Raw genomic sequence first — 114889 nt, forward strand, 5'->3', positions numbered from 1 at the left:
CATTTCAAATTGCAAACAAGTCGAGATCTCGAGCATAACAAATTATGTGTTTATGAAATGGGTTCATAAAATTTGCTAACATTTAATGAATATAAATTGCAGCGCATACATTAAAAATCCATGAGAATCAACCGAAAAAAATATGATGGGCAATGGCAGTGGGAGGGGGAGTGGGAGTGGGTGGTTAACCGCATGCGGCATTATCATTTATTATTTGTTTAATTTGTGTGGGAAGCATTCAAATGTCTCTCAGCCACTCTTGCTCTCAATTTATTAAAAGCAAAAATATTCAAGCAACAACAACAACATCAGCAGCAGCAGCAGCAATAAGTTAATATTTTGATTTGAACGGCTAAAAATGCAAATCAAATCAAATAAAACACAAGTCATTAAACAAAGCAACTAGGCTGACAAAAACAGTTAAGACAACTACTTAATTGGGTATAAAACACGCGCCCACATGCTCAAAATCTTTTGAATGGATTTTAGCTTTTAAATAAAATACTTTATACCTTCTATAAAAAATAAAAAAATAGTAGTAAGAATTTCAGTTTGTCTTTGAAATATTCTGCTAAGCTGAGTAGCTTCTAGTCCGTGGGAAGTCCAAATATAAGTACGAGGATATGAATAGCAATGAGCTTTAAAATTACTAAACTGCGACAACTGTCCAAAATCTTTTCCAAAATCTGTCATTTTATAATCGAAATATGCAATAATTATAAATTAAAAATTTCTGTATAGATAGTGCTGGATCTTATGGATATTCTCAAACAAGAGAGAGGACACTTGGACAGGCAGCTGGATTCAAGGATAAAAGATTTCAAGTTGCCCAATCAAATAAAAAAATATAAACAACAATAACTAAATTATTTGACTAGCAATAAAATAATGTTAAGGTAAGTACTTGCAATCAAGAAAGAAATATATATTTATATATATTTAAAAATATAAGTAAATTTATGCAACAGTTTCAAACTCCAATTTGTAGAAAGAATCACAGAAAGAAGCACAAATCCAAAATACTTATTATATTCCATAAATCTATCATATTACATACTATAGTCAAACCATTAGTAATAGCTAATGGGTAATTAGCTAACTAAGAATACATCTCAATGTCTGTGATTATTAAATCCAAAGGCTAACAGATCTTTAGATCTTTGTACATTCGCCTCGTTAAATTCTTGGCACAGACTTTGGATTGGGAGAACTTGTTGAACCTGCAGTGGCTTTTGTTGAAAAATAATTTAAAAGGCACATTAATCAGCAAAAATGCCGTAAATCTAAAATGAATTATTTTTATATGTAAAACATAGAGTCATAAAAAATTAAACAACAACAAAAGGTAGCTCATATGAATGGGCATTAAATTTAATTTGACTGTTATCGTCTGTTGCCGGAGAACGAAGCACAGACACGTGATCCAAATCTCCAATGTGCAATTGTCACATTGTGCTCTCCACACCCCCCACCCCACCCATCACCACCATAGTCGAGCCTGAGTCAGAGACTCAAAGAGTAAAGCCGCTACCGTGGTTCGAGTTCGAGTTCGTCTGCAAACATTTTGTTGCCTATAATGCGCAATTAAAATGCACAGCGTGTCCATATTCTACAACAGTCGCGAATGTCAATCGTTTGACATGGCTGCTACTGCAAAACTTTATAGATACAATATAACATATATATACATATAGCTGACTGGCTGGCCTGGATCGATCGATTGGTTTTGCCCAAAATTGGCACACGACGCCGACAAACATCAAAGCCAGGCCAAGCGGCCTGGCCTGTCACATAAATATCTATGGGGCTAACATATGTTAGATTCTGACTCTGTTGTTAACAGTGCGCTGCGCTTAACAGTAAAAGACAATTTCGATTTGTTGCGATTGGTTTTGTTTTTAGAAAAAAACTTAAGTTTTATTGACTAAAACTCACAAGAAAAGCAAAACACAAATAAATAATTTTAAAACGAAAATAAAACATATATAGAGCAGTATTTTTATCTTTTGATTAACTTTTCTTGCTGCACTTAAAACTTAAATACTTTTAGCTAATTTTATTTGCCGCTCGGCAAAATGTTGTTGCGCAAAAAAAAAATATTTTATATATATAAGTATTATTAACTAGTTAGTTTTTGTTTCTTTTGTGCGTTATTATTATGCATGTATTTGTATTGTACGTATGTATTTGTATGTATGTATCTATCGTATGTATCATATGTCAATTAAATATAGGAAACTCTGTAAGCGGCGTATACTTCAACTTTTCGAAAGCAAAACTAATGCTAATTTGTTTACAAACTAATGCAATATCAAATAGTATTTGGGTTAAAAAATTTCTCTGCATTCCCGCCCCGCCCAGCCCCGTCCCGCCCACAATGCGCCCACTAAGTCACATGTTGTGACTTTTGTTTTGTTTTTTTTAGAGCTCGCTACATACTAAATTACAAAAAAAAAAAATACACTACCGTGCTAAACAAAAAAATATTAACAAAAAGCTACCAAAAAAAATTAATTCTGTGTGTTCATATTACGAAAAGAAACCTGCCCCCCTCCCCTCCCCAGCCCACCCATCATATCGCTACTTAGTGTAGTGGTGTTAACCCCAGTTCTGGCTGGACCTAGAGCTCCTCCAGGCAGCGCACATTGGTGAGCATTATGCGCGTTAGGCGCCAGACCTGTTTGGCCGCGTTCTCCAGCGCTCCCGGGGACTTGCCCTTGAAGAGATCCATATTGGGCAGGAAGTAGTGCGGACAGCGTCGGCACTGCAGGCACGAGATCAACTGTAAGAATATGCCATTTATCCGATCCGCAATGCAGTTCTCCTCCCACTCCATCTCCCTCGGATGCTTCTCGCACTCGTACAGCAGCAGCGTCTTCAGATGATACGACGTCACCGGATTACCCGGCAGATCCAAATGCCGATCGCGCAGAGTCTTCAATATGCTAAGGCAACGCCGGCGACTGGCACCTGCAAGAAAAAAACAGCAAAAAAATTAGAATACATTAGGAAATTTTAATTTATTTCGTATACTTAATATTTAGCTTCAGCTATTTAGTATTATATATTTTTTTAAACTAATTGCTTCAACTAAAGTGAAAAAAAGTATTTTGACTAGTATTATTAAAGCTTTCCATTCAATGTCTGATCTGATCTGATCTGCGGTACATAGTTTATATTTATTTACATTTTATGCTGTTTTCATTTCAATCAACTTTTAGTTATTTACAAATTTAAATTTATTTTGTTGCTGAGAGTAACTTTATTTCTTTTATAGTCGCTGTGTGTATTCATTTATTTATTTTGTTATTTTTTTTAAACTTGTATTGAATTCATGTTTTCACACTATTTTATTATTTAAATTCATTTGTATTATTTTCATGTATAATTATTTAATACTTTCAAATTATTCTACGATTTTTTATAATCAATTTTGATTTCATTATTTATTTCAATAAATTTTTGCTTTTTATATATATTTATTTAAAAATGTTTTCATATTTGTCCTAATTTATTGTAGTAAATTTGTATTTAATTTATATTTTATTACTGTGAAATTTGTATATCATTAATATTTATTATTATATAATTATTCATTTGTATTATTATCATATATATAATATTTACTTTTAAGTAGAACGTCTTTGTATTATTCAGAAGTAAAAAATTTTTAATTTCATGTTGTATTTCTATAATTTTTTTATATTTAATTTTTACGTCAATTTTTATTTCATTTGTTGATTTATTGTTTATTTATTTTGTTATACTTTGAATAGCTTTAAGAATTTTATTAATCTTATTGTATTTTATTTGTTAAATTAATCATTTAAATAGCACTCAAGTGTCGAAAGGTAGACAAATGTTACAATCGAAAACAATTGATAGATGTTACTTCACTTCTAATTGAACTGATTAATCGATTTGTAATTGTCTTAAGCGTATTTCGTACTATTTGTTAACTGTTAACATAGTTAACAACTGATTTTGATTTTGATTGATCCGCGCACAGACGTCAGAGCTCTGATCGCATATACTAAAAATATAATTATATATAGCACATAAATCATGGACATGGAGTGTCAAGCGTGCTAATCTCTAACTGCCTTCTTTTTGATAATCAAATAATCTGTCTGTCTTACTGTTTGTTTGTTTCTTTGCCAAAATAAAAAAAAAAAAAAACAAAAGCGTCGCTGCATAAAAAAAATGTCATAAATTGCGTCAGCGGTAATTTGTAGAAATTGGGAAACCGTAGCCGATATTTGATATTGATAACGACATTGTAATGGATACAGATACAGCAACAGATACAGATACAGATACAGCTGGAGATAGAGATGAAGCTGCAGATACAGATACATTGACAGTTAGTCGAAACCATGCTCGAACGTTAAATTATTATGCGCCAGCGCATTAAATTAAATGTCAAAGCGATCGCAGTGAGGTTTTTTTTTGGTTTTTTGGAGATACAAAGATTGGAGCAAGATTGTGGCTAAGACAAAGATGACAACAAGGCAAACACAAGCGTTGAATGAGAGTTGAAGATTTGATTTCGAAATTGGGATCGCGGTTAATTTTTATTCTTCTTCTGCTTCTGCTGCTTCTACAACTTCTCTGGTGGCTTTTATTTATACTTTGTCTTTGTCTTTGGCTTTTGTCTTTTGTTTTTGGTTAAAGAGCTAAAGTTGCTCGCCAAGTTGCCAAGTCGCCGTCGCCGTCGCCGTCGTCGTCGTCGTCGTCGTCGTCGTCATCGTTGAGGTTGTGGTTGCTTTATTTATTTGTTGACTTTATCTAATCGCTGAGATTTAAAATATTTATAAAATCGTTTAGAAATTTATTTATGACCCAAGCACCATTGGCATTGTTGATATCTACCAAACCCGTTTCCACTAACCGATTGACTAACAGCTCCCCAGACGCCCATGTGTGCGACTTGGACTTGGATGCGGACCTGCGCTTATCTAGCCAGCGATCGGCTTGGATTGGAGCTGCGTGGGGTGGCCCAGCCCAGCCCCCACTCCCCATCAACACGCTCTACAGATTTATGAGCATTCGCTCCATATCTTCCAATGCTTATCAGCGACTATCTAATGTTAAATGCGTAAGGCACTTCAACTAATTCGCTTAGCCTCAGCTCCAGCCTCAGCCTCAGCCTGAGCCCATTATGCAGCCCAATGTTGTAATTAGCAACGCTTGATCGGAGCAATCGCTATCACTAGATCGAAATGATTATAATATTTGCTATGATTTCTGGGCTGATCGTCGCTGTCGTGTGGATTAATTTACAAGCAATTATATCGATCAACAGTCGCTGATTTGTGTTTCGGTTCTTTGGTTTTCGTAAATAAATCAATGAAATTTAAGTGTGTCGCTGATTGTGGAAAACCTTTAAACACGCCACTGACAGCGAGTAGAACTCTAGATTGCTAGATTTCCAGATTAATTTATGGCCAGAGATTAGCTGAACAGTTGGACAGCTGGGTAGTGGTCAGCGACTGTTCGCTTTGCCGACGGCAGTTCGCTTACCTTGCAGCAGGCGATTCTCGGCGTCCGTAAAGCTGAGCACCCAGGCGTCGCCCTCCATGGCGGAGTTCTTGCCCTGGAGCGCAATGCACTCCTTGGAGAGCATATCGAAGCCTTCAGTCTTAACCTCTGCGACAATGTTTGGGTGCGGCCACGGGATCCCGGGCAGCGGCCAGTGGGAGGCCGATCTGGGCCACAAGCCGGCGCATTTGAAGGCGGGCGTAATTTGCACTATGATGCGCTCCCTGATGCGCAGCTTCACCTCCGTGGTGTCCGCTATCATTTTGACAATGTCGCGATAGGCGCACTTATCGCACGCCTGGGCCACCAGCGTCTGGAAGCGGGAGCGTATCTTGCGCGCCGACAAATAGCCCGACGCTGTGATGAACTCCACCCACAGCGACATGGAACGCTTGCGTCCATCGCTCAGCTTCAGCACCGCACAGCCCGGCAACGTGCCGTCGTCCACAAAGTTGAGCACGCCCATCTGATTGAGGTAGATGATGATTTCGAACTCTGTGGGTGAGATCACTTCGAGGCCCTCGAATCGCCCGTTGTAGTCGTTCAGCGAGGATATGAAGCGCGGCTCCTGCACCTCCACCTCCTTGAGCACGTCCTGGACAATGCGGCAGACCTCCTGGATCTGCTTGTGTATCTGCGCCTTGCGCACCTGCACCCGATCCGCGCAGTATTTGTTCATCTGATAGACCATCTTGGACTGTGCCGCGATCATGTCCGACGGCACCAGCATTATGGCCCCGGGCGACGACGTCTTGAGGCTTCGAACTAAACTTTTGTGTGTGAAACTTTGCTCTGGCTACAATTCAACTTTAACTTTCAATGCCGCACAGTTTGCATGCCGCACAGCTCACTCAATTGTGTGTGTGTGTGTTTTTCTATATTTTAATATTTATTCGAGCACCAACAAAAAAAGTATAGAACAAAATTCAATTGTTTTCAATTCTCAAACACGACGGCGCGCAAAAGTTTCAGACTACACACTAAGCGAGTTGAAATCACACTCGCGGTCGCAGTCGCAGTCGCAGTTACAGTCACAGTCACCAAGTCGCGCAATCAACTCTCGTGTGTCGCGTGTACTCGCGCCATCAACTCCAAGACATTGACTGATTTCGTATAACGCGAACGCCGCAAGAAAAGTATCAGCAAAAGCAGCAGCAGCGCAGTCGGCAGTCGGCAGCGCTGCACAGTCTCCATCTCCATCTCCACCACACAGGCCAGGCCCCATTGCAATAGCAAAGCGTGCAAGCGAGATAGAGATACTGTGGTGTGTTTGTGTGTTGGCTTGCCTGCTCTCTCACGTTCGCTCACTCACTCTCTCTCCCTCACATCTGAGAGCAGCATAATGGCTGAGCTGAGCGCAGAGTCTGCAAAAGTTTCTTTATCTCTGTGTGTGCGTGTGTCTGTGTGTGTTTTGTGTTTGTTTAATGCTCATTGAATTGTTTGTTTGTTTAATAAAATGCTATAATGGCGACCAGGCCGACTGTTCGCCCAGCGAGCGACGCTAATTAATGCCATTAAATAAATGAATTAATACATTAAATATATTTTAAGCCCACAAATATTCACTTGCTCTACCCCTAAATTGCAACCCCTTGAGCCCACTCTTATGCCTCATTTGCTTCTGTTGCTGTTGCTATTGGCTCCGCCCCTTTTAACACGCACACACACACATAAGATACACATAGATACGCACCAATACATTGCAAACAGCAGGCAGCGCCGTTCGCTCTCAGCAAACATTGGTCCGCATATGTGTGGTTTGTATTTAATTTGGGGGTTGCTCTGGCTGCATGGGCGTGGGGCGTGGGCGTGGGAGTGGGAGTGGGAGTTAAGACTCTACTTAGTCGAAAATATATGTTAACTGGTATTCCACTCACATTTTAGTGCATGAATTTATGGCCTTAAAGCTGACTTCTGTACAAGCAATTGCCGAAAAGCACCAAAAGATTTAAGGCTTAGCTTTAGCTAGCTTACAAAATACAACCAAGTACAGTAGACACTCGCAAAAAGTGCTCGGATAGCGTTTAAGCTATTAAAGCAAACGTTTTGTATAAGCAACTTCTGTATAACATTCTATTGATTATAAATTCAGCTTACATCTTAAACAAGGCCTAGGAAATTTTAATAACAAGTCAATCAGAGAAAAAACAAGTCAGAAGCAATTTTAATATAATATTTGTTACAACAAAATATTTAAAATAAATAAGGCTAAATATGTTAAATTAAATGTTCTTTATTAACTTTGCAGTTTTTATTAAATCTTCTTCTTTAATCGACACTAACAATATGTATACAAGTAAGAAACTTTTAACGATAATTTTATATTAACAAAAAAGAAACTGTTGATTTATTTTTATATATTTTATGTATAAGTCAGACTATATTTTTCAATATAAGCAACATTTCTAAAACCTTTTCTTTGAATGTATATAGCTTAAGAGTAGTTGCTTATATTGAATATTTACTGCATTTAGTAAGATAATATCCATGCTTATCATTTAGTTATGCTAACTAGCTGTATACATTTCAAATTGTAAAATTTAGCCAATAATATTATTTTATACACTTGAAGCGATTCTAATGTTGGCCATTAACAGAAGCAGGCTAGACAATATTTCCTTGTCCCAGTAACGAATTAATGCATATCTAATGTGATTAATGGCCGTTTAACACGAGCTGCCAGCGACGCGTTGAGTGGCTGAGGCTGCGACTGCGACGGCGACAGAGACAGCGACAGAGACTGAGGCTGAGACATGTGGGTGGCTGCATAAAAACCGCGAAACAACAAACGAAAAGAGCGAGAGCGAGAGGGGAGGGTCGAGTACTGGCAACGTTGTCATATCTTTGTTTTTTATGCAGTGCCTTAAACAACATTAAGTTCCACTTTAGAGAGTGGCAAACAAATTATTATGTATAATTCAGTTTGAACTGTGTGCCGGAACCTGCATTAAGATAAAGCTAATTAACACCTCAGCCCTAGGGCTTAGGGCTTCGGGCTTAGGGCTTCGGACTTAGGGTCTGGCCTAGAGCTCTCTCACTTGTGAATGGAAGCGAGTGGTAGATGGGGCACTCTAAAAGGTACAACGCCCATAACTTTTAGACAAAGATGTTTTCCCAGCCAAGCGAGCGTCTATCATTTTTCTTACCTCTGACTAGGCGATAAGAGAGACTCATGCGAATGCCAGTTTAGTTAAGTTCAAGCGGCAACTGGAATTGGAATTGAAATTGGAATTGGGAATTGTTAACCGGACGACAACTCAGTTGAGTTGTTGTTGTTGTTGTTGCTCCATGTCAACCGCCTATGGAAATGAGCAGCTGATAATGTGCGAGAAAAATGCGACGGGAATCAATTTAATGGCCGCGTAAATGGGGAAAATTATCAAAGGGACACGAACTTAATTGCGGCCATTATCGCTGTTTTTATGGCATATAAATTGAAAACTGAAATTGAATTATGCAAACGGCCCTAGCTCACGAGTCCAAGCCCAAACCCAAACCCAAGCCCAACTCCGAGTCCAGAGCAGTCAAGTTCACCAAAAACAAAACACAGAGTGATCTTCATTAGTGGCCACCAAGGTCAGCGCAGCGACACGGGCGTACAAACTTTACATAAGCTAAGCAAACACTGAGAGAAAAGAACGTTACATAAGTTTACCTCAAGTTTATTACAAAGTTTGTTTGCCAGCTACTGATAAAAATAAAAACAAAAAACAAGATCAACAAAATAAAAAAAAAACACATTTAATTTAATAACTTAATTTTAATAATTTAAAATTGATATTTTAGTTTAAAACTAAAACAACAAGAACTAGCTAGCAAAGTCTTCGTTTAAAGGCATTTTAATATAACAAACAATTAATTTGTCAATGAAATTATTTGACTGCAGCTATAAGTGAACTAAATATATTTATTTCTATGAAATATAATATAGTACTAAATTATATTTACATAAATATATATAGAGAGCTATTCATTTAACAGTATTTTCAGTATTTAATTGTATGTATATTCAGTTAGTATTTACTATACTTATAATATCAAATTTAATTATTTTGCACAGCCAGCATTCAAACTCACAATAATATATCAGATTAAATCAGACTGCGTGTCTATTTTATACATATATCCATATGATCAATAACAAGTAGAATTGATATAAAATCTTATCATTTTTATCATTATCATTTTTCTCGAACTTTAACGTATTTTCCATTCAGTGCATATATCTGGAAACGTCCTTTAATTTTTTTTTTTTGCGAGCAACATGTTTTCTTTTCAGTGTACGCTCGTGATACTTGACTCTCTCTCTCTCTCTCTCTCTCTCTCTCTCTCTCTCTCTCTCACTCAGTCTCAAGCTTGGATTGTTGAGCTAAAGATTTATGCAAGTCACGCAGCATACGATTGATTCTCAGCTCTCGTTCTTGTTAACGATCATTACCGATATCGCCCGTTGACCATTAAAGCCACCATTCTGCTTCTTCTTCGTGGACTTCGTCGTCTTCTTCTTCTTCTTCGTGCGCTGCACGGTAGTCGTCTCTTTAATTAAATTGTGTATGTTTTGTGTTACGCTTAGCGACGACTTTATTCGACGCGATTTTCTTTATCTCCAGCACGAGATCTTCAATGATGAGAGCAGGACTGCTGCTGCTTCTGCTCTTCCTGCCACATACGCTTTATGGTTCGGCTCTGACCAAATGAGCAACTGGCGGAAAATTAAGCTGACTGCCACAACACAGCAAGAACAGAGCGAGAGCAACTGCGAGATTGCAATCGCCGCCAGCTCTTGCCACATCCCCCGGGCGATGGCGATAGCGTTTACGTTTGGCAATGCCAATGCCTATGGCTGGACTCTTTGCTGGACACCAGCAGCAGCAGCAGCTGCGACATGGACACGACACGTATCCACATTCCCAGTCCCAGTCCCAGTCTCAGTCCCAGTCCCGGTCCCTTGTCCTTTTTTGTTGCTGTTGCTGTTGTTGTTGTGTGTGCCACTTCCAGTTGCAGCAGCTAACACTTGGCAACTACTTTGTGGTGACACTTGAACGTCGACATGTTCATTTGTTCATTTGGGCCAGCTGCACTGCTGTTTACACACACAGAGACAGAGACACGTGTACGTGCGGAATTCGGAACTGACAGGACAAGCAGCAATAATGCCAAAAAGTCAGCTTAAGGCTTTTTTATTCACAAGACTTAAAAAATAAACAGCAATTGGAACTGCTAGACAAGTTTTCTTCAAATTTGATGTAACATTAATAAAAATAAATTACAAAAATAAAGTCGTGAATATAATACAAAAGTATTAATGAAAAATGATTAATTAATGAGAAAAATAAAAGTGCAATTTATGTTACATGGGCTAGTGCTTGTGTTAATAAATAATCGTGTTAATAATAACCAGATCTGTAGACATGCATATTATATATTTATTTGTTTACACATATTTGTTTATTAATTTAACAAAATTATAATAGTTTTATTATAATGCCTTTTGGCTAAATTATGTATAATTTAAGCTAAGTTCATATAATAATCTTTACTTTTTTTACTTCCCACATGCAAAATATGTTAAACATTATAATGTAAGTAAGCTTAATTTAAATATATTAAATGTTATGCTCAAAAATTATTTATGTAGCATATTAAATAATTAAATACGTAATTTACTTAGAGCCCAAGTGAAAATTTCTAACAAGTCCGCAAAGCTTTGCCATTTATATAAATGTTAGCTATTGATTTTATTATTTAGGCAATGCTAAAATTTTTATTCAACTGAAGTTGCGCAGCACAAATCAAATTTTCAGATTAAAGATTTATTGCTACTGCCTTTGAATTAAGCTAAAGTATAAATAATTGTATCGAACGTAGAAATTACAAAATAAGTGACTGCCTCTGCACTTGAGCGTAACAATCAGCAGCTCCTAATGCTCAATTTCTGAGAATGTTAATTCAACTTGTTGATAAAAACAGAAGCAAGACCTTAATTAGGGCAATAGCTGAGAGGGGCAGAGAGGAGAGCAGAAGAAATGAAATGCCAACTCCAGCTCCAATCTCGATTTCGATGACAGCATCAATATACGAGAGAGAGAGAGAGACAGCGACAGCGAGTGCATGTCAAGCGCTTTTCAGCTCATTTTAAAGCCCAGACACACACACGCACACACACACACATGCATATGCACACATCGCCGATCATCGATCATTTTCCAATTGAGCTGGCCGAGCCGAGATAATCTCTTGGAGCTGCCAGCACGCATTGCATTTCGGCTGTGCAGTCGAGTTTGTCATACGATATGATGGCAATGTTGACAGCGCCGCCGCCGATGTCGATGTGGATGTGGATGTGGATGTGGATGTCGAGGCAGCATGCCAGGCCAACTGGCGACATTTGACCTGCGACAGAGAGCAGCAGCAGCAGCTTCGAGTTGTGGCATGTGCAAAGGTCAGCCGGTTGCAAGCTGCCAGCGAGAGCGCGCCTAAGATGTCAGACGCGACCGAGAGCGACAGCAACAGCGACAGCGACAGACGACAGAGGGCAATGGCATTAGCATTTACCTGCCACTTACCTTTGTATCTGTATCTGACTCTCTCTGTGTGTGTGTGTGTGCTGCAAGTGGCGCCTGCATCCCGTCGCGCGTTGTCTGCATATGCGGAATATGCGTGAGCGTGGAACTTGGCCCAAGCTGCAGCCCGATCAAGCTCGTACAACATTCAAATCAGAATTGCAATGCGGAGTGAGCGAGAGAGAGCGAGAGCGAGAGCGGCCCCCCACCTGTGTTGCACACACATAAAATTCAGCGACATGCGGTTAAATATGCTTAAGTCTTACCGCGGACAACTTGAAATTAAGTATATGCCACACTGCTGCCCCAAAATCGTTGCCAACTGATGCCAGCTCGATCTCGATGTGGCCACAGTAATGAGCAGTCGCTGCTGCTGCTGCTGCAGTCTGCCTTGTTGCAACTTGCCAGCTTTGGCTGCAGTTACCTTAATTTATATATTGTTTGGTCTCTGCAAATATCAACGCGTTTGTGTAAACGCAGCTTCATATCCATTCATTACGACCATTAGGCTCGAGACTCCAACTCCGACTCCGACTCGCCGCTCTGGCTCCAGCCAGCTACAAGTTGCCCCATGTTGCCGTCTGCCTGCTCCTGTTTTGCATTTCAGCATCTTGTTGGCTGCTTCAATCTCATGCTAAGCACAGGCCTAAGTATTTCTCATTTTAATTTAAGCGCAGGCTTAAGCGTCTCCTCATTCTCCCACGCAATTAAAAACTAAATTATTTTCATTTCATTTTGCAATGCAAACTTTAAGCAGCAGCAACATTTCAAGAGCCACAAGAACTATACAAATTCCAATTAGCTCTTTACATATTTCAGCATAACTTGAGCAAGCTGTGACTTCATATTTTGCTATACTCACCTCCCTATAACATACTCGAATATATACAACAGTAATCGACGTTTATAAGTTTTTTTTTATTTTAATGAATAAGTTACATAAACTCGAGTTAATTTTCAGTCATATTTTGTGTAGAAACTTTAGTCTGATTTCTCTCATGGCAATCAAATTAGGCGTTGAGCTTAGAGAGATCGTGGTCTATATTCTCACATAAGAAATATTTTAAAATTTATCTGCTTTTGTATTGGCTAAGATGTGATTTTAAATTAAATGTAATAATTTCCAAAGTATACAGATAAAGTATACAGATGAAGAGTTTAAAAGACATGATAAATTTGAATATATATATTTTTTATTTAATTATTTATGCATGCTTATTGTAAAAACTAAAGCTATAGGAGAAGCAACCAAAGCTACTAGAGCTTTCAGCTTTTTGATTTGAAATTGAATATATCGTCGCAATTCCGCGAAAGTTTCGTATGTCGTTTTTTTATCGAAATTGAAATTTTGATGCAAAGTTATTTTAAACTTAGTCAGTCATAATCTGGTTAAATATTATAATGATATTCCCTCTAATTGTAAAGATATAACGAGTTACATTGTTGACTTTGTTCATACGATATGCGTCGATATATTAGCTCAGTTGCTATAATAGCTATAATAATATAATAATATTGTATTAGTATAATATTCTGAGTTTTTGAGCAGTGAGTATATAGCTTGACATAATGAAAATTTCGCAATGAATGGAACTTTATTCAATTTTCTAGTTTCAGGCGCAATTCAATTGAATTTTGCCGAATAGCGATCAAGAGCTTATTAACGGCTGCTTGCTGTGCGAACTACTGAAACATTAAGCACGCCACAGTCTGGGGGCATGCAACAAATGTTAAGCTATAACTATGCGCATTAAGCCAAACAAACTTTCAAGTTGGCAACGCGTTGAGCGCAATTTTCGAAGCAATTCTCTTTGGCCAGGTTTTGCTTTATGAAGTGCATGGCCATAAAGAGGCGGCGGCGGCGGCCTCTGGACTGTTGACTCTGCCTCGGATTATCTGTGAGTGCATTTAAATTATGGGGCGACGACAAGAGGCCGCAAGCTCAGTTGGACATTTGTTTGTAGCTAAGAAGCTATTGAGCGATAATTTAGCAAGCGCGTATATAGATCGGCCGACATGGCATGATGAGCCATTAGCTGCTTGTTAACGCTGACAGAGAGACAGAGAGAGAGAGAAAGAGAAAGGGAGAGAGATAAGCAGTAGGCGCCCAGTAACATGGATTTGCTATTATTGCCACAAAGCTTTGCTTGCCACATTCGTTGCAAGTTGCAACTGCTTATTCAATTAACTTCAATCGAGCATCCATCAGGCTTGCTGCCACCGCTTGTGGCATTTTAATCAGCTAAGATTTCCCAACGTAAACTTTACAAATTTATGGCCAAAAGCAAGAGTAAGACAAAGTGAGACAGAGAGAGAGAGAGATAAAAATGATAGTGTTTATTTTGATGGTCGCCACAGTCGGGCGCTAATTAGGACGTGCAACAGACACACACACACACACACACATACACACATACAGACATGTGCAGCAAGTTTGCCGTGTCGCATCATTAAAATCAAAATCAAAATCATGCAAACGTTTAACAGCGCAACAAAACTTGTCGCAGCGCAGATCAAGATAGCATCGCCAGCTTTGAGGGCGTGGCAGGGGGTAACCGAGGGGGGTGGGCAGCTAGTCGAGCAGGGAAACATGAACATAAAAAACGCGCAGTTACAAGCACTTGGCAGTTGGCAGCTTGGCAGCTTCGATCGTAAAATGCATAAACCGATTGCCAAGATTTTCATTGGAAATCTTTGAATGTTTGTTTGCTCATCATGTTGTTGTTGCTGTTGCTGTTGTTGCTGTTGCTGTTGTCGAGAGAAATGGCACACAATTTGTAATTGAATACATGTAAATTGATTTCAACTGCCAACAGTCGTAATCTCAAGCATTTTATGACTCATGCCAATGCAGCTTTATATAAATTAGTTCTCTCTGTCTTGCTATCTCTTTCCCGCACTGTTAACCCTAAGTGATGCGCATGCGCTAAATATTATCAGGCAAGTACACTTTAGGCCATTAGCAGGCCATTTAAGCGGCCGTCTCGCTGACATTGCGCCAACTCGCAACGAGATAATTTTCCCACTGCCACAGCCCAAGACAGAGACAGAGACAGAGCGAAAGGGAGAGAGACAGATCGGACGCCAGCCAGGCACTATCTTGAATTATGTCAGTTTTGTAATTTTATGCGAATCTTGTTAATTGTGCATATGGGTTTTTGCCACGTTGCTCTGTTGCTGTCACGCAGGCCGCTTTCGTTCGCTCGTTCGTTCTCCAGCACGCACGCATGCAAACGAAAGACTTAGGCAACGAACTTGCCCCAGCTAAGCTGGCAGCTGCAGCCAATGCGCAGCAAAATGACCATGAAATAAGCCCAACACACACACACACACACACAGACGAACGATTAGCATAAGCGACACTATAAATTAACTTAATTTCAATCAAAATATTTTTTGTAAGCATTCGTTAATTCCACGTAAACAAATGTGAAAAGCTATACATTTAATTTAATTTTGACTTACGCTGCGAGTTGTTTATAATATTTAATTTCATATTATATATATTTGAGTATTTGTTACGTTAGTTTAGCTACATTTTAAAATTAAATGTTCTTGCTTAGTTTATTGGCATTTTGTTTTGTTGTTTGTTTCTAATACTTTTAATTCACTGTCAATAGTCGATATTGCATAAATAAATGTAATAAATAATAATAAAAATAGTACCTATGTATATATGATTGACTGTTTATAAAAAAATAAAATACAAATAAAAAATGTTATCGATAGAAAATTAAGAAAAATGTATAAAATTTAAATGAGCTTTTATTCATTTGTATGTTATGTACTCAAATACTGAGCAGCATTTATGTGTTACATATAATATAATCATCAACATATATATATGCTATATAGAATTCAATTGAGCTCAGCTGCAAGCTGCGATTTGAACTTTGCTTGCATTTATTTGTTTTTTTCTTTTGTATGAATTTTGTCGGCGCCGTCTTCAAAATCGCATAAATTGCGGTTATTAACGCGCGCTTAGGCCACAACTCATGTCAAAATGTATCAATGGGCACTATATGGTGAATATTTATATTTCTGTTGCAGCTTTCGACGCCAGCGCCCTGCAACAACAACAGCAACAACGAATGCGAGGCAAGAGCTAAAAGCAAAACCAATAAAGGCACGGAACGAGGCTTGAGGCAGTTGCAAGGCATGCAGCAATGTTGCATGTGGATAAATTATTTCGGGACAAGCAAAATATCACTTCGATTAATTCAAACAAAGGCAACTCGAAGCTGCAAGCTCTGGCGACTGCGCTGGCGACTGCGGCCAATGCAAATAGAGTTGGCATATTGCGTAAAGTTGAATTGAAAAAAAGATTGCCGCGACGGGGGCATGCAACAAAGCCGCACGAGCAGTACGTAGGCTTGTTTATTTGGAATTGAGCTTAATTTGGACATGATAAGTTGCTGGGGCAAGTTCAACTGCAAGTCGGCAGCCTTTTGAAGTTGCTTGAAGTCGCTTGGAGTCTTATTGATGTTTTACTTGTGGCCCAAGCGCAGTTCGTTAAAAGTTTGCAACACACAAAGCAAAAGCAAAACGCAAAAGCTTTCTGCTGCCACAGCTGCCACTGCAACAGCTTTGAGCGACACTTTTTATTGCTGCTTAGAACTTGTTGCATATATAAAATAACTCACAGCAAAAGTGTTTTTAAATTGCATATCCCAAACAGCAACAGCAAAACGAGCGACCACAATCAATTTGGAGCAATTTCGATTAAAATCAATATTTACAAGTCACGAGCGCCACAGCCAGCAGTTGGATACTGTTGGATACTGCCCGATCGATCCGATCCGATGCGATCCCCTGGGTGGTTAGACCCCTAGGTAGCCGCAGCAGCAAACGGGGCAGCAGCAGCAGCAACAGCGGGAGGGATGCACAAAAATTACGAAATTTTATACATGAAATGTTATAAATAATGTGACGGTGACAGAGACGAACACACAGATACACACGCACACTACTGCAAAGACTAAACAGCAACAGTATCAGCTGAACTTTATATATGCTACAAAAAAATGAATTAAACAAAAATTATTATGTACAATTTATTTTATTATTTTTATTTGACTTTTTGTATTATTATAAATTTTTATTATTATTTTTATTGCTACAATTAATAATTATTTATTTATTCTTAGCGTATTTTTAATGTCTTTGTTTAGTCTCATTTTCTTTATATTCATACTTAATATAACAATTTATTTTACAATTATTTTGTGTATGTACTATATATATTATTATAACTTCATCAATTTTGAAATCTTTAAATCTCAATTTTCGCAATTTATGTTTATTGTTTTTTTTAATTTACTTCAAACAACTTAATACTAATTAAAATGTACGATTATTTTGCTTATGCGTATTAATTTAACTTTATACTTTTAAACGCTTTATTTGAATAAGCAAATTACTCTGCTTTCATAAATATATTTTGTATTTATTTATAGCTTAATACTAATTAAAACTTGCATTTATTTTGTTTATGTGCATTCATTTATAGCAATATTTTATTTCACTATTTATCAATGCTTAATTTCAAAGCAGTCATACTAACTGCTCATACTAACTGTTCAACTGTTGTTTACTTATTTAGTTTATAGGGTATTTAAGTGAACTCGCTTGATGTTGTTGTGGCCTGAGCTGAGACTTTGTTTGTTGTCTTGAAAGCTTCGCTGCGCTGGCTAACTGGAAATAAAGAAGGCGTTTGCCCCAAAGGCGTACACACAGCGCTTGGGCTTGGGCTTGGGCTTGGGCTTGGGCGCTGACGGGGCGTGGCCCAGAGGGGGGTAGCCGCATTGGCATTGGGTGTGGCAGCGGGAGCGGCGCGTTGGCAGTCACTGCTTGTCGTTGTCCTAAAGAGCTGTTGATACGAGCAGCTTCAAGTGCCTGCCTGGCTGCCTGGCTGCTTGTTTGCCTTCTAAAAGTTGTTGCTGTTGTTGTTGTTGTTGGCTTTGGTGTCTGGTTAACGTTGGTGTTGTTGGTTTGCTTTGGTAATCACCTTTTGTTATAAACACTGTAATTAGGGCTTCATTAAAAGGGTGGTCCCCGCTTGTCTTCGCCTGGCATGTCCAGCTCTTCTCATTGTTTTTTTTTTTTTTCGTTGCTTTTCGAGTTGATTGAAAACCCTTCCGCAGCAGCAGCAGCAGCAGCAGCAACCTCAACAGGTTGCTCTTCTATGTGTGTGCGTGTGCAACGTTTAATGTTCGGGAATGTAGCGCCGATCAACAAGCGTGCCACGCCCACAGCGCACGCCTCATAAATAATAAGTGAAATGTGCGTGCAGGCCCCACACGAAACAACAGCAACAACAACAAGAACAACAGCAACAATAGCAGCAGGCACAGTGGTACAAAATGAATTTAAACAGCATATAAATAAATTATTAATAAGTACAAATTCTCATATTTCAGTGCCAAGGCATGAGATGTTGGTCAATATAAGTTTTGAAATTATTTGTTGTTATGTTTCATAAAAATTTAGAGCGTACATTTATATTTATATTTGAAATCATATAAATAAAATTTAAATTAAATACAAGTACATAAAATATGTAAACTGAAAAGCTATCTATGAATAGATATAAATATTTAATATAAAAAACAATTATAAATTTAAGTTCTATATTGAATCAAAATATAAATACAAATAGTATTAAGTTTATATGCTGGATAAATTGATGTGAACACTCATACAGTAAAACTTATTTGTTTTGGCTGCATTTTGCGCTTGTTTTTGCACCACTGTGCGTGTGCTAAACAAATAGCAAGGCGCTGCATAATTATAGTCCGCACAAAGTGCTTTTTAAGAAAGGGCGGACAGTTGCAGCGCAGTTTATTCACCTGCCCCACAGACACAGTCTGCAGTCCACACAGGCCAACCCACTCCACCCCCACTACGCCCCCTCTGGCAGCCAGCAACTGCTGCCACCCACCGTGCCACAGCACGTTGCAGGCATTTAACGCCTGCAACAACAGCAACATTTTATATTAATGCATATTTTCCAAAATTTAGTGCGGCCTGCATTGCTTACTAATAATTAAAATGCGATCAGCTGTTGCTGCTGCTGCTGCGACTGTTGCTGTTGCTGATGATGTCAGCGCACCTGACTCGCTTGTCGCTTACCTGCATTCAAAATTGATCGCTTGATCGCGTCGATAAGCCACACAAATGGAAACTGTCACCATGCGGCGCTGTTGTTGTTGTTGTTGTTGTTGCTGCTGCTGCTTCTTCTTCTTCTGCTGCTTTTTGGGCTTGTCAATGGGCATATGATTTATGTTCGTCTGTCTGCCAGCCCAGATGCCAGCGATAAAACTCTAATTTTTTGTTTCATTTAAAACAAAGACAAATAAAGAGAATCAAATGTTAGCTCTAATATTTATATTAGGCATATGGCAATGCTGCTGTAGCTTTTGTAGCTTAGCTTACAATCTAATTTAAAAGCTAGAGAGCTGGTACATATGCTAATAAAAGATATTTAAACTATTTTTAAAAAAGTAACTGCACAATGCCCTCAGCTTCTTCTCTAGCATAACAAGTATAGCAAATTACTTTTGATTATTACAATTTAAAAATTAGAGACTTCATACTTTATATATACAGAGAGAGTTTTTTTTAAATTATTTCAGATTCTGTTACATTTGATATTGCTATACCTTGTATAAATAATATATCAGTTATTTTGCTTACGGCAGCTTAGTTAAAAAAATGTCGCTTAGGTTACGTTTTTTATACAATATTCAAATTTGTTTTAATCAATCATTCATAAATTGGCTTTTAAATAATTATTATTGTGAGTTTACAGATTAAAGTAAAATCATCTTTGTCATTTTCGTTTAAACTTTAAAGTGTCTTTTACTCTTTTCATTTCTTAGCATCAGGCCTGGCTTGGCTACTTTTTAATATATTAATGATTTGTATGATACCAAAAACGCATACTATAAAATAAATACAATTAAAATCTAATCGTGCTACTAAAAACATTTGCATTAAAAATTAAATTGGGAAATAGGGATCAATATGTTCATATAATTAATATGGAACTCTGTATATTTTCATTTTATTGTAGCAAGTGTTGACAGCAGAAACTTACAAACAATTTTCGCACCTCAATAATAACAAAAATATATCGCAACTTCTTGAGCAATGTAATAAAAGTGTTAGCTCACAAATCCTTTACATTAATTTACAAATAATCAGAGCTGAATGGCTGCGCATGTTGTTGTCCCAAGCCTCGAGCAATGCCAAATAGAAAACTTATATTTGGGGTAACAATGAGCAAAATCTGTAATCTGCGTCCTTTAAACTACAACATAGCATAGACGATGAAAAAGTTCAACATTTATTAGATTAGAGTCTGGAAAATTACTTCAACAACACTTATATAATTTAAATGTCTGATCTTAATTCATAGAATTGCGCACAGCGCGCGCTTGCCAATATTTAAAAAATTTATGAATAACGCAAGACTGAAACTGAAAATACTTTAAGCATATCAACAAGTTGCTTTGTTTTATTTTATAGAAATAAATTGAACTTTAAGTTCGCAAGCTCAGCTCGTTGTTAACTGCTAACTATAGATCTATATATAAATTCTAATCCCGAGCCTAAATACAGCTGAGGCATTGTGGCTAGAGTTACACTTAGCTGCAGCTATTCGCTCTTATTCCCAATCACGTGTCAAATCAGCAGATTTTTGTTTCTTTCTTTTTTTTCTGTTGATGGTAACTCAAAACCCAAAAGTTCTGCTAGACGCGCAATCGCGATAAGGCTGAACGACAACAGCAGCAGCAGCAGCAGCAGCAGCAGAGAGGGGGGCGCAGCCTCTCACCTTCTGCTGGGAGCAATCGACAAACGAGAGAGTCAGCAGGCAGACGAAACGCATTGAACAAAGTCAGCGAGGCTGATGTAAACTGATTAACAAGCCCGATAAGCGGCATGCCTCTAACAATTACGAGCATTTCGCATTTGCCACTTTTTGACGCTGCCACAGCAGCAGCGGCAGCTACAATGGACCCATTGTCAGTCTTTGTATCAGTCGCTCTCGCTTTGTCTCTTTCTGCCGCAGTGTGGCCATTGTTCTGCCATTCAGGGCGTTGCTGTTGTTATTGCCACACAGCTGTTCTAATAAATAAAATAATGCACTCATTCAGCAGCAGCTCAAACAAAAGCAGCTCAGCCGCAGCTCTGCTCTCATGTATGGGGTTAAGCTAAGCAACTAATTAGCTGCAGCTCATCCGGCTGGCAGATTGAAATGCAAACGTCAATGGGACAAGCAGTAAGAAATCGAATACAGAAAGGTCGGCACATTGCCAAAGAAAGTTGCAAACTTGGTCGAGTCCATGGTAGCTGACGTCACAATCAGCTTCAGGTCATGACGACGTGCTACGATCTATAAAATCAAAACGATGATTAATAATCATATCATGAAATAAAACGAAGTTCCATGGTAGCTGACGTCACTATCATCGAAAACGTCCATGTCATCGAAGAACTCACACAGCTCGTCATATTCAAAACTCGTGTCCAATTCGAAGAGCAACGAAGACTTTGCGAGTCTCCTCCTCCTCGCTGTTGGGGTACCCACGTTTCCGCGCCGTATGGGACAGTATGAGAATCTTCTAGAGTCTCTGCTACGCATTTGCTTACTTAGACCCAAGTAGCAAGTGTGACTCTTCGCTTGATCTCCAGGCTAACATCGTTGTCAAAAGTAAGGCCTTTGTCTTGCCCTCTGGACTGCTTTACAATCACGACCAATGATAACTACTACAATTTCAATCTTAGCTTTGTTTGTTTTAACTTAAATTTCTATTTATATCTTAACTAACGCTAGTTTCTGATTGAGCTCTTCAGCATAACTAGTCTTAAGTTTAATCTTTTCTTTTCAAAACTCATATTTCTAACTCTTATTTTTATGCTGTACTAAGAACGAGACAAAGTATTCAAAGTGCTGAAGTTGAATTCCAGGCATTGCAAGTACTTAGAGCTTTCATATCCATAGGCTCCCATTGTGTAGCCCCTTACTGCCTCCACAGATCTACTCCCCCTTTAGATCTTCAAGGCTTTATCTGTAATGAAAAGTTAATGTCGCTAAAATTGCTACAGCTGCTAGACCCGCTAGAGCCCCAGAGCAAGTGTAAGCACAACGGGAGCAGAGATCATCGACTGGACAGCGATAAGAGTGCGATCAACGATCGTTAAAATTACAGGCCACTAAAGAAATGATGTGGCAAGTTAATTTTACGCTCGACCGTAATTCAATAGATTAATAGCCTACAATTTACAACAAAGTTGTTGTTGTTGTTGTGGTTGAAGCGTCAAGTGGGGAACCTAATGCTACTGCTGCGCTTCGGGGCGTCCAGAGTTAGAAGAGCACAGGTGAAGGAGGAGAAGAGGAGAGACGGCAGAGGGACGAGCGTGACCATTAATGAGCGCGACAAACTTACGACATTTGTGGTTTCTCTTTGGCTATTTCTTAGCTCGAACGATGATTTATGCTGTTTGCTCATTAAGTTCATTAAAAGTGAAAGGATGTCTGTCTGTCTGTCTGTCCGTCCGTCCGCCTGTGGCTGATCGTGCGACGACACAGTGTGGCATGTGGCAGCTGGCTGGCAACCCCTGCCGCTTGCATCTTTTATTTATTTACTCGATACACAAATGAGCCGTAACCCATAAATGTTTATGGGCGCGCAGGCCTCGCCTCGTGTGTCCTTTCAATGTCCTTTCTAAGTCCTGCAACTTGCAGCTCCAACAGCGCGATCATCATTATCAACTTGCCTCAAACTGGCGCCACCATCGCTCATCACTGCTTAACTCTGGACAACCCGTTGAGTCTGAAGCCAAACAAAGCCACAACAACAACCACAAAGACAACAACAATATCAACATCAATAACAATAACAATCATAATGAGCTGAGTCAATAAATTGAATATAAAATTGAGCTAATACACTAAGCTTATTTTGAAACTTCAATATCGACAAGCATTTCAATTAAATTAAAGCAACTGGCAATTAAAAAGTCGTCAGCATAAATTAATTGTAGTTTCAACAATCGATTTGTTTAATAGTTTAACTAGTCTATAAATAAAATAAAGCTGCAAGCAACTAAAAATAGAAAAAACCTTTTGATTTTAGTGGGAAACACAGAACTTCTGTTCTGTGAGCCAAGCACTTTAATTGTAATTAAGATCAAATAAGAAAATGTTTAGGTCAAATGTAAAGAAACCAAAGAGCTGAAGGCCGCAGAAGCCAGTACGATTTATAAAGTTATAAAATTAAATATAAAGTTACAAAAAAAATGCTTAGGTCTTAAAGCTACAGAGATCTGAAGCAGAATTTGAACATATTTAATTAACAACTCACTTTGCTTTATTACAGCTAAGCCCAAACGCCTTGAGAGGATTAAGCCGCTGGACCTAGCGCAGTAAGTAATATATTAGTTTTAATATTATAAATAAATTAATATACATAATGCTTGTTAAAAAGTTGTTAGACACTTACAAAATTGAATTGAATATAAAGTTAGTTTTAGTTGTAGAGTTTTATTTGCTTCATATTTACTATAATAACTAAATTTGCATGCATTAAGTTGTTTAAGCTCTTATACAAATTAATGCAACATAAATTTATGTTTTATAGTCTCTAAATTATTTACTTAGTACAATTAGTTTAGCTTAGCCCAAGAGCTGAAAGTGGTTTCCTTGCTGCTAAGTTCAAAGTCCATTGCTTAGTTGTACTTTGCTGTTGTTAATATGCTTGTAAGTTGCTGGGCTTTGGTATGTCCTTATAAGGACACACACTCACACACACACACAGAGGCAGACACAATGCAGCAAGTTGAGTTGTATCGGGGCGTAAAGCGACATGTTTGTGTTCCACTTAACAATCTGCTACGCATAGCATTGACTTGCAGCATGGGCGTAGCTAGAATGTCATTTCAGTGGGGATATCAAAATGCACAGGTACGTGTTGGCCTTTGGCTATCCCCCTGTCTACGCTCATGGCACACAGCTACTGTTAACTCGCCATTGTTATTATATTTTGTTCTCTCTTGGCTCTTGTTGTTTTTGCTTTTGTTGCTTGTCGTGTTCAGTTGCCGTAATGTTAGCCGCTTGTGAATGAGAATTTGTTTGTTTTATGTGCGCATAAAATTTAATGCCGCATAAACTTATAGCCTAACGAGCCTCGCTGCCATAAGCAACAACAACTAAACACGAGCACCCTGTCTGCTCTCGAAGCAGTCCCCCTGTATTTTTGACTTAACTTTGGCAAACAAAATTGTTTAGCTCATCAAATGCAATAGAAAATATTTATTAAGAGTCCCACGAGTCTCACACTTTATTATTCTTTTTATTTTTTTTTTAACTGAGCTTAAAGTTTTTAATGTTTGCAATCAATCAAAACACAAGTTTTCATTTGTTCATAAACAAACTTTTTAGCTGCAAAAAAAAAACGCCAAAGTTGCATCACAATTCAATTTTACAACTTTTATAATTTAGCGATTTTCAGAATTTAGCAAATAGTGCTAATTTTCAAAATATCAAACATCTTTATTATGAATTTAATTTTTATTAAGATGCTTCTCACGAGTATAGCAAGGTATGAAACTCTTAGTTACAGCTATTCATATTTGATGTTTCATACAAATATGACTTGTTTGTTTACTCTTTTGTTCATAACTTCGCCAAATAAAACAAACATTTTTATACTCATTTGAATTTTGTTTGCCTTGCCAACTGTATTAATCGCATTTCTTTGCTTAACGTTCGAAATTAAATAAAGTGAGTTAGCAATTATTTTGAACGTGTGCTGCTTCTGCTCAAGCTCCTCCTTGCCGCCATCCACATGGACATTGCTGCTTGGGAGCGCTTGCCGGCGTCCACTTCAGGCAAGTGGAGTACAGCTCGGACTCGTAGCCCAGGCGACGTTGTGTCCGCCGTACGCAGAGTTTTGGCCATGGGCTTGCGCTACAATTTGAGCAGCAGCTAGGAGCACAATGCGTTGACTGAGCTTATCGCTATGGGCTGCAGCTTAAGCCAAATAGACAAGTCCAGCAAATATTTGCGCATCAGCAGCCACGACTGCGACTTCTGTGCCTGAGATTCAAACAAAATGTGCATTCAATTTTGGACACAACCTGTTCCATAGGCTAGCTACAGCTCCGCTCCAGGCCTCCGTGTTGCGACTGCCTTCAGCTCAGCGCTTGAGTTTCAAGCGCTCCAAAGCATCGCTCAGCGCTTAGCAGCAATGTCCATGTGAATGGTTCACTTTAGTCCAGACAGTCTGAACTCTATTGATTCAGAAGTTGTACTTGTACTCTAAGGAGAACTGAGGGGGGGTTAGCTAGCGACGTCCATGTGCTGCACTGTCGTTTTGTAAGCAATTTTAATTTGCGTTGCATTCTCATTGCTCTGCAGCTATTTTGAGACATTTGCTGCTTTTTGCTCGCTGCTTTGGCTTTTACTTTTGCTGCCGCTTATTTTGCTGCCTTGTAATTTGAGCGTAATTCACATAAACAGTAAATTCCGCATGGCCAGTGGCGTCGCAGTGGCAGCCAGATAGTTGCCAGTAGCCAGGCTTCACTTTAGCCAGCGTACGCCTCTGGCCGAGTGGATCGTGTAGCTGGCTCAAGTCAATTTGCTTGACACCTCACGTTCATCAATGAACGCAAACTGCAGTAGCGGCATGCCTCATCACACACACACATACAGATAGAGTGGTGTGTGTACTCCTTGTTGTCCTTGCTGCCGACAACATATCAATCTGTAGCTGTCAATGTGTGCGTAATTATTTCAGCAATTTGTTGGCTGCGCCAATTGCGACTGCATTCCAACTTCAACTGCAAAACACATCGCTATTCTCCTCTCCCTCTTGCCCTCACTCTCTCTCTCTCTCTCTCTCTCTCTCTTTCTCTTTTGCTGCTTTGTTCAAGTGGCTTCCATTCAGTTGCATTTACTGCAGCCTCTTGCCACAGCAAGACAACAAAAATGATGTCAAGTTGCATGTTATTAACAATCCTCCGCCTGCTGCTGCTGTCGCTGCTGCTGCTGCTGCTGCAGATCAGCGCTACCACTTAAGTCCACACATATATTACGTACACTGCAACAAAATGAAATACACAAAAAAATAATCATAAATGATAAGACCAATACAACATATACACATTTCAATTTATTCAAAGTATATTCAAATATTTTTGGCGCTATAAAAATTCTTGATTATTTATTGATGCTGCTGGTAGGATCTAAGATAAGCATAGAATTATATTAACCAAATAATAAGCTTGTGCAATTTTAATAATGATTAAACTAGAATTATAGTTCACCTCATCAACAAAATAACATTGGCTAACAAATTGCAGCTCAAGCAGCCAACAACAGCAACATTTGCTTAATTATGACTGACTTGAAACATAAATTAATAGAAGGCATAATCTGTATATATAATATAATAATACTACTTGAGCTGGCTGAGCCGACTTGGTTGAGTTGCAGCTAATTAACCCTCTGGAAAAGTCTTTAGCGCCTCAACAGTTGAGCTCACTGTTAACGTTTACAGTCTGTTAAAGCTTACAACAGTCTTTATGTCTGCAGCAGTGCTGCGAAATTTGAATTATCAGTTTTTTATTATTACTCTGGGGTTATATGAAGTCGTCAAATTGTGCGCTAGTAAATATATATGTATATATATATATGTAGAATGTGATTAATAGTGAGTTTGCTGTGGGCCATATTAGCAGCAGCTTAACAGAAAGAGACAAGTGAACTAGAGAAGTTGAGTGCGAGAGTCGCAAGAGTTAAGATCGTTTAAATTTAAAGCACTGCATACATAATTGAAGAATAATAAAAGTGAAGAACACTTAAGTTTCATGCAATATAAATAATAATAAGCAGCTCGATCCAATAAATAATAAATACATATTTGTCGACCCAAGCCGTACATAAATCTTGCAAAATATGTCTAGCTTATCATTTTTGAATGTCGATTTCGAAATTTTTGTATTATTAGCAAAAAAAACAATGGTTTTGTTTCTTATATTTATGTACAAATATCTAAAGGGAAGGTCGAGAGGGTGATGCAGGCTGTTGTCAAGAAGGTTAGCGGCCAGTGGGTTGCTGTGTCGATTCAGTCTCTCCTGGTATTTCAGGCTATACCTTTTAACCTCTTCGGTTACACTGGGAATTCTAAGGTGCTTGTGGATCACCTGGTTTTAGAATGATCTATTTTAGTTGGAAATTACTAAAATTGTTTTTATGCAGACAACACAGCTTAGGGCTTTACTTACTGCATCCAATTAAACTTTTATTAATTTCAACTAAAAGTTGCTCAATGTTTTCTCTTTTCTCTTACGCTTTTGCCATAAATTTTCTCTCAGTGCATTTGTCGCATACATCATTTGCTGCGCTGAAATGTGTGAAATTTATTAGCTGCAATTTGGTTGCATGTCATGCCGAAGAGAGAAAGAAGCATTGGCAACATTAAGTCGCAATAATTAAAAGCGGAAATGCGCTGATAAATGGAATGCCACAACAAGAGAGAGAGGCACAACTACATAAGAGAGGGCGGCGTATGGGCGTGGCATATTGATGGCATATGTCTCGAAATTTACACAAGCGTACAGCAAAATCAATTGAGCAACTCCAACTCCAACTCGGACTTGGACTCTTACTCTGGCTAAGCTAATTGATGATGCGCCCTGTCATATATCAAAATATCACCTGCGCCGTCGATCAGCCGAGCGGCAGCCGCAGTCGCAGCAGCGTAGAGAGAAGACAAGTAGCTGGCGGCTCGGCTCAGGTAGCCAGCGGCAGAGCCGAGAGATCACACTCAGCTTCGATATGTGGCAGCAACGGGCCACGCGCGGGCCATTTATCATGCAACAAACTCGTACTTGAGTTACCAAAAACTAAATATGACTGACGAGAGAGCGAGAGAGAGCGAGAGAGAGCGATAGAGAGGGTTGCCCTTTGTATGTTTTTCTTTATTGACATGCTAACCACGCCCCTATGTTCACTCATTAGGGGGCAACAACAAAAGGTCAATTTGCTGTTGATCTATGGCCAAAAGCCACAAAATAATCGTTAAGACAATGCGAATTTTATGGCCACATTGGCGCCAGCGTTGAGAGTGGGGGGTGGGGGGGTTATGGCTAAATTTTAATTATGCTGCCATAAAAATGGAATTAAGTTGTTTTAGCTCTACATGCGATCGATCGTAAAACTCTCTCAGTGCCATGTATCTATAAATGATCTGCCAATGCTTAGCCCTAGAGAGGCCAAGTCGATGGACATATTTTATATAATATAAAGGGTTAAAGCGCTCAGGGTCAACTTGGAAACAGTCGCGAGTAATTCAAGCGTGAAAGCGAAGACGAAAGCGGATTCCAAACACAGCGTGCAGGTGCTCAATAGAGAGAGACAGAGAGAGAGAGTGCAACTATTTCCAGTGAAGCAAACGCATTGATTCTGTTGCTGCTGCCTCCACGATCAGTTCTCGTTATCATTTTATCCACAGCAGACGCAAGAGAATCTTTGCAGTTTCCATTGAATGAAATTCAAAACCAGCCAAAGCCACAGCCAGCGGCACTTGCCACAAAAAGTAAAAAACAAAAACAACGTCAGAACTTTAACAAGCCTTGAGGCTCAGCTTAAGGTTTTGCTTTTTTTTTTTTCGTTGGTTGCATCAAGCGTGAAAATACCGCGAAATTCTTTCGAATCTCTTTCAAACTGAAACCGAAATCAACTTGAAGCGCGTAACAAAATATTAAAAAACACAAAAAAAAAAAACAGCGTAGCTTAAAAAAATGTAAACAAAAAATGAGCGTTAACATGGCAACAATGACGTCCTGCTGCGACTATGAAATATTGTTATTGTTCATTTTTACGACACTCTCCATTTGATTGTTGTTATTGTTGCTCTTGCTGTTGTTGTTGTTATTATGGTTATTGTTATGATTATGGTTATCGTTAGCACTGTTTGACTTAAATTGAATGTATTAATCTATAACTGTATATATGCATATGCAAATGTGTGTGTGGCTGTCTGTGTGTGCCACATAAATTATTAATTAGGAGGCGACACCGCGGGCCATATAAAATAACAATTAGTCTATCTATACTGCCTCCTAAATATGATCAACACTCAGTTTATCAAATAGCTAATGCTACGAGTATTGCATGCCACAAAGGTGAGCATGTTGCATATCCAATATAAAAAAGAGCCAGAAGCAAATGCAAATTATGAGCAACAGCCAATTTAGCAATTTATATATTGATGAATATCTGCTTACATTTCATCGCTACATTAAAACTCACTTAGCATTAACCTAATCAATTATATGCATATGCTGATATATTAAACCATACTTTTGCTACTTTTACTACTGCTTTGTACTACTCCTACTACTTATTTACTATTGCTGCTACTACTATTTGCGACACATTTAATACATCATCAGAGCTGTTAAGTAATATTTGGTAAGCATTTTATATTAAATGAAATAATCAAAAAATTATAATTCAAAGCGATGCTAAATATTTGCAAATAATCCAAAATTAATCTTTTTGAAAAGTCTGAGTCAATAATAATTTAAGTATATTTTTAAAGAACTTTGGCAATGCGTTATTATTTTTATTATTCGAATCTTGTCATCAAAAATAATTCTCTTATTATTATGGATTATTTGTAAGTTTGTTGGCTCTGTATATACCTCCCACAGAATCTTTATTTTAAAATATTTATTTTGGTTTAATATTAAATCATTTTGGTAACAATAAATAAATAATATATTACGATTGTTTTGGACAAATATTTCTATTGATTAAAAATAATTTTAATTGCAGTTTAATTTATTATTTATGTGAATTGAATATGCAAATCCAAACTGTATACATAGATTTAAAAATAAAAATAAACAATTGTTTAAAAATTGCTTTCAATGCAATGCAAATCTTTTCGTTTCGACTATATTTTTCATGTGTTAATGAGCTTGTTTAATTTATAAACATATAGCGGGCAGCGCTGAGCTGTGTAGAATGTAAATTATTGTTACACCTTGAGGCCAGTTAATACCCCGAGAGCTCAGCTAAAAAAGCTAATAAATTGTCTCGCCTGGCAGACGCTACGAAGAAATTGAAATAGTGTGGGTGGGGTGGGGGGGCGCTGCTGTTATCTATTTTGGAGTGTGGAGTGTGTGTGTGAGGGGGCAACAAAATTCGATGAAAAATAGAAAGAAATCCATTTGATTAAACTTGTATGCCAAGAGCGAAAGGGAGAGAGAACTAAAGTGGGTAATGATGATGAGGCAGGGTGGTGCTGTTGCTGCTGCTGCTGCTGCTGGTGCTGCTGCAGTTGCTGGTGGTTCTGGTGGTGACTTGGGTTTGAGCATTAAGACATCAACTACGGGCAAAAACACTGACAGCAGTTAAAATCGTTAAGCTAGCGAAGTGGAACAGACCAAACGCCAGAGTTGCGAAAATTCACCACGGCCTTGGAAACTGCCGAGTTTCGGTTGCTGCCTCGGGTTTTCTTTTTTTTTTTTTTGTGGGTGCTCTGGTGCTTGAAATTAGATTTTTGACTGAGCGTCATTCGTTGCGAGTCTTAAGTGAGCTACAAAGCTCACGTGGCTGGCCAACATGGGCGGGTGGGAGGTCGGAACAGCTGCTAGGGCAACAGTCAAAGGGATTGCTCAGCACAAATCCTGCCACTGTTGCATGTGTGATTTATAGTGCAACCCCAAAGTGGGCTGATGGGCCGGTGGGCTGGTGGGGCTGAAGCTCAAGCTCAAGGTGGGCCGGGCGCTCGCTCTTGTTTATGAGCGGATTAAGTTTGCTTTGCTATCAAAAACAAATTCCGTTTGGAGTTTAATGAGCCGCCGGAAAGATTATGGACGACGTATGATAAACGCTGAGCGTCTAGGCGACGCCAGGCGTCGAGCGTCGAGCGCCGAACATCGAGCGTTTTTAATTGAAAAATGTCGTGGAGACATTTCATACACATTTAACAATCCATCAGTTCGAATTCTATGTATATATAGATGCCCCTGCGTCTCATTTGGAGCATCCCTCTATCCACTTAATGGCACTTTGGTTGTTTGGCTTGTTGTCTAATTTATGCCGCCAGCGTTGCCGCCTTGTCTTCAATTAGTCGCTCGCCAACTGCAACTGCAGCAGCAACAGCAACATTTGATGACGCTTGTCTGCCTCTCATTCCCCCGGGGCAAGCTGCAGCTCCGCTTACATCTGAAAATATATATATATATGTTATATTCAAACTAAAACTATTCGTCTAGCATTACTTGATACTTAACCGCCGTTTATTTATGTGCCTGTCAACGCCTCTCAGCTGCTGCTGCTGCTGCTGAAAAAAAAGCAACAGCCAAATGCAAAAAGCAGCTTCAGCTTCCTGCAACTTGTTGGCGGGGGGAGGAGCGAGGCCTTGGGCTTTTCTCTGCCTCTGCTGCTGCTTTGTTTGTTTGTTAATTGAAACCTGTTGTAAATCACAAATCATATTGGCGTCACTTGTCCCAACAGCAACTGTTGCATGCAACAGCAGCATGCGGCATGTGTTGTCGCTTTTTCATATATTTATGTTCTTCTGTTTTTGGGGCTGCTCTTTGCTGTAAGAGAATACAATATTTTAATAAGCAGCCATTCAGCAGCTTTAAAAAATTATAAATAAATTGTTGTAAATAAATAAGTAAAATTATTTGATGCAAACGAATTGTAAAATAAAAAGTAACAACAAAATTTAACATATATGGATAGTATAGAATAAAAAGTATATGCACATAAAAAAATATATACTCATGTTAATTATTAATTACGATTAATATTAAAGTATTAAAGTGCTGAAATAGTTTAAACTCTTAAGAATTAATATTTATTACAAGTTTTTTTTACAAAATATTTCCATTTTATTGATATTTTTCTAAATAATCTATTTTCAATTACATATATTTTAAAATCTCAAAAAATGCTGAATTAAGTAAAAAAAACTGAGTAAACAGTTGTGAATATTGCATGTAAATTATATTACGAAAAAAGTAATTTAAATATAATATTTATATTTTTATACATTTGATGTCAGATTTGTTAAACAGCAAATGATTCTTAGTAATAAAAAGTTGAATTATTAAACTTTATAAAAATTAATTTATGCTGTGTTTATTTTACTTGTTCCTTAAAACTAAAAAATATAACAAAACTGCTTTTCAACAGCAACTCAAACTCAATTCATTGAGTACAATAATAAAATAAGTTTCAAATTCCAGTTTCAAATTCAAATTAAAATAATTTAGTTGCATTGCATTTGCGCTAACAATGAAATGAGCTGCGATGTCATCATCGATCACAATATTGAAATGAAATCAGACAACTGTAAACTAATGACATTTGCTGCTGCTGCTGTTGCTGCTGCTGCTTTTAGTTGCATGCCCCATTGCCATCTATTGCTTTATCCATTGTTGAAGTGCCTGTGGTCTCTAGTGCGTATCCGCTTACAACAATGCCTGGGTTGAGGACTGAGGGTTGATCCTGCGGGCAAGGAGCAGCCTCTGTTGTCATTTGTTTATGTTGAGTGTTCCCAAATATGCGGCAGCTTGTAACAATTACCAAATGACACCCTCGACACAATCGAGAGTCGGCAATCGGCAATCGAGTGGCAGCAACATCCTCTCGGAGAGTGCCACACATTTTACACTTGTCGCAATGGCAATGCGCAATATTTTTGCCATTAGTTGTTGCAAATGAAGTAATCAGGCGAAATCGATTCGAAATTTATGAGCTGGAAGAGCGCCCGAGCGCTGATTTGTGTGCCACATGCCACAAACTGTGGCACTGTCTCTCTCTCTCTCTCTCTGTTAAAATAAATAAATAGAATTAGAGCTTGATTAAATAATAAACATACATACCAAAGGATGCGCCTGGTTTGAGTCTTCTTCTTCTTCTTCTTGTTCAGCGTTGGGAACATAATTCAAAAAGCACTTAAGCCATAAAATGTGAAATAATTCTATGAAATAACAAACGCACTTAACAAATTACAGATGTGAAAATTTCATTTACTGCTGCCTCTCGCCCATGGGGGCAAGCGCTCGACCCTGCGCTCCCACTGACATTCCCACTCTCTCTCTCTCCTCTCTCTCTCTCTATCGCTGCCACTCTGCATTCCACAAATTAGAAAATGATTAATGGACTCAACCGGTTGCACACACTGTCTACCCCACCTTTGGTTTATCCATCTCTCTCTCTCTCTCTCCCTCACTGATCTCTCACTCTTGCCGCAGACGGCGCCGTCGCCGTCGCCGTCGCTTCCTTCGCAGCAGCAACTGGTACTGCTGACGGGTTACTGCTGCTGGTCCGGGTTTATTTTGCTTTTTTGCTTTTCGGGCATCGATGTGCGTCTGGCACACTTCAGCATAAAATAGCACTCCGGAGAATCGAGTCCCAGTCCACCCTCGTAGCTGGAATCACTCTTCCGTTACGTCCATGCAACCCCAACATCAAAATTTTATGCGTCTAGTATATCCTCTTCAGTTCCCAATTGCGCTCGTTTGCTGTGGACTGCGGAGTGTGGAGTGGGGGAGAGAGGGTGTGTTTGTTGTCATTTATTGGTGTTGTCCTTGCAATCATGCCTGTTTCCACATCCTTCCTTCCTTCCCCCCCCCCCTTCCTTCGTTGCTGCTGTTGTTGTCCCTGTGTGATTTTGTTTTCTGGGGTCACGCTTTGCTCTTTTGATCGCATATTCCTAGTCCCCGCTCCCGCTGCTCTCAGCCATGAATCAAATTACACTTTAAATCCTTGATTTTAATCTGAAGGGGCTGACAAATAGATTTTTATGTCAATTTTTCGTAAATTACTCCACCCACCCACCACCCACTCAGCAACCCGCACAAAGGGCTAAGCAATTGAATTTTGCATTTTGACACAACGCAACGCAACAAATGAATCAGAGGGTGGCAGGAGCAGGAGCAGGAGCAGGAAGGATGCGCAAGTGGGAAGCGCTTTGGGCGTCAGCGGATGTAAGAGATTAATCTCCACGGGGCGGCTTTTTAATTTCTGATTAGATGAGCACACAGCAAAATTTGTTGACGCTGATGAGGTTGCGCATTTTGACACTTGCAACAACAGCAAGGACTCCGGAGTCCGCAATCCTGACTCCGATGCCAGGCATAGATTTGTGCAATTAACGCCCAACAGGATAAGCAAAGGCAAATATTGTCTTTTTTTCCGGTATATTAAGGGTTAAGTAGTGCACAGCAGTTTATCTTGTAAAAGTAATTAATAATAATTAAAGTAATTAATAGTTATTCTATCATTGTGTATATATATTTTGGATATGTATTAAATACTTATAAATATGATTTTAATCTTCAATAGAAGGGAATAAAAATAAATTTAATGATTTGCTAAACATAAAAAAGTGAAATGAAGCCCACACTTGGAAGTTTGATTCTTTTAACTTCAATTTAATAATAATTTATTTTAATACATATAATAATAATAAGTAATTTTATTAGCCAAAGACCTTGGCAGCCCGTTCTAATATTTTCTAGCTATTTTTATTTTAGCTTATTAGCTTATGGTTCCTAAACTAAGCTACGAATATTAAACAAATAATTAAAGTATTTGTATACCGTGCATAACAAACAGATTATAAAATAAATTTAGAGTTTTTTAACAAAATTTCATAAAATTTATAAGAGAAATGTTGCCAGCTAAATATTTATTTTACTCAAAGTTCTTTTCCTATTCAACAAAATTGGTTTTGTAACTAAATGGGTCTTATAGAATTAAAGTTTTCAAATGTGATAATATTAAATTAGATTTAAGAGTAGCTGCTTGAAATGTGACAATAGTTGATAGCGATCTAATTAAAATACCAAAGCAGAGTATAAAATACTGTATTTTGGCGCACTATTCAAATGATAAATGTGTTCTAAAAGCTTACCCAAGAGGTGCTTAACTCGGATCATAGTTCACTATTTGCCCGCTAGGTGGCATTTAATCAAAAACCACCAGCTATTGTAATACAATTGAAACAATCTGTGATGTGACCAGGCCTGAAAAATTGAAAAGAATTTTCGTTTTGAACGTTTGCCGCCAACGATACAACCAATTTATCGCCATTTGGTAACACTTACTTTACTTACTCAGTTGAAATGAAACTCGCTCGTGTGTTGCATTCTTTGCATCTCGCTCTCGCTTATTAAAATTTTATATTGCTCGAAACTTGCGCACACAATCAGAGGTGCAAAGTAAATATATAGCTTGACTTAGCTTTTTAAAAAGTTAATATTAAGCTAGAACTAAATTTGAATTGTTATTAGTTATATTGACAAAATTTACTGGCAGGCGAACATTTGAGTCGAACTCATACCATTGAGACGTACATTTGAGTCGAACTCGAACCGAACGATATAATTATATACTATTTTGTGAAACATATCGATATGTTGATATTGTGATATATAATCAACAACCCTAGCCAGAAAAACAACAAAAACAAAAGAAACGTCGAAGTTAACGGACGCGCGTTGTGTCGTGCGTGTGTATCTTAATTTCTTGCGATTTATTTATTTTGTTACGCGCTTGAAATGCAACTGTGGTTCGTTCAACCCGCGCCAAGTTTATTTAAGTGAATTTTTTTTGTTGGGTGAACTTTATTTGTGCAGCGTTTGCCAAAAGAGCGTGCATTGCAAACAAACAATAACAGAAAATAAGTAAAAAAGAAAAAAAAAAGACGAAAAGTGAAAAGCAATTTGTGCTTGCTACGCTTGAGAACCGACGAAGACGAACATGAAAGCGAATAGCTGAAGGAGAATAAGAGAAAAGATCATGCGTGCTTGATATAGTTGCTGTGTTGTTTCTGCTCGTATGCGAGTGTGTGCGTGAGTGTGTGTGTGTGGTGGGGGAAACATTGACAACTAGCAGTGCCAAACAATGTTAGCAACAACAACAACAACAACGAGAAGCACAGCAACCACTAAAACCAGACGACGCAGCAAAAGACGCAGAGCAACAACAAAAACAACAATTTGTATTTTCACACGCTCACATGCCAATGCCAGCAAATTAGACTAAAGCAACCAAACAACAAACAAACAAACAAAACGTTAATTAAGTATTAAAGTATTAAAGGAAGCGAAAACAAAACAAACATAAATATGAACAAAGTAAAGTTAAGCATAGTGCTGCTGCTGCTGCTGCTGCTGATCCAGCTAACAGTTGGTCAGGAGAAGGAGCAGGAGCAGGTTGAGGACAACAGCACAGCGATAGCAACAACAGCTGGGACGACGTCTGCAGCGCCCCCTTCCGGCCGTCCATCGCCACCGCGCGTCGTGATAAACAAGTGCTGTCAGCTGGGCGAATATCTGAACAGCAGCACGCTCAGCTGCATCGCCGGCACCACGGAGCTGTGGGTGCCCGCCGTCTATCTGGTGCAGCAGCAGCGCTTCTTCGAGCCGCACGGCGGTAAGCCGCGCTTCATGAAATTTGCGCCTAATGTGCGTCCCAGATGCAAGTGGGGCAACGAGCCGGAGCTCTTCAGCAGTCGCCAGTTCAACGTAATGCTCGTCCCCAACGGCACCTTCATGCTGCGGGAGCGTGGACTGCGGCTGCAGCCCCAAGACTACTGCGTGGATCGCGACGTGGCGCTGGTTTGCCTGAACAACGATGCACTGCAGCCGCCGAATGTCGCCGCCGCGGCCAATGCGCCGCCAATGCTGCGCCTGCGCAAATGCTGCGGCATGTTGTTCAACTACGACAGCAGCCTGAAGAGCTGCAACCATAGGAAGCAGCTCCCGGCAAACGGCACGCAGCTGCAGCTGGCGCCGCAGCTCGCCGCCGAGAGCTACCAGACCAGCTTCGGCTTTCCCGACTGCCCGGTCAATGATGGGGGCTATGCCATAGCGGGCGACTGGCAGGAGGCGAAGCTGAATCAGAGCACGGGCGCCTTGCAGCTGCCGCATACGCAGCTGGCGCCGGCGGCTTACTGTCTGGAGCACACGGAGCGGGCGGGTGAGGTGAAGATTATTGTGTGCGCACAGCATTTCACAGCGGATCAGGGGCAGGGCGAGCAGAGCGAGGTGGGCAATGTGCAGCGCGCCATGCTGGACGTGAGCTTCATCATCTCGATAGTGTTCCTGGCGGCCACGCTGGTGGCGGGCTACATGCTGCCGGCGGTGCATCATGCGCTGCACTGGCGCTGCCAGATCTACTACGTCTTCTGCCTGCTGCTGGGCAAGATCCTGCTGGTCATGGTGGAGCTGAACACGGCGCTGGTGCCGGGCACGCACAGCTGCCTGCTGGTGGCCACGGGCATGCACTTCTTCTTCCTGAGCGCCTTCTTTTGGCTGAACACGATGTGCTTCAACATCTGGTGGACGTTCCGCGACTTCCGTCCCAGCTCGCTGGAGCGCAACCAGGAGACGCTGCGTCTGCGTCTCTACTCCGCCTACGCCTGGGGCGTGCCGCTGCTCATCTGCGCCATTGCCGCCTGCGTGGATCAGCTGCCCGAGGCGGAGACCTCGCTGCTGCGTCCGGGCTTTGGCCAGAGCTACTGCTGGTTCGACAATCGCTCGCTGGCCATCTTCGCCTACTTCTTCGGCCCCATTGGCCTGCTGCTCTGCATCAACATTGTGCTCTTCATCTCCACCACGCATCAGTTGACCTGCGGATTGTGGAAGCGTGACGATGTCAAGTCCACGTCGGAGAAGTCGGCTCTGGGGCGTGTCTGTCTCAAGCTGGTGGTGGTCATGGGCGCCACCTGGATATGCGACATCATCTCTTGGCTGGTGGGTGGCCCGCAGGAATATTGGCTGGTCACCGATCTGATCAATGCGCTCCAAGGTGTCTTCATCTTCATTGTCGTCGGCTGCCAGCCCCAAGTGTGGACGGCCTGCAAACGCATCTGCTGTCCACGTCTGCGTCACGACATCACCAACACAACCAATGGCGTCCATCACTCCAGCAGCTCCCAGGGCCTGCCCTCCATGGCGGGCTGCGGCACTGAGTTCACCCAGAATACGTCCATGAATGTCAGCAGTCTATCGCCAGCTAGCCTGGAGTCGCCAGCGCCCAACAACAACGCAACACCAACAACAACAACAACAGCAGCAGCAACACCAACAAGTGTCGCTGCCACAGCGAAGATTCCAATGGAAACTATTTGTTAAGGTAAGTTGTTTGTTAAACAATCACACGAATAAATTTATCTTGAGCGATAAGCGCAGCAAACAAAGCGCAGCGCAACTTTAATCTCTCCGCAATCCATGACACTTGCCAGATAAAGTTCCCAACACCAACACGAGCTGTTAATTTCTACACCTTTCTCTCTCGCTCCATCTCTCTCACTCACTCACTCACTCACTCTTCGGTCGGTCGGTCGCTCTGTCTGTTTGTGGAGCACAAACATAAAATGAAGAAATTTCAAATATCTTGTTGATAATCTTGGCGTAACCCACATATCACGCATACACAGATAAACAGACACACACACACAGTCATAGACAAAGCTATGCGGCATGTCAACAAGAATTCTATTGACAAATATGTATTTTACAGTTAGAAATTGCTGAAGAGCGAGAATCAATTTATATTGCAAAACATATTTCTTTATAGCTCTTTAATATTAAATGAAACTCTGAATCTGAATGAAGCGCAAATTTTAGAAACTTGCCTATGAATGAACCAGAATAAAGTCAAAATATGGGTGCAACACTAAAAGAAGAAAAAATCAGAACTACTTTCGCAAAATGTTAATGCTTGGAGGTGTTTTTATAAATTGTTTATCATATTAATGAGAGCAAATAACAGGTTGTAAAGGAAGTCGAAACTTAATAAAGAATACAAAGCCCCAGTTGTCATAAAAATTTGAAATTTGTTCAGCAGAGATCACAACAGTCGATTAGTTAAAATATTATTTCGCTGTTAAAACTTTTTAACAAAGGTTTAAGCAATTATTATTTGTAAATTTAGTCAGAGATTTTAACAGTCGATTACGTTTAAGCTTAAGTGTTGCTTAAAAAGCTTAAAAATGTATTTTAAGCATTATTTGTTTATTAACTAAATTGCGAAAGTATTTGCTAAAAATATTTATTTGAATTTGTATTTGTATATTTAGTATTTGATTATTCACAAAGGCTCAACAATTATGTTTCTGTATATTTTTGTTTAATTGAATTATTACTTTGATTTTAGAGGTTAAAGTACTTGAAATTCCTTTGTCTGCATATCCTAAGTACGCAAATTATTTTATTACGCATTTTACGCGCTTTTGGGCGTTTGTTTATTTTTTTCTTGGGAAAATTAACGGCCCAGGTAAACAAAGAGCAATTGTTGGAATCGACGACTTTCAAATATTTGCAATTTTTTATTTCGCCACTAAAAATTTAAGCAATAACAAAAGCAAACAAAGCAAAGAAGCAGCAACAACAGCAAATTATAAAATAAAACATTTCACACATCTGCTAATTTGTTAACTAAGCAAAAAAAAACTCGTGATGTCTTTGCTCGAATGGAAAATGGAAATTGCAGCGGAGTTTCCATTACACAAAGAAAGCGAGTCAAAGAGAGTGCGAGAGAGAGAGTGGGTGGGAGTTAAAGTCGAGGCGCCGCGGCGCCTGGCAGAAATTTCTTTGTACAATTTAAACATCTTTATGCATTTTCCATTTTAACAAATGGGTATTTTTCATTGCATTGCGTGTTAGCTGCTCTCTCTCTTTCGCTCTCAACGTAGCTGTTTGTCCATTTGGCTGCATTGTTTTAATTGCTTTTACAGCCTTGCGCCAAGTTAACAATTTGCTGCTTCTTCTTCTTAGCTGCTTCATGTGGTTTTCTTCTTGCACATTTAGCGCTGCTCGGGCCAGTCTTGGCCTGGCCACTTGAGAATGCCATAAAAATGCGAAACGTTTTAACGTTTTTCATCGGAAAACCGTCGCCTCAGTCTCTCTCTCTCCAGGCCGGACCCGGAGCAGCGTCGCTTTTCGGACATTTCCTGTAGATTTCCACATGGCCATAAAATAATCAACGCCGCAACCCTTGACACAGCAGAAGAGTGAGAAGCAGAGAGTGTGGTTAAGGGAGAGGGAGAGCAGGAATGTCTGACAGCCTCTTGAGACTCAATAACTTGTGTTCGTGTGCTCGTGTGTGTGTGTGTTGGTCTATTGAGAAACCATTAAAGTATTGATAGAGACAAATGCAAACGAGCCAGCGAGCCCCCCCATTGCGATAAGGCGCCTCTGCTCTGCACCCTTCTCCCCCCTCTTCGCACTGCTCTTCACGCTTGCAGTAATTTTCATTAGCGCTGCTGACACATTGTAATATTTAATATGCAACTGAAACAATGTTACACACTCATGGGCATGGGCAATAGTAATTGAAATCTAAATGAACAACAAATCAACGCAGTGCAGAGCTTTTCTTTCTATTTTGTTTTAGCTGCGTCACTTTGCAGCTAGAAAGAGAGAGAGAGAGAGAGAGAGAGCAAGAGAGTGACACGCATAGTCGATTAACAAATTGTGTCTGGCTTGTGGTTTTTACCCAACACACTCAGCCTAAGTTCACCTTAACTCAACTTCAGCTTAGCTTACCTCGCGACTGAGACTGAGACTTCACGCCCTTTATCACTCACACACACACACACACACATATATGTATGTCTGTATGGCATTGCCTGCATTTGCCCAGCGGACAGACATAATCGTGTTGTTACTCTTACGCAATCGCATTTTGGGCAATGCCAACGGCAACAACTTAAAAATATAAATAACGTAGCTCAAAAGCAAAAACAAAATACAAAAAAGCAAACTGTGCCGGGTCACAAGCAGTCTTGACGGTTTTTTACACACACACACACACACACACACACACACATGGCAAGCAGCTTAAGTTGTATTGCAAGTGGAGTACTAATATGTCTGTCTGTCTGCCTGTCTCTCAGTTATGTACATATGCTAAATACAGTAAACACCCTACATAAGCAACTAAGCTGCAACTATTTTTTCAATAGTTTGCTATGAAGTTGAATAAATTGTCAATTGTTAAAGCAGTCTGTTTTGTTATTTAAATAAAAGTTTGTAGTTAAAATATTCGACTGAACTCGTTTTAGAAATAAGATCTTCAATCTCCCAGGCCTTGTTTTAGTTTTTAATGCAATTGATACTTTGCTCTACTTTGCTGTCAATTTTTATGGCTCAATGCAAATTTAATTTCCTAGTATAAACATTTTGGAATTGAAAATATATTATATATAATAATATTTGCCTATATGCAATGCTTACTGTATTATATATATAATACAATATATGTGATTATATGTCTATCTGTACGCAGGCAATTTTTATCGTAGACATTCCTTTATATGTATATTTTAACTGAGGCTCCTCAGAATTGACACAGTGCTGTGGCATAGCTAAAGAAATTTTTAATTGAGCGCTGCTCCTCTCACAGTGGTGCAACTTTTTAAAGTTTTACTTTAACGCTCAACGACATTTAAACTTGTAATTAACATGTAGCCACGCAAAATGTTTTGAGTCACAAAACTGTAAACACTACTATTAACGGCACTTTAAGCGTATGAATTTGTCATACAGTTACATTTGTAAAGTACTTAGTGGTGTTTTTTTTTTGTTTTGCATGCAAAGCTTGTCATTGTTTGCTATTTTTGCTTTGTTAAAAGATAAAAGCAAATTATTTGCTTACGAAATTTAAAAATAAAGTTGGAACTGCAATTACGTGCAACAATTTAAGTTTAAAAGCGCTGCCCCTCAATTGTTGTTATTCTTTGAATAATAGCGCTCTAATTTTGTTTTAATGCATTAATCACAATCTTATTATTTCGCAATAAAACGTGAGTCAGTTGGCAGCAGAAAATCGGACAGCATAGCAAACTTACGCACAGTTGCAAAAGTTTATAAACAAAAACGTATACAAAAAGTAAATTTGGTTAAATACCGACGCATTGCAGCCCACTGTGCGCGCAAACGCAGATGCATGCAATTTATCTCCGCTCTCTCTACCTCTCTCTCTCTCTCTCTTTCTGTCTTTCGAATTCAGCTGCTGCTGCAATTTCTTTTCTTTTGCATAATCCCAGGGCAACGTGTCACCGTCACGCTCAGCAGCCGTGCAGCTTGCAAATGATTTTGATCCAATGGAGTTGCTCATGCCCTGGCAGAGAGAGAGAGAGAGAGAGGGAGAGCAAGGTGAGACGATGCGAAGAGCGGGGGATGGGGGTAATCGCATCTTTCGTCAACCGGTACGCGCAAATCGACGTGACTTTCTGTCAGAGCTAAATGTGTGTATATCACAGTGTGTGTGTGTGTGTGTGTCTCTGTGTGTGTGAGCAAGTACATACCACGATTGTGGATCTTTCAGAACTTTTGTCAAATAAGCAAACTCAGCAGAAATGCGAAACGACACACACACATAGGCACACAAAGGTACACACACACACACATATACACGCATGCGTTGTTCATTAATTGAGTTTAGCAGCAAATTTTAATTTTAACGTTCTGCAGTTTTTTTTAAGTTTTAATTACAATGTGGCCCATTTAAGAATAACGCAATAATGCCCTTACAGTGGAGCCATTATAAAATTAAGTCAAGTCTCGCTCGCATGCATAAAAAAAATGAAAGAAAAAAATAGAGATCTTCAGCAAACAGGAAACTTTTAATTATGTGCAATGACCGGCTGCAAATTAGAATTGTGCAGTAATTAGCATAGACAGATTTTATATATGGAACTATATGATATCTTCAGTATTATGACCTTTTAAGCTTAACAGATAATTTTAGCTTAATAAAGTCGCAGTAATTCTGGATTTGGTTTCATGTTTAAATTGCTGCTGATGCTTAGTATCAAAAATATTTTAATAGATTAATAAAACATTACTATGACAATGAATATTTCTAAATTAGCAATTAGTTAAAAGAATTCGAATTTAAATAACTATGCTAAATGGTTATCTACATAATATTCGCACTTTATTGCGAAAAAAAGAACAATTTTGTTTGTTCTATGAAATGAATATAATAATATAATTTATAGAGAATATTCAATTCGTTGAATGTAGCAAAGCTCTGGCGACTCATCAAGTATTTTTATTGCCTGCCAAAGGCAAAGGCCAGCTTCTAAAAGAAATCGCTCTTCATTATAAACTTTAATGTGCGGACAGACATACATAAATTAAAATTATTCTTTTTTATATAAAAATATCTACATACATATGTACATGTGTATATAATTTGTTGGCCCTTTTTTCTTTTGCAGAAAACCGAGACGAGCTACAAATGCGAAAGTAAAACGAATCCAGAAAAGAGCAGTGCAGCAGTGGAAATTGCAAGGCAGCGGACCAGGGACGGCAAAAACAAAAGGTGGCCACACTTGCGCAATAGCAAGGCAGCAGCAATAACAAAAGCAACACAACAACAATAACAACAACAACACGAGTGAGAGCCAAGCAACATTCAAGCACGCGCATTGACCAACAGCAGCAACAACAACAACAATGACAACTGCCCAGCCCCAAGAGCTGGCCAAGCTTATTTCTTATTGTAAAACACACGCACACATGCACACATAGCTGCATAGCTGTATGTGTCTACATATGTATGAGTGATTTTAAAATCAGTTTTTAGCCGGCTGTCAAAGCCAACGACAAAGACGAACAAAATACACACACACACCCAACAAAAGCACACACACACACACAGCGACAGCTTGCATAGCAGAGAGCATTCAAAACTTGAAAGAATTGGTTGCCATTTGTCGCCGCAAAAATAACGGTGTGTATTGTAATTCTAGAAGAAAAGACTCAACTGCAAAGTAGAACTTTGAACAGCCCCAAGGCTTGTCTTTGAAAATTGGATTTTTTTTTAGCATTTAGCATTGCCTAATTGAAAAGTCAAAGCAGCAACGCAGACAGGCGTGTAGGCGTGTGGGCGTGGACGTGGGCGTGAGCCTAAGGAATGTGCACAATAACAAATTGATAGACAAAGCGTTGCTATTGTTAAAACTTTCAAATGGCAACGCATAACATAAATAAACACACTCGTGTGTGTGTGTTGGTGTGTGTATTGCACTTTGTTAGATTTGTTTATGCAAACTTAAGCAGCGAATAGAGAGAGAGAGACAGACAGACCACAAGGAATTTATTGTTGAGGCATTTGTTCTCGTGCTCTCTGCTTTTGCTTCTGCTTTGAGTGTTGCTGCTCTAATTGACAGCAACATCTTGTTCTCAATCTCAAGTGTGAGAAAGCAGCAAGCTGTTGCTGATTTGAGGGTTGAATTTAAACACACACACACACACACACAGACTTTGCCTTTGTTGCTGTTTAGTGTCATTTGTATTGCTCAATAAGTTTAGTTCCTTTTTTTAAGGCATACCACACATTTTTTTTTTATTATCTTTTAAGTGTGTGTGTGTGTGTGTTTTTTATTTTTTGCTTGGTGGCCTGCCTTATATGAAATTCAAAAGAACAAAATTTTAGTTTTCAACGCGCGCGCCAAAGTAAACATACTAATTTATTTACTTTGCCTGCACACACACGTATGCATGTGTCTGTGTGTGTTTAATGTTTTTTTGGTTGCGCACAAAAGGCGCACGTTTAATTAAATAAAGACTGAGCCTGTTAATAGTTTACGTTCATATAAACACACACACACATACGCATACGCATTACACACACAAACTACACTTGTCTGTCTGCCCAAATTGATGATCAAAAGTTCAGCGCAACAAATCTGATCAAGGTTAAATGCCCCCAAGCATTAAATATAAACACACACACACACAAGCAAAAGATCAACGCTGCTAAGAAGAGTTTGCTTTTTTAATTAACACACACACTCCCATAGACACACCGTGTACCGTTAGAGCTGCCTAGACTGCTTTCGTATATTTTACTCTTGTATTTTTAATTACGTAAAAATTAAACAAGCAAACGTAGAAACTAAAAACAGTACAATTAACATTTTTTTTTTAATTTTATTTATTTTACTCCTTTTTTTATTGTGCGTTTAACGTATGCTTGATAATGTTTGAACCGAAAGAGAATTAAATATTGTATTTAGTTTAAGTTTTAACATCAATTTGATGTTTAAGTTGATTTGTATTATGTAGTTTATATTGTATGCAATTTATTATATAGTAAGGCTTAGTAATCAAAATCATTGATTGCAATGAATATTTTTGTATATAATGCATACGATTATACTATATCTATATATAATTGTAATTGTATATAATGAAAAGTAAAAGTTTATTATGCATATGTATTATAACATTAATTATTTGATACTCTTTATTTTTTTGAAAGTTCTTAACTGACTGAGGCAAAGCAACAAAATTAATTTCAATATAGATTTATTTAACTGTAGTATTTGAGTATTTGAACAATTGAAATTCTGTTTATTACATTTTACTCGAATAACATGTAACTGATCAACGAATATAGCCTAAGTTTACACCAATCTATAAATTATATATAGTTTATAAGATTTTCTTTTTAGATATATGTACATATCTAGTTTGACTCTTTGAATGCAACTACAACTACTGAATTAATAGCTCGAACAAAAGAAGAAAAGTCTGCAATCCTTTGGAAAATAAATTTTTATATATATACAGCATATAGCATATATACTATATATATTTATTTTTATAGTCAGCAGAACTTCCAACACGCATGATATAATGGGAAGTAAATTGCCTGTATTTTTTTTTTTTTTTATAATGTGAAATTTATATATTTCGAATATCTTTTGTGATTATTTATGGGGGACACCATTCCCAATCCAATCGTTTTTCGAGGCGTGTGCGCTTTTCGAAAATTTATGGCGCACATTTTTATAGATAAACATGCGGAAAAAGATTGTTCTGAAAAGAGCAGCAGCATCACATCAGTAATTAAACGAAAACGAAATCGAAACTGAACACTCGCCAAAACAAATTGTGCAGCTACACACACATATATGAATATATAGGCTATAACTATAACATTTAACTACATTGTATTTTTAGCAATAACACTACAAAGTATATTTCGTGTGCGAGTATAAAAATGTTACTTTAGTTACAGATGATTGATAATAAAGATGATTAAGTAGCACACACATATACTATATACATATACTATTTATATTTATAAATATTTATCTTTACCATATAATAAAACTGAAAAATGAATACTTAGCATCACCAAGAAAATATTTGTCTTTTTTGTTATAAACAAATTGAGCAACTACAATTGTTATTACGTTTAGCCCAATTTCAGACTTGTCATCCTCCACTCCACTCCACTCCGATATTGACTTTTGTATGCTAATGAGAGAGCTGCAGGTGTGGCAATGGCTGTGACGTCATTCATAACCTTTGTTGACAATGCCGAACATTGCACAAAAAATAATAATAAAAAAAACCGGTTAACTACGCTACACATACTTGCACAACGGACATCATTTATATAAATAAAGAGCAGTCTAATAGCAGTCATATGGTGGAAATTTAAATACAATACACATTCCGCTGAGCTGGGCTTCTAATATGTATGTTGGATCTTAGGTAATGCTACAACTAGTACAGTGAACGCTCGCTTAGTGGAGAAAACATAATTAAAAGTATTAGTGTTTGGTAAGTTTCAATGTTAGGTAAATTTAGATTTAAGAGTTCTGTTACTTTTAAAACTTTGAAATGTTAAAATTGAAATTCTTGAATATATTTCTCAGATAAGTATAACAAAATGCAATAGGTTGGCAGTTGGGTTATTTAGAATAGCTAATATTATTTTTTTTGTGTTCATGAAACATTTTAGAATGGAATTGTATGACTATATACCGACAATTGAGTTTCTCAGATCAGATCAACTTGCATGTTTAAGCATTTTCGTATTTTTAAATTGCATTTAATTTTGAAAATAACTTTTTGATATTTAGCGACCGTTCACTGTATTTTTCTTAAATACAGTCTTACAGTGACCTCTAGGTTACAATTTTGAATATATGTATGTATATTGGTTAAAATATAATTTTTCTAAAATTGATATCAAATATATGGTATGTATAGATGTTTATCTTTGATAAATGAGCGTATAAAAAATAGTTGTAAGTCGTTAGTAATTGTGATGTAAAAGACAGTTTCTTGTATATATAAAATATAAAGTTATCATTTCGATGATAAGCTTTGGATGTGTGTGGTGTCTGTGTGTGCTGTATTTTTATAATTGGTGTATATAGAGAGATATATAAAATTAATAAGCATGTGTTTACAACACTCTATGTGGTAATGTGCAATTTAAAGCAGTAGACATATAGATAACAACAAATGCATATACATAGATCATAGCATACAAACATACAGAGTGATATTTAGCAAAGAATTACACGAAAACAAAAGGCAAATATTAATTGAGACTAAATAACATAAATGTCCAAAGCTTCCGCTAGCTAGTCCACATGGTACTCCGTGCGATGCGGTGAGCCGCGTCGCTTCTCGGATACAAATGGATCGGAGATGCCCGAGACGCTGGTCACGCCACGCAGTCCGGTGCTGCGATAATAGATGAGCACATATTGCTCGCCATGTCGCAGCTCCACATCATCGGCGAAATCCAGACGCACTAGCTCCTCATTGTTGTCCTGCTGGCGACGCAAGCGCTGATGATTGCGATGATGATGACGATGTCGACGATGCGTTGAAGGTGCTGGCGTATCGAACGGATCACGCTCAGCGTTCGAGTCCGACGAGGGTGGCGATTCGGCTTGATTCACATACTCGTAGGCCACATAATCCGACAAGCTAGCATAATCTAGCGCATAAATGGCAATCCAATCATTGGGTCCTTCCTCAAACTCCGGTTGCTTGCGATACTCCACAGTGTTCTCGTCGCCAATGCGCCAAACGGAAAGAGGCGAGAATTTAACGCCGGGCGCACGATAGTTTGGATATAGCTTGAGCGTAAAATCACTGGTCACAGGCTTGTGATCGCTAATGGTGTAGGCGGGATGTGACTTATAGGAGCATTGCTCGATGGAGAGCTGCATGCCGGGCTGACGGTTGAGCGGCTGCACAGCATACATAATGCGATCTGTCCAGGCAGGACGACGCTTCATGTCGTACTCCGAGGTGCCCTCTTTGAACTTGAAAGTGGGTGGAAATGCAGGCAGACGCTCGTGCAGCACTTGGAAAGCTTTCTGAGTTTTCTCGCGCACCAGATACAGCTGATCCCGCTGCATGAGCTCCTCGTGCTTGCTCTCATCGCGCACAGCCTCGCGCACCTCCTGGGGAGAGTCGTGACCCTCCAGACGAAAGTTGAGATCACCAAACCAAAAGACATACTCATGATTGTATATCTCACGATAGCGCTTTACATGGTAATGATGATTCTCCATGATTTGTTTGTAGTCCTCTATGCGTTCGTCCAGATGCTGGTCATGTGCAGCCAGATGAGCCACCACAAAGACCAGGCCACAGCCATAGAGCGTAAAGCGTATGCTTACTGCACCCTTGTTCCCCCAAATGCCGCCAAAGCCGGTGCGCGTAAACTCCGCCTCCATGTCGTGCAGATGCGGCACATGTGGACGCCGCACAAACATGGTCAGCAGCAGTCCCTGCATTTGCTCGGTCTTGAAGGCCACGTAGTCATACTCGCGCAGCAGCTCCTTGGCTTTGTGCGTCCACGGATCCTCCTTGAAGAGCCCAAGCACCTGTTGCTGCGGCTGTGCATTCACCTCCTGCAGTCCAATTGCATAGATGTCTGGCAAATGCATATTGCTGCCATCACCACTAGCGTCATCTTGCAAGCCAAGCAGTTGCCGCAAGGATATGTTATCCGGAAAACGACTGCCCACATTCCAGGTAACCACATAGACACGGTATGTTTCCAGCTGTTGGCGCGCATTTGCCTCAGCTTTGGGCGCGGTAGCTATCCCAGCCTCTGTATGGCTCATGCTTAAGACACATACACACACACATAGACAAAAAACAACTTGTTAGCAGCTGAGCTGTACACAGGTTTACATTAAACATATTGTTACTCACTTTATTGACCTATAGTTGTTGTTGTTGTTGCTGTTTATTGACAATTTGATTTCGTAACTTTATAGCGCTTTATTCTGTTGCTTGTTTCAACAAAAGTTTGATAGACTCACGGTACGCTGCGCTCGTGTCTGCGCTTTGATGTAATCAGTAAGCAAAAGCAAACCCAAACGCTTACGGCATAGTAAATATTGCACAGAGCCCGTATTTGAAAACCCAAGGCCAATTAACCACACAAACAGCTGATTGCAACAGTGTTGTATAGAGCCGTTGATTACATGTCTTTATGGTATATTTTATGTTAATTGAACAATACCGAAAATTTAAAAATTGTATTTTGTAATGAAGAACGTTACATGCGAAAAACAAAAAAAAATTAGCTTCCAAGTGTTTTTGTCATTTCTCATAATATTTCCGCGCCATAAAAATATTCGACGGTAAGAAATGTTTTTTTTAAGCATAGCGCGCGGCCTTACAGCTGTTAATTAACAGCTTAGCACACTGTCATCCGCATACCGATGGAATTCATAAAAAAAGTGACAAATGTTTTGTTTTATTGATACCCAATTGATAAGCGCGTTGAATACATGCACATTATATATATACACACACGCACATATACACACTACACTAAAGACATAAATAAGTTTTGCCATGTATAAACGGTGGATCAACTCGTGCTTCTAATTAAATATAAAACGCCAATACCAACGGCGTTAGCGGGCTAACATATAAAAAACAGGCAAGCGCTAGATTTGTTTTTGTTGCTTTATTTTTTTTTTTTTTTTGTTATTTCCTACACATTGACGTTGTTGGCAACCGTTGGTGCTGCGCTGTTGTTGTTGCTTTTGTTGTGTTATGTAAAATTAAACCAAAGCAGCAGCCAAATGTTTGTGCGCAGAGCATCCTTGATAGTTGAAAGCAACCCAACAGCTTAAAGTTTGAAGCTAGTCACGCGATTGTGCGCTCACAAAAAAAATTCACTTGCCAAGCGCAGTAGCAACGCCGTCCGCACAACAGCTGCCAGAGAAACGCACGAGTGCGTAGTGTTTGTTTATCAACAAAATAAAAAAAAAAGAATAAAACAAATGCTGTTTTAATATATATACTCGTTTGTTGCAGCTTAAAAATGCCCGTGCCACAGGTAATTGCCGCAGCTGCCATAACCACAGCAAGTGTGCCCAGCACCGAGAGCAGCAGCAGCGCTCCAAATGCAGCGGCGTCCACAGCAACGTCAGCAGCAGCGGCAACAGCTGGCAGCGCCGCTGGATCCAGTGGACGACATCAGCTGCGACCTGTGAAATATAACTATGCCGATTCATTTGCCACCACCTATGTAGTCTCTGTGGTGGGCGCCTCCATAGCTGAGCTGGTTACTTATCCGCTGGATCTCACCAAGACGCGTCTACAAATCCAAGGCGAGGCGGTTGCTGTTGCACTCACCCCTTCCCCCAGTGGCAGTGCCAAACCCAATGTGAGTTGCCACCAAAACACAACTTTGTGCGCATTGTGCATATGTAACTATTGATGTGAACCATCTAAATGCATGCTCAGCTTTTCTGCCCCGCTTCTGTCTAACGTTAACTAACTAAAGCTGCTTATGCAACAAAAGGTCTTCTAACCAAAAGGCATTATACTGTATTTGGGACAGGCCTCTCTGCTGACAGCTTAACCTCGCTTATCACATTAAAAAATTAACGCAATTTATGCAAATTAAAAACAAGCATGAGGCTCTAATTGGCTGCAACCAACTTTGATATACATTTTAATAGCGAAATTCGAAAACAAGTATCAAATCAAATCGCCATTTCAATTCAGATAAAACTTATTGATAGGCGCTTAAGCACTAATAATATTGCTAGATATATTTTATTTTATATTTATATAAAATCTAAAAAGGCAATACAGATGCCGAGAAGTATTAGAAAAGCCTTTTCTTTTTGTAAATATGCTTAAAGTTCTTAAATATTATTTTTAAATAATGTTCATATCAAAACTTGTCGCTAATATCGGGTATATGCCTTTTACCATATTTTTCATATCAAAGTGTATTCTCATTGTGTTTGAAATATTGTTTTCTTGTTTTTTTTTTGCCACTAACAACAGCTAGATTTTTATTTATAACTTTTTTTGGTAACCCAATGTGCATTATCAGCAAACTGATAAGCAGATCTTGATTTTGGACAATTTTGTTTTTGTTTTTTGTTATTGAGGGTATGTGTGTGTGTATGTCAGAGATCGAGGTCAGGTGACTGTGCGCCAATGCCAACCCCCCAAGCCTCCAGCCCAAGCTACACTCTATGTATATCCCAACATCCATCCTTTATCCATCTTACTCTAATTTGTCTAATTGTGCGTGTTGTAAACAAAATATCATACATATAATTGAAATACATATTATGTAATTACAAACCCACCCCCCATTAGCAGATGCAATATCGCGGCATGGTCGCCACCGCCTTTGGCATTGTACGCGAGGAGGGCGCCCTAAAATTATGGCAGGGCGTGACGCCGGCGCTCTACAGACACGTCGTCTATAGGTGGGCAAACAAACAAATCAACCTGAACTTATAAAGTACCCAAAGTACAAATATTATATATAAACATAATATATAATAAGTAGCATCCTAGACGAGAGCCTCTGAGTTAGCCCTTAAGTTGCCACTCGAGTTGACACTAATCTCGTCTCCTCCTTCGACAGTGGCGTGCGCATCTGTAGCTACGATCTAATGCGCAAGGAGTTCGCACAGAACGGCACACAAGCCTTGCCCGTGTGGAAGTCTGCGTTGTGTGGCGTCACTGCTGGCGCTGTGGCACAATGGCTTGCCTCGCCCGCTGATCTGGTGAAGGTGCAGATACAAATGGAGGGCAGACGTCGTCTAATGGGTGAAGCACCACGTGTCCATGGTGCGGCGCATGCATTCCGCGAGATTGTCCAACGCGGCGGCGTCAAGGGTCTCTGGAAGGGCAGCATACCCAACGTGCAGCGTGCGGCTTTAGTTAATTTGGGCGATCTGACCACTTACGATACCATCAAGCATATGATTATGGATCGACTGCATATGCCCGACTGTCATACGGTGCATGTGCTCGCTTCGGTGTGTGCTGGCTTTGTGGCAGCCATAATGGGTACGCCGGCAGATGTGGTCAAGACACGCATCATGAATCAGCCCACCGATGAGTTGGGACGGTAAGTAGCTTCTTATATATTAATATGTTTTCAAAGATTGCTAAACTTAATTCGTTTTACAGTGGTCTGCTGTATCGCGGCTCCATTGATTGCCTGCGTCAAACTGTTGGGAAGGAGGGCTTTGTGGCATTGTATAAGGGTTTTCTGCCCTGCTGGATACGCATGGCGCCATGGTCGCTCACCTTCTGGTTGTCTTTTGAGCAAATACGCAAAATGATTGGTGCCTCTGGTTATTGAATGAGATTCGTGTGGGGAATTGTTAGCGAGAATCAAATGAAATTGCAATCGATATTTTAAGAAAACATGTTATTCTCTACACTGCTTTGCGTCTGAGCAAAGTTAACTAAGTGCTATTATACTGGTACAACTACCTAAGACTGTTTTCCATCTTGATCACAGTTCGTTATTTTTGTCTCCTTCCAATGAAAAATTGTAAATTTTAAACCTTACTTTCTGTATGTTTTAGGTTTTTTTTGCTTAAGTGTGTGATTACAGAGGTTGAAAGGGGACATGAAGGGACTGAACATAAAAGTTATGAAACTATGCTTAATAAATGTTTTCTCTTAAACAATAAATTCAGAAGTTTTGAGTTTACACTATTTAAAATCTAAAAGCTGTTATATTAACAGCTGTGCTAACAGCTGCTGTTATGTTTAGTATATTTCTTAATGGTTGATTTGATATAAAATATAAAAATTTATAGCCATTAATTTTTATACCCAGCATTGTGCAGTTTTTAAATTGTATACGTACTAGTGCACAATTATTTATATCTTCATATTTTATAAAAATTAATCATTTATCGAAAGACTATCGGTAAAGTATATGTATACATTAGCGAAACTGTTACGCTGGTCACACTGCGTCAGACGGCCAACTTCATTTCCATTTCAATACAAACTAAAACACTTGTAATCTAGTATAATTAATAAGCTCAAACAAGATAGGCACTTGAGATAGTAGCTCCATCATGTTCAGTAAATTATTTTTACCGCTGGTACTATGTGCAATCTGCCTAACGCCGTTTGTGGCCAAAGCTGCCGAAGAAGAGGCTAAGGCAGACGAGAAGCAATTTGCGGTCGAGTTGGACCCAGAAACCTTTGATACCTACATTGATGCCGGCAATGTATTTGTCAAGTTCTTTGCTCCATGGTAAGTACTTACAATAACTTAGTTGTAATTGAAGAATTTGCAAATTTTGCCAACCGGCAAATGAATAAACATGTTGAACATTCAAGCATACATACACATGCATACATTCTTATGCATGCATATATGTATACAAATACACAGACGTGTTCAGAATATTTAGCCACGCAATCTTTAAAAATGACATCTGTACATACAAGTTTACAAATGTGTAGGCAAACAGCTTCAACAGAACATGTGTATTTCCTTGTTTAAATACAAACAGAACATAATTGGGCACATTTGTTGTATTTCGTCGTTTTTCGGTGTCATTGACGCAGCCGTCAATTTGTTTTATTAAATGAACACGTAGTCTGATAAGGAAGCTTCAAAGCTCAAAGAGGGTTTTGCTTTTTGAGAAAAGTCAAAAACCCTTCACTGATTGACAACAATATGCTTAGCTTAGACGCCGCTCTGGTGGTCTTATCAGCAAAAGTTAAATACATACATATACTTTAGTACATATATGTACTATAATGGAGCAAAATTTTTCATGCCTATCAAATTTAAGTTTGATTGCTTTATGACCATCATTGACTCACTATCAATGCTGTGTATACTTGGAAGTCTAAGCAGTTAGTTTTTTACTCATAGTAAAATGTTGTTTCGCTTACCTGCCCAAAATGCAAAACCCACTGCAAATATTAAAAAAAGTATATATATTAAAATACAAAAAATTATTAAAACCACTATGAAAGTATATATCTAGTAGAGGAACTTGGCGTTAGAGCTTACAAAAGATTACAGTTTATACCCTTTAATTCATATATATATTATATTTAGTGGCTTGCTTTGTATTTTTCTTATCTCAAAGCTTGTTTCTTTTTCAGGTGTGGGCACTGCAAGCGACTGCATCCACTTTGGGAGCAGTTGGCCGAAATAATGAATATTGAAGAGCCCAAGGTGACCATCGCTAAGGTGGATTGCACCAAGCATCAGACGCTCTGCGCTGATCATCAGGTCACTGGCTATCCCACATTGCGCTTGTTCAAGCTGGGCGAAGAGGAGTCTGTCAAGTTCAAGGGCACACGCGATTTGCCCGCTATCACTGACTTTATTAACCAAGAGCTCAATACTCCCGCCGAGGAGGACATAAACGAGCAGCAGGAAGCGCAAGCTAATCCAAATGTTGGCAAAGTGGTTGATCTCAATGAAGATTCATTTGCTAAGCATGTGTCCAGTGGCAATCATTTTGTCAAATTCTTTGCGCCTTGGTGCAGTCACTGTCAGGTATATAACTGAGTTGGCTTGTTTAATGTCTTGATTGCATATTAATTTTGTTTATTTTTTTTATTTTGTTAGCGTTTGGCACCCACCTGGGAAGAGCTGGCTGGTGAGCTGAAGGCTGAGCCCACTGTGACCATTTCCAAAATCGATTGTACACAGTTCCGTTCGATATGCCAGGACTTTGAGGTAAAGGGTTATCCCACATTGCTTTGGATTGAAGACGGTAAGAAGATTGAGAAGTATGCTGGCTCCCGCGACTTGCCTACACTGAAGACTTATGTGGAGAAGATGTTGGGCTCTCCCAGCGACAGCAATGAGATTAAGGATGCCGACAAGCAGCCCAAGGAGGAGGTTAAGAAGCAAAATGTGCTACAGCTGAGCGGCGAAGATGAGTTCACTAAGGCCACTACCGATGGTGTTGCGTTCATCAAGTTTTATGCGCCTTGGTGTGGACATTGCCAAAAACTGCAGCCCACGTGGGAGCAACTGGCCACTGATCAGATTGCCACCGATTCAGGCATTGTCATCGCTAAGGTCGACTGCACAGCGACAGAGAACAAACAGATATGTATAACCCAGCAGGTGGAAGGCTATCCAACTCTGTTCTTGTATAAGAATGGCAAGCGTCAGAACGAGTACGAGGGCAGCCGTTCACTGCCGGAGTTGCAGGCTTATGTTAAGAAATTCATTGGACACGACGAGCTTTAAGCTGTCATCTTCACGAAAGACAAATCACATTTTGAAAGTCATCGCCAAAGTAAATTCTTTTCCTTTTCTCTATGTTCGCGCCGAATCGCGCAGACTCTTCGAGGACATCCATGGTTGATCGTCGTGCCATTTGGAACGAGTAGTCATCTGTCAAACGAATTAAGTCAATTAGTTTGCTTATTAGTTTGAAATCTGCTTAAACTTATATCATTAGTTGCATGTCTGCGAACTGAACTCGCTGAAACGAATAAAATCTAAATTAATTAAACACATTATGTTAAAGAAATGACTAAAAACAACATTTGGAAATCAAAAAAAATTGTTTTAATTTAAAAATGTATGCAAGAGTTAAAGTTTGAATTCTGTTGATATAGTGTGACCGTAGAGGAACAGATTCTTTTATCGAGCGATAATGCTATCGGCTATCGCCCATTTTGTCTGTCACTTGAGTCAGCAATCGAAAATTTAAGTGACGGTCACACTGTAACACCAACGCAATTTTTTGTTTTCTATTGAAGGAAATTAATGTTAACCAATTGGCTAAATTCTCGAATATCTTGTGCCCAAGTAATGATTTAGGGAGAGAAGACAGTTGAAACTTCAGTATCTATATAACAAATTGTCGCCGTTGGTTTGTTTATGAATGCACACAGCAACGGAGGCGCAGTTGCCTCTGGGGGAGCTGTTGCTAGTACTTCAGGTGCTGCAGCAGCAGGTTGTGCCGCAGGGGGAGGTGCGGCAGGTGGTGCCGGTGCTGCAGCTGCAGGCGCAGCTGGATGTAGCGCGGCTGGAGGAGGAGATGCGGCTGCTGCTACTACCAGCGCTGCAGCAGCAACAAATGGCGCAGAGGGCAGCACCAATTTAATCGATGACCAGGATGCAAAGCGTCGCAAGTGCTTGGAAACGGATGAAACTCAAGATGGGGCTAGCACCGTGAGTATGCAGTGTCCCACAGCGAAGCTCTTTATACAAATTTGATAGTGTTAACATTTATGTTCCATTCTTAGATGATTGACGCTAGCAGCGTTTTGAATAAGATAGCGCATCTCTATGCTGAACAGCTGATGTCAGATATAATACTGTTGGTGGATGGCAAGACGTATCCAGCACACCGGGTTATACTCTGCGCCAGCAGCGATGTATTCCAAGTAATGCTCATGAATCCCGAGTGGAACGAGTGCAGCAAGAATGTAATTGAGTTGCATGAGGATCCATTGTGCTCGGCAGTATTTCCACAGTTTATCAAATATCTTTATGTGGGCCATATTGAGGTAACGCTGCAGACAGTTATGCCGATGCTTGCATTGTCGGAAAAATACAATGTGCGCGATTTAATCGAACTCTGCGTGGGATATATGATGAAGCATGTGGCCAAGGCGGCCACCAGCGGCTATTTGGTATCTTGGCTGCAATACTTGCTATCGTTTACGCCCTCGCACACTGATCTCACCGAGACGCTCAAGCGTTTTCTCAAATGGAACCTGGAAATGGTGGCGGACTCCAAGGACTTTGTTGACATGGATACGGCCATACTGCAGCTGCTGCTGCAGCAGAACGATCTTGTTGTCAGTAGCGAGTACAAGCTGTTTACCATAGTGCAAACATGGCTGCTGCATCGACGCGAACTCATCGAAGCCAATGCCGAGATCGAAGCGGACAAGAAGCTTACCACCTTCATGGAGCTCATTGAGCAGACCGTTGTGCATATACGCTTTAGCATGATGACGCCTCGCGAGCTGGCCCATCTGCTAATCGTACCGCTCATCGAGTACCACAAGGAATATTTGGTTGAACGCATTGCTATTGGCATGAGCTATCAGTCCGGGCAAGACGATCGTGTGCGTGAGGTGCGCAATTCGCATGGAAATGAGCTGCAGTTTACGCCGCGTCTTTACTTCAACGATACTTGGACCGTTGGCGTTGATGTGCACAACTTTGACGAAATCGAAGAGTTCAAAAACTATGTAACTTGCTTCTTCTCGCAACGTCATATTGCCGAGACCGAAGATGGTAAGCATGCACTATTATATATACAGACTTGACTACTATATCTATATATACCTAATTAGATGCTAGCATGACTTGGGAAGTGGAGTTCTTTCCGCGTGGCGTGAACTACATCAAGGCCAAAATGGTTTGTGGCGAATACGTGCCCGGCTGCTCATTGTACACGGTGCGTCTACGCGTTACGTGCAAACATCATGACATAGGCGAAGAGCGCTTCAAGGCAAGATTTCAAATATCGGGGCTCGGCTCAGAGAACTGCAAGCTTAGAGTTGTTGTTTTATTTCTTACAGATTGCTGTGCTCATTGTGGGCGTGCAGAATAAGATATCACACATACGCACTGTGGTGGAACGCACGGAATATTTTACGGACAATGCACGTGTCATCAACTTGGACAACTTGCTGCCGTACGAGGAGCTGGAGCAATCGTCACGTTATCTAAGCGCACACCTAACGGGCACTCAACGGAACACACTATCGCTGCATGTAGTGATTACACCCATGGATCGTTTTACTTGCCGCGAGACGGCGCTATTTCAATTCTAAGTGTTTAGCGGCCAATCCGCATATCTATTGAAAGCTCACGCAATGCAACGAGCTCTTAAATCAAGTTAATCGATTTATTCAAATATTCAAATTCAATATATGTGTAAAAATGTGTATGCTGTATATACATACCTTATCTACTACTATATATATCCATATATTTATATATATAATATATATGTGTGTGTCTGTTGTATGTATGCAGCTACATTTCTTCCAATTGCTGTATACAAATATGTATTTAGGCAAAGACTCAATGGTTATACTCTTTGCAAAATATCGACTATAATCGCTGCTATTACTTTTATGATTATGATTATTATTATTATTATTATTTTTTTTTAATGTTTCGTTATAGTTAAGGCACTATTTTATTTAATTTATAAGTTAGCAAAGAAAGTTTAACGAAAGGCCATTTACTTGATTATGAATTTGCAATTGCCTTTTTAAACAAACATATACACATAGATGTATGTATATGTTGCTATATCTATATATACTTATGTATGTTTACTGAATGCAGCGCAATGATTCTGAACATTGTAACTAGACTACGGAAAGGAATTATATTTTCTAATAAACGTTGATATGTGTAGAATATGCAATGACTTTTGACTTGCTATCAAATCAAATTCAACAATTGCTTTAGCTAAGCATTAAGTCGTATGTTAAGCAGCAGCTTGCACTAAAGTCTATAGATATAGAACATAGATTAGAAGAGTGTCGAGCTATACGCTCTAATGGCAGAGTGAAAGAGTGCGCAATATATTATACTTATACGATAGCCCATTTATAAAATATGAATGTACATAACCGCGAAGGTGCAAGCAACCAAACAATAAATGCATAAAACTATAAATAAAAACTTATTCTTAATGCCAAGTTGTACAAATCCCAAGCACTTAAAAAACATAGCTATGCTAAGTCATGATGTACAGAGGCAGTTTAAACAGCATCATAGGCTTATCTCTATGATCATGAGGCGTCTGAATTGTCGCTTGTAACTGTTTTTGCCTTGACGCCGCACTGAGCATACATATGTTGAAGATAAATGTTTATAGCCACCCCACGCTAGTTACCGACTTCATATCGTTAGATATTTGATTTTTTATTTCATCTGACTAAGCGTCACACACATGCAATAGAATGAGTTGAGAAACTATTTAACAAGAGCAATCAGTTTAGCTTCAATGGAATTATACGCGCGTAGATTTCGGCAAGTCAGTTGCTCTTCAAGCGCGAGAGCAGTCAGAACGGTGTTAACTACAATATCCAAACAAGATATATATACATATATATATAGTGTTGCTGCTGCGCGTTGGCGGCTCAATATTTGTATTTTTTTTTTAAGTTCAATATAAACCCATTGTGCTATGGATAACAACGGTTATGTTATTGATTGCGCTGAAATGAACGGTAAGTTTTTATATGTTTACCATATGTGTATATCCAAAATCCATATAAGTTCCAACTTCTGCTGAATGATATCCAATTAATTGTTGTTATAGTTTATCTAAGTTTTCGTGCTCGTCGTAATCTGATAAGATATAGTACTATAGCCAAGCAATTAGGCCTTTAATTTGTTCGTAGTTGTTTTTCTTAATATTTTTCTTTTTTTTGCTCTTTGCTTTATTATTGCCAAAATGACTTGCTATTCTTGTTTGACTTTGATGTACATATGTAAGTGTCATATATATGTATATAGGTATAGGTATGTGTATAACCGTTACAATTACAGGATACATTGTTTTTTCTTTTGTCACTATATAGTATATCATAAAGCAATTTCATATGTCTTGGAACTGTGAGTATGGTATATCATTTATAATCATTGTGAATTTACAAACAATTTGAGTTGCACCATATTTTTCCAATGGGTATTTATTTGTTTTTCGTATTTTAAGGATATGTGCATGCATTGCAGTTCCTTAGCTACATTAAGTGCCACAGCAGTTGAACATTCATATAAATATCGAAATACTTATACAAGTTATAGGTATATAATATTATTGTTGTAGGTATATATTATAGTATATAATGTTATATTGTATATGCATGTAGTTTTTCATTTTCTATTTAATTATGGTCAAGTTCATCACGGCTACAAATTGAAAAGTAAAAATAATTAAGGCTAATGAAAAACAAAAAACCGAAACCGAAACCAGTTAGTGCAGAAAACTTGTTGAAATAAAAATTTAAATAATCAAATGACAAGTTCAAGCTGCAGTTAAATGGTTCAAGGAACGTGTTTTCATTTTCGCTGTCAATTCGCAAGCGTTTTGAATTTAGAATGCAGCAGACTTTTGGGCGCGCGTGCAATGTGTGCGCTGAAAAGTATGCTACAAAAATGTGTTTAGCATGTGATAATACAATTGAAACAACAATAAACCAAATTTTAATTAGACAATTGCACAATTCAAAAAATAACTTAATACTTAATTCAAATTCAACATAAGCTTAAAGTAAACTTTCGTTCACAAATTTATTGCATACCATATGTTTGTTAGTTATTAAGTGCTGTGCACTTTTTTATATACAAATACCATATAACTGATATATATATATATGCATATAGTCTATGACTCAACTAGTATATGAAACATGCTGTTTATTAAGCTGAACCCGCTCTTTCATGCCATTGCCGTGAGTATGTGTGTGTGTGAGTGTGTGGTATATACTAAATTTATGTAGGTATGTTTACTAATACTAGATTATTCCAGTGTGGCTATTCAATTATTGTATTTGGTGTCGCATTCGCTAGCTGCCTTTGAAGCAGTGTCCTAGGTGGGGTGTTGTTGCTTGCCGCTGTGAGAGTGACGCTCTATATATGTATATAATGTATATATGTATTTGTGGAGTGGGTCCCATATAGGTACATAACGTACTATTTGTAACTATCGTTAGCTCAACTATTATTGCGTATTCTGTGTGCATGCCTTGCCAATAGTTTCGTAGTAGGATTACAGTTAGTTAGTAGTATATGTCTGATAGTTTTGATAGATACTTAGTTGGATTATGACTTGATATAATAATAGCATATGAAAGTAGTAGTAGTGATAGCGCATCAATTGCTATATGTATGTCTCTCTATATATCAGAGCCGAGCATTTCAAATTCTCTGATGCTAAAATTCTTTGGTATTTTTTGCTAGTAGATTTCGCTTTTAGTAACATATAGTATTTGTATTTTGTATTTGTATTTGTGGCTAGTATGTCTGCTGTATGATATGACAGAGTCGCAGCTCCCCGCCCCCGCTTTCGACCCACTTCCACTCCTACTCCCAGTTCGAGTCTTTGGCCTGCTTAAATTTAGTTTCATTTCTCATTAACTAAGTTGGCTGCGTATAAAAAAAAATTGTCATTTCATTTAAAGCTGAAGCATTTACTTTTCGAAAATGAGCTCGCCGGTGAGGAACGGATTGAGATATGTTTGCGCATCGTAGCCCGAGACGCTGGCTGTGGTGGTGCGTCGACGTGTAAGTGCACCGCCACCACCACCACCAGTGGCGCCGCCGCTGCCACGTCGCTCGCCATGCGCGTGGCTGTGGCTATGATGCGCTGGACGCTTCTCACTGTTGCTGGGACTGAGTATCAGCGGTATGGGCATGGACGTATAAAGCTGCAACGGCTGCTCCACAATGGTGCCGGCTGCTGGGTTCAGTGGTGCATCCATGTAGCCATGTGGTCCGGGCACAGCGGCTGAAGCTGTGGGATGCTCGCCCAAGGCAAAGGCAGCGCTGTCTGTGGTCATGGCGGCGGCAGTTGCTCCTGCGCCTGGGTTCAGCTTTCGTTGCCCGGAGCCATTGCGTGGCCGATGATGTTTATAGTGTCCACGATGTGTCTTGCGCTTCAGATGTTGCATGCCGCTCAGATCTGCTGGCGGCGATGTATCCAGCACTATGGGCATATGATGCGGCGATGCTGCTGCTGCTGCTGCCAAATCCAGATTAGCCTCACTCCCGTTGTACTGGTTGTTGTTGTTGTTGTAATTGTTGTAGTTGTAGCCGGGCAATGGCGTATAGGGCTTTCTCGATTGGGGCTGCGGATGCGCCTGTATAATGGTGGCCGTGGCAAATACCTCTTGGAAGCGATTGCTCGCCTCCAGCTGTTGCAGCTGCAGTTGTTGCCGGTGTAAAAACTCCTTTCGCTGCTGCTCCAGATGATTGAGTTTGCGATATTGCTCGAAGATGTGCTTGTAGAACTGCTCTGCGGTGACTTCCGATGAGTTTAATAGGCGTATGGCAATTTTCTCGGGTATCACAATTTTGTCTGCAAGCATAAAAATATAAAAATAAACGTTGATAAGTTTGGCTGATTTATCAAAGTAAGAGTAGCAAAGTAAAGCGTAGATAAATTTTAGAATGCAATCAAATAATGCTATACATATGACTAAGGCTTATATATATAAAAAATTGTTTCATTTGATTCATTTTCATTGTTTCATAAAATTTAGTAGTTGTTTATTTACTTTTGTTAGTTTTATTTGTTACAGGCTATAAATAATTAACACAATTTCTTATATTCACAAGATTTATTTAAAGTAAAAATTCAAAAAGTACAGTAGTCATTCGTCCACGCATAATAAATTTATGCATTCAAAATTAAGTGTCATTAAATATTTCTAGCTTAACTATTTTTTTTTTAAATTATTTTGCAACAAATGCCAAAGCGTTACCTGGCATCTTAACAGCTTAAAAAATTCTGTAGACCCCAAAATTTTATATTCTATTGTTAATTGAATATTCACAAAAGTTTAGTCCATAGATTTGAGCATTACTGAGACTTATGTCTAAATTATTTAAAATTTGTCTTTTATCCCATCAACTTTTCATACTTATTTTATTTAATGGCTAACCTAAATTTTAGTATAATTTGTCTTTGAATATATCAAAATAATTAATTTTTAAGGTTAATAAAAATTATGTTGAATAAATATTTTGAGCTCTAGGCCACTTTGAGCTCGTCAAGATAATAAATAAAATTACTATACTAATAAAAAAATATATAGTATAATAATACGCAAAAATATTGTTAAATCAAGTTGTAAGACTCGTTGCTTAATTTTTCATAAATAGAATCTAACAATTCGCCTACATTTTGAATCTTGACTTTGCTTCAGATTGCTATAGAATTAACTAGAATTAGAAACTATAGAATTAATTCTTAGCAATTTTTTGTTAATTCTAATCATTTTTATTTAGTTTAAACAAGCTTTGCTGCTTAGCTTAGCAATAAAATAATTTCAAAGCTAATTGCATGCTCCTAAAAGCAGGCAATACTTTTTATAACCAGCACTCAACCACAAACAAGCTGCAGATCCAGCCTTTATTTTAATCATATTTATCAAACAATAAAGCTTAATTGAAGTAAATTGATTTTAGTATAATTACATAGATTATGCGACGGCAGCTACAATTTTAATTACACATGCCATTTCAATTACATGGCACTGCTTTTCATTACATGTGTGTATGCAAATTGATTGCATTTTAATTGCAATTTAATTGTTCGTTTTAAAACGAAATCGAGACGTGAGAACGCAAGGCTAACCAAACAGGATTCCAATGACATGCTTTCAATTCATACAAGATAAGCCAACGACTGGGGTATAAATTTAAAAAGAGCAGACATGCATATAATATAATAGTCTATAATGCAATATAAATAAAAGCTTATGTAAGTTGAGCTTAAGCAGAAAATAACAATTTGTTCTGGGCCGTTGTTGTTGTTGTTATTTGTTGGTTAAACGACAAGCGCCATTTGTTCTAGTTTGATGAGCTTTATGTGAACAAAAATCCACAAAGCGTTGAGCCAATTTCATGGCTCTTAGTTATGCGTCTATTGAACTGCAGTCAGTAACTTTGCACACACCCCCAAACACGCCCCCATAGGCACACTTGTGTGTGTGTGTGTGTGTGTGTGTGTGTGTGTGTGTGTGTGATAGCCAATTGACCTAATTTAGAGTTGATTTACAGAACTGGAAAAAAAGGCAAAACAAAGAGAAATATTCGCACGCCCTTAGTTGCAGGCGTTAGGCAAACAGCACCCACCCCAGCTCGAATATTGAGTGGGTGGCTGGGGTGATACGTGAGAGGAGTAGTGTTGGGAGTCTCCACTTTGGACAGTCTGTGTGCCAGTTTTTGGGGCTTAGCGGTTTTGGCCCCGTTTGTTGACCACAACTGTGCGCAATGTTGCGTTGCCAACTATTTACGGTTTACGCTCTACGTTTAACGGCTTACGGGTAACAGGTTACGGTTACGGGCCACGGGCTACGCCAGTCCAAACCACAAAGCGCAACTATTTCTGTGGCATAGACAGAACGGAGCAGAACAGAACAGATGTTGCTGCTGCACATGGCGCTGCTGTTGCTGCAGCTGATGTTGGTTTGATGGTGTTTGGTGTTTGGGACTTACCACACTGACTGGCCTTGGTAACAAAGGGTCGAATGGTCGGATCCCATATGAATATGTAATAGAGCGAGAGCATTATGGCAGCCAGAGAGACGCATAGCACATAGACGGCCACGGTTAGGATGCGGATGACCTTACGGTTGCTCTGCTGCGGCTGATAGCAACGGCTTATTGTCTCCGTTGGTGGCAGTTTCACTTTCTCCTCCAGCGAGTTCACTTTAGAGTTCATAGTGGCGCCGCTGTAGTTCTTGTTCTTGTTACGTTTGATTTATTTATTTTGATTGCTTAGTTGCTGTTGTTGTTGTTGCGCGTTTGATATGTGCTTTACTTTTTAGTATAAGTAATTATATATTTTGTTGTTGTTGTTGGGCAGTGTACACATAAGTCTACTTGTTGTTGTACATAAATGCAATAATTTTTGTAGTACTCGTTGTTGTTGTTGTTGTTGTTATTGTCGCTGTCGCTGTTTACAGTTCAGAGTGTGGCATGTGGCACTGCTTTAAACAAATTTAAAAAAAAGAAGCAGCTGCTGCAGCCGTTACAACCGACGCGTTCAGCGTTTGCAAGCGAAATGACGCCCAAGCGGTTCACTCTCCTTAATAAATGCTCCCAGTGCAGCAGAGCAGCAGCAGCAGCAGAGCAGAGCAGCAGCAACAGCAGCGTCGACAGCAGCAGGAGTTCAGTTCGGCTGCTCTCGTCGCTCGGCTGCTGCTGCTGTTATCGCAGCCTTCGCGTAGCGATTCGCCCAACACTTCAGACGAGGCGCTCTTTAGCTAAGAGAGAGCGCTGCCCGTTGGGGTTGGCTTGGTGTGGGTGGCGATCCTCTTGGCTGCGCTTTTCACTGCGCTTTGCATATAATTTCATTCATAAAATAACTGTTTACTCCTCGCTGGCTGATTTACATATTTCGCCTGCGTAGGCGTCACAGACACACACACACACACACATACACATATATTTGTTTGATAGTGTGTGTGTAGTTGTTTTTGTTTCAAACTGCAGCAGACACGCGCCTCTTGGCATTCCAAACAAACAAACAATCAACAGCAGCAGCCACAGCACGTAATCCATCCATCTGTGTATTTGCATGTGTGTGCGTGTGTGTGTGTGTGTGTCTGTCAGTGTGTCAAGAACGTTACGCCCCCACACGCCCATGAGTCAGTCGCTGCTGTCGGCACGCGGAAAGTCAAAATATAAATAAATGAAAATTATAAAAGCGCAAGCACACCCCAAAATATAAATAAATAAATAGTCAGGCCGCCCCCCAGTCCAGTCCAGTGCAGCGCAATGCACATGTCTCAATCGCTAAAGCGCTGAATGATTTGGGGCATTGCAAATTCATAACTCGCCACCGCCCGCAACAATTGCACTGGCTGTTCACAGTGCACAGGCATTTGGAGGCGCAACAAACTGGTGGCACAACCTTCGTTAGGCTTTCGTCAGGCTGTCGCGAAGGACATGCATAGTTTTCATTTTGTTGTTGTTGTTGTTGTTGTTGTTGTTACTTTTTCGCTTTTTATTGTTGTTTACGACTGTTCTTATTGCATTTTTGTTTCAGTTTCAGTGCCTGTTGTTTTTGTTTTTGTTTACTTGGCCAACTTTCGCTCTTCGTTGGCCCAAGCACCTTCGTTGCCAAGCGCATTCGCTTTCTTTATGGCCTCTTTGCATACCCTGGACTTGCAGCTGCCAAAGCGCCGGCGTCATCTAAACTAAAAACTATAATTAAACATTTGATTCGCAAATGTTTACACGCACTTCCGACTTATCGCTTCAATTGATTCACTCGCGTGGGAATCCAGCAAGTCATGTAATTTTCTATAAAGCGCATTTAATTATATATAGGCCATAAACACATCACTTGTAAACACATCAAACTATAAAGCACAACACATGTACAGTAAGCACTCACTAAATACAAATATTTTGCAAATTGCTGCTTAACTTTTGAGCATTGCAAACGCATTTAGTTTGTTTAAAAATAAAATAAACTAAAATAATCAATGCGCAAATTAGGCGCAGCTTAAATAAAAGAAATAGAATAATTTTATAATCTTTTGGAAATTTCAAAGTCAGCTATAATGCATAAATCAAAGCTATAGAAGCAGCTAGCTTATAATTTGGTCATTATTATATTAGTCCATAAATAAATATTGCATAAATATAAAAGAAAGTGACTGCTTTAAAAACTCTTTTAACGAATTTGATTAAGAATTTAGGATATACGATATTCGAATAGGTTCAAACTAATATATAATAAACATATAATATATAAATATATGAATATAAGATCCAAAATGTTAAGTCTAAGCAATATATATTGCTTTGCATATTCGATCATTTATGATGCCGAAATATGTGTAAAGTTATAATCTAAACATTTCTTGATCCTAAGAGTTTGACACTTGACACTTTTTTTTTATTGTTTTACATGCATCGTATTTTAATATCGAAGGCAATAGCTCAAGCAATCAGTGTCAACAATTTATTTAAAAATATGTTTAGCTGTAGCTTGATGCAATCTGCAATTATAATAATAATAGCTTGCAAATTTCCAGGCTTAACTGTTAGTCGCGCCTGCATAAAAGTTTTCTTTTGTTTGCCTGTGTGTGTGTTGGTGTGTGTGTTTGTGTGTGTGCAGCACTTTTACTTGTTTTCTATTTCGAAACGGCAAATCGGCTTTGTCACTGGGCTCGGTCGTCGCCGCATCGTTTGTTTGGGCGTTGGGGGTTAATAATCTGCAACTAGGTCACTAGGACAACGACAACCGAATGCAACTAGAAGGCGCACGAGAGTCAAATGAATAAGAGCGAGACAGAGTGTAAGAGTAAGAGAGAGCGAGAGCGAGAGAACATGTGAATAAAATACAGGGGCAACGGCTTGGGCTTGGACGAAGAGCAAATTGCAATGTTGGCCATTGATTTTATTGTATAAGCTTTGCACACACACACACGGACACATAGACGCGACTGTTGTTGAAAATGTAGGCCACACACACACTCACATACAAACGCACATTAGCAAGTGCACACCTTGCCTATGGCGTGAGGGGGGGGGTGCTGGGGTTTTTACCATTTGTTGAAATGGCCCTCAAAGAATCTTCGCTTCGCCTGCGACTGCGATTGCGATTACTCAAAATGGCCGCCAAAATGTGCTTGGAACACACACACACACATATTTGCATAAATGATATATGCATGGGAGCCTGGCTGATGATTTGTAAGGTTAGAGAGCTTAGAGCTATTAGCGCCAGCTGGCGCGCCACTTACCAAGCAGAGCTCACTATTGGAATTTCTGAATTATTTATGTGATTTAATTGAGCCGTTGTTAGCCAAAGGCCGGCGGCGACGGCTTCTTTTGGCCCTTGAAGACAGGCGGCATGCGCGACTCCCAGAAGAACACATGGTAGATGGACAGGAAGAAGCCCAAGCTACAGAGCCCACACAAGTAAATGACAATGACAAAGTAGCGAGCGAAGCGCTCGGTGCAGCTCGGCTCGGCCAAGATGATCTCCTCCAGCTGCGGCGACTTGGGCACATACGAGGAGCAGGCGCTGCGGCGCGGCTGCCCGCTGCTGGCCAAGCGCACGTTGCGGCTGCTGCCCAGAGGCGTGCGGCCGCCTTGGGGCGACGACTCGTCGCGCACATTGGAGCCCAAAATGTTAACAATGTTGGCCAAATTGGCGGTGGCTAGTGCCGCGGGAGCAGCCGGCGTTGTCTCCACAGACATGGCACTGGCTTTGCGGCGTAGCGATTACTGATTCGCTGATTTACTGATGTGCTTGACATGAACGTCGATTAAATCAAAATCGGCGCAATTGACAAATGACGCAAGCTAAGCAAAGCAATTGGCGGGCGGGGTGTGTGTGTGGGGGGCGGGGCGGGGCCAACTCTGCGATTTAGTGGCACGTATACAAAGCGGATTAGTTTTGTGCGTGGCTGTCAACTTTTTGTTCTAAGCTCCAGCACCAGCAGCTTAGTGCCCACGACCTAGCCCAAGACTTACCCGAAATTTCTTGATTACTATGGTTGCTGCTCGTGCTCTCTCCCTCTCTCTCTCTCTCTCGCCTAGCCAATGGGATGCGTGTGCTTGAACACGGGCAGCGGCGGCATGCGCGAATCCCAGATGAACAGATAGTAAACCGCCAGCGACAGGCCCATGCCGCTAACGCCGCCCATATAGAGCATTAATGTCAGCAGCTTGAAGGTTCTCGACTCGAAGAAGTCGTGCGATTTGGGCACTTCGATTTCCTCATCCTTTGCCTCCTTGACCACGGCGGCCAGATTGGTCATTGTCGCCGACATGTCGACACACTGCACACACAAAAATTGGAAACCCAAAAAAAAAAGCAAAGCAAAGCAAACTTAAGTTGCTTAACGAATACGCGTGTCAAAAGTAAATGCGGCGTGCAAATTTATTATTGCGGTCTCTTCCACGGCTCAGCGTCTCTGCGGGCGTACTGAATGCTGGCGCGCCACAAACGCTGGACACAGTACGGCCATGCGGCCATACGGCCATACGGCTGTGCCGCTGTCCCGCTGTCCGGTTGGCTTGTTTTGTTATTTTGCGGTTTCTTCTATGGTCATCAGCTCAGCTCTTGAAGGCAGCGTCTTGGCCGCTACGCTAATAAGATTCTAGCCCCAGCCACACTGCTGGGCCTGAGCACGTGCACACTGTGGCAGCCACTTGACCTGCTTTCATTTTCTATTTTCTGGGGCTATTGCATCTGTTTCTGGCTTGGAAATAGTTGGTACTAGTCCGAGCTATGCTCAATGGTTTAGCCAGCAGTATAGCTTTGCTCAATTTTTTTTAGCCAGCAGTGCTTGTTATTGCTGCCAGCAGTGTAATGAATACGAATTGTGTGCATGCATTATTATTGCCAAGCTGTATACTTAATGCGTATACTTAATATATTTTTGATTTTGCTACTTGTTCATTAATTGAAGCTTTTTGTTATTGTATTCGTCAGCAGTTAAGTCATTTTAATTTATTTAAATTTAATATCAATTTTGAAATTTTTATTGGTTTGGTTAATTTATTTGGCAGCTATGCCAATTTTTACTGCCCGCAGTGTGTTCAATGCGCATTCCTAAATCCAATTAGACAATGCAAGTGTCTGTCGGTCCGTCTGTGCGTCCGTCCGTCTGTGTGTTTTTTTTTTCTTTTCTTTACGTTTTTCTGTGGGTGCTTTACTGGTACTCGTGCACTTTCTGCACGGGCTGTCCGCCAATGGAGACGGGAAACTTGAAATGAATTTCCGGCATGCGCGAATCAAAGAAGCTGAGATAGTAGAGGGCCAGCATCATGCCCAGACCACTGATGCCGCTCAAATAGATTGCAATGGAGATTAAACGAAACGTTTTTGACTCAAAGAACGTTGGAGGCGGCGGCTGCTGCTGCTGCTCTGCCTCCGGAGTTGACGCGCTCACATCCGCGCTCATGGTGCGTGCACTAAAGACTGGACACAGGCTACAGCGGCGCCTCTTAAATCGGCTGGCCAATTATGCAAATGCACCAAATGCGCTTTAATGCTGACTGACAAGTCTGATTGACAGCTGACAGGGGCGTGGCATGAGCATCTCAAAGGGGGTGAACCTGAAAATGGAATATTTATAGCAATTCTTACACGATCAACTCACTTGAAAGAGAATATTTACTATATATAGAAGCGATGCACGCTATATTTCAATTAACAACAACTATTCTTATTCTGAATATATTATTATCTTCATATGTCTCCAATATCCGTTTACCGCCTTTATTTTATTACAATAATATGAGTTGAATTTTATTTAAAAGTAATTATTGAAATTCTTTATATTTTTTTCTAAACTAGCTCATTCAAATATCAACACATTAGTTGAGTTAAAAGTATTCTTAATTTAAAAATATTTTGCTATTATTTGTTGCACAATAAGCTACAATTTTTATTTATTTATTTAAAAATAAACAACTTAAGCAATTTATATTAGTATTTTTAGTATTTATTTTCTATTATTTCTGATAAGTTGCTAGCTGAACTAAAATGTGTGCTGTATTTTATTTATAAATATTATTAATTTCAACAATTTATTAAAATATATTTGCTATATTTTCATAGTTCACTTTAGTTATTAAATCTAATTAGCCACTTGCTACGCCTTTCGTTGCTTACGCCTATCGCTAATCTCTTGATGCATTTCTGACACTTGCAGGTGGTGGTGGTGGTGGGGGGAAGCCCACGCAGCGCGAGTACAGCTTCGAGGAGGCCATCAGCATGACGGGCGTGGGTCGGTTTCACTACAAGCTGCTGCTGATCTGCGGGCTGTGCTTCATGGCCGTCATGGTGGAGATTATGGGCGTGAGTCTGATAATGCCGCTGGTCAAGTGCGAGCTGCAGGCAACGCTGGAGCAGCAGGGCATACTCGCCTCGTCGGCGTTTCTGGGCGTGGTCTTGAGCTCGCATGCCATGGGCTTCCTGGCGGACACCATGGGTCGAGTGGTGCTGCTCCGCTATGCGCTGGCCCTCAGTCTGTTGTCGTCCATTGTGTCGGCGTTTGCGGTGAACATTTGGATGCTGATTGTGTTTCGCTTCCTCACCGGCTTCTTCATCTCGGGCGGCCAGGCGTGCGTGTTCAGCTTGTGCGGCGAGTTCCATGGCCAGCAGTCCCGCGTGCGCCATGTCACGTTGCTCTCCTGCTTCATGTGCCTGGCCATGATCTTTGCGCCAGGTACGCTCTGCCCACAAATTGATCCATTGTTGCATTTAATTTAATTTGAATTTCGCAGCCGTTGCCATTGGCATTTTGCCGCTGCAATTTGAGGGCACACTGCTCGGCCTGGAGCTGTACTCGTGGCGCATTTTTCTGCTCACAGACTTGACCATTATACTGCTGGCGCTGCTGGGGCTCTGCACGCTGCCCGAGACGCCCAAGTATCAGCTGGTGCAGGGTCAGCCCGAGCTGGCGCTGGAGACAATGCGACGCATCTATGCTGAGAACTCGGGACTGCCGGCGTCGGCGTATCCGGTGCAGCGCCTGGCCTTGCAGTCAGGTGGCGCCAGTTTGTCCAGTGTGCATGGCTTTGTGGATGCAGTGCGTCTCATCTGGCAGCAAACGGTGCCGCTCTTCAAGCGCTGCCGTCTCGCCCACACGCTCAACATTTGCTTCATACAATTCGCCATCTATGGCATTGCCCAGGGCATCTTCATGTGGTTCCCCACCATCCTCAATGCCCTGAGCACTCCCCAAGCTCAGCACCAACTGCTCTGCACTGTGCTCGAGGGCATGTCGCCCAACAAGACGGAGGCAGCCGCCGATCAGCTATGCACCGCCCAAGTGGACACCAGCACCTACCAGGTGATGATCATCATTGGCGCCTTCTTCACCCTGCTCTATCTGGTCTTTGCCTACACCATTGACTATCTCGGCAAGCGCAATTTGCTCAGTAAGTATAAATGTTAGTAAAGCAAATATTTGCTATTTATTTTTTAAGCTTCATCTAATTCACAAGCTAAGTCAATTGAAAAATGTCTGTCCCACCGACTGAATAAGAAGCTATAAGAAACTATAAAAATTTACTTAAATCCAAAACAAATCGAGTTTGGCTAACTTATGCTGTGATCTTGTTTTTATCATATTTTGTAAATAAATTTATTTTTAAAATTTTATTTTTATCTGTAACATTTCATTTGATTATTAATATTCACTTGCGTCTCAATGCTAATTAATTTTGTTTAAATATTTAACTTATTACTTATATTTTCCTTTAATCATTTCATATTTATATTTTTACTTGTGCATGGTTTTTTTTTTACATAAATTATTCGCCCTTTCGAACACAACTAAAGAATTTGCACAAACAATTAAACGTTGGGGTCGAATGAATCGGCTAGTTGAATTTTTTAGTGGGTTTTAATGTCTAAATTTTTTTCATATTTTTAATTTTATTACCAACATTATTTAATGTTATATATTGTATTTAACACTGAATAATTTTAATAGGTATTTTTGATACTCATATTCGAATATTTCTTTTATCATTATTATTTTTTTTCTTTTGTCATTTGAGTTTTTATTTAATAAATTTGCCTTGAAATATATTTCTCAACTATTTTGCTTGCTGTTATGCAATAAATATTTTATATTTAAGAAATATATATTTATAAATTTTAGTATTTTTTAGCAATTTTATATTTTCATTGTCTATGCATTTTGGTTTCAATTGTTTGCTCTATTCACTTACAGTGGCCTGGATGGTATTGACGATGATCTGTTTGGTGGCCTTGCATTGGATGCATCAGTTCGCTCTGCTGGTGATTGGCATCACCATCGTCATGGCCATTGGCAATTGTGGCGGCCTGGTTAGCACCATTGCCATGGAGTTCTATCCGACGCAGTTCAATGCCATGGGCCTGTGCTTCATTATGATGGTGGGTCGACTGGGCGCCGTTGTGGGCAGCAACATACTCGGCCCGCTGCTGCTTAACAGTTGCGATGTGACCTTTTGGGCGTTGCTGGGCGTGGTCGTGGCGCTCTGCTGTATGTCATACTTTCTGCCCGACCAGTGGACCTGGCGCTCTCGCTCCAAGGCTAACGAAAAGCCGCAGCTAACATTAAGCGGCAAATAACAGTTGCATGCACTGCAAAAAAAAATTAGTAATAATATTTGTGCGTAATTAATTTTAATACATTTGTTATAAATAAAAACTTTTTTTTTATAAAAAAAAAATAAAACGGTCTTGCTCACTTTCTCTTTCGCATAGGCATAAAAAGTTGCCACACCTATGGAGCACCTGTGGCAAGCGAGTGAAAACTCCTTTGTAATCAACGTTGCCACAAAATAAAATTTGATTTATGCTCTTTGATTATGACTGGCTGGTTATATTGACAGTAATAAAGGCGCACTCTATTAAAATTCTTGGCATACGCTATCGCTATTTATTAGAGATGGGCGCGTGCCGCTAATTTTAAGATCCGAGCCGAGTCCGAAATATTTGTTTTCTAAAGTATTATATATATCTATTATATAATAGTTAGTACTATAATAAAAATTATAATAAAAGCATGAGCAGTTACAATTATGTTATAAATTTAATCATCTCCAATTAAGGCTACAGTATGTCCTAATTCTGCTCGAATTAAAATTCTCAAAGATGTTTCTACTATTCAAGCTCAAGCGCCGATATGCTAAGTTATTACTTTTTCATCATATTGGACATCAGGCTATTTATTTAGGCCTGGACTGTGCGGAAATTAATATTTACGGTTCGGTCCAGGGTTCACTCGTTCAGCTATAAGATTCTTTTAGTATTAAAGTTACTTATTATTATTTTTCAGTCAAAGTAATTTTCAAATAGTCTGGGCGGCGGTATGGGCTTAGAATTTTCCTAGGCGAAACACGTATTTTCTTTTTGAAAAGGTCCGCGTGACACGAATCTCGAACTGGCTCATGGTCCAGTTCTAATGCAGACATTAGATTGGTAAAGCAATTAAGCCGAAACTCAAGTTTTATGTGTTATTTACTACTATAAGTTGGAAATCTTGCACTCTCTAAAAAGTAACGCAGCTTTTTCGCGCAGTGTATGCAGCAGTTGCAAGTGATGTACAGCAAAAAAAAATAAATAGAAGTAGATGATTTCTAGACAGAACGGTAACATGAATGAGAATGGGAACGTCAACATCAACGGCTAGCGGGTGTTGTGGGGCTAAAGAGAGAGCGGGCGGAGCGGGGCGTGGCGGGGTGAAGGTGAAGTCTGGCGACAAGCGGTAGCAATTGCATTGGAAATGGATTAAGTAAATGTTTGTGCTCATTTCTGTTGCAGTTGCTGCTGCTGCTGTCGTCAAAGTTGTCGCTGTGCTGTTGGCTGTTTGGCTGATGTGGCTGCATTAACATTCTTAGCATTGAGCTGATGCATAAAGAGTGCATAGAAAGAGAGAGAGAGAGAGAGAGAGCGGAGGGGTTGCTAGCATAAGAAAAAAAGGGGCATAGAGTTGTTGCCACTAAACGCATTCCAACTGCCATTGGCATCAGCAGCAACAGCAACAGCAACAGCTATTGGCATTGCCACTTGGCAATGCAACTGCAATCTGTAAGTACGCTTTTTATTTATTCAGTGAACGGTGTTTGGCTGCGCCGACTGCGTCAGAGAGTAGAGTCTCATTGGTCTCTGGTCGCCAGAGCTGCCAATCATAAATACGAGTACGTAACACACACGTTGCCCATAAGACCGGAGGAGCCTAACTGGGCATTTGTCGACTTATAAGGCCAATCGACAGATAGCCACATAACAACTGCCAGCCAGGCGGTCCACAAGTCCAGCAGTCCAGCAGTCCACCAGTCCACCAGTCCACTAGTCCACTATCCAATGCCCAGTTCCATTAGCTGCTGGCTGGCTGGCTGGCGGACTGGACGGCAAGTGAAGTAAATTAGCCCACACCCACGAGCTGAGCTGGCTATCTAATATCTGCGAGTTGCATGTGGGCTTCAACTGTTAATGTGTCAGCAATTAAGCAAAGCGAGAGAGCAGAGCAATTGTCAACGGCAAATCGATTGATTGTAGGGTGCTCAGTCGACTGTGTGCAACAGCAACAAGTTGCTGCCACGCAATGAAATCAATCTCCAAAAATGGAGCAGCTAAACAGTCGACTTAGGCAAATTGGCACGAGGCAGCAGCAGCAGCAACCACAACAAGTGCGTTGTAAGGAATTACAATGATGACAACAGCTTCTAGCTACAACTCTAAGTGTGCCGCTCGACATTGCAATGCCAGTCATAGAATGAGGCGACGCTGATAGTTTACACGCCAACTGAAACAGCAGCAGCAACACAAGCAACAGCAGCAGCAACAACAGTTGCTGATGATGCCAAATTCAAAAAGTGGACTGCGCATGCGCAGAATGGCAAGTGGCTAAAAGAATGAGAAGAAAAAAAAGACAGACGACTCGCATTCAACATCAGCTCAAAGTCAAACCAACACATACAGCTAAAGATACAGATACATTTATAGATAAAGCTATAGCTTTAGCTATTGCTTAGAGATGATGATGTTGCTGATGACTTTGGCCAATGCATTGGCAACATTGTTGTACACTTGACCAGTTTCTGCCATGTACAGCTAATGAAGCGAACGGATACTCTCTTTATGCCAAAACATCAAGCACACAGACACACACACACACACACACACACGCACACTGATAACAAAAACATATCGTGAACTATTACACATTAACATAAACTATAGATTACCAATTTGATTAGCTCTATTGCAAAGCAGAAAGAGAAAAGTTGAATAGAGAGTTATGAACTTCATTATGATTTCTTTTCTTTGTTAACTGTGCTAAGATTCAAGTAATACTTATGCTAAGTAGTCGCTTCGCTCAAGTTCTTTATAAACATTGTATGTATGCCAATTGGAAAGTACAAACTTTCTGCAATATTTTATAACTATTCGACAAAAGCAATAAATAATGTTTAGTAATTGTAATCATTACTAATGAGAACGAATAAATAACTCAATGTAATAGCTACAATAACAAATAGCTGAAAAATATTGCAGAAATTTAAATAAATTAAATTAATTGTCGAGGATTCATTTATTTGATTATATTTCTAAATACTATTATATACATTATAGCAATCCGAAGCTTGTGATCAACAAATAGTGTAATGCTTTTATTTTGTTGAAAATTATGGAAACACATAAAACTAATCTTTGGCTTGATTGAATAAAACTAAATGACTAATTAAATTTATACTGTTGACTGAACGATTTAAAATAAATAAATAATTATTAATTTGTTGGATTTATTTAAGAATTGAGGTCATTGCTTAAATAAAATCAAAGCTTTGACGCACGCTCGACACTTGAATTTGAATTTTGAGCTGATGCAAAGTGTATTGAAGCGTTGGCTGCGTTCAACTTTACTACACGCTTGGCAAGAATTTCAAAATTCGCGAAAAATTACAATCGACAATTTATCAATTTCATAGACATTCCCGAGTCGCGAGTAAAAGCAGAAAGCTTGTAATTTGGCCAGGCCAAAGTATTTTTGTATTTATTTGAAAGAGGCTGGGAGAACGTTTTATACAACAGACAACTAATAATACAATTAAGCAGCTAAGTGACGAAAGAGGTGGGTGGGGGGGAAGGGTAGCCATAAGCAAAGCAAGGAAGGCAAACTAGAAAAACAAACGTAGACGACATCAACGCCCGCAAAGTCAAACGTTATTTAATCAGAATTGCAAAGGCAAAAGGCAAAGAGAGAGCGAGACAGCAACACACATAGACACACACACACACACACACACACACACACATGTGCATAAGCTGGCCGCAATGCGTCTCAGCCGCGTCTGCAGCTAAACAGGTGCCGCTTGTTGCCCGTTTGTTGCCTGTTGGCGGCAACAAGTGGAGGTAGAAGAAAAATGCAGCAAGAAATAAAAGCTCTGGCCTGAGTGCATGTGTGTGCATTAGTCTGTGTGTGTGTGTGTCTGTGTGTTTATGTGGAGTATGCGAATGGTGACTTTGCAGCATCTGAGCAACAGCAGTAGACGCGAGACGGCCAATCAATTCTGAGAAATGAAAACGCCGTCTTTGGCAGCAGGCAACGTTGCTGTTGTTGTTGTTGTTGCTGGCACAATTGTGCGCTGGTTGCCAGTCGCGTCCAAAGCCAAATCTACAACAACAACAGCAACACTTAAGCATAAAAGAATGCGAAGAAATGCAAAATGCAAACACCACGAGCCACTTTCCAAATGCTGCATATGCATTCATGATGTTTACCGTTGAAATGCGCCCAGTTGCCAGTTGCCGGCGCTCATGTCTGTGTGTGTGTGTGTCAGTGTGCAAAGAGCGGCTTCAACTGAGTGGCGTAGCTGCGGCGGCGGCGGCGACTGCGACTTGCAGCGAGATGCGCAGACTGCAGTCTCCACAGTCTCTAACAATAAATGAGGAGAAAAGCACAAGTAACAACAACAGCTTAAAGCCAACTAAACTCACATATACAGCACACATATGCAGCTGGCCGCATAGCAAATAAGTTTAGTAGCAGCAGAGTTGCAAATTTAGTTCTATAAAATTTCAGCTAATTTTTTATTTTCCATTCAACTGAACTAACTTTTTGTTTATATTAATATGCATATATTTTAGTGCGCTTATTTTATTTTTATATTTTTCGGCGCATGATTTTATTTTTTGCTTATTTTTTTGTTTAATTTTACAATTTATTTTTATTTATTTATATTTACTGTTGTCTTGGCAACACTGCTTAGCAACGCGTCGCCACAACAACAAATTAGCCAAATACAAACGTTGCGACTGCGCAGCCAAAGCGCAGCGCAGTCTGCGGCGCAGCCTCTGTCACCTGCAAAGTGGTTTTGGTGTTTTTTTTTCTTTTGCGGCTTGCCACAAAGTTGAAGTTCAAGTGCGCACATATTTTGCACTCCATGTAGTCCTTTGGCTTTGATCCTGTTGACCCTGTTGCATACACAATTTATTGTTTGATTGACAAACGTTTGACTTAACAATAATTGGCGTTTGCGCGTGTGTTAATGAGTGTTGAATTCTAAAGAGTTCTCTGCTTCTTCTTCTTCTTGTTGCTCTGTTTTATGCTCATTTGGGCGCAGTTGACGTCGTTGTTGACGCTGGCGTTTAGCAGCAGCAGCTACAGTGATTGCTGTCTAAACGAAATTTTCTAGAGAGCAAACATTTACTTTATGCAATGCTGTAATTTTTTTTAGAGTCAAAGTGTTGTAATATTATTTATTATTATCTAAATCAACTTATGTTTATTAAATTTTGTTTTTAAAACAATTGGCTTAACACTTATATCAAATAAAAAAAAATGCTTAACTATAAAAATTATTTTTTGTTGCATTGTATAAGAAAACTTCTTACACCTAAAATATAAAATTGCATTCGATTTTTTATTGAATGATATACTTAGAAATTTTTTAGCAGTTTCAAAATTGTAATCGCAATTGTAAATTGTAATCTCTTAACAATCAAAATTTCGTTCAGTTTATAAATATTTGGTATATGCAGAAATATTTTTACCATTTAATAAATTTTGTAATATAATTTTATATATTTGAAAATCACATAAGCAACTTCTTGTTCTAAAAATATAAAAATACATTAAATTATTGCATTGTTTGTTAGCGTTAGAGCTTTGAACGAGCGTTTACTGTAGGCAGCATACAAAATACAGTTCTTTGAGATCGTTTGCGTCTACGTCTGCGCAGCCAAAGTCACAGGCGGCTGCCTCTGCCTCTGCCTCTGCCACTGCCACTGCCACGGCCGCGGCCTCTGCTGCTGCTGCTTGAGTCGTCGTCGCAGTTGCGCAGTCGCAGATTTTGCGGCGCAGTCTCTATGTGTGTGTGTGTGTGTGTGTTTGTGAGCTTGTCTGCTTTTCTAACTGAGCGTGTGTATGCCTGTGTGTGTGTGTGTGTGTGTGAGTGTGTTTGTATGCTGGCTTGAATTTCTTCTGCTGTGCTTGCTGCTGCTGCTGTTCCCGACAGTTACATTACGAGGCCAAAGAAAGTATCTTGGCTGGCTCTCGTGTATTTCGCGTTCGTCGCTCGACGAGTTCACACGTCTTTGGCTCGCTTAGCGCATCTTAAAGTAATAATATCTAAAAGCATCTAGAATCCCGGACAAGCCAAAAAAAAAAACAAAAAAAACTCCAAGTCGTATTTTCTGCATAGAGTACGACGAGTCCCCGCACAAACCGAATTTTGTGCGCTGCTGCTCGCGGGATCGTGAGCGAGTAGTCTCGTTTATAACTTGGTCTCGTGCTATATATTTTGCTGCCCAAGTGCCCAGTGTTAAGTGTATAAAACGTTTTTCTTTTTTTTTATTGTTATACTTGTTGTTGTTGATGTTGTTGATGTGCGCAATTACCGTTAGTTAAACATATACACACCAGCAGCAGCAGTAACAGCAACAGCAGCAGCAGCAGCAGCAACAGAACAGAAGACAGAAATCGCAGTGAAGTGAGTGTTATTGTTGTTCTTGTTGTCACAGACATATATACACATATACACACATATAAATTAAATAGTGGTAATTAACACAGACAACTGCAAAATACTCGTAAATAGCGCACTTGATATTTTGTTTGAATTTCTTTTTTTTTAATATTTTTAATGTGAAGCAAAAACTTATGCAAACCGAATGTGCTTAGCAGGATTTCAATTAAAGTGCAAATAGGACACACATACATATATGTGTTGCAACTGCAACAACAACAACAGCAACAACAGCAGCAGCAACAACCGCAGCCGATTAACCAGCCAGACTGCAAAAAGCTAAAACCAGAAAGGGGAGGCAAGCAGCAATTGCGGCATTTCATGCTTTCTAATTTTTCCCAATTAGCACAAAATCTGTGCGCGCTCTCTTTCTAACAGCGATCGCGCTCTCCCTCTCTCTCTCTCTCTCTCTTTTGGCATGCTGTTCTTTTCGAACTGTCTTTTGTGTGTGTGTTGAGCAACGAAACCAAATTCAAAGTCATCATTGCGGATGTAACGCTTTTCACAGTTTTCTTTCTTTTCTTTGCTATCTGTCCATCTAACTATCTATCTGTTGTCTAGAACTGCAGTTGGTAGCGCAACAATTAAAGCTGCATAAGCCAATGCATTGGTCAGCCCAACACAAATTGTTGCAATGTCATTGTGTGGCAGCTTTAATTAACTATCAACAATATGCTAACTGTCTGTTGCTACTTCTTTCTCTCTCTCTATTGTCTACAGTATACATTGTCATTGCTTCATATTGACATGAAAATGTCTTTTCATTAGACATGCCACATGCAACATGCATATGTGTGTGTGTGTGTGTGTGTCTATTGTGTCAAATAGCAACTAATCACTAATCAGTTGCCAACATCTTCAACGGCAGCAACATGCATTGGACTTTTCATCTTTTCAATGTGAAAAATACTTTATGATTTGCTGCCTAGATCCCCCAACACCACTCTGCTGCTGCTGCTTCTTCTTCTTTTTTTGTACCCAACACCTGCCTCACTCCACCTGGCTTCGTTTCTCAGAGCTGGTTGCTGCTGCTGCTGCTGCTGCTTGGCTCCATTGCTGGTTGCTTGGCTGGTTCTTATTTACGTTACGTGTTATGCAGCGGTCTGACGATTTCACTTCATCATCTTCAACGTACTTACATGCTATACACATAAATATATATGTACATTCTGATTCCTATATATTCATATATTTTGACTGTTACATCTTCAGACACGCGCGCACACACACACACACAACTTACCACGTTGACAACACGCATAAATTTACAAGCAGCACACAACAACCAAAAAAACCAAAAAAAAATACAGCATATAACTTTAAAAAAAAAATCATAATTATCTACTGCGTGTGTGAGAGCAGCAGCAACTGAAGCTGGAACACAGTTCAGTGTTTCAATAACAGGATTTTTACTTATCACCGGTAAGTAAGCTGACAAAACTGCTATGGGTGCTGCCTTAATATAAACTATAGATCTATTAAATATTTAAGCAACGAAAAAAATCTTAGCGTGTTGTAATTTATTCAAAGTAAATTATTTGCTTAATCTAATGAATTGAGCTCTAAGATTCTGTAACTTTTATTGCACTATTTTCTGTTTTTTATTTCAATTATTTTTGGTGTTAAATTTTATAGTTTTGCAACACAAATTGTCATTAGCTCAATTAAAGTCGAAGTATTTGTTCAAAATAAATAAATAAATAAATAAATTATTGAATATACAATATACAATAATTTTTAATTTGATTTTTAATTTTAAATTACTTTCTTTGCAAAAAATCTAACCAGTTATAGTAGAAGATACAAATTGAGAGCTTTAGTAAAAGTTTGTAATTTAAAAAACTTGATTTTATTTTTTTAACTTAAACACATATTGAAATAATAAGCAAGTTTTAAAATTACTATAAATTACTAAGCAATTAGTGCTTTTATTATTGTTTATAATTTAAAATATAATATACAATATTTAACACTTGCCTATGTATGCAGCCTAATGAGTTATTAATGAACATAATTAGTGCATACATGAGATCAAATTAAAGCAAATGCACACACACACACGCACGCACACACACACATGCATGTATGTAGAGTAAAAGAGAGTGGTGTTAAATGCATTGGAATCGTCTTGGAGCGCATTAAATGCACCGTTAACTACTTCGAATTCTAATCAAGCTGATGCGACAAACTAAAGAACGCCGCACGGTGGCACAATAAACTCAATTCCACACACACACAGGCACACACACACACACACACACACAGACAGGCATTAAGAGAGACAGGTAACAAACACGCGACTTTGCCATAAATGCAATGCCAAGTTGCAAGTTTGCCAGTTGTCGCAAGATCAGCAATTGCTGCAGCCACAGTCTCCCAAGCTTAGCTATGCATGTATTTGTATGTCTGTTTGTGTGTGTGTGTGTGTGTTTGGCCTCAAATCATTTGCTTTTCAACATGAAGCGCCCTCAGAACAAAAAGCTAATAGCTCCACAGCTTCAGCTTCAGCTTCACGTCTCGCTGGCATATTTTTTACTTTCCAGTTTTTTATTTTTTGTTGTTCGATCTCATAGATCTTCTCTGCTGGCTGCTGGTTGCTTGTCAATCGAACTTCATTTGAAATTCATTCACTGTCTGCCCAAGTTATTCTTTTTTTTTTTTTTTTTTTTGAAAACCTGTCGACTGCGCCAACTTTTGATGACGCATTATTTATGAGCGAGACATGGCTAAAATTTCTTCTACTTGTTGGCTGCCCTTCTTTGCCAAGAATATGCAGATGGGGCTAATGTAGGTACAGCTAGAGATACAGCTAGACAAATATGCATAGATAGAGAGAGGGCGAGACTGGCTTTCATCGAAAAATGTTAATTTGTGCTTAACAAGCGGTTAAACAATTCAAACATCTTTTGATATCAGCACAACAGCCAGATAAAGAAGAAAACGACAACGACTGTGTCTAACTGTTCTTTGCCTTTCTACTGCTCAACAATGCTACACGCTTCGCCCCTCCCCCCACGCAGCAGTCACCACACCACACCACATCACACTCTCCACATTTAATAATGAAATGGAAACGCCTCGCGCTGTGTGGCAGCCAAACTCATATGCAACTCAAAAGGCCGCATAGAAAGCAAGAGTGAAATGCAAGCGAAATTCACTTTAAATATCGTACATATGCATATATATATATATACTAACTAGCTATATGAATGGCTTTTAATTAATATAATATGCATTTGGCACACTCTACTGTGGAGAGTTGGGAAATAGCTTTGTGCTAAATTAATAACCAAATACATTGCCTAGTGGCTGGCAGCTATCCAAACACATTTGGAGCTCTTACTTATTTTAATATCACTTAGTGCTCAGTTCTATGCTAGTAATGCGCATTTACTAATACAAATATTTAAAGACTTTTCATATTTGGCATATAAACTTAAGTTGCTAAGATTTAGTAAAGCTACGAACTAGTTGCGAACCTAGAGAGTTTTGATTAGAAGTTGCCATAAAATATGCCTATCAAATATAAATGTGTATGAATTTTTAATAGAATTTATGTAGCTGAAGTTTATAATTGTTTCAGAATTTTATATTTTGTGGGACTCTGTTGAAGACTCTATAAAAATTTATGTTAAGTTATTCAACAATTTATCAAATGCAGAGCACAGAGTTTAATTTGAAGCTCCAGAGTTTCAGTTAGTTATGTTAGTTTCAGTCTTATGTAGTTATGTAAATAAAACTTCAACTTTTATATATATTATATATATAATAATTTAACATAACTATTTAGTTAACTTTATTTAGGGTAGACCCAAATTGGCTTCAATTTATCCTTTATCGCTTATCTGTGGCTTGCCTATTTTGCTGTGCCATGGCAACCCTACAAAAGCTGCAACTCTGCATCAGGCGTCAATAAGTATGTTAAGTTTAATTTAAGGCTGGCGCCACCGACTTTACATCCCGAGCTGTCAGCCCAGGCAGCCGCAAACGCTAAACCTCAAAGGCATTGCCGGCTTTGCAGTCATGCCACACACACACACACATTTATACGTATGTGTGTGTATGGTGGCAGCTGATAAATGACATGACTCCACTTGGGTGTGTGTGTGTTCAGTGTGTGGCAGCTCAATTACATTTGCGTCGCTTGTTTTGGCTGCTGCGGCTTGTGGGCGCTGCTTGTTGCATGCAAATAACTTCAAACTATGTTGCACACAGATAGTCAGGCAGGCAGGCAGGCAGCTGTGGCAAGTGTGATAAGAAGCTGCCACTAACTGTGGCAAGCAGCAAATGCCCCGCCAGGCAGAGCCAAATTGAAAAGTTGTCAGCAAGCGCCAGCAATTGTTGCAAATATTTAATTAGCAGCCACTTTCATTGCAAATTACATTTCAAACTCACACTAAGCCTAAGGCAGGGGTGCTAGCCAGTTTAACTAAAAAAGAAAGTGCCAAGCGCGCATTTATTTATAATTTTTTTTTCGTTACAATAATATTATTATAACCATTACCATTAATACAGTTGATTGTTGCTGCTGGCCACTATAAAAACTAAAGCAAGTGGTTTACCGTTCGCTTAAATTCGAAAGTGGTTGAGCAATTTTCCCAAAAAAACTAATACGCCCAGTTGGCTTTTGATAGCTAATTTTTGTTGTCTACTTGCTGGACCAACAAAAAGTAAAATAAGCTGCTGCTGCTGCAACACAAAAACTCAACTGTAAAAGAAAAGTGAAAACTGCGCTTTTGTGTGTGCGACAATTTCTTTTCGATTTCATTTCGATCGATACACTAAAGATCGCTTATAAAGCAGCAGCAGCCGCAGATTTTTGATATAAACAACAACTGAAGCGTGTTTTTGGTTGCCTTACTGTTAATTGCAGCGGCTTTTTAGTTTTTGGCATTGCTGCGGCTGCGGCTTTGGCTATTAGCTATTACCATTAATTAAGCGTTAGCGAAGCATGCAACATGCGCAGTTGTTGCAACAGCAACTTGCCGCACTTTCTTTGGCTTACATATGAGGCTAGCAGCGCTGCTTAATTGGGCGCCAGCCTCGGCGTCATGCAAAACAGTTAGACGTCCGCAGTCGCCGTCGCCGTCGCCGTCGCCGCGCCGCGTCGCATCGACTTCAACTTTGATGAGCGCGTTGAGCGAGTTGAATTTACAAATGCCAGAACTTCTTTACAGTTAGACGTATGTTGCGGCCTCTTGTGTCTGTTGGCCAAGTCTGTTGTGTGGTGTGGTGTGGTCTGGTTTTGGTCTAGTTGCTAATTAACAAGGCGCAGAGCAAACAAAGAGTGAAAACGCTAAAAATAACAACAGCAAAGAAAGAGAAATTAATTGGCTACAAAAATTAAACACAAATCATATGTTGACCAAGCAGCAAAGTACCGTTGGTCTATTGATCTCTTTTCGCTTTACAATTTACAGTTCTGCAAGCGAAAGAGATGGCGTTAGAGCGAGAGAACGAGAGAGAGACAGAGCTGACCGCATTTCTGCGCTTCAATTCAAAAGAGATAAACAAAACAGTTTGTCCAGCTCAAGCCCAGCAATTTATGTTTTTATTTCTTTTATTGTTAAAGCGCGCACAGTTTCGATTTCGTTTCATTTTCACCTGTTATTATGCTTATTTTTTATTGTTGTTGTTGTTGTTGTTCCTGGGTAAAAGTGTGAGCAGTCGCTTTGTTATTATTATAATTGCAATTGTAATTATAATTATAATTGCTCTGTGGGCTAATGTAGGTTGACTTGATTGATTGATTGATTGCCTGTCAATCACACACACACACACACACACACACACACAGTGAAAGTGTGAGCCAAGTCTATCAAAGCGCGCTCATCTCAGCTTATTTGCTTCTGTTTATCATCTAGAAAGTGTTAATGAACTTATCTGATTCATAAGCTGGGCACATCAAAAGATTGATTGTCATATCAGCGCAGGTTTCGCTTTTATAACTTTTTACTTTGTAGGTCAGCAACACGTTTAATTGACAGCTACTCAATTTACTGTTTATTGCACCCACCCCAACCCAACATCGCTCGACCGACAAGTGAAATTAATAGCAATTTTTTTCTGCATTTCCCTTTTTCCAGATACAGACATTGTGTCCACAGCGCCAGCATGTGGAGCCCACAAAAAGGTCCTACACGACTGTGGGACCTTAGACTTATAAGTTTTATATTTATTTTACAATTAACGGTAAGTAAAAACGCAAGTTCGCACTATTAATTAATTATATCAATAAAAGTCTTATTTTATTCAACTATTGGGCGCACTGTGCAAAACAATTAGCGACTCATAAAAAATTGAATTATATTTATGCAATTAACTTACGTTAACTTTTAACTTAACTTAAGCAATTCTACAAACTCTAGAAACTTAATTATATTACTCAATTAAATCTTACGCTTATTTAACTCAACTATTAGGCCCACTGTATATTTTTATATTATTTATATCAATTAACTTAAGTACATTGTAGTTTTTTCAGACTCTCTCATATATTTTTAAGGTATAAACATAAATTTTAGACCCTTTATATATTTTTGTACACAGTCTACCACACTTAATTTAATTACATAATTAACTCACCCAACTCAATTTCGAATTATTATGAAATTATGAAATATAATTAGCAACAATATTAAAAGTATTATGTTCGACTCCAAGCACTCTCTACTCAGAAATAACAGCAAAGTTCGCATTACCAATTATCTCGAAGCGCCAGTAAACAATCAAAGCGTATCATCATTAAATATTTACTTACAGTCTTGAGTCTGGTTGAACTACGATGACATCACTAATTGAGGTTCTAAAATGAATAATAACAAACTTTCAGACTGTCAAGAATGACAAGCATAAATAAATCAAAATCAAAGATAAATAAATGCAAAGCTTTTGCTGTATGCCTCGAATTACATTTGCAAAGCTGATCGAACGAAAGCTCGAAGTATAAAGAGAGTTGCTCTTAACTGTCGTTGCTCTTAGCTGGGCGCGCTCTTTGGTAGATAAGACATAAAAAGCCACAGCAATTGATAATATTGTTTACGCGAACATTAAACTTGTAAATGCTGTGCGAAAACTCAAATTGATAAGCATTGATTAAGCATACGCCCAGTGGGCAGATATGCGAAAATTTTCCATGCTGAAGTTTGACTGAGTTTCATCAAGTCAGCATTAGTCAGCACTAATAAAAAAAAACATAATTTGCTATAGCAGCGGATTTTATTCCATATCAAAGATAAATAAACTGTGCAAAGTACAAAATTGACTTTGCAAGAACAAGAAAAAAAAAAATATATATATATATATATATATGTAAGCCAGTCAAGTGCTGGCGTAACTAAAGCTATATGTTATGCTCATTAGCAAAGCTCATTAGAAGCTTTCGCCCACAGGCTTGATGGTCAGCTCGTGTATTTGCACATTGGGCGGGGTTTGGATGCAGTAGCTCACGGCATCGGCGACATCCTCAGCACGCAAAAGCGATGAAAGGGGCAAAAATTTACGCGCTTGGTCCGATATAATTTCCGTATCCACAACGCCGGGGCTAATGCTCTGCAAAAGACACACACACACACACAATATGTTCAACTAGTCGGCTACTTAATACGCTTGCTAGCTCACCGTAATCTTTGTCTTGGTGCCCTTGTCGTTGAACTCCTGACGCAGCACTTCGGTCAAAGCAGTCAATGCATATTTGCTTGCTGGATACAAGTTCAAGGTGGCCTTGGGCATGGCCGGCACATGATGACCCAGTATACTATTGATGATGACTATATGGCCATCCGTAACCTTGCGGCGCTGCTGCGACTGGAACGCCTCACGTGTGCACCACGACACGCCCATAAGATTGGTGTCGATAACAGCGCGCAGATCCGCGCTGTTGCCCGCATCCAAAACATTCACATGACGAGCAATGCCCGCATTGTTGATCAGCACATCGGCGCCGCCAAGTGTTTTGTCCACCCAGGCAAAGGCATCCAGCACCTCTTGCTCCACGCTCACATCGCACTTGTGGAAGTGAAAGCGCTTGGCCTGATCCGCTGGCAGCGCAGCCTTCAGCTCCTCCAGGCGCTGCTCACGGCGCGCCAAACCCACCACGACCATGCCCTTGGCCACCAAATCCTTGCAGCAGGCAGCTCCAATCCCAGAGCTAGCACCAGTGACGACAGCCACGCGATTCGACCAACGTTCCATGTTTGTTTTAATGCGTTCGCTTCGTTCCGCTGGCAGCTAAAGAACAGAGTGAGCTTTTCGCTACGGCAGCCTTGGCTTTTATAGCTGCTACTGTGCAGTTTCGTAGCTTGCCAAAAATAAATAAGAGCATGAAACTCTCTTTTATATTTAGCACGCATTATCATGAGCATGTTGCCGTACTCAGCAGCGTGCTGGAAATATCAATAGGCTGTGAGGATGAAACTGGTTAATCAAGTGTATTTCACAATTTATAACGCAGCGAATTCTCTTCTAGGCAGCTAAGCCAAAATCCAAAAAGTTAATTGGCTGCAGCTCTTTTTGGCAACTAATAATACATTAAATTATATTTAGCTACATTTGCAGGCAGTTTGATCATTTTATTAATAAAAAGTGTATCTTTAAGTTGTGCAAAGGCAACATCTGTTGCATAAATTCACGTTCAGCGAAGCGAAATGAATCGATCGCTCGATATCTGTTACTCTGTACGTTTGTCTATATGCATAGGTCAATTTGTTAGCTATGTACATAGATAATACTATAAGCCCTGCCTTAATTCCCAACCTGCCCTATCTAAGAAATTATTTACGCTTGCAATTCAAAGTGAACATGTTTCAAGGTCAAGGACAATCAAAATATTTCAATTGGCAAACATTGAAACTAGCGCTAGGTGGCGCTACAGTCACAAGCTGTCAAAGTGCATATAAAGTTGGCTGCTCGCTTTTATATTATATATATATTATTATATATTATTGTATATTACGTATTCATTTAACGAAATTTATTAACTAACACAAAAAAAAAACAATAAATGATTTTAGTATTCATAGTGAACACTTCCAGGTCGTAGTAACATCAAATAGAATATAAAATATTTAACTTAGAAAGGCTCGCCCACTGGCTTGATGGTCAGCTCGTGTATTTGCACATTGGGTGGGGTTTGAATGCAGTAGCTGATGGCATCGGCAACATCCTCGGAACGCAATAGAGGCATGTTGGGAAACAAGCTTTTGGTATCACCAGAGATAATTTCAGTGTCCACAGCTCCGGGGCTAATGCTCTGCAATAGTAAAAGATGCACAGTCATTGGGACGTTTATGCGCCTATAGAGCAGCAACTTACCGTTATCTTTGTTTTGGTGCCCTTGTTATTAAACTCTTGACGCAAAGTTTCGGTTAGAGCGGTAATGCCAAATTTAGTAGCAGGATACATATTCAGCTTAAAGCCCGGCACATTGGGCACCTTATGTCCAGCAATGCTATTGACAATCACCACATGGCCATCCATGACCTTGCGGCGCTCCATCGATTGGAATGCCTCGCGTGTGCACCAAGCCACGCCCAACAGATTTGTCTCCACTATGGCACGCATATCAGCGCTATTCCCAGCATCAGTAACATCTGCCTGACGAGCAATGCCCGCATTGTTGATCAGCACATCGGCGCCGCCAAGTGTTTTGTCCACCCAGGCAAAGGTATCCAGCACCTCTTGCTCCACGCTCACATCGCACTTGTGGAAGTGAAAGCGCTTGGCCTGATCCGCTGGCAGCGCAGCCTTCAGCTCCTCCAGGCGCTGCTCACGGCGCGCCAAACCCACCACGACCATGCCCTTGGCCACCAAATCCTTGCAGCAGGCAGCTCCAATTCCAGAGCTAGCTCCAGTGACAACAGCCACGCGATTCGTCCAACGTTCCATTTCCTCACTGTGCAGTTTACAATTGCGAAATAAACTTTTCGCCATAGCTGAAACGACTTTTATATCGAATGCGCAGCTCTCTTAATTCAACTCTCTTACTCTCTTAATAATTGGCTGATACTCGTATGTGCTGATCATTAAATAAACATTATAAACTTGTCGAAAAAGTTGCCTACGTCATTGTGATTATTATTAGTTTACAAAACTTGTCGAAAAAGTTGACTACGTCATTATGATTATTATTTTACAAATGACGCTTTAGTATTATCTTACGACTACAGTAATTACTTAAAATATGATAATATAATAGTATAACAATTTGTTATTTTCTGACCTTCAAGGCTAGTTTTGGTTTAGATTCAAAACATACAAATTATAAAGCGATTTTAATGTAATAAAATTGTTATTCGGATTCTTATTAACTTACATCGTCTAACAAATATACATTTAATAAATAAAGCAAGGCATGCAAATTTTATAATTAGAAACAAAAATTGTGCAGCAAATATAGTTTTATTCTTAATTTTTTTTTAATAAATAAAAGATATATTTATTTTTATTTAATTTTCAATAGTAAGCTAGTTGGTTGGTTAGTATTTAATCAAAATGAGTAAAAGTAATTTAAAATTTTGTAAAAAAAAATATACAAATAAATATAATTTAGTGATCTATGATTATGGATAACAAAAAATAATATTAATGCTGGGGCTTGATTTTTTTTTTAAACTCATTGCTTTTATTTGCGATGCTCAATCCGTTTATTTATTCAACTATAATTCTGAGTCAAAACTATTGAGTTTAAAAAGAAAATAGTTTTTATTTTGTGATCAGATAATAAAACTCAAGGAATAATTTTTATTATTGATCCAACAATAAAACTTATAAGATCACTTTTATTTATCACAAATTGATGCATTAAATGAAATTTGGAAAAATAGAATTAACTTATTTTTCGGAATCTCTGCCATTTAAGAATCAGTTTGGTATAGTCCTTTTGTTCGTAGGATAGCTGCCTGTCTCTGTTTTTTATAATTTACAAATAGAAGAATCGCTGCTAGAAAATCTCGCCCACTGGCTTAATGGTCAGCTCATGTATTTGCACATTGGGTGGCGTTTGAATGCAATAGGTGATGGCATCGGCTATGTCCTCGGAGCGCAGCATGGGCATGTCAGCAATCTGTTGCTTGGCGGCATCAGAGAAGATCTCGGTGTCCACAGCGCCGGGGCTGATGCTCTGCAGAAGAGACAAACGATCGATTGACTTGAGACAGAGCTGGCAGTTTAGGGGACTGGGCATTGGGCTTACTGTGATCTTTGTTTTTGTGCCTTTGCTGTTGAACTCTTGGCGCAGCACCTCGGTGAGAGCGGTGACCGCATGCTTGGAGGGTGGGTACATGTTTAAGCTTTGGCCGGGCAGCACTGGAATCTTGTGACCCACAATGCTGTTGATGATGATCACATGGCCATCATTGATCTGTCGACGCTGTAGCGACTGGAACGCCTCGCGCGTGCACCAGGAAACGCCCAGCACATTGGTCTCCACCATGGCGCGCAAATCCGCACTGTTGCCCGCATCCACAATGTACGTCTGGCGCAGAACGCCCGCATTGTTGATCAGCACATCGGCACCGCCGAGCGTGGCGTCCACCCAGGCAAAGGCGTCGACCACCTCTTGCTCCACGCTCACATCACACTTGTGGAAGTGAAAGCGCTTGGCCTGCTCCGCTGGCAGCGCAGCCTTCAGCTCCTGCAGGCGCTGCTCACGGCGCGCCAAACCCACCACGATCATGCCCTTGGCCACCAAATCCTTGCAGCAGGCAGCTCCAATGCCGGAGCTAGCGCCTGTGACGACAGCCACGCGATTCAACCAGCGATTCATAGTTGCAGTCCTCAACTCACAACTCGGCGCAATAGCCAAGTGAACTAAGTGAGCGCCCTGGCCAGCGAAGCGGCTTATATATGCAGCCAGTCGACCCACTGTGCTCTTGTCGGCTCAACAGCTGCGACTGATAATAAAAATGTTGAGAAAGCAATTAGAAGGAAGTAGGCACTAATACAGACATAGCTCAATTGCCTCTGCTCTCGCAATCTCCCAGCTCTAACTTTGTCGCTCTCTGGCTCTCGCTCTCAACTGTTGCTCAACAGTTGAAGAGTCATTGGGAGCGCTGTTACTTTTCTCACAGCTGTGCTCTCAAATATAATTGCAATGTATGTTGTATATTATTTAATTATTTGCCAAAGATTTTAATGCACACTTAATCGCTAAATAAAAGTATATATGATTACACAGCTCAACAATGATTTTATTCAAGCAAATATCAATAAAAAATATCGAAATAAGATTTAGATGAATTGCTCTGCTAAGGACAGCTGCGGCCCATTATCCTTACGAGTAGCTATAAAGGTGAAACTATGATACTTTGAATACAGTATATTGTATTATTATATTATATATTATTACATCGTTTACTCAATTACAGTGATTTCGGCATCCCAACCCTTAGCCAAACGTAAAATGCGAATGGTCAAAAGCTAAACAGGGTTTGAAATATTGCCAAGGTACGCTTGTAGGCCTGTGTTGCATACAGGGTGCCCGCTCTACTTTGGCCACAAACATAAGTAGCTGAAATCAATCTTTAGAACAGTTTCTTATGTGTAAGTGAAGAGAATGACTTATCAATGGCAACAAATTTGCTAGTCAAAGTAATTTTAAACTTATTTGATTATTTCAAATATTTTTTGAGCTTTCTAAGCTTGCAAGCTGTTATATTAAAACTTAATTTATGAGTTTATTTTTTGCTTATTGCTAGTGGTGTTGCCAGCTGAGCTGAGAACACCCTGTGTATATGTATGTGTGTATCTAAGTATGCGTTAATTATGCATGAGACTTAGTTGGGGCTATTAAGTCTTTATAGGCTCATAAGTTCAAAAGCTAGCACGCTTTATACTAATTATGTATAGTTTGTTTAACAGTTGGCAACTTGAAGTCAAGTGCATTTTAGTCTAAGCTTAAATAGCAACTTGAAATTGAAATTCACAAATAGCTAAATTAAAGTTTGCTGAAACTTAAAGCTGCAAAATAATTCAATTGCGCTACTTGTGGCATTGCAAGTGCCCCGCCTTGTTGCACAGTGTCTTGTCCATGTCAGACATGCTGGCACCAGACGCGACTGTCACTCCGACCAACTTGAGAAACATATATATGTACATATAGATTTGTATATAAGCCTCTTGTGGCCATAGGCAAGCAACTTTTACTGCAAGTTCTGCATAAAATTCCATTTTGCAATTTGGCTGCCACAGCAACAACAACAGCAACAGCAACAGCTTTTGGTCAGTTCAATTAAGCCAAAGCCAAGGCGGCCAAAAAGCGCACAAAGCTGACCAGGCCGGAATTGGATGATCTCTCGCTCACTCTCTCTCTCTCAGTTTATGTGCCTCTGTCTCTTGCTCTTTCGCACAGAAGGCACATAAAGTTTGAGAAGCGTGGGGTAGCTTTGGGGCAAGTATGCAAATGTTGTTAGAAGACAGCGGTTAGGCAGGTTAAAAGTTGGGCAGTTGCAGCTGCTTGCAACTTGCAACTAGCAACTTGCAGCTTTCAAGCTGCTGGCCTCAGCGAGTGGCATGAACGGATGTGCTGTGGAATTTGCTTTCTGTTGTTGCAAGCGGAAACTTGGCGCAGCTTTTCGTTTTTATTGATAACATGTTTGGCAGGCGCGCAACTTGCCCATTAACATTTACTCTTGTTGCAAGTTGCTCGTTGCCCGTGGCCCGTGGCCCGTTGGCAGTTGCAACAAGTGTAATTAAAATAAATAAAGTGATTAGAAGTGTACAAGAAACTCAAGGCCGCAGCCATTTAAACTTCTGTCTGTGCTACAAAATGCTGCACTGCTCCTTCTTCTTGCAACTTGAGCCCTAACTAAGTAAGTAACTAACTAGTTAACTTTGTCTGCCTCTGCCGCTGCCGCTGCCTCTGTCTGTGTCTGTGTCTGTGTCTGCGTGTGTGTTTGTTAAATTTAGTAAGCGAATGCTAAGAGCCAGTTATAATTTATGTAAGTGCCTATGTGGCGGAGTGGCAAGTAGCATGTGGCATGAGGCAAGCTGCAGCTGCAAGTGTCAAGCGGCCAACCTGTGGGAATTGCGCTAATTAGAAATTATAGCGTTGTCGTTGTCAGCATCGCAGCCAAGATAAATGCACAGTTACTGAAACAAATCAGCAGCGAACTGAGAACAGAGACGAGACCACAGAATGTGAGAAAATATAACAAAAACGAGAAAAACAAATCGCTTTAAAAGTCAAACTCTCTTAACTGCAGTCATCATTAATTTTCTTGTTGTTGTTGTTGTTTGTTTGAAACTAAATCTAGTTCCTTAATATCTTGATAAAGACTCGACAGCTATACGAGAGTTTTGCAGTCGTTTTGGCTGCAGAAAAAAAGTTAATGGGAGCACCTCATTAGGAAAATCATTGAGAATAATTTCTAGCTGACGTTAGTTCTTAAAAAAACTTAATAAAAAAAAAACACATCGATGAAAAGACATTGTTGTCGTTCCAAGTTAAATACACAGCTTATGTCAATTAGAACAATAAAATAAATTGGGTTAAAAACAAATTGAAACTTAGCTTCATGATGTTGGATTTTTATAAAATTTATGCTAAGAATAGTTATGTCTATTTAAAAAAATAAAAAGATGTCTACACATCTTAAGCTTCTAATTTCGCTGAGACAAGTTCGTAATATAAAATTAAAAATTAATTGACATATTGCTAAAGCGAATTTATATTCAAATCTTACGCTTAAGCTTTGAATAAAAATTTGCTCAAGTTATGCTTTTCTCTTTTATTTACTTACAGTTTAGTTTAGTCATAGCTGGTAATGAACTGTGGCCCATGGAACGGCCAGATGGTATGCCAAACATAGTATCCCTGGAGGTGATGTGCGGTAAGGATCACATGGATGTCCACTTGACCTTCTCTCATCCATTCGAGGGCATTGTCAGCTCCAAAGGTATGCGCACAATATTCAAAAATCGAAATGTAGCATCTTAATGATTATTTTGTTGTTTGTTGCAAATTGAAAAGGACAACACAGCGATCCGCGCTGCGTTTATGTGCCACCATCGACGGGCAAGACGTTCTTCTCATTCCGCATTTCGTACTCACGCTGCGGCACCAAACCGGATCTGAACGGCCAGTTCTACGAGAATACGGTAAGTGGGGCAGTTGTCCCTTTTAAATGTTGGCTGATCATATCGCAGTATGCGCGCTGCTCGTTGCGAATTATGAAGATGAATGCTTTGCATGAAAGAGGCATGAGGCAAGTGGCGCCAAAGCGTTCCCACGGTGCCACAAATCCGAAAACTTTCAACTAAACAACATACAAAAAAAAAAAAATACCAAACCCACAGGTAGTCGTGCAGTATGACAAGGATCTGCTGGAGGTATGGGACGAGGCGAAGCGCCTGCGCTGTGAATGGTTCAATGACTATGAGAAGACCGCCTCTAAGCCGCCCATGGTGATTGCCGATTTAGATGTTATACAGTTGGACTTTCGCGGTAAGTTTCTCTCTCTTTTAAGTACACAAGCTCAAGTTGAAGTCGCTCACGCTCTCGCTCTCGCTCTCTTCCCCGCTGTAGGTGATAATGTTGATTGCTGGATGGAGATACAACATGGCAAGGGACCCTGGGCGCCACCAGTGAGCGGCATTGTGCCGTTGGGCTCTACGCTTACCTTGGTAGTGGCTATCAATGATTATCGGGGTAGGTTTGGTTAAACACATATTGAAAGCTATATGCCAAGCTTAATACGGATACGGAATCAATTAAATTAAATCTATAAGAAATATATGGCATATCGTAAAGTAAAACCGCCTTTTGACTCTGACTGTCCTCTGGCATAAAGTTATCGATACTTTCGATTAAAGCTCTAACTAATGCTCCATTTTTGCCCACAGGTGAATTCGATATGCGCGTCAAATCCTGCGTTGCTTCTGATGGCTCCGGTCATGTCATTAATCTGTCAGATGAGTTTGGCTGCGTGCTGCGTCCAAAGATGATCTCACGCTTCCTCAAGGCACGCGCACCCGATGAGCGCGCCACTGTCATTACCTATGCCTTCTTCCATGCTTTCAAGTTCCCCGATGCCCTGAGCGTGCACATCAAATGCAAGGTCGAGATTTGTCGCCATGGCTGCCTGGATCATTGTCAGAACAGTGCGGCGGGCGATGCTCTGAGCATTGGTAATGCGCATGAGCGCAAGGATGTGCATATTGTGGATCCGATGGCCAGCAGCAGCAGTAACAATGATTTGCTTAGAGATCTGGCGCCAGCACCACCAGCACAGCATGGCATGGGCATGGGCATGGGCATGGATCACGATATATTCTATGAGGATATTATTCATGATCATAAGCAGACAATGGGTGCGGGCGCGGGTGCGGGTGCTGGCAGTGCTAGTAGTGGCGAGCTTTATGCGCATGAGAAGAGCGGCAACTTGCAGCCACGTCCAGTGCATGAAGATCCCGAAGAGGAAGCGGATTTATCGGATCTATTTGGTGATGAAGATCTAGCTGACATGGATGGCGAGGGTGAACGCTATTTGGGACTGAAGAAGAGCGGCAAGTTCCCACATGGGCCACGCAAGCTGGAGGCACAAAAACGCATGGGCGTGCCCATGGCTGGACCACGCTCATTGGAGCCCAAGGAGGATGATGTGCCACGGCCAGTTTACAGGCCGCAAGCAGCGGCGCTGCATAGTTCACGCGAGGATCACATAGATCTAGATCTAGAAGTTAATGCAAATAGCTCAACGGGCGCCAGCTCCGACTCCAGCACAGCAGCGCCACAGCAGCAGCGTCGCCGTCGTCGCTCTCTGGTCATATCCGATCGCAAGGTGCGCAGCGCTGATGTCGGCGTCAGCGGTCTCTATGATGTTATCTCAGAGGCAGACCTGGCCTTCTCGCCCGACTCCAAGCAGGAGGCGGTGACAGTGTTCCAGGGCAAGATCAGCGAGGAAGTGGTCTATGGCATTTGCATGCCCGTACCCGGCTTCAGCATACTCTTCATTGTGGTCATCTCGGCGACAATTGTCTCGGCGCTCATCGCCGGCTCGTTGCTCTATCGCTATCAGCTGCAGAAGGAGGCGCTCGAGAAGCAAACACCCATGCCAGTGCCTGGCACGTTGGCCTCCTGGATGACGCTGCGTCTCTTCCGCATGCGGCATCTGCAACAGCAACAGCAACAGCAACAACAACAGCAGCGACCACAGACTACCAGCACTGCTGCTGGCCATGAAACGGTGCAATGATGGGAACGTACTCCAGCCAACATTTCATACGATTTTAATTTTTAGTTTGTTTTTTTTTTTTTGTTTTTTTTTTCAACTTGAACCGACTGGCAAGTGTGACTTGCGCCACTTTCAAAAATACGCACAACAAGCAATATGAAAAGAAAAAAAAAACAATTACAAGAACAACAGTTAGTTTAGTAGTAGGACTTAGTAGACAAGAGGTTTTTAGTGGAATGGGGCAAAGAGTTACAACGAAAAAAAAATAATAATAATTAAAGAATTGCATTCGTTAGTTTAATATGTCTATCGTTAGTTTATTATGTCTCTCTCGGGCATTATGGCAATTAGTTTGATTTTTTTTTTAATGCAGGCAACGCTTCCAACTGTTGAGTACACTTGGTGCTGAATTTATTTATTTTGAATTTAATACAAATATGATTTTTGGGTGCATTTAGGCGTTAACTGCATTCGAGAAATTTACTGTGTATCGATATATATCGCAACAGTTCACGTAACTAAACTTTAGGGCAACACTTATTTATTTTTTTTAGTTTTTTAAGCCGACTTATTTAAATTCTTTGAACTTTTCAATTTACTGATTAGCGAATTTTAAGTGAGCGCATGTGTTTAGTTAAAATTCAAGAGGGAATACTTTTAGTTAAATAACATATCGACAATTCACATTGATCAGCTCTAAGGGTGAATACACTGCAACTTTAAAGAGACTTGCCCAACATTCTGATCTATGTGAATTTATCTACTTTTACATAATTTATAAACAAAATGGAAACCAACAACAAATGCAAATTATACAATTTCATTTTATTAATATTTTTTTGTGTAAAATCTAAACCCATTCAAATTGATAATGTATGAGATGCGAAACAAAAATATATGAAAACCTATGGTTAAGCTTAAATATATAATACAAATAAATTAAAACCTATATAGAGTTTTATTTTGGACTTCATATTTTGTAATGAGTCATGGCCAACTTACAATTTTCGTGGACATTTGACCGCGTATGACTTCCAATTAGGCAACTTCTCCTCCTTAAATCATAATTGCTCGATCGAAGCTTTATAGTTGAAAGATAACCATAAGAAGCAGTCGAGCAGGCGTTCCACAGGGAGACATCCGATTTGCCGATTCCTGATGAGCCGGGCACACTTCTAGCCCACCACACAGACTCCTTCTATCGAATCGAAGAGTCAAGAACTTACAGCGAGTGGACAAACCCTTGGAAAATTTCAATGAATGGGAGGTGACTTCAATGCCAAACACACATGGTAGAGGCAACTGGGATGCAATATTTACTAGCCATCAATTTCTTTTTCCCATACACACCCAAACACATCAAGGCAGCCATGGAAAGAGTCACTTTTTTAAAAATTTTCAACTCAGTAGTATGTATACAAATTTCGCTTAGGTACTGGAGCTCAGTCTGGTGGGTCAGCAAGTATTTATATAAATATATATCTTATTTATTTTACATTACTTACCAGTTTCAAGTTTCTATTTAGCTTCGTTATTGAAAGCTCAATTTTACGACGAGTATTGAAAGAATGATATGTAGTTCTTCTTGAATTATAGTTTATTGTTATTGCGCATACAGGTTGTGTATCTAATGTATTTCGTACATAACATAAATAAATCTTTCATGTATAACGTTTTTGTCATTAAGCTAAATTTGTGGACATTTATTTCAAATTCATGTTGAAAATATTGGCAAAATTTTGATAAAAGTATTAAACTGCTTGCAGGAATAGTTATATATATAAAAAAAAAAAATAAAAAAAAAATAAATAATAGTAATATTCATAATGATAACACGGACAATAAACAAATTGTGGGGATACTGCAGCATTAACTAGTAAATAAATAAATAAATAGTATAAATAAATAAATTAGATGCGCTCCATGGAAAATTAACAATTAAATTAATAACTTGTAATAATAATAAGTGGTCATAAGTATTTATAATCGTAACAAGTTGGAAAATTGTTTTTCGGAGAATTGGATGCGAATTGGCGAGCAGAACGGAACGGAACGGAGCTTAGACTAAGCGCTTAAAATATTTAGTGACTAATTGAAATATACACATTTCATGTAAGTATGTGTATGTGTGTGCGTGCAAGTGTGCGTGTGAGTCTATATAAGAGCGAGAGAGTTGAGAGATAGAAAGCTAGACAAAAGCGTAGCCAGGAGTGTGGCCAAATTGGTCTATTTTGTTTTCTTTTTTTTTCTGTCTGCTTAGCACCGTTATAAAGTCAAACCTAGGCTAAAAATAAAGCATATTATGTGTATTTATAAATAAAACTAAGCAAGTTTGCTTTACGACTACCACCATAGCAAAAGAGAGAGAAAGAGAGAGAGAGGGAGAGAGTGTGTGCGAGTTGAGTTTGTGTGTGGGTGTGGTGAATTTCAGGTCGTGTGTGTGTGGGGAAAGATTGAAAGGAAAGATGAACCCAGTAAGCGGCTTGAACTATGCATCTAATTAATTTAAATTAATAATTTGCAATTTTGCGTAAAACAATTAAACTAATGAATAGCAATTAGCATTAGCGTTGCCGAAAAAAAAGCAATAGAGGGCGCTCGTCGCATCGTTGCACTTATAACAATGTGCGCTTCTTCGAGAGCGTGCCCTGGAGCGCCTCGGCCGGCGTTGGTAAATGCATAACAGGCAACGCTGCTGCCGCCGCTGCTGCTGCCGCTGCGGCCAGCTGCGGATTCGTAAAAGCAACCGCACGCTCCTTGGCCGCAAACGAGGAGAACGGCCGCAAGCGCACATAGAGCACGGCGGAAATCAAACACGAGGTGACCAGTATGCCCAGCAGGACAATTAGCGTTATGGCAAAGCCCGGCGTGGTCATGCAGATGAGTCCCTCCTCGCGCAGCGGGAATACCATGGTCTGTGGTGAATTGGCGGCCATGCTGCCGCCATCGCTGCTGTTGCTGTTCTTCTGCTGCTCATCGATGGCAAAGGTCAGATCGCCGGAGGAGACCACCTTGATGATGCGATTGAGACCCACCTGCTCGGTGGGCGTGGCCACGGCACGCACGCGTCGCTGTACGCGCCGCTCATCGCGACGCTTGCCAATGGCGCTGGCCACATGATAAGCGTCCGCATGCAGCTGCGGCGGCGGTCCATACTGCGACTCGGGGCCCACCTGCAAGTGATGCACGTCCTGCAGATTGGTCTCCGCCGAGCACTGATCCGGGCAGTGGTAGCGACAGATCTGTATGGTGCACTGGAAATGCACCTCCATGGAGTCGGGGAACTTGAAGGCCTGGAAATGCGCATAGGACAGCACCGAAGCGGAAGCACCAAAGTTCTTAATCTTGGTGAAGCGCGACATCAGCTTGGGACGCGTCACGCAGCCACGCTGATCCACCAGCTGGATGGGCGCACGCTTGCCGTCATGGGCCACGCAGTTGCGCACCAGCATATCGAACTTGGAGTCGTCATCCTTAATGGCCAGCACCATGGTCATGGTCTGACCGATCTTCACCAGCCCAGAGACCTCCGAGGCCCACGGACCCTTGCCCACCTGTATCTGCATCCAGCAGCCCACATTGTCGCCCGCGAAATCGGCACGCACCACATCCAGCATGTCCACGGGGAAGGGGCGGAAGGTGACGCTCTTCTCGTACTGATCGTGCCACGTGCAGCGCAGCTTCCTCGCCTGATCCCACACCTCCTGCACTTGCGGATCATATTGGATAACAATGATGTTCTCAAAGTACGTGCCCGCGCCTGCTCCGCCGCCAGCCCCATTCTCATGCCCATAGCCCTGGTTATAGTTGTCCGTATTGCCCGCAGTGCCGCACTCATGCAATCCGATGTCAAAGCTCGCCGAGCTGCGACCCAAGCCCGACGGCAGATGAACGCAGTTCATGTTGCTGTAGTAGCCCTTGGAGAAGACAATGCCATTGAAGGGCTTGTCGAACTGGACGAACACCTTCATGCCGTTCTTCTCACACTTCACATCCAGCGAGACAATCTTGGGCATATCCTGGACTGGCGCAGCCCAGATTTCGTTATTGCTGGAGGCGCCCACGCTCAGATCGGGCAGCGTTTGCACCTGCACCTGTTGCACTTGGGGCACGGGTGGTGCGCGCTGTGGCGGCGGCGCTGGCGGTGGTGGTCCCTTATAGAATTGCACGCCTGGCGGTGGTGGTGGTCCGAAGGGCTGTCCAAAGCTCATGGGTATATTCTGATGATTGTTGCCTGTGGCAAAGAGAGACAAAGAGTTTTTATAAGTAAGCGCATTATTTTCATTGAAACATATCGATAGTAATTAAATTTATGCAATAATCAAAACAGGGAAAATTTCTATAGTAATTTATCCAATTGGAATCGGTACTAGCTAAATTTTAAACAAATACGTAAAATATTGTGGGCGTAAATTAGTTTTTTTCGCATTTCAAACATGGAAATTAAAATTTCAAAAATAAAATCAATCATAGGAGTACCTACAGACCAAATGTGGAAACTCTAGCTCATAAGAGCTATAAAGACTATAAAGTCGCGGAGTTCTTCAAACGGACATGACTATATACATTTTTTCTAAGTGTATGAAAGTGTGTACATATTATAAATTTTCAGAAACTTTTGTTAAACATATTTGCAGTTAAACTTACTTCTGGCTGGTCCCAGGCCTAGGCCCAGTGGGGCAGCTGGTGGTCCATTGTGTGCATAGTGCACCTGCACTTTGGGCTGCTGCTGCTGCTGTTGTTGTTGTTGTTGTTGTTGCTGTTGCTGCTGCTGTTGTTGTTGCTGGTGCTGCTGCTGTTGCTGTTGTTGTTCCTGTTCCGATTCAAGCGCCATCTGGTCCACTTCGTTGTCATGATCCGAAATGCCCATGCCGAGCTCATCGTCGCCGCCCACTGACTTCACCACCTCCACCTCATCCGCGCAGGTCAAGACGAGCTGCAATACATACAAGAGCGCATACACATATAGAAGTGGGTCAACAAACAAGAGTCGCTCGCATTAATAAGTTGGCAACAACATGTGGCCAGCATGTCAAGTAAGTACAATGGGAGCAGAGGCTGCTCTCAAATGCTCGCATGCCAATGCCAAAGCGAATGGCGGATGCGACTTGTGAATCAATTGCATAAGCCAAGAGAAAGAAAATACACAAACAAGAAGTGTAACATTTTCACTTTTTTTCTTCTTTTTTTTGTTGTTTTTGTTGTTTGCTTGTCAGCACCAAGTGCTCCAATTGGCCACAGATCCGCCTTGTGGCCAAGCATGTCAAGGCTGGCACACTTGGCTAGTATTTATTAGACTAAATGGAGTAGCCAAGTAGCTGGAACTAAGAAATCAGTCAATTACTGACGATAATTAAGCGCTGAGCTTACTGTCTAGCGCATATTTTAGATGCTCATCGATGCTACGATATATAGGCCAAGCATTTGAGAAATGGGCGCTAAGCTGCAATTCTTGGAGAACTGAAACATGTATACTATTTAAGAGTTGCATGATTTGTTTATATATATCGATATGTTTACAGCTTTATCCAAGCTATCGATACGAAAGTAATGCTGTCAAAATTAATCTACGTTTGATTGGATTTGAACATTACTATTTTTTGAGAGCAAACAGTACAAATGTATGCTATTTTATCGATACTTATCGATACACGTTCCATCTATTTATAGTCTCTTCAAGCTGCTTGCTTCTGAATTGAAGCTAATTAGTTCTTGTTATCGATACTATCGATGGGTTATTTTTAAGCTATTACTATTCTTATTTGCGCAGTTACTTTAAAGTGCCTTGCTCTACGAATTTTGGGGCAGACCCAAGCGCAATAGACTTGGTACTTTTTTATCTTCTTCTTCTTCTTAGGCGCTAACTGTGCCGCCACCGAAAACAACTTTCTCCCCGGCAACAGGCATCAAAAGCATTGGGGATGTCACATAATCAGCGCGATGTCGTTTGCTTTGGCATCCTGCGCTAAATCCTGTTTAGGTAGAAAGTGATGTGCCCAGGCACACACACACACACACACACACACACACACACACATACATATACACTTGCATGAAATAAATGGGCAAACAAGTTCCGCAAACATTTAAATTGCAAAAAATACTAAAAATACAAATCAAATCAAATGCAATAAAAGCAACAAAATGTTAGAAGCTCAGCATAAGACGTGATTTGGAGCAAGTGAAGCGACCAGGCTGGCCATGAATAACAACGAGGCGAGACCAGACCCGAGCTCTCTGACTAGACTGGAGACCAAAGAGCAGCAGTTGAGGTTTTGGTTTCGCTTAGATTTTAGATTTTTGATGCGCGTGATCCGGTTCCGCAATGCGATAGAACTTGCTGTCACTTGCTAGAGAGAGAGAGAGAGAGAGGGGGCGGCGCAGATGCGGGGGGTACGCTAGGGTGGTTGCATGCTGCGTTAATAGAAATGTATGTCAAGTTTTTGTTTTTGGCGACAGGCAAAAATGCCCAACAAAAAATAGTCGTGAGTGTTGGCTGTGGCAAGTTGCTGCTGCTGTGGCATGTTGCAGTTGCAGCAGCTGCTAATGCGACAACTAATGATGCCTCTGCTGCAGCCGGAGCTAAAGACGGAACCACAGGCCCGACACATTGCCAAAGCCGGCTGTTGTTAATCTTGACCTCAACCAATGCTAACAGAAATATAAAAAAAACTCACACACACACACAGAGACACACACATATCGAGTTGGCTGTCTGGCGCTGCGTCTGCGTCTGTGTCTCAAGTCGGAATCTGGCAGCGCACCAAATCGAGAGAAAGTAAACGTGCAACAGCAGCCAAAGCAGCTTGCAGCTTGCAGCTTGCCGCTTGTTGTTGCTTAGCTTGCCAAGCTGGCCAAAAAATCTGACTAAGGTCAAAGTTGAAAAACTAAGCACTGAAATAAAAGGAAGAGTTTTTTTTTTTTTTTTTGTTTGCATGTTGCCTTCAGGCAGCCGCTTTGCTCGGTCGTGCAACATTGAAAAGGGAAAACATTTGCTGCAAATTGTGTCATAGGCTTCAAATTCAAAAAATTCCAACTACTAATTGCACACTTTCTACCGATGCTAGCATATAGACAATGGTTGTTAATGTGTGAAGATTGTTTTGAGTATTTGAGTTACTTTTTTAAATGAATCTATGAACAGAATAATAAATTAATAAATAGCTAGTTATAAATATAAATATTGAAGTTAAAATTTAAATTTATAAATTCAACATTTATATTTATAGCTAGCTAATTATTAATTTATTATTCTGAATATAGTAATATAATAATAATATACTCAAGCTATTTTAAAATATTTATAAATCATCTCAAAAGGTTTGCATATTTTGTAATGTATTTTATATAAAGAAAATATATATATATATATATTTTTGACTTTCATTTAATATCATAAAATATTTAAGTTTCGATTTCTAATTTTTCTCATGCATTTTTTTATATCCGTATATATTTTTGAATTTCAATTGGTATTTATTTATTAATTAGAATTTGGCGTGCTAATTCCTTCAATTTGTTTTGATGCATTTATTTTCTAAGTACTAGTATTTAGTATTTCTAGCAGTTTTGCTTCTTGTACATTTGTTTAATTATTGTTGATTTAGTTGCTTATGATTCTCAAACTGTTTCTATGCTAACTTTCTTAGCAAAATCTTCTGCTGTGTGTGTGTGTTCCAGTTTATATTTTTGGTCGAGCTTAACTCTCGAGAACTATTTTAATTGAATTAAGCAGAAATGAGAAGCACTCAACTCAAATGTAATTCTCATTGTCATTAACTAGTTTAGTTTAGAATAAATTTCTAATAACAAGTTCACATAAAGGCCAGAGAGCTGTGAGAAAGCGGAGACTTTTACTTTATTATAACTAATATGCAGTTAATTAAATTTGAACAAAGTGTAACTGTTGTCGCTTTCAATGGGAAAGTCTACACAGAAGTATTTGCAGCTTAATGCCAATTAATTAATTATTAACAGCAAGCAAATGGAAACGATTTAAACGAAAGCCCGAACACCTTTTGGACAACAAGCAATTGCCAAGTTAAGATAATTATCAAAAAGATTTTCAAGTGTAAGCGTATTAATGAAAATATTTATATGCTTGTTGGCGCTTGGCTTAAATTGATATTAATTGCTGGCAATGTGTGTGTGTGTGTGTGTGTGTGTGTGTGTGTGTAAAGCGGCTTAGATTGTATGGTTTTTATAGCTCACCTGCAGTGAAAGGTAAATGATAAGCGGCAGCCAAATCTTTTTAATGCCGGCACGCTGTCGTCTTTGTGGTTGCTGCTGTCGCTGCTGCTGTTGCTGCTGCTGTTGTTGTGGTTGTTGTTTGATATTTGGCATTTGTTGTATTTGTTGTTGCATGTTGATAGCTGGCACTTTGCTGTTGTTATTGCGGTTAATGTTTAAAAAAATGACGCTTAATGCGTTAATATTGTTGTCATGAGCGCGCCTTTTGTTGTTGTTGTTGTTGCTGCTGCTGCTGTTGTTGTTGTTGCCTGCAATATGATTGGTAGTTGTTGTTGTATAAGAAGTAGCAGCAGCATTAGAAGTAGCAAACACTAGAAAGTGTTTGCTTGTTACTTTTACATATTTATGCTTTATTATAACAATTATTATTATTATTATTAATATTATTGGTATGCTTGGTTGTTGTCTTGTCGTTTTCGCTTTCAGTTAATTATGTTTTATTACTTGGCAAAATTGCCGCTTCACTGATTGACCAATTGACTGCCTGGCTGACTGATTGATTTAACAATTATAGGCTCTAAGCAACAAGCAAACAGTTTTAAATATAACTGCTAACTGTGCGAAATTTCACTTAAGTTATGAACAATGTTAGAAGCCTGAACATGTTGCCGAAGAAGAAGCAGCAGCAGAAATTGCAGGTGAAATGTGTTAAGAGGCGCCACATAGGCCAAAGTGGGTTAACAGCAACATGGTCTATAGACAAATACGTCAACGTGTTGAACAATTAGAGGATCGTTTGGATCGTAAGTTTAGAGACATAAGCACTAAAGTTTATTTAATTGAAAAGACTTTATGAAGCTTACAATACGTTTTTGTATTATATTTATATTTCAAGAGAGCTCTAGGTATTCTAAAGTTTTATTTAAAGCATTAAAACTATGCTAAAAATTAATAAAATTATTATTAAACTGCAGCTTGGTTTTTGCCTATTACTTAATTTTTATTAAATACTAACATTTTTATCTACTCAATAACTTTACATCAAAATAATAAAAATATCGCATACAAATTATTTAATAAGCAATAAAGAAATTAAATTACAATTTTTTCTAAACTTAATTTCATAATAAAAGTGACTGCAAAACTTGTTTAACACTAAGAATTTTAATTCTATAGAAATGTGACATAGAGAGGAAAAAGAAATTACTTTAAAATAATAATAATAAAATATATAAAAATTGCTGCTAAATACTGAACTTTGAAACGATTTGGAAATTTATGCTTACAACTGCAAAAAGCATATTCCAATATCAAAAGATATATATATAATATATTCTGAACTAGCTAATTGCTGCTGCTAATTAAGTTGCTTCTAAACAATTAAGCATATTAATTTAGTGTATGACTCTATCTGACTGTTGGAGAGTGTGTGTGTGTGTGTGTGTGTTACACTGGCCTCAATTTGTGGCAGCTTAGCTTACCTTCGCTTGAACCAATTCCAATTGGCAAGTGCGCCGTCGAGCAATTCCAAATTCAATTACAATTTTAGTTGTTATGTTTTTTTTTTTTTTTGATTTTCGTTGGTTTTTTTTGTTTTTGTTTTAAGCAATGCTGACAAACAGGATGTGTTTGTCGATGCGACTTTCGAAAGCAGTTGCTGTTGTTAGTTGCTGCTGCTGCTGCTGGTGTTGTTGTTGTTGCGGTTGCGGTTGCTGCTGCTGCTTACAATGTTGACAATGAAACCGTTTGGGTTGCGGCTGCTAATTGCAGCACAAGCTGTTGCTCTAACTTTAGTTAGTTTACACAATAAAAAAAATTGATCAAAAAAATGTATAAAATCCACAAAAAAAAGGATGTTGCAAGCACGAAAGAGAGACAGAGATAGAGTGAGAGAGAGATAGACACACACACACTGATGCACGAACACAAGCACTGGCAAATCAGCAACTGATTGTTGTTGTTAATTCCTTGTTATATTGTTAAATGTTTTGCCGTTTCGTGTGTTGCTGTTGTTTGTGGTTTGTTTTGTTATTTGTATTTTGGTTGTTGCCGCACGCTGTGCAATAAATGTTGCTGAGAGCAAAACGCGTCTGGTCTGCGCCGTGGGTAAGCGCCGAATGCTGCATCCACCTGCTTTCTCGTAGCGAAACACTTCGCATGCGCAACGCCGCCAACAGCCACGAGGCAAGCAGCGCTGCTGACGCTAGCAACAATTGTTGTAGCCGTCGTTGCTGCTGCTGCCGCTGCTGCTGCTGTTGACGGCGAAATTTCTTCTTTTCATTGAGAGACACTGAGACATGAATACAAATACGGTAACTCAGGTATCGGTATCGGTATCGCTGCTGCTGCAAGTGTAAGTGTATTGCCGGTTGCTGCTGCTGCTGCTGTGGCATGCGTTGCTGCTGCTGCTGTCAGCGTGCAACGGTTTCCCCATTCGTCTGTTTGTTTATACTGGGCAGATACAGACGAGCACGCTGTGGTAACTTTCAGTTGCAATGGGCAAGCAAATGTTGGACACAGACGCAGACGCAATGCCAAGCGACAATCGCTTGGACCAAGTCCTCAAATTGTTTGCACTTTCTATTCCCCCCTTGCTCATCTCCGCTCATATCGCTTTACGCAGCTGCAGAGCAGTTGCTGTTGCTGTTGATGTTGCCGTTGCCGTTGCGTTTTGTTCTCATGCTGCAGTCCGGCGTCTGCTTGTGGGCGTGCCCTACGCCCTAGCTTTGTTTGTATGCGTCTGCTCTACTCTTCTGGGTGGGCCGCAGCCCTAATAGCCGGCTCGCTTACTCGCTTGATCGTCTTTATTTTTTAGTTTTGTTTTTGTTGGTTTTGTTTGCATTGCCCCGTTTTGATTATTGGCTCGGCAGTCACCGTAATGTTTAATCGATTGTTCCACTTTTCCATGAAATATATACATACGTATTGAAGTTTTTTTTTTTGCTTTTTGTTTTTTTTTTTGCCAGCGACAATGGCAATGACGCTGTAGACGACGACCCTACTCCAGTCTTCGTTGCCAGCAGCAGCAGCAGCAGCAGCGTCTTCAAGTCCGCTGCCAACTGGACACTGGACTTGATTGCTGTTGTTGTTGTTGTTGTTATTGATGTTGCTGGTGCACGTTACATTTGCTGCACACTGGTACAACAGCCAGTCAACGTAGAAAAATAATGTCAACAATATAATATGATTATTCGCAATTTAGCATTAAATTAAACAAAAATAATAATTACTTAATAATTATTAATATTACATTAAGCGGGATTAAAAACGCTGTATATATATTTACATTCGTTTCAATACTTTTCTATTAATACTTATATTACCTATCGGCATAATTTTTAATGTTTAATAACTACATATTTCATATAAATTATTATTTGCAAAACTTAAAAATAAGTGCTTGCATTTAATTCTTATGTTACTAATGTATTGTTTTATTTAAATCAAAAGTAAGAGTTAAAATTAATTTTGTTTACAAAATTAAAATTATTTTTGATGAAAGTTTTGAATGCAAATTAAAAATAAAAGATTTTGCTAATATTAAAATAATATTCAAAAAGTAATTCTTTTGTGGTGTTAGTTTTGTTTAAGCCAATACAAAAGTTATATTCTGAATTTAGTTTTTAAAATTAAAAGTATTTAAAATAAGAGTGTTATTTAAACCAATATTAAAGTTTTTATTGACGAATTTTTTACGGGAGTGAACTTTAAATTGCTTAAGTTAATAATAATTTTTAATATTGTATGAATATTAAAAAATGAACCAAACTTTATTTTAAAACCTCTCGATCTTATTTTGGAATGATAATGAAAATTAATGTTTCACATTCCTGCTCGCTCTCAATTTTATTACATTTCATCCCATAATTAAAATTTTTTTATTCTCTCGCACTCTCTTTCTAAATATTTAGCTCTTCTTCTCACTCACTGCTTTGATCACTTTTCGGTTTTCGAACTTACAGTTCGGTTTGCATTTTTTGCTTGCATGTTGCTCATAGCTGGCCCCACTGTGCGACTGGCTGAGCTGGCGATTTCATCGCCATTTACAAGTGAAGTGGACAGTTTTTAGGAGCAGCAGCGTCTGTCTGTATTCCTGTTTGCCTAAGTATGACCAAAAGACTCGTCTCGAAATTGGAGTAATTTCATCGTGGCCAACTCGACGGCGGCAAAGTTGGCCATGAGCTCGAGTTTGAGTGGATGATGGTTCCGCCTAAAGTTGGCCAATGGAGCGCTGCTGCCGCTGCTGCTGCGGCGTCTAACGCTGCGCCATTAAGTAACAAGCGGACGCTTGTCGCGCCACAAAGTCTGCCACAAAAGCAGTTTGCCAATTACTATTATTTTTTTCGGCTAGTTTGCATGCGGCACAAACAAGCAAACAAACAAACAGAATGCAACAAGTGCAACACAATGTGGCAAGCAAAAGAGAAAGACAGAGGGAGAGAGAGAGAGAGAGACAAGCGACAAATTGGCCAAAGGCAAAGGGTCCACGCATGTGGCACGCAACGAAAGTGCCGCCCCTGCAGTCCCTGCCACGCCCTGCTGCCGCTTTGGGCCGCTTCAAGCCATGGTTGTCTTATTAAAAGTATCTTGTTACTTTCACCAAGCAGCAGACTTGAATTGCGCTTCAATTTCACACACACACATGCTTGGCCAGAATGTTAGGGTAAACGGTAACGAGGGGCCAACGAGGGCAGTTTATAGCGTTCAGTTGACACTGACCAATTTTGTTGTCTCTCCCTTACTTCTCTCTCGCTCTCGCTCTCTGCTATCATCTCATGATCAGCGTTTTCCATCATCTTTACTCAGTTGCAGGCCGGCCGGCAATAAAATGCGCTGGGAAACGTTTAAGACTCTACATTGATAAATTCAACTCACAGTTATCTTTGATGCGATTACACACATACATGCATGTCTTTTGTATTTATAGCACATACATATATATATATAGTATGTATGTACACCTGTCTCGCATAATGTTCACTCTATAAAGATGATCCATGTGAAAGTGCGTGAGCTGCAGTGTGAGCATAATAATAATTTAGCTCTGCTTCAATTTCATTGTTTTTTATTTATTTCTGTCAAATAATCGTTAGCTGTAGTTAAAAAAAACCAAAAATCAGCAGTGCATTGCTTTTAGAATTAAATTCTTCTTTGGACTCTCGCTGTAAATAAATATTTCGAGCAATTCATTCTCTCTATGTTTTATGGCTGCTACGATTTGGTTTTAATTATTTAAGACCAAACCCGCTTGGAACTTCTCTGGCATCCATGTATTGTGCACTTAGCTAAAGCGATAAGTCTGGGCAGCATCTTAATCAATATGAAGATAATAGTGCAACTCTGAATAATATTTGTCTAACTTTCTCTCTATATCTTAATTTTTTTTTACCTATCTATTAAATATTATAAAAATACATAATAAAAATAATTTTCAAATATAATATTACTAGTATGTATAATTTTTGGTCACATCGATCTCTCTCTTTCTCTCTCTCTCTATCTCTCTCTATCTATCTTGCTCTCTCTATCTTGCTCTTCCTCTCTCTCTCTAATAATCTTATGACATATGTGCGCCATTTCTTTAAAATATTTATACTCTTCCTGTTTATTATATTTTTATATATCATACAACAAAGAAGAACCCAATTCTATCGCTTTATATTATGTTCTTACTACTTACTACATCCTAACAGGCATAAGGCTTATTTAAAAGAGATTTCCAGGATAATGAGCAACAAATGTTTCAATTTGTAAAATTAACGCAAATATTTCAGATTTTTTGGTATAATTCCTAGGTTTGGACATAGCAGCAAATTTATGAATAATAATAATTATAAGAAGGCTGAAAAAGATCTAAGCAGTAATTGAAATTTATTTTTGAATTGAGAATTTTCACGCCGGCAACATTTACTTTTTATTTTTGTATCTTGTTTGCTTTGGGTGTGAAAATATGGAAAGTGAAAAATGTGAGCTATGCCGTTGAATAAATTGTCATTGTTGTTGTTATTTTAGTTGTTGTTGTTGTTGCATTCTCTGATTTACGTGACGCTTTTGGGCTTAAAGATTTATCGCGTGAACTTGTGGACAAGTGTTTATTATTTGCATAGGCCAATGATTCACAAGCTCTGACTCGCCCTCAACAACACACTCATGTGTGTGTGTGTGTTTTAGTGTGCATGTGTGTGTATGTTGCTGTCGTCAAATCGCCCAGTAAATCCTCTTTGCACGCCAGTTTCTAGCAAGCTATTTGGGTCGCTCGCTCTCACAATTTATTAGTTTAGTTTTCATTGCATTGACACTCCATCAAACGAGTGCCTGTCGTTTGTCATCTGCCGCATGAAACTTGTTGTTGTTGCTGCTGCTGCTGCTGCCACTGTGTGTTGCCGGTTGCTGTTGCAAGCAATAACCTTTGGCGCTGGCTAACGTTCATTATTGTTTGGGTTACAAGGTGGCAATTGCAACTGCAACGACCAAAGTGAAAACACCAAAGCAAATGTTGTAAAAAAAAAAAACATAAATAAAGTAAAGTAAAAAAACAGTAGCAACAACTGCCATTAAGCAATGAGAAGACACTTTTTTTTTTTTTTTAGTTTGTCGGCGGCCCTTTGGAGATGAGGAAATGCAGCCAAAGAATTGGGTTAAAGCCGTTGTTGCCACCATTGTTATTGCCACTGCCGCCGCTGCTGCTGCTGTTGTTAATATTTGCTTGTTTCGTTTCGCTTTTAGCTGTCGCCGCATGCGTGGTAAAAGCTAAAGCTGCTTGCAACACATGCAACACTAAGTCGAGCTTAGAAAGCGGCTACTGCGCTGCGCTCAGCTCAGCTCCTTAGAATCGCCTTCTTTCTTTCTTTCTTTTTCGGTTGTTGCTTGGTATGTGCAAATCTTCGCTCATAAATCACAACTCAAGCTCAAGCTCAAGCTCAAAGCGTAGTCGAGTGCCATTAGCCAAGTGGCAAGTGGCAAAGCGTTAAGACCTACTTGTCGGCCAGATCAATTTCACTTTCTCACCGCCACCAAAAAAAAAAAAGAGCTGAAAAAAAAAAACACAACAAGGCAGCTTCAAAACATTGAAAGTCAATTAGCTGTCGGCTGACCAAAAAATAAGATTCTTTTCACTTGCCTTACTCTTTCTTCTTCTCTTTCTTTCTGCCGCCTCTGCCGCTTCTTTCGCTTTGGGCAGAACTGGAGGCGTTTTGTTCACTTAACAATTATTGCTATTGTTAAGTGCCATTGTGGGCAAATCTCTAAATTATTATTATTAATATTATTTTCTACACACGTTCTCATTCACTCCCCTGACAATTGAGACAATTGACTGACTCGTATTGAAAGCTGACTGCTATGCATATGAATCCTGAATATCTCTCGATGCTGTCAAAATTTACATTAAGTGCTCCATTAGCAAAATGTAGAATTAAAAAATAGAAATTAAAACAATGAAAATAAATGACTTACCATGTTAAAAGTTGTATAAAAATTTTAAATTATTAGAAAATAAATTTACCATTATGTATGCTTTAATAATTTATATTATTAGAGTAATTCAGATTGATAATATTTGATACATATGAAAAAATATATATAATTATTATATCCATTTTTATATTATTGATTATACTAATTTTAAACAGTTTTTATTAGAAATTTATATAAACAATGTTAAGAAAAATTTTATTATTATATTATTTATTCTAAACTTAACGTCAATTAATCGTAAACCGCATTTTCAAAATGTTCTTTTTAATTTGGGACAACAGCCCAGTCGTTGCCCAGTGCCAGTCCACGCTGCAGCAAATCCAGCAAATCCAGCCAGCAGCTCACCAGAAAGTCCAGCAGCAACTGGTGCTGGAGCCGAACAATTTGGAGCAGTCAGCGCCAGCGCAAAATCAAGGCAAGCAACGCTCAGAGAGAGAAGAGCTTCCGATCAGAGCGAAGAAGAGGCAGCAACCTACTGCCGAAACGAGAAGCAAGCACTGGGGTACTACAGCCACGCCCCCAGAACAAGCAGAGGTATTAGAGATGAACATACTACGACAAATTGTGAACCAATGCCCGAAGGTTCTAAAGAGCGAAGAGCGGGAAGCAACTGCTTCCGATCAGAGCGAAGAAGAGGCAACCAGCAGCTCGCGCACAGATGATGAGGAAGAGAATTAGAGCGACCATGTTGGAGCTATGCAGTTAATACTCTTTGTTAGAAATTAGTATAAACTCTAGAGATAAGTGATGATAGTTGAACATAACGATTCAGTAGCGCAAAAGGCTTTGTGAATTCTGTTGAAGCCCCAACTCATGGTAACGCCCCAGAACTAGCAGAGGTATTAGAGATGAAGAAACTACAACAGAAGCTCCGATGGCTTCAGCTCAAGCAGCTGGGAGCGACGAATATATTTGGGCAGTTATTATATTCAGATTGATGTGATGATGTCAAGCGATAAATAAAATAAATAAATTGAACTTACGCTAAGCCCAAGCCTAAATTTAAGCAGTAGTATTAAAGTTTTGAATAAAATTGCTTTATAACTAGAATACAGTTGAGTGTTCTTGCTTTTTAAATTAAATAGCTCAGCTAGATCATAACTATCTGAGTTTCATTAATTTTCAGGTGCTGAAGTTAGTTGGCTTTGGCTCAAAACTCCAACTCATGATAAATATTTTGTAGAGAAAATACGCATGCTGACTCTGAAGTTTCTGAGATGCTGTCCGTCCGTCCGTTTGTGTAGAAAAAACATTGAATATTGCGCACCTGAGATGGCGTCAAAAGCAATCGAAACACACCCACTTTCCAAATGAAAACAAAATCATCCGAATGCCAAATAGCATCACGTTGAAGTTGAAACATTAGAAACGCCACAGACACAGACACAGACAGAGACACAGACGTGGACGTGGACAAGAGACCCAGAAAACAAACCCCAGACCCAGACGTGGCGCAGACATGAGACGAAGACGGCGACGGCGACGGAGGAGACGACAATGATGTTTGAAAAATTCAAATTGAATGTGCCACGCATGCGCAAGCAAATAAAACGCGCTGATGGATGGGGCAAGCTGTAAAGGGCATGCAACGATTGATGTCTGCGGCATGTGCGTATGCCATTGTGTGTGTGTGTGTGTCGCTGCATAATTAAGTTGCAACTTGCAACTGCAAATTGAAGCAAGCCTCGTTGCAAGTGAAAAGCGCGCAACAGAACATAAATTCACAAAATAAATGCTTGTGGCTGTTGCAACAGTTGCAATCGCTTTGAGTGACATGCAACATACATTCGGCTTGCGACAAGTGGAACGTAGAAACCAATAAACAATTTGTACATCTGTGTTTATAATAATACTAAAGCACAAATATTTCATTTGCTTTTTTACCATCAAGATCTTTATATTATTTATCTATAGCTTTAGCTCAAAATTAAAATTTTCTAAAAAAATCTCTGCTCAGTTTTCAACATAGAATATTTTAATTTTACAAAAATTAATTTTTTCAGCCTTTTTACGACTCAAATAAAATTCCAAAATATGTCTTGATTTCTTGAAAAGATAATTTAAAAAATATGCAATATGTTTAGCTTTGAAGATTATATTTTCTGAATTTTGTAGAACTTTACAAAAGCGATTACCACAAGCACTTCTTCAAATTTTCTATTCAAAATCTGTTATATCGTTATGTAAAGTGTTAAAAATAAAAGTACTTATAATACGCATATTTTCCAATAATATTAATGTTATATTAGATTTTAGAATATCATATCAATTAATTAAATGGGTTAATTTTTAAACAGCTATGCTATAAATAAACAATAAAGTACTATTATGCAATTAAGTAAATATTATTTAATGTTGCATATTCAAGGTGCAATGGAAAACTTTCAAGCTTGGATAAACAATTGTGTTTAAATCGGATCAAGTTAAGGCAGCCGAGACCACCCACCCCAGCCTCATTGTACGATGCGCAGTGAGCGACGAGCTGAGCGACGCTCTCAGCACCAGAACAGCGAAGCTCTCGCTCAGTCGCGGGAACGAACGATCGACGCGAGCAGCGCTGCTCTCGCTAAGCGAACACGTGAGCTTTGTATTGACTAAGCGGTGTATACATATGATACATATATGTA

General features: G+C 39.6%; 16 protein-coding genes across 17 annotated transcripts; 6 read left to right on the forward strand and 10 right to left on the reverse strand.

Moving 5' to 3' along the window:
* Positions 1–2504: 2504 nt before the first annotated feature.
* On the reverse strand, positions 2505–6631 carry LOC108605747 (protein mab-21). Its single transcript, XM_017995546.1, has 2 exons — positions 5524–6631; positions 2505–2970 (listed from the first exon to the last, which is right to left on the reverse strand). The coding sequence occupies exons 1-2, from the start codon at positions 6269–6271 to the stop codon at positions 2621–2623; spliced, it is 1098 nt and encodes a 365-aa protein (XP_017851035.1). The 5' UTR covers positions 6272–6631; the 3' UTR covers positions 2505–2620.
* Positions 6632–35604: 28973 nt separating this feature from the next.
* On the forward strand, positions 35605–45065 carry LOC108607050 (probable G-protein coupled receptor Mth-like 1). Its single transcript, XM_017997661.1, has 2 exons — positions 35605–38283; positions 43379–45065. The coding sequence occupies exon 1, from the start codon at positions 36273–36275 to the stop codon at positions 38280–38282; it is 2010 nt and encodes a 669-aa protein (XP_017853150.1). The 5' UTR covers positions 35605–36272; the 3' UTR covers position 38283; positions 43379–45065.
* A 2131-nt stretch (positions 45066–47196) lies between these two features.
* On the reverse strand, positions 47197–49369 carry LOC108605655 (inositol polyphosphate 5-phosphatase K). The gene is made up of 2 exons (XM_017995441.1): positions 49146–49369; positions 47197–49055 (listed from the first exon to the last, which is right to left on the reverse strand). The coding sequence occupies exon 2, from the start codon at positions 49052–49054 to the stop codon at positions 47552–47554; it is 1503 nt and encodes a 500-aa protein (XP_017850930.1). The 5' UTR covers position 49055; positions 49146–49369; the 3' UTR covers positions 47197–47551.
* A 322-nt stretch (positions 49370–49691) lies between these two features.
* LOC108605607 (mitochondrial uncoupling protein 4) lies at positions 49692–52894 on the forward strand. Of its 2 annotated transcripts, none has more exons than XM_017995384.1 (5): positions 49692–49884; positions 50265–50616; positions 51573–51682; positions 51844–52332; positions 52395–52894. In XM_017995384.1, the coding sequence occupies exons 2-5, from the start codon at positions 50272–50274 to the stop codon at positions 52567–52569; spliced, it is 1119 nt and encodes a 372-aa protein (XP_017850873.1). In that variant the 5' UTR covers positions 49692–49884; positions 50265–50271; the 3' UTR covers positions 52570–52894. The 2 variants fall into 2 exon arrangements, with proteins under 2 accessions (XP_017850873.1, XP_017850872.1); XM_017995383.1 differs by having other exon boundaries at positions 49693–49884; positions 51570–51682; positions 52395–52893.
* A 320-nt stretch (positions 52895–53214) lies between these two features.
* On the forward strand, positions 53215–55759 carry LOC108605625 (thioredoxin domain-containing protein 5 homolog). Its single transcript, XM_017995408.2, has 3 exons — positions 53215–53484; positions 54351–54750; positions 54823–55759. The coding sequence occupies exons 1-3, from the start codon at positions 53303–53305 to the stop codon at positions 55453–55455; spliced, it is 1215 nt and encodes a 404-aa protein (XP_017850897.1). The 5' UTR covers positions 53215–53302; the 3' UTR covers positions 55456–55759.
* A 166-nt stretch (positions 55760–55925) lies between these two features.
* LOC108605639 (BTB/POZ domain-containing protein 17) lies at positions 55926–58142 on the forward strand. The gene is made up of 4 exons (XM_017995421.1): positions 55926–56388; positions 56463–57465; positions 57525–57682; positions 57753–58142. Exons 1-4 carry the CDS (start codon positions 56095–56097, stop codon positions 58005–58007), a joined length of 1710 nt encoding a protein of 569 aa, XP_017850910.1. The 5' UTR covers positions 55926–56094; the 3' UTR covers positions 58008–58142.
* A 1233-nt stretch (positions 58143–59375) lies between these two features.
* On the forward strand, positions 59376–73059 carry LOC108606882 (synaptic vesicle 2-related protein). Its single transcript, XM_017997407.1, has 4 exons — positions 59376–59423; positions 70608–71123; positions 71182–71838; positions 72639–73059. The coding sequence occupies exons 1-4, from the start codon at positions 59381–59383 to the stop codon at positions 73019–73021; spliced, it is 1599 nt and encodes a 532-aa protein (XP_017852896.1). The 5' UTR covers positions 59376–59380; the 3' UTR covers positions 73022–73059.
* LOC108606883 lies at positions 60167–64645 on the reverse strand. The gene is made up of 2 exons (XM_017997408.1): positions 64420–64645; positions 60167–62275 (listed from the first exon to the last, which is right to left on the reverse strand). The coding sequence occupies exons 1-2, from the start codon at positions 64643–64645 to the stop codon at positions 61389–61391; spliced, it is 1113 nt and encodes a 370-aa protein (XP_017852897.1). The 3' UTR covers positions 60167–61388.
* On the reverse strand, positions 62196–68142 carry LOC108604916. The gene is made up of 2 exons (XM_017994486.1): positions 67683–68142; positions 62196–62275 (listed from the first exon to the last, which is right to left on the reverse strand). The coding sequence occupies exon 1, from the start codon at positions 68140–68142 to the stop codon at positions 67741–67743; it is 402 nt and encodes a 133-aa protein (XP_017849975.1). The 3' UTR covers positions 62196–62275; positions 67683–67740.
* LOC108606884 lies at positions 68419–68953 on the reverse strand. Its single transcript, XM_017997409.1, has one exon. The coding sequence runs from the start codon at positions 68715–68717 to the stop codon at positions 68481–68483; it is 237 nt and encodes a 78-aa protein (XP_017852898.1). The 5' UTR covers positions 68718–68953; the 3' UTR covers positions 68419–68480.
* LOC108604917 lies at positions 69445–69854 on the reverse strand. The gene has a single exon (XM_017994487.1). It carries the CDS (start codon positions 69852–69854, stop codon positions 69603–69605), a length of 252 nt encoding a protein of 83 aa, XP_017849976.1. The 3' UTR covers positions 69445–69602.
* Positions 73060–80773: 7714 nt separating the features above from the next.
* LOC108606993 lies at positions 80774–96643 on the forward strand. The gene is made up of 7 exons (XM_017997568.1): positions 80774–80847; positions 85512–85617; positions 94166–94319; positions 94394–94521; positions 94720–94867; positions 94949–95071; positions 95266–96643. Exons 2-7 carry the CDS (start codon positions 85540–85542, stop codon positions 96615–96617), a joined length of 1983 nt encoding a protein of 660 aa, XP_017853057.1. The 5' UTR covers positions 80774–80847; positions 85512–85539; the 3' UTR covers positions 96618–96643.
* Positions 86751–87661, reverse strand: LOC108606994 (farnesol dehydrogenase). Its single transcript, XM_017997569.1, has 2 exons — positions 87046–87661; positions 86751–86976 (listed from the first exon to the last, which is right to left on the reverse strand). The coding sequence occupies exons 1-2, from the start codon at positions 87616–87618 to the stop codon at positions 86797–86799; spliced, it is 753 nt and encodes a 250-aa protein (XP_017853058.1). The 5' UTR covers positions 87619–87661; the 3' UTR covers positions 86751–86796.
* Positions 88433–89331, reverse strand: LOC108606996 (farnesol dehydrogenase). The gene is made up of 2 exons (XM_017997570.2): positions 88738–89331; positions 88433–88675 (listed from the first exon to the last, which is right to left on the reverse strand). The coding sequence occupies exons 1-2, from the start codon at positions 89308–89310 to the stop codon at positions 88496–88498; spliced, it is 753 nt and encodes a 250-aa protein (XP_017853059.2). The 5' UTR covers positions 89311–89331; the 3' UTR covers positions 88433–88495.
* Positions 90187–91278, reverse strand: LOC108606997 (farnesol dehydrogenase). The gene is made up of 2 exons (XM_017997571.2): positions 90617–91278; positions 90187–90544 (listed from the first exon to the last, which is right to left on the reverse strand). Exons 1-2 carry the CDS (start codon positions 91187–91189, stop codon positions 90365–90367), a joined length of 753 nt encoding a protein of 250 aa, XP_017853060.1. The 5' UTR covers positions 91190–91278; the 3' UTR covers positions 90187–90364.
* Positions 96644–99211: 2568 nt separating the features above from the next.
* LOC108605056 lies at positions 99212–109582 on the reverse strand. The gene is made up of 5 exons (XM_017994623.1): positions 109506–109582; positions 105049–105094; positions 104808–104894; positions 101262–101532; positions 99212–100830 (listed from the first exon to the last, which is right to left on the reverse strand). The coding sequence occupies exons 1-5, from the start codon at positions 109580–109582 to the stop codon at positions 99212–99214; spliced, it is 2100 nt and encodes a 699-aa protein (XP_017850112.1).
* Between the last annotated feature and the right edge of the window lie 5307 nt (positions 109583–114889).

Source organism: Drosophila busckii, chromosome X (assembly GCF_011750605.1).
Source record: "Drosophila busckii strain San Diego stock center, stock number 13000-0081.31 chromosome X, ASM1175060v1, whole genome shotgun sequence".
NCBI classification, from domain to species: Eukaryota; Metazoa; Arthropoda; class Insecta; order Diptera; family Drosophilidae; genus Drosophila; species Drosophila busckii.

Bases quoted from the DNA above. Each gene is read 5' to 3' on its own strand.
- LOC108605747 (XM_017995546.1), bottom strand. From the start codon at position 6,271: ATGCTGGTGCCGTCGGACATGATCGCGGCACAGTCCAAGATGGTCTAT. The intron at 2,971-5,523 runs GTAAGCGAACTG...TTTTTCTTGCAG, and splicing joins CGAGAATCGCCTGCTGCAAG to GTGCCAGTCGCCGGCGTTGC.
- LOC108607050 (XM_017997661.1), top strand. From the start codon at position 36,273: ATGAACAAAGTAAAGTTAAGCATAGTGCTGCTGCTGCTGCTGCTGCTG.
- LOC108605655 (XM_017995441.1), bottom strand. From the start codon at position 49,054: ATGAGCCATACAGAGGCTGGGATAGCTACCGCGCCCAAAGCTGAGGCA.
- LOC108605607 (XM_017995383.1), top strand. From the start codon at position 50,272: ATGCCCGTGCCACAGGTAATTGCCGCAGCTGCCATAACCACAGCAAGT. The intron at 50,617-51,569 runs GTGAGTTGCCAC...ACCCCCCATTAG, and splicing joins GTGGCAGTGCCAAACCCAAT to CAGATGCAATATCGCGGCAT. The intron at 51,683-51,843 runs GTGGGCAAACAA...CTCCTTCGACAG, and splicing joins TACAGACACGTCGTCTATAG to TGGCGTGCGCATCTGTAGCT.
- LOC108605625 (XM_017995408.2), top strand. From the start codon at position 53,303: ATGTTCAGTAAATTATTTTTACCGCTGGTACTATGTGCAATCTGCCTA. The intron at 53,485-54,350 runs GTAAGTACTTAC...TTTCTTTTTCAG, and splicing joins GTCAAGTTCTTTGCTCCATG to GTGTGGGCACTGCAAGCGAC. The intron at 54,751-54,822 runs GTATATAACTGA...TTATTTTGTTAG, and splicing joins CTTGGTGCAGTCACTGTCAG to CGTTTGGCACCCACCTGGGA.
- LOC108605639 (XM_017995421.1), top strand. From the start codon at position 56,095: ATGAATGCACACAGCAACGGAGGCGCAGTTGCCTCTGGGGGAGCTGTT. The intron at 57,466-57,524 runs GTAAGCATGCAC...ATACCTAATTAG, and splicing joins TATTGCCGAGACCGAAGATG to ATGCTAGCATGACTTGGGAA. The intron at 57,683-57,752 runs GCAAGATTTCAA...TATTTCTTACAG, and splicing joins TAGGCGAAGAGCGCTTCAAG to ATTGCTGTGCTCATTGTGGG.
- LOC108606882 (XM_017997407.1), top strand. From the start codon at position 59,381: ATGGATAACAACGGTTATGTTATTGATTGCGCTGAAATGAACG. The intron at 59,424-70,607 runs GTAAGTTTTTAT...TGACACTTGCAG, and splicing joins TGATTGCGCTGAAATGAACG to GTGGTGGTGGTGGTGGGGGG. The intron at 71,839-72,638 runs GTAAGTATAAAT...ATTCACTTACAG, and splicing joins CGGCAAGCGCAATTTGCTCA to TGGCCTGGATGGTATTGACG.
- LOC108606883 (XM_017997408.1), bottom strand. From the start codon at position 64,645: ATGAACTCTAAAGTGAACTCGCTGGAGGAGAAAGTGAAACTGCCACCA. The intron at 62,276-64,419 runs GTAAGTCCCAAA...TTATGCTTGCAG, and splicing joins TACCAAGGCCAGTCAGTGTG to ACAAAATTGTGATACCCGAG.
- LOC108604916 (XM_017994486.1), bottom strand. From the start codon at position 68,142: ATGTCTGTGGAGACAACGCCGGCTGCTCCCGCGGCACTAGCCACCGCC.
- LOC108606884 (XM_017997409.1), bottom strand. From the start codon at position 68,717: ATGTCGGCGACAATGACCAATCTGGCCGCCGTGGTCAAGGAGGCAAAG.
- LOC108604917 (XM_017994487.1), bottom strand. From the start codon at position 69,854: ATGAGCGCGGATGTGAGCGCGTCAACTCCGGAGGCAGAGCAGCAGCAG.
- LOC108606993 (XM_017997568.1), top strand. From the start codon at position 85,540: ATGTGGAGCCCACAAAAAGGTCCTACACGACTGTGGGACCTTAGACTT. The intron at 94,320-94,393 runs GTATGCGCACAA...CAAATTGAAAAG, and splicing joins GGGCATTGTCAGCTCCAAAG to GACAACACAGCGATCCGCGC. The intron at 95,072-95,265 runs GTAGGTTTGGTT...TTTTGCCCACAG, and splicing joins GGCTATCAATGATTATCGGG to GTGAATTCGATATGCGCGTC.
- LOC108606994 (XM_017997569.1), bottom strand. From the start codon at position 87,618: ATGGAACGTTGGTCGAATCGCGTGGCTGTCGTCACTGGTGCTAGCTCT. The intron at 86,977-87,045 runs GTGAGCTAGCAA...TGTCTTTTGCAG, and splicing joins GCACCAAGACAAAGATTACG to AGCATTAGCCCCGGCGTTGT.
- LOC108606996 (XM_017997570.2), bottom strand. From the start codon at position 89,310: ATGGAACGTTGGACGAATCGCGTGGCTGTTGTCACTGGAGCTAGCTCT. The intron at 88,676-88,737 runs GTAAGTTGCTGC...TTACTATTGCAG, and splicing joins GCACCAAAACAAAGATAACG to AGCATTAGCCCCGGAGCTGT.
- LOC108606997 (XM_017997571.2), bottom strand. From the start codon at position 91,189: ATGAATCGCTGGTTGAATCGCGTGGCTGTCGTCACAGGCGCTAGCTCC. The intron at 90,545-90,616 runs GTAAGCCCAATG...TCTCTTCTGCAG, and splicing joins GCACAAAAACAAAGATCACA to AGCATCAGCCCCGGCGCTGT.
- LOC108605056 (XM_017994623.1), bottom strand. From the start codon at position 109,582: ATGATGGAAAACGCTGATCATGAGATGATAGCAGAGAGCGAGAGCGAG. The intron at 104,895-105,048 runs GCGCGCTCATGA...CAGCAGCAACAG, and splicing joins AACAACAACAACAACAAAAG to CAGCAGCGACAGCAGCAACC. The intron at 101,533-104,807 runs GTGAGCTATAAA...TATGTATTGCAG, and splicing joins TCATTTACCTTTCACTGCAG to CTCGTCTTGACCTGCGCGGA.